The sequence below is a fragment of the Phyllobates terribilis genome, unplaced genomic scaffold, assembly GCF_046119375.1.
Source record: "Phyllobates terribilis strain yellow unplaced genomic scaffold, ASM4611937v1 Scaffold_117__1_contigs__length_5270597, whole genome shotgun sequence".
Classification (NCBI taxonomy): Eukaryota; Metazoa; Chordata; class Amphibia; order Anura; family Dendrobatidae; genus Phyllobates; species Phyllobates terribilis.
The window spans coordinates 3920821-4064999 of record NW_027362877.1 but is presented as its reverse complement, the minus strand read 5'-3'; the positions used below and the strand labels follow the sequence as shown (position 1 = coordinate 4064999).

The window sequence follows — 144179 nt, the reverse complement described above, 5'->3', positions numbered from 1 at the left end:
AGGCAACAGGGGACAGAGAGACACACACATGCAACAGGGGAGAGAGAGACACACACGCGACAGAGAGACAGGCAACAGGGGACAGAGAGACCGGCAACAGGGGACAGAGAGACAGGCAACAGGGGACAGAGAGACAGGCAACAGGGGACAGAGAGAGGCAACAGGGGACAGAGAGAGGCAACAGGGGACAGAGAGAGGCAACAGGGGAGAGAGAGAGACACACGCAACAGGGGAGAGAGAGAGACACACGCAACAGGGGAGAGAGAGAGACACACGCAACAGGGGAGAGAGAGAGACACGCAACAGGGGAGAGAGAGAGACACACGCAACAGGGGAGAGAGAGAGACACACGCAACAGGGGAGAGAGAGAGACACACGCAACAGGGGAGAGAGAGAGACACACGCAACAGGGGAGAGAGAGAGACACACGCAACAGGGGAGAGAGAGAGACACACGCAACAGGGGAGAGAGAGAGACACACGCAACAGGGGAGAGAGAGAGACACACGCAACAGGGGAGAGAGAGAGACACACGCAACAGGGGAGAGAGAGAGAGACACACGCAACAGGGGAGAGAGAGAGAGACACACGCAACAGGGGAGAGAGAGAGAGACACACGCAACAGGGGAGAGAGAGAGAGACACACGCAACAGGGGAGAGAGAGAGAGACACACGCAACAGGGGAGAGAGAGAGACACACGCAACAGGGGAGAGAGAGAGACACACGCAACAGGGGAGAGAGAGAGACACACGCAACAGGGGAGAGAGAGAGACACACGCAACAGGGGAGAGAGAGAGACACACGCAACAGGGGAGAGAGAGAGACACACGCAACAGGGGAGAGAGACACACGCAACAGGGGAGAGAGACACACGCAACAGGGGAGAGAGACACACGCAACAGGGGAGAGAGACACACGCAACAGGGGAGAGAGAGAGAGACACACGCAACAGGGGAGAGAGAGAGAGACACACGCAACAGGGGAGAGAGAGAGAGACACACGCAACAGGAGAGAGAGAGAGACACACGCAACAGGGGAGAGAGAGAGACACACGCAACAGGGGAGACAGAGAGACACACGCAACAGGGGAGACAGAGAGACACACGCAACAGGGGAGACAGAGAGACACACGCAACAGGGGAGAGAGAGAGACACACGCAACAGGGGACAGAGAGAGGCAACAGGGGACAGAGAGAGACACACGCAACAGGGGACAGAGAGACACACGCAACAGGGGACAGAGAGAGGCAACAGGGGACAGAGAGAGGCAACAGGGGACAGAGAGAGACAACAGGGGACAGAGAGAGACAACAGGGGACAGAGAGAGACAACAGGGGACAGAGAGAGGCAACAGGGGACGGAGAGAGACAACAGGGGAGAGAGAGAGACAACAGAGCATCACCGCAACAGCACAGGGTGAGGCTGCTGCACTGAGAGCGGAGGACCTGTGGTGACGTCACCGTCATGTGATCAGGAGAGGTGCTGAGGAAGGAAGAGCTGAAGGACCTGTGATGACGTCATTATCACAGACCCTTCACCATTTCTCTCCTGATCTCCGCCCCTGATCACATGGCGGTGACGTCACCACAGGTCCTCCAGCTCTCAGTGCAGATCTCCGTCCTGGTTGTGTGCAGCTCTTGCTCTCTGTTATCAGCCGGCAGGACGAGATCCCTCCAGCTGATCCAGTGTTCATCCCTCCTTCTCCTGAATGACCCCGAGGATGGACGAGGACGAGACCACCAGAAGATTATTACACTTCACCCTGGAGATCATCTCCCTGCTGAGCGGAGAGGTAACTCCTCTACATTTCTATCAGCTTTATTGTGTTATGTAACAAGTCCGACATCGGGAAGAGGAAATCCAGAAGAGGAAGAGAAGGATTCTTTACTGTAAGAGCAGTGATTGTGTGCAGCTCTCTGCCAGGAGGAGTTGTCATGGGGATTCCCTATAAGAGCTGTAGAGGGGCCTGGATGTCTGTCCTGAGTGTAATAATATTCCAGGTTATGGCCCCAGATTACTGGAGACGGTTATTGATCCCGGGATTTCTACTGATTGTCAGATCTGGAGTCGGGAAGGAATTCTTCTCCCTAAGTGTCTCTCTCCATACACAGGATTACACAATAGTGAGGAAGACACCGGGGGAGGGTGTGACTCCCATCATCCATCTCCAGGAGTCAGGAGGGCGGAGCCCGAGCCCCATCACAGAGCCTCCCCCGCACCCCCCGATACATGAGAGGAAGAAGAAGAAGATCCTAGAGCTCAGCAACAAGATGATTGAGCTGCTGAGCGGAGAGGTGACTGCTGGGACATTATACAGGACCGCACTGGAGAATTCTGGGTGATGACCCGAGAGGTGACTGCTGGGACATTATACAGGACAGCACTGGAGGATTCTGGGTGATGACCCGAGAGGTGACTGCTGGGACATTATACAGGACAGCACTGGAGGATTCTGGGTGATGAGCGGAGAGGTGACTGCTGGGACATTATACAGGACAGCACTGGAGGATTCTGGGTGATGAGCGGAGAGGTGACTGCTGGGACATTATACAGGACAGCACTGGAGGATTCTGGGTGATGACCGGAGAGGTGACTGCTGGGACATTATACAGGACAGCACTGGAGGATTCTGGGTGATGACCGGAGAGGTGACTGCTGGGACATTATACAGGACGGCACTGGAGGATTCTGGGTGATGTCCGGAGAGGTGACTGCTGGGACATTATACAGGACGGCACTGGAGGATTCTGGGTGATGAGCGGAGAGGTGACTGCTGGGACATTATACAGGATGGTACTGGAGGATTCTGGGTGATGACCCGAGAGGTGACTGCTGGGACATTATACAGGATGGTACTGGAGGATTCTGGGTGATGACCCGAGAGGTGACTGCTGGGACATTATACAGGACAGCACTGGAGGATTCTGGGTGATGACCCGAGAGGTGACTGCTGGGACATTATACAGGACAGCACTGGGGGATTCTGGGTGATGACTGGAGAGGTGACTGCTGGTACATTATACAGGACAGCACTGGGGGATTCTGGGTGATGACTGGAGAGGTGACTGCTGGTACATTATACAGGACAGCACTGGGGGATTCTGGGAGATGACTGGAGAGGTGACTGCTGGGACATTATACAGGACAGCACTGGAGGATTCTGGGTGATGACCGGAGAGGTGACTGCTGGGACATTATACAGGACAACACTGGGGGATTCTGGGTGATGACCGGAGAGGTGACTGCTGGGACATTATACAGGACAGCACTGGAGGAGTCTGGGTGATGAGCGGAGAGGTGACTGCTGGGACATTATACAGGACAGCACTGGAGGATTCTGGGTGATGACCGGAGAGGTGACTGCTGGGACATTATACAGGACAGCACTGGATGATTCTAGGTGATGACCGGAGAGGTGACTGCTGGGAGATTATACAGGACAGCACTGGAGGATTCTGGGTGATGACCGGAGAGGTGACTGCTGGGACATTACACAGGACAGCACTGGAGGATTCTGGGTGATGACTGGAGAGGTGACTGCTGGGACATTATACAGGACAGCACTGGAGGATTCTGGGTGATGAGCGAAGAGGTGACTGCTGGGACATTATACAGGACAGCACTGGAGGATTCTGGGTGATGACCGGAGAGGTGACTGCTGGGACATTATACAGGACGGCACTGGAGGATTCTGGGTGATGAGCGGAGAGGTGACTGCTGGGACATTATACAGGACGGCACTGGAGGATTCTGGGTGATGACCCGAGAGGTGACTGCTGGGACATTATACAGGACAGCACTGGAGGATTCTGGGTGATGACCCGAGAGGTGACTGCTGGGACATTATCCAGGACAGCACTGGAGGATTCTGGGTGATGACCCGAGAGGTGACTGCTGGGACATTATACAGGACAGCACTGGAGGATTCTGGGTGATGACCGGAGAGGTGACTGCTGGGACATTATACAGGACAGCACTGGAGGATTCTGGGTGATGACCGGAGAGATGACTGCTGGGACATTATACAGGATGACACTGGAGGATTCTGGGTGATGAGCGAAGAGGTGACTGCTGGGACATTATACAGGACGGCACTGGAGGATTCTGGGTGATGACCGGAGAGGTGACTGCTTTGACATTATACAGGACGGCACTGGAGGATTCTGGGTGATGACCCGAGAGGTGACTGCTGGGACATTATACAGGACGGCACTGGAGGATTCTGTGTGATGACCCGAGAGGTGACTGCTGGGACATTATACAGGACGGCACTGGAGGATTCTGGGTGATGACCCGAGAGGTGACTGCTGGGACATTATACAGGACGGCACTGGGGGATTCTGGGTGATGACTGGAGAGGTGACTGCTGGTACATTATACAGGACAGCACTGGGGGATTCTGGGTGATGACTGGAGAGGTGACTGCTGGTACATTATACAGGACAGCACTGGGGGATTCTGGGTGATGACTGGAGAGGTGACTGCTGGTACATTATACAGGACAGCACTGGGGGATTCTGGGTGATGACTGGAGATGTGACTGCTGGTACATTATACAGGACAGCACTGGGGGATTCTGGGTGATGACCGGAGAGGTGACTGCTGGGACAATATACAGGACAGCACTGGAGGATTCTGGGTGATGACCGGAGAGGTGACTGCTGGGACATTATACAGGACGGCACTGGAGGATTCTGGGTGGTGTCCGGAGAGGTGACTGCTGGGACATTATACAGGACGGCACTGGAGGATTCTGGGTGGTGTCCGGAGAGGTGACTGCTGGGACATTATACAGGACGGCACTGGAGGATTCTGGGTGATGACTGGAGAGTTGACTGCTGGGACATTATACAGGACAGCACTGGAGGCTTCTGGGTGATGACTGGAGAGGTGACTGCTAGGACATTATACAGGACAGCACTGAAGGATTCTGGGTGATGAGAGGAGAGGTGATTGCTGGGACATTATACAGGACAGCACTGGAGGATTCTGGGTGATGAGAGGAGAGGTGACTGCTGGGACATTATACAGGACAGCACTGGAGGATTCTGGGTGATGAGAGGAGAGGTGACTGCTGGGACATTATACAGGACAGCACTGGAGGATTCTGGGTGATGACCGGAGAGGTGACTGCTGGGACATTATACAGGAGCGCACTGGAGGATTCTGGGTGATGACCGGAGAGGTGACTGCTGGGACATTATACAGGACGGCACTGGAGGATTCTGGGTGATGAGCGGAGAGGTGACAGCTGGGACATTATACAGGACAGCACTGGAGGATTCTGGGTGATGACTGGAGAGGTGACTGCTGGGACATTATACAGGACAGCACTGGAGGATTCTGGGTGATGAGTGGAGAGGTGACTGCTGGTACATTATACAGGACAGCACTGGAGGATTCTGGGTGATGAGAGGAGAGGTGACTGCTGGGACATTATACAGGACAGCTCTGGAGGATTCTGGGTGATGACCCGAGAGGTGACTGCTGGGACATTATACAGGACAGCACTGGAGGATTCTGGGTGATGACCCGAGAGGTGACTGCTGGGACATTATACAGGACGTCACTGGAGGATTCTGGGTGGTAACCGGAGAGGTGACTGCTGGGACATTATACAGGACAGCACTGGAGGATTCTGGGTGATGACTGGAGAGGTGACTGCTGGGACATTATACAGGACGTCACTGGAGGATTCTGGGTGATAACCGGAGAGGTGACTGCTGGGACATTATACAGGACAGCACTGGAGGATTCTGGGTGATGACTGGAGAGGTGACTGCTGGGACATTATACAGGACAGCACTGGAGGATTCTGGGTGATGGCCGGAGTGGTGACTGCTGGGACATTATACAGGACAGCACTGGAGGATTCTGGGTGATGACTGGAGAGGTGACTGCTGGGACATTATACAGGACAGCACTGGAGGATTCTGGGTGATGACTGGAGAGGTGACTGCTAGGACATTATACAGGACAGCACTGGAGGATTCTGGGTGATGACTGGAGAGGTGACTGCTAGGACATTATACAGGACAGCACTGGAGGAATCTGGGTGATGAGAGGAGAGGTGACTGCTGGGACATTATCCAGGACAGCACTGTAGGATTCTGGGTGATGAGCGGAGAGGTGACTGCTGGGACATTATACAGGACAGCACTGGAGGATTCTGGGTGATGACTGGAGAGGTGACTGCTGGGACATTATACAGGACAGCACTGGAGGATTCTGGGTGATGAGCGGAGAGGTGACTGCTGGGACATTATACAGGACAGCACTGGAGGATTCTGGGTGATGACGGTGTCGTTGTTGTCAGGTTCCTATAAGGTGTCAGGACGTCGCTGTCTATCTCTCCATGGAGGAGTGGGAGTATCTAGAAGGACACCAGGATCGGTACCAGGAGGTGATGATGGAGGAGCTCCGGCCTCTGACATCACCAGGTGAGAGGAGACTCTTGTTGGCTCCGGGGGATGTGATGACGTCTCTCGGCCTCGTCCTATAATAGATGATTTTTCTCCAGACTTGCTCTGGTTTTCTCTACATTTTCTCACAGCTTTCATTCCCTGATTCTTCTCTTCTGATCTGTGAGTCGCGGTTTCTCCGCTGTCGTCTTCATCAGTCTTGAGTCTTCGTCCTCGGCGGCTTCTTTCAGAATCTTTCTCCTTCCTTAGAGCATCACTATGTAGGTATTGTTAAAATATAACATTTATTAAATATGATTAAAATAGACCGACTATCATAGTGCCTATAAAGACTTTGGTGCAATGTGTGAATATAAAAGTAACACATACAACACAAAGAAGAAGGCCTACCAGAATAGGCCTATAGACATACAAGTATTAAATATAATCATAAATCAGATAATAAACAAATACGGAAATGCACAGATCGTGTGCGAGACAGTGGTCACCTCTAAACCTTTATGTATAAATTCCTATAAATCCAAAGATTTGGAAAGATCTCAACATATTCCTGTGTCCATGGAACAGAGGGGAGTACAGTCGGATTGCAGTTCCGGATAATCCAGGGTTCCCCGTCAGTTGGAGCTTTAGGGGGATCCTAGTAAGCCCTGAATAAGCTATTATTTCCGTCAATACTCATTGCCCCCGACCTGATAAGGGCAGTCCACATCTGACCCTCTCATAAGATGTCCCTGCAATACTTTACGTGCTTCTCCCGACGCTTTTCTCCCTTTCCGGGTTCATCAGGTGGAGATAGATGCACAGCATGTTCAAGCTCCTAACTAGCTTTCCCAGCCTCTTGTTAGAGCACCTAGTATATACTTGGCATTTACAAAGAATGGGTCATTGTGATATTTTATACAGTCTCTCTCTAGTTGTGCGCCAATCAAAATGACCCCCCTAGTTGCATCGGCTGTCTATAGTCATATTATTAGTGTAATTCAAGCCCTACCTTAGGTTGGTGGAAACTCACGCTAGTCTGCCATATTCATTGTAACGGGTCTGGGAGGCGGAACCTCTGAGCTACTATACAAGGGGGCGGCCCTTGTAAGGGAGCGGGTGGCAGTCTCTGGATGAACGGACAGGGAGATACGGCAAGTGATCAGGGCAGTCTCTGGGTAAAGGGTAGGTACGACCTGTGATGGCAGAGCCTCCGGGTAGGCTAGCAGGCAGATGGTAGATGTGTGCTCCCAGGTGAGCAAGCGAGAGTCTCTGGAATAGCAGGTGGTCACGGCACGTGACGGCGGAACCTCCGGGTTGGCAAGCAGGCAGGTAACGGAGAAGCGCTCCCAGGTGAGCGGACAAGAGTCTGAAGTAGCTGATGGTCACAGCACGTGACAACGGAGCCTCCGGGCAGGCAAGCAGGCAGGTAACGGAGAAGCGCTCCCAGGTGAGCGGGCAAGAGTCTGAAGTAGCTGATGGTCACAGCACGTGACAACGGAGCCTCCGGGCAGGCAAGCAGGCAGGTAACGGAGAAGCGCTCCCAGGTGAGCGGACAAGAGTCTGGAATAGCTGGTGGTCACAGCACGTGACAACGGAGCCTCCGGGCTGGCAAGCAGGCAGGTAACGGAGAAGCGCTCCCAGGTGAGCGGGCAAGCTGGTCCATAGACAGACTGACCGGAGTTGTAAGGCAGACCGTCGGACCTCAGGAAAGCAGGCAGGTAGCTGATGTGCGCTCCCAGGTGAGCGGGCAGGCTGGTCCTTAAGACAGACTGACAGGAGTAGTAAGGCAGACCGTCGGACCTCAGACTGGCAGACAGGTAACAAGTATTCAGGCAGGAATCAGGCAGGTAACTGGCAGGAAACTGGCAGGTAACTGGCAGGTAACTGGCAGCGGGACCTGAGGGCTGAAGCACAGGTGAGACACAGGTGCAAACAACATTGCTCGGGCACCTCCATTTTGGAGGAGGTGCCTTATATATGATGAAGTCCTCCGGCCATTGGCCGGGGACTCCTTAGGACGGCGCGCGCGGCCCCTTTAAGAGGAGGGGAGCGCGCGCGCGCCCTAAGCACAGGGGCTCTGACAGCAGAGCGGGGAGAGGACGCTGGGCACGGAGCAGAGCGGTGAGGGGAGCAGCGTCCCTGCCTAGCAGAGGGCAGGGACGCCAGCGCTACATTCATCATGGAACGCAGGTACTTCCTATCACCGGATTTCCTACTGTTCCCAATATCCCTTGCAAAAGGTCCGTATTGCCTGTGCTTTACTTCCTGTGAGTCATCACTCACATCATCATGCATATCATAACCCCGCCCGTTCATCCATCCATCCATCATGGGCCGATAGAATGCATATGTGTTCCAGACACTTTACTTCCTGTGTGTTGTCATGAGTGTCACGCCGCGTCTTTGTGCTTATCATCACCACGCCCCTTCATCCATCCATCCATCATGGGCCGGTGGAACGCACAAACGTTCCGGACACTTCACAGACTGTGAACCATCATGCATGTCACGCCACATCTCTTAGAACACACCCCTAGAATTCCAATTCAAAACCCCAAGTACGCAAGTATATCTCCTGCTCATTATGGGATATACAGTTAGGTCGATATGTATTTGGACAGAGACAACATTTTTCTAATTTTGGTTCTAGACATTACCACAATGAATTTTAAACAAAACAATTCAGATGCAGTTGAAGTTCAGACTTTCAGCTTTCATTTGAGGGTATCCACATTACAATTGGATGAAGGGTTTAGGAGTTTCAGCTCCTTAACATGTGCCACCCTGTTTTTAAAGGGACCAAAAGTAATTAGACAGATTAAATAATTAAAAAAAAAATGTTCATTTCTAGTACTTGGTTGACAACCCTTTGTTGGCAATGACTGCCTGAAGTCTTGAACTCATGGACATCACCAGACGCGGTGTTTCCTCCTTTTTGATGCTCTGCCAGGCCTTCACTGCGGTGGTTTTCATTTGCTGTTTGTTTGTGGGCCTTTCTGTCTGAAGTTTAGTCTTTAACAAGTGAAATGCATGCTCAATTGGGTTGAGATCAGGTGACTGACTTGGCCATTCAAGAATATTCCACTTCTTTGCTTTAATAAACTCCTGGTTGCTTTGGCTTTATGTTTTGGGTCATTGTCCATCTGTAGTATGAAACGACAACCAATCAGTTTGGCTGCATTTGGCTGGATCTGAGCACACAGTATGGCTCTGAATACATCAGAATTAATTCGGCTGCTTCTGTCCTGTGTCACATCATCAATAAACACTAGTGACCCAGTGTCACTGGCAGCCATGCATGCCCAAGCCATCACACTGCCTCCGCCGTGTTTTACAGATGATGTGGTATGCTTTGGATCATGAGCTGTAGCACGCCTCCGCCATACTTTTCTCTTTCCATCATTCTGGTAGAGGTTGATCTTGGTTTCATCTGTCCAAAGAATGTTCTTCCAAAACTGTGCTGGCTTTTTTAGATGTTTTTTAGCAAAGTCCAGTCTAGCCTTTTTATTCTTGATGCTTATGAGTGGCTTGCACCGTGCAGTGAACCCTCTGTAGTTACTTTCATGCAGTCTTCTCTTTATGGTAGATTTGGATATTGATATGTCTACCTCCTGGAGAGTGTTGTTCACTTGGTTGGCTGCTGTGAAGGGGTTTCTCTTCACCATGGAGATTACTCTGCGATCATCCACCACTGTTGTCTTCCGTGGGCGCCCAGGTCTTTTTGCATTGATGAGTTCACCAGTGCTTTCTTTCTTTCTCAGGATGTACCAAACTGTAGATTTTGCCACTCCCTAATATTGTAGCAATTTCTCGGATGTTTTTTTTTCTGTTTTTTGGAGCTTAAGGATGGCTTGTTTCACCTGCATGGAGAGCTCCTTTGACCGCATGTTTACTTCACAGCAAAACCTTCCAAATGCAACCACCACACCTCAAATCAACTCCAGGCCTTGTATCTGCTTAATTGAGAATGACATAACGAAGGGATTGCCCACACCTGTCCATGAAATAGCCTTGGAGTCAATTGTCCAATTACCTTTGGTCCCTTTAAAAACAGGGTGGCACATGTTAAGGAGCTGAAACTCCTAAACCCTTCATCCAATTTTACTGTGGATACCCTCAAATGAAAGCTGAAAGTCTGAACTTCAACTGCATCTGAATTGTTTTGTTTAAAATTCATTGTGGTAATGTCTAGAACCAAAATTAGAAAAATGTTGTCTCTGTCCAAATATATATGGACCTAACTGTATATATTCGCACCTTACCAGGGGCAATATTCCATAGGACATAAAGCTGCTTCCATAAACGCTATCTCATTATCATAATGGGGAAAACGTATCAGGACAGTGAGAGAATTATTCCTTATGAATGCATGTTTAGTAGATGGGGATAGCAATTTAATACATTATAGCAGCACATTGGGGTTACGAGAAGAATATTCCTCATGTATAACGACGCATTGGGTTTATGAGAAGAATATTCCCTGTGTATAACGACGCATTGGGGTTACGAGAAGAATATTCCCTGTGTATAACGACACATTGGGGTTATGAGAAGAATATTCCCTGTGTATAACGACACATTGGGGTTACGAGAAGAATATTCCCTGTGTATAACGACGCATTGGGGTTATGAAAAGATTATTCCCCGTGTATAACGACGCATTGAGGTTATGGGAAGAATATTCCCCGTGTATAACGACGCATTGGGGTCACGAGAAGAATATTCCCTGTGTATAACGACGTATTGAGGTTATGGGAAGAATATTCCCCGTGTATAACGACGCATTGGGGTTATGAGAAGAATATTTCCTGTGTATAACGACGCATTGGGGTTATGAGAAGAATATTTCCTGTGTATAACGACTCATTGGGGTTATGAGAAGAATATTCCCCGTGTATAACGACTCATTGGGGTTATGAGAAGAATATTTCCTGTGTATAACGACGCATTGGAGTTATGAGAAGAATATTCCCTGTGTATAATGACGCATTGGGGTTATGAGAAGAATATTCCCTGTGTATAACGACTCATTGGGGTTATGAGAAGAATATTCCCCGTGTATAATGACGCATTGGGGTTATGAGAAGAATATTCCCTGTGTATAACGACTCATTGGGGTTATGAGAAGAATATTCCCTGTGTATAACGACGCATTGGGGTTATGAGAAGAATATTTCCTGTGTATAATGACGCATTGGGGTTATGGGAAGAATATTCCCAGTGTATAACGACGCATTGGGATTAGGAGAAGAATATTCCCTGTGTATAATGACACATTGGGGTTAGGAGAAGAATATTCCCAGTGTATAACGACGCATTGGGATTAGGAGAAGAATATTTCCTGTGTATAATGACACATTGGGGTTAGGAGAAGAATATTCCCTGTGTATAACGACGCATTGGGGTTATGAGAAGAATATTCCCCGTGTATAACGACGCATTGGGGTTATGGGAAGAATATTCCCTGTGTATAATGACGCATTGGGGTTATGGGAAGAATATTCCCCGTGTATAACGACTCATTGGGGTTATGGGAAGAATATTCCCTGTGTATAATGACGCATTGGGGTTATGGGAAGAATATTCCCCGTGTATAACGACGCATTGGGGTTATGGGAAGAATGTTCCCCGTGTATAACGACACATTGGGGCTAGGAGAAGAATATTCCCCGTGTATAACGACACATTGGGGTTATGGGAAGAATATTCCCCGTGTATAACAACGCATTGGGGTTATGAGAAGGATATTCCCTGTGTATAACGACGCATTGGGGTTACGAGAAGAATATTCCCTGTGTATAACGACGCATTGGGGTTATGGGAAGAATATTCTCCGTGTATAACGACGCATTGGGGTTATGGGAAGAATATTCCCCGTGTATAATGACGCATTGGGGTTATGGTAAGAATATTCCCTGTGTATAACGATGCATTGGGGTTATGAGAAGAATATTCCCCGTGTATAAGGACCCATTGGGGTTATGAGAAGAATATTCCCTGTGTATAACGACGCATTGGGGTTAGGAGAAGAATATTCCCCGTGTATAACGACTCATTGGGGTTAGGAGAAGAATATTCCCCGTGTATAACGACACATTGGGGTTATGAGAAGAATATTTCCCGTGTATAACGACGCATTGGGGTTATGAGAAGAATATTCCCTGTGTATAACGACGCATTGGGGTTATGAGAAGAATATTCCCAGTGTATAACGACGCATTGGGTTTATGAGAAGAATATTCCCCGTGTATAACGACGCATTGGGGTTATGAGAAGAATATTCCCTGTGTATAACGACGCATTGGGGTTATGAGAAGGATATTCCCTGTGTATAACGACGCATTGGGGTTATGAGCAGAATATTCCCTGTGTATAACGACGCATTGTGGTTATGAGAGGAATATTCCCTGTGTATAACGACGCATTGGGGTTATGAGAGGAATATTCCCTGTGTATAGCGACGCATTGGGGTTACGAGAAGAATATTCCCCGTGTATAACGACGTATTGGGGTTATGAGAGGAATATTTCCTGTGTATAACGACGCATTGGGGTTATGAGAGGAATATTCCCCGTGTATAACGACTCATTGGGGTTATGAGAAGAATATTCCCTGTGTATAACGACGCATTGGGGTTATGAGCAGAATATTCCCCGTGTATAACGACGCATTGGGGTTATGAGAAGAATATTCCCTGTGTATAATGACGCATTGGGGTTATGAGCAGAATATTCCCCGTGTATAACGACGCATTGGGGTTATGAAAGGAATATTCCCCGTGTATAACGACTCATTGGGGTTATGAGAAGAATATTCCCTGTGTATAACGACGCATTGGGGTTATGAGCAGAATATTCCCCGTGTATAACGACGCATTGGGGTTATGAAAGGAATATTCCCCGTGTATAACGACGCATTGGGGTTATGAGAGGAATATTCCCTGTGTATAACGACGCATTGGGGTTATGAGCAGAATATTCCCTGTATATAACGACGCATTGGGGTTATGAGCAGAATATTCCCTGTGTATAACGACGCATTGGGGTTATGAGAGGAATATTCCCTGTGTATAACGACGCATTGGGGTTATGAGAGGAATATTCCCTGTGTATAACGACGCATTGGGGTTATGAGCAGAATATTCCCTGTATATAACGACGCATTGGGGTTATGAGAAGAATATTCCCTGTGTATAACGACGCATTGGGGTTATGAGCAGAATATTCCCTGTGTATAACGACGCATTGGGGTTATGAGAGGAATATTCCCTGTGTATAACGACGCATTGTGGTTATGAGAGGAATATTCCCTGTGTATAACGACGCATTGGGGTTATGAGAGGAATATTCCCTGTGTATAACGACGCATTGGGGTTATGGGAAGAATATTCCCCGTGTATAACGACGCATTGGGGTTATGAGCAGAATATTCCCTGTATATAACGACGCATTGGGGTTATGAGCAGAATATTCCCTGTGTATAACGACGCATTGGGGTTATGAGAGGAATATTCCCTGTGTATAACGACGCATTGGGGTTATGAGAGGAATATTCCCTGTGTATAACGACGCATTGGGGTTATGAGCAGAATATTCCCTGTATATAACGACGCATTGGGGTTATGAGAAGAATATTCCCCGTGTATAACGACGCATTGGGGTTATGAGCAGAATATTCCCTGTGTATAACGACGCATTGGGGTTATGAGAGGAATATTCCCTGTGTATAACGACGCATTGGGGTTATGAGAGGAATATTCCCTGTATATAACGACGCATTGGGGTTATGAGAGGAATATTCCCTGTGTATAACGACGCATTGGGGTTATGAGCAGAATATTCCCTGTGTATAACGACGCATTGTGGTTATGAGAGGAATATTCCCTGTGTATAACGACGCATTGGGGTTATGAGAGGAATATTCCCTGTGTATAACGACGCATTGGGGTTATGGGAAGAATATTCCCTATGTAAAGGAGTTGTCCACTACTCATTTGAATTGCCCCAATGTAGTCGCCCTGTGCCCTTAAGGGTTTTTGTAATTACCTCATGCTGTCCTTCTTGCCTGTGAGAGGCGCTATCACTGGCCGCTCACAGGCATCTTGTGACCGCCGACTCTGACATCCGCCGATGTCACGTCAAGTTCTGGCTACAGCCGGGCGTGACTCAGCGCTGCGCTCCCCAGAGAGTGATGGGCTGTGGGTGGGGTCACCCCACACGTCACACCCGGCATCCACCGCGCGCTCTCCCCCTCCTCATTCATTGGGAAAGTGCGTGGTGGATTCTGGGTGTGACGCACGGGGTATCCCCACCCACAGCCCAGCATCCACCTCGTCACTGGTGTCATGCCTGACTTGACGTGACATCAGCGGAAGAAAAATCCGGAGGTCACGTGATGCCTGTTAGCGGCCAGCAATAGAGCCACTCACAGGCAATTCATACAACTAAAGCTATTTACAAAGAAATCTTATGGGCACATGCTAAATACATTGAGGGCCATTCAAAAAAGTAGTGGGCAACTTCTGTAATGGCGTTTTTGATCCTCCATGTTTGCCATTAATGTGCTTAACTATAGGCGTGTCTCGATTGTGCTCGATATCATGGTCGCCGATCCTCCATCTGAATTCCCTCACTGTCTTGCCGACGTATTCGAGTCCACAGTCACATACACCTCTGTGTATCACACCTTGTGATCTACAGTTGATGACATTTTTAATTGTGAATTTCTCTTTGGTTACATTAGAAGTAAACGTCTTGGCCTGTATTATGGTAGAACACGCAATGCCGTCACTACAGCATCTGAAACAGCCCTTGATGTTATGTTTCAACCACGTTTCTTCTTTCTTGGAGAAATACCTCCTGACCAGTCCATCTCTTAGTTACCTACCCCTCCAATAAGTGAGGTGTGGGTAGTGTCCTAATACATCGTCCAAATCATGGTCCATCATTAGAATGGACCAGTGCCTATCGAGTATGTTCCTGATCTCCTGCGAGCCATTAGAGAATGTGGTTATGAATCTCACCACACTCTCAACATCCTCTCTCTTCATAGGAATCAAAAGTTCAGATCTTACATAGGACTTCATCTCCTTGTATGCCTTTTTAACCATCCCATCCTGATATCCCCTATTTCTGAACCGGAATCTCATGTCCTCAGCCTGTTATCTGAATGACGCATCATTGGAGCAGTTACGTATTACCCTTAAATATTGGCTTTTGGATATTCCTTTCTTGAGAGGTACGGGATAGCTACTCTCCCATCTGAGTATGGCATTTGTCGCCATAGGTTTTCTATATGTAAGAGTTTCAAGAGAGCCATCCGAGCCCTTATAAATCATCAGATGCAGAGATGCCAACTGTGTAGGGTTCGACTCCTATGTAAAGAACCTCAACAAACTGGGCCAGCTCCTCAGTGGTGCAACGTCATATGATGAATATATCATCTATATAGCAGGCCCACGTTTCCACCTTTTCAATGTCAGGAACCCCGCCATTCTCCTCGGTGAAGACTATTGTTTCTTCCCACCAGCCCGGGAGCAGATTTGCATATGTGGGGGCACAGAGGTTCCCCATCGCAGTGCCCCTGAGCTGGTGGTAGAACACATGGTCAAACACAAAGAAGTTCCTCGTTAAGCAAAACTCCAAGGTCTTTAAAGTGAAGTCATTGTGCATCTGAAACTGAACACCCCTTTTGGATAAAGAATGATTTATGGCCTGCAGTCCCTTTATGAGGGGGATGGACGAATATAGGGTCTCAGCATTTATACTCGCCAATATACTATCCTCTTTGAGGGAAACCTTATCGATTTTTAGCAAGAGGCCCGTCGTATCTCTTGTGTATGATGGTAAGGAGGACAGAAAACGAAAATATACCCAATCAAGATATTGCCCTATATTTTGACATAAGCCATTTATCCCGGACACTATCGGCCTTCCCTTTAGGGGATTAACCTCTTTATTGACCTTCGGGAGGCTATAGGACAGGATTGTATATACTGTATTGTTTTGTCAATTTTTTTAAGATCTTTTGTACATTTTTCATAAACCCTGCCTACTTTTCTGGGTTAAATATATAAAATGTAATAGCTTAAATCCTCTTGCTCTGTAAACCGCACCCCTGAAGCCATACGCTATCTGTAACGGGTGTCCAAACGGCTTTCCAATCGGTGATGGCTGCTAGTTCCTTTTGTTATTGTGGAGTGCAGTGACCATACTGGGGTATATACAGCGGATGAAATAAGTATTGAACACGTCACCAATTTTAAAGGTCCTATTGACATTAAATTCTCACCAGGTGTCTGTAACAATTCATCCAATCCACACAGGCAAATAATTTATGGACATTCATGGTTTGATTCAAGTTATGTGTAATAATGAGAAATGACACAGGGAAAAAGTATTGAAAACGCTTACTGAAACTTATTTAGTACTTCGTACAAAAGCTTTTGTTGATGATGGCAGTTTCAACACGCCTTCCGTATGGAGAAACTAGTCACAGGCATTGCTCAGGTGTGATTTTGGCTCATTCTTCCACACAAAAACCCTTCACATGCTGAAGCGTCTGTGGGCTCCTTCTATGAACTTTGAGCTTTTGCTCCTTCAATACATTTTCTATTGGATTTAGGTCCAGTGATTGGCTGGACCAGTCTAGCAGCTTTATTTTCTTTCTCCGAAACCAATTATGGCTGTATATTTGGGATCATTGTCTTGCTGAAATGTCCACCTTCGTCTCATATTTATCATCCTGATGATATTAAAGTATTTGTCATTAATTGGCAGGATTGCTTTCTAATTACTGATGGATCTCAGCCGGTGTCAGGACATTCCAGGACTTTTTACACCTCTCTTCTTCATGTGTTCAATACTTTTTCCCGTGTAATTTCTCATTATTACACATAATTTATGGACATCTATGGTTTGATCTATTTTCCTGTATGGATTGGATGGGTTGTTATTGACATCTGGTGAGAATTTCATATCAACTGTTCCTTATCCGGGTGGTGGAACCTCTGTGCTGCTGTGCAAGGAGGGACCAGAGGGGCGTAACTATGTGTCAACTCGGACTGACCAAGGTCGCACGGCGGCTCAATCGACTGCTTGAAACAGGGAAGGACCGAGCAGAGGGACCAGGTGCTACTCTGGGCCTGTCATTGTATGAGAGCAAGTGACTCCCACGGGTAACTGGCAGGAGCCTCCGAGTAGGCACGGCAGGTAACTGACAGGAGCCTCCAGGAAGGCTGACTTATAGGCACGGCAGGTAACTGGTACGTTCTCCGCGTAGGCAGGCAAGCCAGGCCCATAGACAGACTGGCCGGTTTGGATCGTAGGCAGAGCATCGGGCTGGAGAGTACACTTGGCTGGCGGACAGGACTGGTAGTCAGGCTGGCGGACAGGACTGGTAGTCAGGCTGGCGGACAGGACTGGTAGTCAGGCTGGCGGACTGGACTGGTAGTCAGGCTGGCGGACAGGACTGGTAGTCAGGCTGGCGGACAGGACTGGTAGTCAGGCTGGCGGACAGGACTGGTAATCAGGCTGGCGGACAGGACTGGTAGTCAGGCTGGCGGACAGGACTGGTAGTCAGGCTGGCTGACAGAACTGGTAGTCAGGCTGGCGGACTGGACTGGTAGTCAGGCTGGCGGACTGGACTGGTAGTCAAGCTGGCGGACAGGACTGGTAGTCAAGCTGGCGGACTGGACTGGTAGTCAAGCTAGCAACGGAACCTGAGGGCTGAAGCCGAGTTTAGGACACAAAGCTACAACCTTGCACGGGCACCTCCATTTTGGAGGAGGTGCCTTTTATATGAGAGGTCCTCCGGCCATTGGCCGGGGACTCCTTAGGACGGCGCGCGTGGCCCCCCTTAAGAGGTAGGGAGCGCACGCCCTAAGCACGGTGCCCGGGAAGCTGCACGCACTGGCAGCAGCAGGATAGCCGGAAGACGCCGGGCCGGGAGCGCGGCAGTAAGAGGGACGGCGTCTCTGCCTATCAGGGGGCAGAGACGCCGATACTACAGTACCCCCCTTTTACACCCCCTCTTTTTTAGGCCGGAAAGAAATTTTTTAAGGAGAAGTGGGGCGTGGATGTTCTCCCTGGGTTCCCAAGTTCTCTCCTCTGGGCCAAACCCCTTCCAATCCACCAGAAAAAAGGTTTTTCCTCTTACCCTCTTGGTGGCCAGAATGTTCTCTACCTCATAGACCTCCTCAGCAGAGACCGGAGCTGGGGAGGTACCTGGATTGTCGGAAAAAGAATTAAGCACAACTGGTTTGAGGAGAGATACATGGAAGGAGTTGGGAATCCGTAAGGTGGCCAGGAGTTTTAACTTGTAGGCTACTGGGTTGATTTGCTTGAGGACTTCAAATGGACCGATGAACCGTGGACCCAACTTATAGGAGGGTATTTTGAGACGAACATGTTTGGAGGAGAGCCAAACCTTGTCTCCCGGATGGAATTAAGGCGGATCTAGACGTCTCTTATCAGCATGTCTCTTCATCCGCTCGGAGGAATGAAGAAGTGCGGACCTAGTGTCCTCCCAAATCGTGGAAAATTCGCTGACCAGAGACTCCGCAGCAGGGTTGTCCACTGAAGCGGAGACAGGAAACGGAATCCGGGGATGTTGACCGTAGACCACAAAGAACGGGGACTTTGAAGAAGATTCGCTCTCATGGTTGTTATAGGAGAACTCGGCCCATGGTAGGAGCTCTACCCAATCGGTATGGTGAGTGTTGACGAAGTGCCGGAGGAAGCTGGTAAGGATCTGGTTGATACGTTCCACTTGGCCATTGGACTGCGGATGGTAAGCAGAGGAGAAATCCAGGGTGACATCCAGCAGCTTACACGTAGCTCTCCAGAATCGCGAAGTAAACTGGACCCCGCGATCAGATACAATGTGGAGACGAAAGATGTGATGGATGAAGTCCTTAGCCAGCACAGATGCAGACAGGAGACCAGGCAGAGGGATGAAGTGGGCCATTTTAGAAAAGCGGTCAGCGACCACTCAAATGACCGTACAACCGGCAGAAACAGGGAGATCAGTAATAAAGTCCATAGCAATGTGTTGCCATGGGGCAGCAGGTAAGGGAAGAGGCAGGAGGATGCCAGCTGGAAGATGTCTGGGAACCTTGTTGTGGGCACAGGATGAACAGGCGGTGACGAAGTCTACCACATCCTTGCTCAGGATAGGCCACCAGTAATGCTGGGTAATGAGCAGGAAGGTCTTCTTCTGGCCAGCATGGCCGGCTAGTTTAGATGTATGACCCCAGTGAAGAACCTTCTTACGATCCGGAACGGCTACAAACATCTTACCGGGTGGGAGACGAGACAGGTCCAAGGGGGCCACATTCATCACTTTGGAGGGATCGATGATATGCATAGGCTCCTCCTCTTGATCGGAAGACAGGAAGGATCGGGACAAGGCGTTGGCTTTAACGTTCTTTTCCGCAGGGCGGTAATGTAGGGTAAAGTTGAAGCGGGCGAAGAACAAAGACCACCGGGCCTGACACGGATTGAGTCTTTGGGCTTTCTGTAGATATGCCAGTTTTTTGTGGTCAGTGTAGATGACCACCGGGTGCAGAGCCCCCTCAAGCAGGTAACGCCACTCCTCCAGCGCCAATTTGATGGCTAGCAGTTCTCGGTCTCCTATGGAGTAGTTGCTCGGACAAGGAGAAGATCTTGGAGAAGAAGCCGCAGGTTACCATTCTCCCGGACGGAGATTTCTGGGTGAGCACCGCTCCGGCTCCGAAGAGGAAGCATCAACCTCCAGAAAGAACTGTTTGTTGCTCTCCGGACGGTGCAGCACTGGGGCAGAAGAGAAGGCTTGTGTTAAGGAGAGGAAGGCCTCCTCCGCTTCGGACGGCCATTCCTTAGGATTTGCTCCCTTACGGGTGAGCGCTGAGATGGGAGCAGTCCGGGAAGAGAAATGTGGGATGAAGAGACGGTAATAGTTGGCGAAGCCCAGGAATCGCTGAATCACCTTCAACCCCTCCGGACGGGGCCACTTTAAGATGGCAGAGACCTTCTCGGGGTCCATCCGTAGACCAGTCTTAGAGATAATATAGCCCAGGAACAGGAGGGAGGTCTGCTCGAAGAGGTATTTCTTAAATTTTGCGTATTGGGATTCTGCCTGAGCCTAAGCAGGACCTGACGAACATCCCTCCGAAGATCTGGAGAGAAGACCAAGATGTCATCCAGGTACACCACCACGCCTGAATATAAGAGGTCACGGAAAATGTCGTTAACTAATTCTTGGAAGACAGCTGGAGCATTACAGAGACTGAAGGGCATCACACGGTATTCATAGTGGCCGTCCCGGGTATTGAATGCCGTCTTCCACTCGTCTCCTTGGCGGATCCGGACCAAGTTATACGCCCCACGAAGATCGAGCTTGGTGAAGATCTTTGCGCCTTTAAAGCGGTCAAACAGCTCAGAGATGAGCGGCAGGGGGTATTTGTTTTTGATAGTAATCTGGTTGAGTTCTCTATAATCGATACTGGGGCGTAGTGAACCATCTTTCTTTTTTACGAAGAAGAATCCGGCTCCAGCCGGGGAGGTAGATTTCTGGATGAATCCCCTAGCCAGATTTTCTTCGATGTACTCCAACATGGCCTGGGTTTCGGCCAACGACAACGGGTAAATATGCCCACGGGGTGGAGAGGCACCGGGTACCAAGTCGATAGGGCAATCATATGGCCTATGAGGTGGCAGTGTCTCTGCTTCCTTCTTGTCGAAGACATCTGCATAGGACCAGTAAGGTGCCGGTAGACCAGGTAAAGTTGCCGGATAAACGGAGGTCGAGCCCGGCGAACCGGGACCAGGCAGGTCTCATGGCAATCCTGCCCCTAACAAAGCACCTCACCGGATTGCCAATTCAGAACGGGTTCATGTCTTTGTAGTCAGGGTAGACCTAGCAAAAGGGAGTGAGAGAGTCCGGAAAGCACATGGAAGGAGATCCTCTCCGAGTGCAGCATTCCCACCTGAAGGGTTACGAGCTCTGTGACGAGCAAGATGGTCACCGGAAGGAGTCTTCCATCCACGGAAGTGACTGCCAATGGTTCAGCCAGAGGTTTGGTAGGAATCTGATACTTCTCTACAAGGGACTGGGAAATGAGATTCCCAGCGGCTCCAGAATCCAGATGGGCGGTTTCAAAGAAGTGGTTCTCTCCACAGGAAATAGAGACAGATAAAGTCAAGAATGGAGAGGATTTACTCTTGCCTAGGACGACCTCTCCTAGACACTGGAGTTTCCCGGCTTCACCAGGCAGGAACGGGTCAGGTGCTCCTTACTACCATAGTAGAAACAGCTCCCCTCGGCTCGGTTTGTTTCTTGGCGAGACTTGACCATCTTGGTCTGGTCGATCTGCATAGGTTTGGGCGAGCATGCCCGGGCAGTTGCTGGTTGGTAGGCAGGTTTCTGGAAAACAGGAGCAAAACGAGGAAATCTTCTCTCCCGGGTAGTCTCCTTAGCACGTTCTAGGAAATGGATGTCAATCCGGGTAGCTAGTGCCACCAGCTCATCCAGGGTGGTAGGAATGTCCCAGCCAACTAGCTCGTCCTTAATCCGACCGGAAAGACCCTCCCAGAAGGTGGACACCAGGGCCTCGTTGTCCCAGGCAAGCTCAGAAGCGAGGGTACGGAACTGTAAGGCATACTGGCCCACGGTGAGACTCCCTTGGCGGAGACAGAGCAATGAGGAGGCAGTAGAAATCCTTCGTCCGAGCTCATCGAAAACCCTCCGGAAGGCAGTGAGGAAAAACGGAAGATCGGACACCAGGGAATCCCCTCTCTCCCATAGAGGGTTTAGCCATGCCAATGCTTCCCCAGTGAGGTGAGACATGATGAACGCCACCTTGGCCCGATCGGAGGGAAACTTATGTGCCAGAAGTTCAAAGTGCAGCGTGCACTGGTTTAGAAAACCCCGACATAAGACGGGGTCACCCCCAAAACGAGGAGGCACAGAAAGCCGGGATCCTAGGCTGGATGCCGTGGTATTGGTAGGCAGCGGCGCCGCCGGAGCGGGTGTCGCACGGCTCGAGGCGGGCACAGGTGGGACAGACAGCATGTCCAGGCGAGAGTTGACAGACCGCAGGTAGGTCAGGATGGTTTCCTGATGGGATCTCTGACGAGAAACCTCCTGGTACAGGTCAGCAAGCGAAGGAGCCTGGGGGCCACCGGGTTCCATGTGCGATCTGTTACGGATCCGGGTGGTGGAACCTCTGTGCTGCGGTGCAAGGAGGGACCAGAGGGGCATAACTAGGTATCAACTCGGACTGACCAAGGTCGCACGGCAGCTCAATCGACTGCTTAAAACAGGGAAGGACCGAGCAGAGGGACCAGGTGCTACTCTGTCCTTGTATGAGAGCAGGTGACTCCCACGGGTAACTGACAGGAGCCTCCGGGTAGGCACGGCAGGTAACTCACAGGAGCCTCCAGGAAGGCTGACTGATAGGCACGGCAGGTAATTGGTACGTTCTCCAGGTAGGCTGGCAAGCCAGGCCCATAGACAGACTGGCCGGTTTGGATCGTAGGCTGACCGTCGGGCTGGAGAGTACACTTGGCTGGCGGAGACAGGTAGTCAGGCTGGCTGACTGGACTGGTAGTCAGGCTGGCGGACAGGACTGGTAGTCGGGCTGGCGGACTGGACTGGTAGTCGGGCTGGCGAACTGGACTGGTAGTCGGGCTGGCGGACTGGACTGGTAGTCGGGCTGGCGGACTGGACTGGTAGTCGGGCTGGCGGACTGGACTGGTTGTCGGGCTGGTGGACTGGACTGGTAGTCGGGCTGGCAGCGGGACCTGAGGGCTGAAGCCGAGTTTAGGACACAAAGCTACAACCTTGCACAGGCACCTCCATTTTGGAGGGGGTGCCTTTTATATGAGAGGTCCTCCCGCCATTGGCCGGGGACTCCTTATGGCAGCGCGCGCGGCCCCTTTTAAGAGGGAGGGAGCGCGCGTGCACGTGCCCTAAGCACAGTGCCCGGGAAGCTGCGCGCATCGGCAGCAGCAGCAGAGCCGGAAGACGCCGGGCCGGGAGCGCGGCGGTAAGAGGGACGGCGTCTCTGCCTGTCATCTGCCTACATCAACAGCATCTTTAGAAATATATTTACTTAAAAAAAATTGGTGACGACGTGTTTAATACTTCTTTCACCCACTGTGTATGTATATGTGTATGTGTGTGTGTGTGTGTGTGTATATGTGTATATATACACTGCTCAAAAAAATAAAGGGAACACTTAAACAACAGAATTTAACTCCAAGTGAATCAAACTTCTGTGAAATCAAACTGTCCACTTAGGAAGCAACACTGATTGACAATCAATTTCACATGCTCTTGTGCAAATGGAATAGACAATAGATGGAAATTATTGGCAATTATCAAGACGCCCTCAATAAAGGAGTGGTTCTGCAGGTGGGGACCACAGACCACATCTCAGTACCAATGCTTTCTGGCTGATGTTTTGGTCACTTTTGAATGTTGGTTGTGCTTTCACACTCGTGGTAGCATGAGACCAACTCTACAACCCACAAAAGTTGCTCAGGTAGTGCAGCTCATCCAGGGTGGCACATCAGTGTGAGCTGTGGCAAGAAGGTTTGCTCTGTCTGTCAGCGTAGTGTCCAGAGGCTGGAGGCTCTAACAGGAAACAGGCCAGTGAACCAGGAGACGTGGAGGGGGCTGTAGGAGTGCAACAACCCAGCAGCAGGACCGCTACCTCCACCTTTGTGCAAGGAGGAACAGGAGGAGCACTGTCAAAGCCCTGCAAAATGACCTCCAGCAGGCCACAAATGTGCATGTGTCTGCACAAGCGATTAGAAACCGACTGCATGAGGGTGGTATGAGGGCCCGACATCCACAGATGGGGGTTGTGCTCACAGCCCAACACCATGCAGGACGCTTGACATTTGCCACAGAACACCAGGATTGGCAAAGTCGCCACTGGCGCCCTGTGCTCTTCACAGATGAAAGCAGGTTCACACTGAGCATATGTGACAGAGTCTGGAGACGCCGTGGAGAGCGATCTGCTGCCTGCAACATCCTTTAGTATGACCGGTTTGGCAGTGGGTCAGTAATGGTGTGGGGTGGCATTTCTTTGGAGGGCCGCACAGCCCTCCATGTGCTCTCCAGAGGTAGCCTGACTGCCATTAGGTACCAAGATGAAATCCTCAGACCCCTTGTGAGACCATATGCTTGTGCGGTTGGCCCTGGGTTCCTCCTAATGCAGGACAATGCCAGACCTCATGTGGCTGGAGTGTGTCAGCAGTTCCTGCAAGATGAAGGCATTGAAGCTATGGACTGGCCCGCCCGTTCCCCAGACCTGAATCCGATTGAGCACATCTGGGACATCATGTCTCGCTCTATCCATCAACGTCACGTTGCACCACAGACTGTCCAGGAGTTGGCGGATGCTTTAGTCCAGGTCTGGGAGGAGATCCCACCGGAGACCATCCATAACCTCATCAGGAGCATGCCCAGGCATTGTAGGGAGGTCATACAGGCACGTGGAGGCCACACACAATACTGAGCCGCATTTTGACTGTTTTAAGGACATTACATCAAAGTTGGATCAGCCTGTAGTGTGTTTTTCCACTTTAATTTTGGGGGTGACTCCAAATCCAGGTCTCCATTGGTTAATAAATGTGATTTCCATTGATAATTTTTGTGTGATTTTGTTGTCAGCACATTCAACTTTGTACAGAACAAAGTATTCAATGAGAATATTTCATTCATTCAGATCTAGGATGTGTTATTTAAGTGTTCCCTTTAGTTTTTTGAGCAGTGTATATATACCGTATTTTTCGGACTATAAGACGCACCGGACCATAAGATGCACCCCAAATTTTGTGGCGGAAAATAGGAAAAATTTTTTTTTGATAAGATAGGGGTCTGTCTTATAGTCTGATTCGGTATCTTACCTGGAAGGACCGTGTAGCGGGGGACATAGGAGGCAAGGTCCTTCAGGAAGCCGGACCTGGCGCTGGTGGCTTGCACTGGTCGCCTGGGTGCCTGGCGCTGGTGGCCTGGGTGCCTGGCGCTGGTGGCCAGGGGCTGTGCGCCTGGTGGCCTGGCTGCGGGTGCTGATGGCCTGAACTGGTGGCCTGGCGCTGGTAGCCAGGGGCTGGGCGCGTGCTGATGGCCTAAACTGGTGGCCTGGCGCTGGTGGCCAGGGGCTGGGCGCCTGGTGGCCTGGGCGCCTGGTGCTGGTGGGCTGGGGGGCTTGGGTGAGTGGTGGCTGGCGCTGGGGGCTTGGTGCCTGGGTGAGTGGTGGCTGGCGCTCGGGGCTTGGTGCCTGGGTGAGTGATGGCTGGCGCTCGGGTTTGAGGCCTGGGTGAGTGGGGGCTTGGGGCGTGGGTGAGTGGTGGCTGGGGCCTGGTACCGGGGCCGGTGTCTTGCTGTGAGTAGCGTGGCAGAGCGGCGTGAGTGGCTATCTCTCTGAAGCTGAGATCTACAGGAAAATGGCCGCCGGCATAGCAGAGCGCATGTGCCGACTCCGGTGGCCATTTTCCTGTAGATCAGCTTCAGAAAGATGGCCGCTCACCGGAAGTCGCTCACGCCGCTCACAGCAAGAAACCGGCCCTGGTACCAGGCAAGGCCCCGGCTCCCAGGCAGATACCTCTTCTGCCACCGCCTGCTGCCGCCGCCGCCACCTGCTGCCCCTGTCACCGCTGCTGCCAATCTCACTCCACCACCACTGGTAAGTTACTTTCGGACCATAAGACGCACCCCCCATTTTCCTCCCAAATTTGGGGGAAAAAAATGCGTCTTATGGTCTGAAAAATACGGTGTATATATATACAGTACAGACCAAAAGTTTGGACACACCTTCTCGTTTAAAGTTTTTTCTGTATTTTCATGACTATGAAAATTGTACATTCACACTGAAGGCATCAAAACTATGAATTATATACTTAACAAAAAAGTGTGAAACAACTGAAAATATGTCTTATATTCTAGGTTCTTCAAAGTAGCCACCTTTTGCTTTCATGACTGTTTTGCACACTCTTGGCATTCTCTTGATGAGCTTCAAGAGGTAGTCACCGGAAATGGTCTTCCAACAATGTTGAAGGAGTTCCCAGAGATGCTTAGCACTTGTTGGCCCTTTTGCCTTCACTCTGCGGTCCAGCTCACACCAAACCATCTCGATTGGGTTCGGGTCTGGTGACTGTGGAGACCAGGTCATCTGGCGTAGCACCCCATCACTCTCCCTCTTGGCCAAATAGCCCTTACACAGCCTGGAGGTGTGTTTGGGGTCATTGTCCTGTTGAGAAATAAATGATGGTCCAACTAAACGCAAACCAGATGGAATAGCATGCCGCTGCAATATGCTGTGGTAGCCTTGCTGGTTCAGTATGCCTTCAATTTTGAATAAATCCCCAACAGTGTCACCAGCAAAGCACCCCCACACCATCACACCTCCTCCTCCATGCTTCACGGTGGGAACCAGGCATGTAGAGTCCGTCCGTTCACCTTTTCTGCATCGCACAAAGACACGGTGGTTGGAACCAAAGATCTCAAATTTGGACTCATCAGACCACAACACAGATTTCCACTGGTCTAATGTCCATTCCTTGTGTTCTTTAGCCCAAACTTGTCTCTTCTGCTTGTTGCCTGTCCTTAGCAGTGGTTTCCTAGCAGCTATTTTACCATGAAGGCCTGCTGCACAAAGTCTCCTCTTAACAGTTGTTGTAGAGATGTGTCTGCTGCTAGAACTCTGTGTGGCATTGACCTGGTCTCTAATCTGAGCTGCTGTTAACCTGCGATTTCTGAAGTTGGTGACTCGGATAAACTTATCCTCAGAAGCAGAGGTGACTCTTGGTCTTCCTTTCCTGGGGCGGTCCTCATGTGAGCCAGTTGTTTTGTAGCGCTTGATGGTTTCTGCAACTGCACTTGGGGACACTTTCAAAGTTTTCTAAATTTTTCAGACTGACTGACCTTCATTTCTTAAAGTAATGATGGCCACTTGTTTTTCTTTACTTAGCTGCTTTTTTCTTGACATAATACAAATTCTAACAGTCTATTCAGTAGGACTATCAGCTGTGTATCCACCTGACTTCTGCACAACACAACTGATGATCCTAACCCCATTTATAAGGCGAGAAATCCCACTTATTAAACCTGACAGGGCACACCTGTGAAGTGAAAACCATTTCCGGTGACTACCTCTTGAAGCTCATCAAGAGAATGCCAAGAGTGTGCAAAGCAGTCATCAAAGCAAAAGGTGGCTACTTTGAAGAACCTAGAATATAAGACATATTTTCAGTTGTTTCACACTTTTTTGTTAAGTATATAATTCCACATGTGTTAATTCATAGTTTTGATGCCTTCAGTGTGAATGTCCAATTTTCATAGTCATGAAAATACAGAAAAAGCTTTAAATGAGAAGATGTGTCCAAACTTTTGGTCTGTACTGTATATTCCATGCTTTGGAATAGGAGGTGTATATACCATACGCTCACTGTGAGTTCCCTAATAACCGGACTAGTTGTGAAAACAGTCACAGCCTCTTCCATTACTCGTCAGTCAATTTCATAATTGTCCTGACGATTGGAGGCGACGGAGTGTTGTTCCCTGACATATTGGTGGCAGTGGTGGTATCTGCATGATCTCTCAGCTGTTATCCTTGACATACCGGTTCTGAGAGACGAGTCTCATATATAGACAGATACACGGCAGGTCATGTATTCAGTCTCTGTGTCTCCACAGATGGATCCAGGAGGAGAAATCCACCAGAGAGATGTCCCCGTCCTCTGTATCCCCAGGACTGTCCAGAGGAGAATCACAACATCCCGGAGGATCATCAGGTAGATGACACTGAAGTCCCCACAACATCTGATGGGACCTGAGCTCATCTTACATTTATATTTTTAGGGTGAAGATCTGATTGATATTAAGGTTGCAGTTATACATGGAGCACAAGAGGCGACTGCAATATGGGCCGATCAGCAGGGTGAGGAGGGGAGACTGTCATGTCTGTTCTGTGGTTACCTACTACTACTCCCATCATCACATGACACAATCTATTCCGTCACTTTGTGTTTCCTACAGATGGATCCAGGAGGAGAAATCCACCAGAGAGATGTCCCCGTCCTCTGTATCCCCAGGACTGTCCAGAGGAGAATCACAACATCCCGGAGAGTCATCAGGTAGATGGTGCTGAGCCCTGTACTGGATCTGTATATGGGGGGACTTTTCTGATCGAGGTCATAGATGTCGTATATTTTGGTGGTTTCTTGTATTGTGCTGATTGTTACATCTGATATATCAGGAGGAAGATCCGACTAAGAATAAAGTGAAGGACGAGACAGAAGAAGAAGTGATGACGAGGAGGGATCAGCTGTGTGTGAGTGACGGGAAGGAGGAGATTCCTGTAGATGTTTCCACAGGTGTGTAATAATGACCGGTGTGTGATGATGATGAGGATGATGACCGGCGTGTGATGATGATGATGACCGGTGTGTGATGATGATAACTGGCGTATGATGATGATAATGATGATGACCGGCGTGTGATGATGATGATCAGTGTGTGATATCTTGTGTGAGAGTCTGTGGTCCGGTGATGGCGCAGCTGCTACAGAAAGTCCGGCTGTGCACCGATGAATATGTTGGATGCAGGAGGACCAGAACACCGATCTCAGTTGGATGGAATCGGAGGACACTAGACTTTTAGTCACTCCTCTGTGCCGGGGTGGAGAATTGCTTGAACATAAATGAGATCACAAGCTTTTATCTAGAAACAGATGCGATACATCCGGCCCCATAGCTTCCCTCCGGCGTATAACATCCGGCCCCTCTACATATATCGGTTCCAACAGCAACTGGTGGGTAAATAGAGCCTGGGGGGCGTCCTTAAAGTGGTGATATGTGCAAAAGAGGACAGATTTAAAATTGTGTTATACGGTCAAGATAAAAACAAAACACATTTTTATGTAGTTTATTATAAGATCACATTGTGGTTTTGGGAACAACCTTGATTCACTGTATTTACAGACAACATGTTGTCCTGAGTGAGGAGAAAGGGTCAGTGAGGGCCAACAAGCAGGGGGGTATAAAGGCAAGAAAAGGGTCAGTGATTATAAATAATATTACGTTTTATTTATAAAGCACCAACATATTCCGCAGCACTTTACAATTAAGCAGAGACATGTACAGACCACAAAAACAATACAATGTAACACCATTCAACATTTACAGGAGCGAGGGCCCTGCTCGCAAGCTTACAATCTATAAAGCCAGTGCGGACCAGCATGCAGTAAGAAAAAGGGTCAGTGAAGGCCAGCATGCAGTAAGAAAAAGGGTCAGTGAGGGCCAGCATGCAGTAGGAAAAAGGGTCAGTGAGGGACAGCATGCAGTAAGAAAAAGGGTCAGTGAAGGCCAGCATGCGGTAAGAAAAAGGGTCAGTGAGGGCCAGCATGCAGTAAGAAAAAGGGTCAGTGAAGGCCAGCATGCAGTAGGAAAAAGGGTCAGTGAAGGCTAGCATTGTTACAACTCTCCTGTTAGGTTTTTTTTAGTTTGCTGGTCACATGACCATTTTTGCCTATTTAATCCGGCTCCGCCCTCCTGGCTTTGCTGGACTTCATTTGTATTTACTACTGTTGAGCTAGCTTGTTGCTCTGTTGCCGTTCTCTGTTAGTTTTGCTAGGTCTTCTGACCCCTATGCCTTTTTGTTGTGTGTTTGTCTTTGACTGCTACTATTTCTGCTAGGAGGTGTCCAACTTTTCCCAGTCCCTAGATCTTGTAGGGATCCCTCCCTCTCATCTATAGGTCTGCGTTCAGACTAGCCGAGGACTTTAGCGGGCCTGATCGCAGGATCAGGTTCCCCGTTACATCGTAGGGATCTAGTTTAGTTCTATTGTAGGGACAGATCTCCTCTCTTTCCTTAGTCTCTGTAGCAGATCATAACAGTAAGTCCAGCCATAAAAGAAAAAAAAAAAAATTTTCTCTAAGGAAAGACCTCCAGTTTTCCATCATGGTCTCGGTGCAAGATTTGGCTCAACGCTTGCAGGGACTCTCTCTGGAGGTGACCAAGCTCCAACAACACGTGAGTAGCTGTTCTGGAGCGCATTTTGTGGAACCTAAGGTACGTCTGCCTGATCTATTTTTTGGCGAACAACAAGATTTTTTTTCTTTTAAAAATGCTTGTCTATTATATTTTCGTTTGAGACCCGGATCCTCTGGTGATGAATCACTGCGCATAGGGATCATAATGTCACTTTTGCGCAAAGATCCTCAGGGATGGGCCTTTTCTCTCCAACCTAGTGATCCGTGCTTTAGATCAGTGGATAGTTTTTTTTCTGCTTTGGGTTTGTTGTACGATGATCCTGATCGTGTCTCATCTGCTGAGTCTGAATTAAGACGTTTGAGGCAGGGATCAGGTAATGTGGAAAAATATTGTTCTCACTTCCGTCGGTGGTCTGCCCAGGTGGGGTGGAACGATTCTGCTTTGAAAAGCTTGTTTCTTGCAGGGCTATGTGAAAGGGTAAAGGATTTACTGATTGCTTATCCCACACCTGGAAACTTGCAGGAGGCAATGCAATTAGCTATACGGGTGGACAGGAGACTGCGTGAAAGGGTTAATGAGAGCAAATCCTCTGCTATGTCAGCTTCGAGTCCTGAGAGGTTCTGTGCTGACAATGGAGAGCCGATGGAAATTGGGGCGATGGCACCCCGCTCTCAGGAAAAAGACCGCCGACTTTCTGAAGGCTTGTGTTTCTATTGCGGAAATTCTGGTCATTTTATTAAGAGCTGTGTGCTTCGTAAGAAGAAAGAAAAAAAAATGGTCAGTCATGCTCGTATTGCCTGTTTAAATTCTAAGGGAGTATTCCTATCTGCCACTACTGCTGCTCAGGATGAATTAATTGAATTTCGGGTATTTGTGGATTGTGGATCTACTCTGAATGTGATTGATGGGGGATTCTTGGAAAAACTTAGATTAGAACCTAAAACTTTGTCATCCCCTATTGCTGTGGTTTCTGTCGATGGCTCTCCCTTGAAGAGTGTTACTCACAAGGTCTGTGAATTTCCCCTCACTATTAATGGTATTCATCAAGAGAATTTGGATTTGGTGGTATTGGATAATTTGCCTTCTCCAGTAATATTGGGGTTACCCTGGTTAAAATTGCACAATCCTGTACTGGATTGGTCTACCAATGAAATTAAGTCCTGGAGCCCTAAATGTTATGACAAGTGTTGTAACGGGCGCATTGCTGCTGTGGATAAAGGGGAATTGCCTGTACCTATTCAGGATTTTTGGAGAGTTTTTTCTGAGGAGGAGTCGCAGGTTTTGCCTCCCCATAGAGACTATGATTGTACCATTGAATTTGTCCCTGGCGCGACTCTTCCTAAGAGTCGTTTATTTAATCTTACTATTCCTGAGAGAAAGGCTTTGGAGGAATACATACAGACAAGCTTGGCCGCTGGTCACATTAGGCCTTCCAAGTCTCCTGTGGCTGTTGGATTTTTTTTTGTAAAAAAAAAAAGATGGCGGTTTACGTCCTTGTCTGGACTTTCGTGAGATTAATAAAATTACTGTACGCAATCCTTACCCACTGCCATTGATTCCTGATTTATTTAACCAGTTAGTGGGGGCCAAGTGGTTCTCTAAAATTGATCTCTGGGGGGCATACAATTTGTTGCGCATGAAGGAGGGTGATGAATGGAAGACTGCTTTTAACACTCCTGTGGGTCATTTTGAGAATCTGGTTATGCCTTTTGGTCTTACCAATGCTCCAGCATTTTTTCAAAATCTTATTAATGACATCCTTAGACCTTTAATCGGCAAAAATGTGGTTGTGTATTTGGATGACATTTTGATTTATTCGCCGGATCTGGAGTCTCATTGGCGGAGCGTACGTGAGGTATTACAGTTATTAATGGACAATTCGCTTTTTGCTAAGCTGGAGAAATGTGAGTTCGCTGTACAGAGAATTAGTTTTTTGGGCTACATTATCTCCAGTGAAGGTTTTGAGATGGACCCGGTTAAAGTTCAAGCTGTGCAGGAATGGCCTAGGCCTATTGGTTTGAAATCGATACAGAGGTTTTTGGGTTTCGCCAATTATTACAGAAAATTCATAAAAAAAATTTCTATTATTATCAAACCGCAGACCGATCTCACCAGGAAAGGTGCTAATGCGGTTCAGTGGACTTCTGAGGCCATTGAAGCTTTTGTGTTTCTAAAGGAGAGGTTCACCTCTGCTCCCATCCTTATGCAGCCTGATGTGACTAAGCCGTTTTTAGTTGAGGTTGATGCTTCTTCGGTGGCGGTTGGTGCGGTGTTGTCTCAGGAAAACAAGGATGGAGTACATCCCTGTGCCTTTTTTTCAAAAAAATTTTACGAGACTGAACTTAGTTACGATATTGGTAATCGGGAATTGCTGGCGATTAAACTCGCATTTGAACACTGGCGTCACCTCTTGGAAGGTGCTGAATTTCCCATTCAGGTTTTCACTGATCATAAAAATCTGATCTATCTTGATGCTGCCAAGCGCTTGAATGCCCGTCAGGCTAGGTGGGCACTTTTTTTCTCGCGGTTTAATTTTTCCGTTACTTACATCCCGGGTACCAAGAATGTTAAAGCGGATGCTTTGTCTCGCAGCTTTTCTCCCATGGTCGGTGTTGAGGAGGATGAGGAGACCATTTTACAAGAAGGTGTTGTGATTGCTGCTTTGGACTCCGTTTTGGAGGATGAGATTCTTAAAGCACAGGAGAATGCCCCATCTAACACTCCCCATGGGAGGTTGTTTGTGCCTAGGACCTTTAGGAGAGATTTGTTTGTGGAGTGTCACGAGTCTCGGTTGGCAGGTCATCCAGGAATTTCTGAGACCAAGAGACTTGTGGGTCGCAGTTTTTGGTGGCCTGGATGGCAGAAGGAAGTCATTACGTGGGTGCGCCAAATGTACTGTGTGTGCAAGATCCAAGTCTTCGCATGCTCCTGCTGCGGGGTTGCTTTGCCCTCTGGAGGTTCCTAGTGCACCTTGGACACATCTGGCTATGGACTTTATTACTGACCTTCCTCCCTCTGAAGGTTTCACGGTCATCTGGGTGGTCGTGGACCGTTTTAGCAAGATGTGTCACTTGGTTCCCTTCATCAAACTGCCTTGCGCTAAGACACTCGCCAAGGCCTTTGTCAAGGAAATTGTCAGACTACATGGTGTTCCTACTGACATTGTTTCTAATAGGGGACCTCAGTTCGTGGCTCGTTTTTGGCGTGCCTTTTGTGACAGGTTGGGAGTTTATTTGTCGTTTTCATCCGGATATCATCCTGAGTCTAATGGCCAGACAGAAAGGAAGAACCAGGATGTTGAGCAGTTCTTGCGTTGTTTTGTGGCAGACAATCAAGAGGGGTGGTCTGAGTTTCTGCCACTTGCTGAATTTGCTCTTAACAACCATACATCCTCTTCTGCTGGGTGTTCGCTTTTTTTTTGTTGTTCTGGGAGACATCCATCTTTTGGGTCATTCTCCAAATTGGTTTCGGCTGTGCCTGAGGAGGAGAGTTTTTCCGGTGATTTGGAGAGAGTTTGGACGGATGTGCGTGGTAATCTTCAGGAGGCTAACAAAAAATCTAAGAGGTACTTTGATAGGAAACGGCAAGAGGTTTTGTTTGCTGTTGGTGACATGGTTTGGTTGTCCTCTAAGAATCTGCGATTGAGGATTCCTTCTAAAAAATTGGGTCCCAAGTTCGTAGGGCCCTTTAAGGTACTTAAGATAGTTAACCAATCTGCTGTTAGGCTGGAGGTTCCTACGTCCTGGAGGATTAATCCGGTGCTTCATGTTTCTCTGTTGAAAAAAGCTGATGTGTCGGATGGTGATGCCTCTGTCACTGTTCCTCCGGTGGTGGAGGACGGGGAATATGAAATTTCCCGCATCCTAAATTCTAGACGGTATAGAGGGAGTTTGCAGTATCTCGTCGCTTGGAAGGGTTTCGGACCTGAGGATAACTCATGGGTGAGGGCGGATGATGTTTCTGCTTCCAGACTTGTCCGAGCGTTTCACAGGAGGTTTCCTGGTAAGCCTGGGCCTAGGGGATCCGGAGGATCCTCTTAGAAGAGGGGGTACTGTTACAACTCTCCTGTTAGTTTTTTTTTAGTTTGCTGGTCACATGACCATTTTTGCCTATTTAATCCGGCTCCGCCCTCCTGGCTTTGCTGGACTTCATTTGTATTTACTACTGTTGAGCTAGCTTGTTGCTCTGTTGCCGTTCTCTGTTAGTTTTGCTAGGTCTTCTGACCCCTATGCCTTTTTGTTGTGTGTTTGTCTTTGACTGCTACTATTTCTGCTAGGAGGTGTCCAACTTTTCCCAGTCCCTAGATCTTGTAGGGATCCCTCCCTCTCATCTATAGGTCTGCGTTCAGACTAGCCGAGGACTTCAGCGGGTCTAATTGCAGGATCAGGTTCCCCGTTACATCGTAGGGATCTAGTTTAGTTCTATTGTAGGGACAGACCTCCTCTCTTTCCTTAGTCTCTGTAGCAGATCATAACAAGCATGCAGTAAGAAAAAGGGTCATTGAGGGCCAGCATGCAGTAAGAAAAAGGGTCAGTGAGGGCCAGCATGCAGTAAGAAAAAGGGTCAGTGAGGGCCAGCATGCAGTAAGAAAAAGGGTCAGTGAAGGCCAGCATGCAGTAAGAAAAAGGGTCAGTGAGGGCCAGCATGCAGTAAGAAAAAGGGTCAACGAGGGCCAGCATGCAGTAAGAAAAATGGTCAGTGAGGGCCAGCATGCAGTAAGAAAAAGGGTCAATGAGGGCCAGCATGCAGTAAGAAAAAGGGTCAGTGAGGGCCAGCATGCAGTAAGAAAAAGGGTCAGTGAGCGCCAGCATGCCGTAAGAAAAAGGGTCAGTGAGGGCCAGCATGCCGTAAGAAAAAGGGTCAATGAGGGCCAGCATGCAGTAAGAAAAAGGGTGAGTGAGGGCCAGCATGCAGAAAGAAAAAGGGTGAGTGAGGGCCAGCATGCAGTAAGAAAAAAGGTCAGTGAGAGCCAGCATGCAGTAAGAAAAAGAGTCAGTGAGGGCCAGCATGCAGTAAGAAAAAGGGTCAGTGAGGGCCAGCATGCAGTAAGAAAAAGGGTCAGTGAGGGCCAGCGTGCCGTAAGAAAAAGGGTCAGTGAGGGCCAGCGTGCAGTAAGAAAAAGGGTCAGTGAGGGCCAGCATGCGGTAAGAAAAAGGGTCAGTGAAGGCCAGCATGCGGTAAGAAAAAGGGTCAGTGAGGGCCAGCATGCAGTAGGAAAAAGGGTCAGTGAAGGCTAGCATGCAGTAAGAAAAAGGGTCAGTGAGGGCCAGCATGCAGTAAGAAAAAGGGTCAGTGAGAGCCAGCATGCAGTAAGAAAAAGGGTCAGTGAGGGCCAGCATGCAGTAAGAAAAAGGGTCAGTGAGGGCCAGCATGCAGTAAGAAAAAGGGTCAGTGAAGGCCAGCATGCAGTAAGAAAAAAGGTCAGTGAGGGCCAGCATGCAGTAAGAAAAAGGGTCAATGAGGGCCAGCATGCAGTAAGAAAAAGGGTCAGTGAAGGCCAGCATGCAGTAAGAAAAAGGGTCAGTGAGGGCCAGCATGCAGTAAGAAAAAGGGTCAGTGAGGGCCAGCATGCAGTAAGAAAAAGGGTCAGTGAGGGCCAGCATGCAGTAAGAAAAAGGGTCAGTGAGGGCCAGCATGCCGTAAGAAAAAGGGTCAGTGAGGGCCAGCATGCCGTAAGAAAAGGGGTCAGTGAAGGCCAGCATGCAGTAAGAAAAAGGGTCAGTGAGGGCCAGCATGCAGTAAGAAAAAGGGTCAGTGAAGGCCATCCTGCAGTAAGAAAAAGGGTCAGTGAGGGCCAGCATGCAGTAAGGAAAAGGGCCAGTGAAGGCTAGCATGCAGTAAGAAAAAGGGTCAGTGAGGGCCAGCATGCAGTAAGAAAAAGGGTCAGTGAGGGCTAGCATGCAGTAAGAAAAAGGGTCAGTGAGGGCCAGCATGCAGTAAGAAAAAGGGTCAGTGAAGGCTAGCATGCAGTAAGAAAAAGGGTCAGTGAGGGCCAGCATGCAGTAAGAAAAAGGGTCAATGAGGGCCAGCATGCAGTAAGAAAAAGTGTCAGTGAGGGCCAGCATGCAGTAAGAAAAAGGGTCAGTGAGGGCCAGCATTCAGTAAGAAAAAGGGTCAGTGAAGGCCAGCATGCAGTAAGAAAAAGGGTCAGTGAGGACCAGCATGCAGTAAGAAAAAGGGTGAGTGAGGGCCAGCATGCAGTAAGAAAAAGGGTCAGTGAGGGCCAGCATGCAGTAAGAAAAAGGGTCAGTGAGGGCCAGCATGCAGTAAGAAAAAGGGTCAGTGAGGGCCAGCATGCCGTAAGAAAAAGGGTCAGTGAGGGCCAGCATGCAGTAAGAAAAAGGGTCAGTGAGGGCCAGCATGCAATAAGAAAATGGATCAGTGAGGACCAGCATGCAGTAAGAAAAAGGGTCACTGAGGGCCAGCATGCAGTAAGAAAAAGGGTCAGTGAGGGCCAGCATGCAGTAAGAAAAAGGGTCAGTGAGGGCCAGCATGCAGTAAGAAAAAGGGTCAATGAGGGCCAGCATGCAGTAAGAAAAAGCGTCAGTGAGGGCCAGCATGCTGTAAGAAAAAGGGTCAGTGAGGGCCAGCATGCAGTAAGAAAACGGGTCAGTGAGGGCCAGCATGCAGTAAGAAAAAGGGTCAGTGAGGGCCAGCATGCAGTAAGAAAAAGGGTCAGTGAGGGCCAGCATGCAGTAAGATGGGTCAGTGAGGGCCAGCATGCAGTAAGAAAAAGGGTCAGTGAGGGCCAGCATGCAGTAAGAAAAAGGGTCAGTGAGGGCCAGCATGCAGTAAGAAAAAGGGTCAGTGAGGGCCAGCATGCAGCAAGATAAAGGGTCAGTGAGGGCCAGCATGCAGTAAGAAAAAGGGTCAGTGAGGGCCAGCATGCCGTAAGAAAAAGGGTCAGTGAGGGCCAGCATGCCGTAAGAAAAAGGGTCAGTGAAGGCCAGCATGCAGTAAGAAAAAGGGTCAGTGAGGGCTAGCATGCAGTAAGAAAAAGGGTCAGTGAAGGCCAGCCTGCAGTAAGAAAAAGGGTCAGTGAGGGCCAGCATGCAGTAAGAAAAAGGGTCAGTGAGGGCCAGCATGCAGTAAGAAAAAGGGTCAGTGAAGGCTAGCATGCAGTAAGAAAAAGGGTCAGTGAGGGCCAGCATGCAGTAAGAAAAAGGGTCAGTGAGGGTCAGCATGCAGTAAGAAAAAGGGTCAATGAGGGCCAGCATGCAGTAAGAAAAAGGGTCAGTGAGGGCCCGCATGCAGTAAGAAAAAGGGTCAGTGAGGGCCCGCATGCAGTAAGAAAAAGGGTCAGTGAGGGCCAGCATGCAGTAAGAAAAAGGGTCAATGAGGGCCAGCATGCAGTAAGAAAAAGGGTCAATGAGGGCCAGCATGCAGTAAGAAAAAGGGTCAGTGAGGGCCAGCATGCAGTAAGAAAAAGGGTCAGTGAGGGCCCGCATGCAGTAAGAAAAAGGGTCAGTGAGGGCCCGCATGCAGTAAGAAAAAGGGTCAGTGAGGGCCCGCATGCAGTAAGAAAAAGGGTCAGTGAGGGCCCGCATGCAGTAAGAAAAAGGGTCAGTGAGGGCCCGCATGCAGTAAGAAAAAGGGTCAATGAGGGCCAGCATGCAGTAAGAAAAAGGGTCAATGAGGGCCAGCATGCAGTAAGAAAAAGTCTCAATGAGGGCCAGCATGCAGTAAGAAAAAGGGTCAATGAGGGCCAGCATGCAATAAGAAAAAGGGTCAGTGAGGGCCAGCATGCAGTAAGAAAAAGGGTCAGTGAGGGCCAGCATGCAATAAGAAAAAGGGTCAATGAGGGCCAGCATGCAGGAAGAAAAAGGGTCAGTGAGGGTCAGCATGCAGTAAGAAAAAGGGTCAATGAGGGCCAGCATGCAGTAAGAGAAAGGGTCAATGAGGACCAGCATGCAATAAGAAAAAGGGTCAGTTAGGGCCAGCATGCAGTAAGAAAAAGGGTCAATGAGGGCCAGCATGCAGTAAGAAAAAGGGTTAATGAGGGCCAGCATGCAATAAGAAAAAGGGTCAGTGAGGGCCAGCATGCAGTAAGAAAAAGGGTCAGTGAGGGCCAGCATGCAATAAGAAAAAGGGTCAATGAGGGCCAGCATGCTGTTAGAAAAAGGGTCAGTGAGGGCCAGCATGCAGTAAGAAAAAGGGTCAATGAGGGTCAGCATGCAATAAGAAAAAGGGTCAATGAGGGTCAGCATGCAATAAGAGAAAGGGTCAGTGAGGGTCAGCATGCAGTAAGAAAAAGGGTCAGTGAGGGAAAGCATGCAATAAGAAAAAGGGTCAGTGAGGACCAGCATGCAATAAGAGAAAGGGTCAGTGACGGCCAGCATGCAATAAGAGAAAGGGTCAGTGAGGGTTAGCATGCAGTGGGTCAAGAGACTAGAATAAGGTTCAGTTTCTAGGTGGTTGGTTGAAGAGAACATCAAGGTGATGGTATGTTCTAAGTCTCTGCGATCCACCAATCAGGTAGAGGAACTCCAGTTGGTCCTTGAATCCTTCAGGGTGGTAGTTGGTCTCATTGGAGCGAAAGACTTTGCGATACAAAGTTCCTGGTACTTCGCCCACTTTGTCCTACTCTGAGGATGGCTTGATAGTGAGAAGCTTCCTAGTTGTGAAGATGGTGAGATATGGTTGGCTCCGAAGAGATGTCATGGGAGCCCATGATATAGAGTCGGGTCCCAATTTCTCTGCAGAGAGTCCTTGAGCAGATAGAAGGATAGATGGAAGGATAAAAGGGAAATAGATGGATAGAAGAATATATACAAAAATGGATGGATAGATGATGGATAGACAGACTATAAACCCATGTACGATTGGTGCTCAGTATAAGGATCAGGGCATAATAATGGGACTTGGTGGGGGTGGGGGAGATTTTACCATGTCTGACAGAATCCAGAGTGATAAAGTTGTAGAGGTCAGGACACAACTGAGTTGAGGATTGCAGCATGTATTAGCATTACATAGATTTACCGCTGCTTGCAGGGACTGGCCTCGCCCCCCCACCACGCCCCCTGATCTCAGACTACATAGAAGCAGATAGTATCGGGGGGCTGGTAACTACTAGAAGCAGACCTCACCCCCTTATCTGTGACGTGACGTCCCATACGGGAGGGGGAGCACCAAGGAGCAGCCAGTCCACCATCACTCGGGATCGCAGGCACTACAGATGCTATCTTTACGGCTTATGAAGGCATAGCCATTAGAATAATTGTTTATTTCTCTGGAGTACCCCTTTAACTCTAGTCAGCATACTAAGAAGTGGCTGGAACATCATGTACTTGCCAGGAGGCAATGAGACTATAAATAAAGGTATAAGTAGGGTAACAAGGGTAAAGCGCTTTTCCTTTCAGTTACCATTACATGTATCTTGTGTTGAGGAAAGTGTGAGTGAAAATGGGTGTGGCTAGCAAAATGGGTGTGGCTAACACAATGGGTGTGGCTAATACAATGGGTGTGGCCCCCAAATGGGCGTGTTTTGAAATTGGACGTGGTTTCCAAACACAATCGGGAACCTGTTGTTAAAAATTTGAATCCCATCAAAGCCTTTACAATGAGGGGGAAGGCGCCGGTCATCTTCTAGCTACAATAGCTGGAGCACAGCCGGGTTCCTCAGCGATTTCTGCAATCAATACTTCTAATGGATCCATGGTTACCGACCCAGAAGACATTTAATAGAATTCTTTAGTTTTTTCAAGCAGTTATATTCTTCAAAACTTTGTAAAACACCTGAAGAAATTGATAATTACATTAATGGTCTGCAACTGCCTCAGTTATCGGATGAACAGAGGGGGCCTTGGATGCGCCCCTCTTGGTGGAGGAGCTAGAAGTAGCACTGAGCAATCTCCAAAACAATAAGGCCCCGGGTACGGACGGGATCCCATCTGAATTATACAAAGAAATGGGATCAGTGATACTGCCTCGGCTACTGGAGGTGTTTCATGAGGCATTCAGAGTGGGGACTTTACCAGACTCCATGTGCGAGGCAGCCATAGTTCTCATCCCTAAACCAGGGAAGGATCCAACATGTGCAGACTCGTATAGGCCCATTGCATCATTGTCAGTGGATATAAAAATTCTACCCAAGCCGCTGGCTTTGAGACTTCTTAAAAGTCATCACACATTTGGTACATGAAGACTGGACGGGATCATGCCCACCAAATCGACCTCAATAAACCTTGGACGTCAATACATTAACCTCCAGATGCAGCCCCTAAATGTGGGAGAGAGGGCTGTGCTCTCACTCGATGCCGCGAAGGCTTTCGACAGCGTAGAGTGGGAGACCCTTTGGTCTGTTATGAGGGCTATGGGCTTTGGAACATCCTTCCTCTCATGGATTAAACTGTGCCCACGATGTGGAAATGCTCCGGATTTTTTCCTGAGCGTTTCTGCATCTCCCTGGCAGAATAAAATACATGCGGATTGTACATGAGGATTGTACAATCGGATTGTACATGCGGATTGTACATGCGGATTGTACATGAGGATTGTACATGCGGATTGTACATGCGTTTTCCTGCCAGGGACATGCAGATGTGAAGCGTTCTTCACTTGCATTTCCGCATGCGGGTTGACAAGCGCTTTCCAAGCGATTTTAGCATCACTTGAAAAAGTACTTGACAACTCGGTCACACTATATAAATCCATGCAAACAGCAAACAGCATGGATTTATATAGTATGACCGAGAGAATGTCAAAAAATAAATGTATACTTACCTTCCGATGGCCCGCGCAGTCTTGCTTCACCGTCCCGGCTTCCGGCAGCAGGTGGAATGAAGGACCTGCCGACGTCAGCGTCGCTTGACCCGTCACATGACTCTGACGTTAGCGCAGGTCCTTCATTCCATCGCGAAGTGCCGGGAAGCAAGGAGGAGCGCAGCGCGGGCCACCAGAAGGTAAGTATATATTTATTATTTTATTTTATTCTTTTTTTTACAGCTTTTTTAATGGTACCTGGGTGTGGATGAGACTCTCCTCTCCTCTACCCCCGAGTACCATCCGCACATTAGAACGCGCCAATTACGCAAGTACAGATGCAGTCTTGCGGAATTGGCGCGTTCTAATGCAAGTCAATGGCGGCAAAAACGCAGCGCTTCCGCAAAATAATTGGTAGTGCTGCGTTTTTTTCCACAATGATAATCCGCAGCGGAAATTTCCGCAGCATGTGCACAGCACATGAGGATTATCATTGGGGAACATGGCGGGCCTTCTGCAGCGGAATTGCCGCAGCGGAAACGCTTACAAAACACATCGTGGGCACACAGCCTTATACTCTAATCCTGGAGCTAAAATCATAGCTAATGGTTCCTTGTCAAACGCCCTTAAATTGTGTAGGGGGACTAGACAGGAGTGTCCTCTCTCTCCCTTGCTATTTGCCTTGGCTATAGAGCCACTTGCTGTTAAATTACGATCTAGTAGAGAGGTGAAAGGCTTTATCTACAATACAGGAGAGGAAAAAGTTGCATTGTATGCAGATGACCTTCTGATGTTCCTTGGGAATACTGATAGTTCTCTGGTAACACTATTGCAATTGTAAATGAATTTGGAGGTCATTCGGGGCTTCGAATCAATTGGGATAAGTCTATATTAATGCCGGTAGATGAATTATCTCAAAACTCTAAAGTACACCAAACACACTTGACAGTGGGACGGGAATTTAATCATCTAGGAATTCATATATCAGAGCCTTTGTCTCTTTGAGCCTGCTCCCCTTATACGCCAAGTTTCAACAAAAAATCAATACCTGGTGCAAAATACCCTTATCGGCCATTGGACGAACGAACCTGGTTAAGATGATACTGATGCCCCAACTGCTTTATATTATCCACAACACCCCGGTATGGCTTCCCCTGAAACACTTTTACAAATTTCAGGCCATGTTTAGGGAATTGATTTGGAGGAAGGGGAGTACTCGCATTAAATATGACACGTTGCAGAGGGAAATAGAGGAGGGCGGTCTAGCTGCACCAAATCCATGGCTATATTTCTTAGCGACGTAACTTCAACAGTTCAAACTACCGCAGGGTAATATTGTGACCGTGCTGCAAGATCATACAGAAGGTGTCCCGATTATCCCCTTTTTGGAGGTTGGCTACCAAGGGAGGCAGCAAAAGAAACTACCAACGGTGCTCCTTATGATCAAGACATGGGAAAAAGCTAAGCAGCTGTTAGATATAGATGGATATACACCATTTACCCCTATATGGCTCAACCCTAGACTTCCAGAGATGTGTAGATGAGAGGGCTTTAGCCCCTGGAGAAATGCTGGTCTGGCTACTATTATAGCCCAACTCCAGATAAGTGGGATATTTCCAACAGCTAAAAGAGGAATTTCTTCTCCCAAATAAATATTTCTTCCAATATCTCCAAATACGACATGCTTGGCTTAAACAAGACAAAATCAAAAAAACTTAAAATAGATAATGATTTATTATTCTCTATGGTTACAAACCAGAGCGATATAAAAGGAGCCATCTCTAGATCCTACAGAATACGACTAGAACACTTTTATTTCAAAATCTCCATTAAGCCTTAAAGAAAAATGGGAGAAGGATATTGGTAGAATTGATCCTGATTATTGGGACATAATAATGTCCTCCGTTCCATAGCTGTCCACTAGTGAAGCCCAGAGATGGTCACAGTTCTATCTATTACACCGGGTGTATAGAAATCCTAAATCTCTCCATAAAATAGGAGTGAGAGCAGATGATGTACGTCCAAGGTGTGGGACGGGTCCCGCTGATATTTTACACAGGTTTTGGGTATATGTAGCTCTCTTGAAAATTTTTGGAAACACATTGTTGGTTACTTAAATGGTGTATTTGATGTAAATATCCCAATGCAACCTATAGTTTGTGAGCTGGGGTATCTGGACGGAGTAATTGAAGATGAAAATGAAAGATTGGCGATTAAAAAGGCACTTTACCGAATAAGAAAAATTATAGCAGCACACTGGTTAAGTAACTGTCCTCCAAAATATAGAGAATTTAGTGAGAAGTTGCATTTATTGGTTCGGCTAGAGGAAGGGGTGTACTAAAAAAAAGGAAAGCTTTGCACAAATATTATAAGATATGGGGAAGATGGAAAGCCTGTCATGGTGTGTTAATTTTACCACATGTGGAATTATATACTTAACAAAAAAGTGTGAAACAACTGAAAATATGCCTTATATTCTAGGTTCTTCAAAGTAGCCACCTTTTGCTTTGATGACTGCTTTGCACACTCTTGGCATTCTCTTGATGAGCTTCAAGAGGTAGTCACCGGAAATGGTTTTCACTTCACAGGTGTGCCCTGTCAGGTTTAATAAGTGGGATTTCTTGCCTTATAAATGGGGTTGGGACCATCAGTTGTGTTCTGCAGAAGTCAGGTGGATACACAGCTGATAGTCCTACTGAATAGACTGTTAGAATTTGTATTATGGCAAGAAAAAAGCAGCTAAGTAAAGAAAAATGAGTGGCCATCATTACTTTAACCGGTTCCCGACCGCCCACTGTAGATAAAAGTCAGTGCTTGCTGGGTTCTGTGCAGCGCCAATGTTTAAAAACGGTGGGTGGTCTCGCAGCGCTCAGGACCCCCAGGGTCCTGCAAGCACTGCGATTCTGGTGCAGAGCGTTAGCTCTGACAGGGGACATCATCGGGACCTGATTGGATCAGGTCCCAATGATGTTAACCCTTTGCTATGTTCTATATGCCGCGATCTATAGTGATCGCGGCATATAGAAGATAGAAGGAGGAGAGGGGGTCGTCTTACTTACCTCTCCGACGACCCCTGATACCTTCCAGGACCTGGGGTTGCTATGGCAGCTGGAGGTCACATGACCGCCTCCAGATCTGCCATATATGGTGTCCTGTCTGGCTCAGCCTGCAGCTGAAGCCAGGCAGGAGACTGACTGTGAAACAGTCAGCGAAGATCTCATGTAATGTAATATATGTCTATTACATTACATGAGATCAGTGATCAGAAAAATAAAAATTAATGTCCCATACAGGGACTAAGTAAAAATGTAAAAAAAGTTTAAAAAAAGTTTTTAAACTGTTAAAAAAAATCACAAAATAAACAAATAAAATATTAAACCAATAAATCCGTATATTTTTACAAAACCAAAAAAAGTACACATATTTGGTATCGCCGCGTCTGAAACAACCCGAGCTATAAAACTGTCACACTAATTAACTCCTTCTGTGCACACCGTAATAAAAATAAATAAAAAACGGAGCAAAAAATATGCTTTTTCATCATATCGCCAAACAAAAAGTGGAAAAAAATGCTATCAAAAAGCAAAATAGAAATAAAAATGGTACCGCTGAAAACGTCATCTTGTTCTGCAAAAAAAAAGCCGCCATACAGCTCTATCAGCTGAAAAATAAAAAAGTTATAGCGCTCAGAATAAAGCAATGCAAAAAAAATATTTTTTTCTATAAAATTGTTTTATTGTGTAAAAGCGCCAAAACATAAAAAAAATACAGTAAGTGTAGTATCGCTGTAAACGTACTGACCCGAAGAATAACGCTGCCTGATCACTTTTACCACACGCAGAACGGCATAAAAAAAACCCTCAAAAAACAATTCCTGAATTGTTTGTTTTTGTTAATTTTACCTCCCAAAAACGGAATAGAAAACGATCAAGAAATGTCACGTACCCAAAAATGGTACCAATAAAAATGTCAACTCGTCCCGCAAAAAACAAGCCATCACATGACTCTGTCGGCCGAAATATGGAAAAATGATAGCTCTCAAAATATGGCGATGCAAAAACTAGATTTTGCAAAAAAAAGCGTCTTTTAGTGTGTGACAGCTGTCAATCATAAAAAACAGATATGAATCTGGTATCTCTGTAATCGCACCGACCCGAAGAATAAAGTAATCTAATCAGTTATATCACACGAGGAACGGCATAAAAAATAAATAAAACCAATTCTTCACCTGCTACTGATTTGTTTATTATGTCTCCCAAAGATCGCAGTAAGGCTCTGCTCACATTTATCCTGTGCTCTGCGCTGAGCGCTTACACCAGAGTTTCCGTGTAAACCTCTGAAATACATGATTCAGACGGAACCCATGACGGAGGATTCCCTGTAATGAGGCAGATATAGGCCACTGTGGATGCCGTCTAGCCTGGGATCCCACGGTGTCATTTGTTTTAGGCGTGCATAAAAGTGCAGTTGGCCACAGTTTTGTGCACTTCTGAAAAAAAGGACACCGATAAACAGAGGCCAGACGGAGTCCAGAGTAACTCTGCTGCCTCATTACAGTGAATGGATCCCGCAGGGGTTTCATCTGAATTACATCACTTGGAAATTTAGATGGAAACCCCGATGTAAGTGCTCAGCCTCGAGCGCCGGATAAATGTTACGTAAAATGTTCCCAATAAAAGCTTCAACTCAGTCCTCAAAAAAAGCTAGTCCCCACTCAGGTCCGTCATCTGTTAAAAATATAAGGGACTTCCAAGTTACTGGTAGCAGAAAGGCTCTGGAAAAGCGAAATGGCCCTTGCCCCCCAAAAGAAATTCAGAAAATTTTGTGCTCCCAAATCCAAATGCCTATTCTACAATAATTTGTTCTCCAATTGTCAAATAGCGCTCCGTCCCCCCCAGATCTCGCCGTATGGCTGAGCGGTACGATACAGCCACATATGGGGTATTGCCACTTTTAGAAGAAATTGTGTGACACATTTCGGCACCATTTTTACCCATTGCCCTGTGTGAAAATGTAAAATCTGAGGGTAAAACATTTTTTTGTGGTAAAAATATAATTATGCTTTTTTCACTGCCCAATGGTATAAATTAAAAAATACTCACTACTTCCCTAGATGAATTCCTTGAGAGGTGTAGTTTACAAAATGGGGTCACTTGTGGGGGTTTCTGCTGTTTCGGCATGTCAGCGACTCTTCAAATGTGACATGGTGTCTGCCACCTATCCCAGCCAACATAGCGCTCCTTTCTCTTCCGAACCCTGCCGTACACCAAAGCAGTGGTTTTCCCCCACATATGGGGTATCGGCGTACTCAGGAGAAATTGTACAACAAATTTCATGGTGCAATTTATCCTGTTACCCTTATGATAATGCAAAATTAAGGGATGAAAAACGTTATTGTGGGAAAAATGTGAAAATTTCATTTTTACAACTCAATATTATAAACTTCTGTGAAGCAGCTGGGGGTGCAAGGTGCTCACCACACATCTAGATAAGTTCCCTAAGGGGTCTAGTTTCCAAAATGGTGGCACTTGTGGGGGGTTTCCACTATTTAGGCACATCAGGGGCTCCCCAAATGCAACATGGCGTCCGCTAATTATTCAATCAAATTTTACATTCAAAAAGTCAAATGGCGCTCCTTCCCTTCTGAACCCTGCCGAGCGCCCAAACAGTGGTTTTCCCTCACATATGGGGTATCAGTGCGCTCAAGAGAAATTGCACAAAAAATTTTGGGGTCCATTTTTTCCTGTTAACCCTGCGAAAATAAAAAAAAATGGGTCTAAAGTAACATTTTTGTGAAAAAAGTTAAATGTTAATTTTTTTCTTCCACATTCCAAAAATTCCTGTGAAGCACCTGAAGAGTTAATAAAGTTCTTGAATGTGTTTTTGAGCACCTTGAGGGGTGCAGTTTTTAGAATGGTGTCACTTTTGGGTATTTTCTGTCATAAAGACCCCTCAAAGTGACTTCAAATATGATGTGGTCCCTAAAAAAATGTTTTTGTAAATTTTGTTGGAAAAATGAGAAATCACTGGTCAACTTTTAACCCTTATAGCTCCCTAACAAAAAAAAATTTGGTTCCAAAATTGTGCTGATGTAAAGTAGACATGTGGGAAATGTTATTTATTAACTATTTTGTGTGACATATCTCTCTGATTTAAGGGCATGGAAATTCAAAGTTTGAAAATTGCTAAATTTTTGCCAAATTTCCAATTTTTTCACAAATAAACGCAAGTGATATCGAAGAAATTTTACCACTATCATGAAGTACAATATGTCACGAAAAAACAGTCTCAGAATCAGGGGGATCCGTTGAAGCGTTCCAGAGTAATTACTTCATAAAGTGACAGTGGTCAGAGTTGAAAAAATTGGCCCGGTCACGAAGACAAAAACAGGCTCTGGTGCGAAGTGGTTAATAGTAGTGGACAACTTCTTTAATTACGTGGACACTTTTCTATACTGAGGGCAAGATACGAAGCTTGAGAGAGTGAAATGGCACTGGAGGTACATTAAGGGAACCTGTCATCAGTAATTACCACTTAAAGAACTATTTGCTGTCTAATCTCTGCCACCCCTGACTTGTGCCAATGTCACCAGTTTATAAGTGTCATTCACTTTACCCGTCATTGTGTTAATGTTATGGCATGTAGTTGTCCTCCTTATTACCTGTACTTTCACTGACGAGGGTCTTCATTGTGAGATCCAGAAAATACATTCAGAAATCTCTTTTGTGTTGAAGGAAAAACTCACATCTAATTTATCTTTCATCCTTATAGGAAATCCTTGTGAGAATAACGGTTCATCACTAAACTGTAAAAAGGAAGATCTCATGAAGCACTCTAATGGAGAAAACCTCATCACCCTTCCTGCACCTCCTGGACTTCACAGCACTTCACTTTCTTATAATCCTCCTAATCACGAGGAATCATCTCCTGAGCAATCTCACATTATTACCAAAAGTCCAGGGGGCAAAGTGGATTCAAGATTTCAGTGTGACAAGCAATTTACAAAAAGCTCAGATTTTTTAACACACAGAAAAAACAAAGGAAAAAAGCCATATTCCTGTTCAGAATGTGGGAAATTCTTTACATATAAATCACAATTTGTTAGACATGAGAGAATTCACACAGGAGAAAAGCCGTATTCATGTTCAAAATGTGGAAAGTCCTTCACCGGTAAAGGAAGTCTTATTATACATCAGAGAATTCACACAGGAGAGAAGCCATTTTCATGTTCACTATGTGAGAAGTCCTTCACAAATAAAGGGAATCTTATTACACATCAGAGAAATCACACAGGAGAAAAACCATTTTCATGTTCACTATGTGGGAAGACCTTCACAGCTAAATGGCATCTTAGTAGACATCAGAGCATTCATACTGGAAAGTCGCCATATTCATGCTCAGAATGTGGGAAGTGTTTTAGTTATAAATCAGATCTTGTTAAACATCACAGAATTCACACAGGAGAAAAACCGTATTCATGTTCAGAATGTGGGAAATCTTTTATACATAAATCAATTCTTGCTGCACATAACAGAATTCATACAGGAGAAAAGCCGTATTCATGTTCAGAATGCGGGAAATCTTTTATTCGTAAATCAATTCTTGCTGCACATAACAGAATTCATACAGGAGAAAAGCCGTTTTCTTGTTCAGAATGTGGGAAATGTTTTAGATATAAATCGCATCTTGTTAAACATCAAAGAATTCACACAAGAGAAAAACTTTTTTCATGTTTAGAATGTGGAAGATGCTTCGCAAATAAATCAGAGCTTGTTATACATCAAAGAATTCACACAGCAGAGAAGCCGTATTCATGTTCATTCTGTGAGAAATGCTTTACAAAACAAAATTATCTTGTGCAGCATGAGAGAAGTCACACAGGAGAGAAGCCGTATTCATGTTCAGAATGTGGGAAATCTTTTTTACATAAATCATACCTTGTAAAACATGAAAGAAGTCATACAGGAGAAAAGCCGTATTCATGTTCAGAATGCGGGAAATCTTTTATTCATAAATCAATTCTTGCTGCACATAACAGAATTCATACAGGAGAAAAGCCATTTTCTTGTTCAGAATGTGGGAAATGTTTTAGATATAAATCGCATCTTGTTAAACATCAAAGAATTCACACAAGAGAAAAACTTTTTTCATGTTTAGCATGTGGAAAATGCTTTGCAAATAAATCAGAGCTCGTTATACATCAAAGAATTCACACAGGAGAGAAGCCGTATTCATGTTCATTCTGTGGGAAATGCTTTACAAAACAAAATTATCTTGTGCAGCATGAGAGAAGTCACACAGGAGAGAAGCCGTATTCATGTTCAGAATGTGGGAAATCTTTTATACATAAATCATACCTTGTAAAACATGAGAGAAGTCATACGGGAAAGAAAGTGTAATTATGTTCACTATGTTTTATAAAGTTTAATAAACATTGTTCAGCATAAATGAGTACACCCCCTTTGATGAGTAAGATTTTATTTAATAGCTCACTGAACACAAGATCAATTTTTACAATTTTGCCAACACTAAGTTTCATAGAACATTTTTTTGTAATCAAAACATGAAAGTAATAATATAACTCTCATTACAAAATCTCAAAAGCTACTACATCTATTATTTTGTATGGCCTCCATAATTTTAAAGGACAGCACCAAGTTTTCTAGAATCACTGTGACCCTGTTCTTCAGAAATGTAACAGTGGCCTACCAAGGGAACAGAGTGATGGCAGCATCTTTTCTGTCACTATAGAGCAGAACATCTGTGAATTCACGATACCATCAATGAAATGTAGCTCCTCATGCAGCCGCACATAAGGACACGGCCACCACCAGGTCTCACTGTAGACACCATGCATTCTCATTGTATTCCTCACCTCTTCAATGTCATACAGTTTTGAAGCCATCAGTTCCAAAAAAACCTTTATCTTGGTCTCATCACTCCAGAGTATAAAGTCCCAGATTGTAGGGTGGCTTTTTTGTGCAGGGGATTTAGGAGAGGCTTTCTATGTGGACAACACCGATGTCTGCCATTCCTCTATAGAAGAAATTGTCTGCTTTCAGCTCATCTCTCAATGCTTGGATGAATAATCACAGTTGGGAAGGAATGGACGGGACAAAGAAAGTTACTGATAATCCGGCACTTGTTTTCCAGTGTGAATATTTTTTTTTATTGAAACATCCAAATTAAAATCATAGAAACATTAAAAAACAGGACATCCTGGAATAGTAGCAAAAAATCTACGCGTTTTGAACCAGCATTTGTGTTCGGTCCTTATTCATGGCATAATAAATAACCAGTAACCGGCTTCTTATACACATCATAGTGTCTAATGCACAGCGGAGACCCCCAGCCCCAAATGGACATGTGCAAGTATGTCTACATTACCCCTATGGATGATCATATGTCCACAACAAAAAGCATCCGTGCAATAGAAGAATGAAGTGTCTGCATCTATAATGTGTATATTATGTATAATTACTATAAAAGAGGAAAAAACACAATTCAGTAAATGGATACAAGGTCTGAACGAAGCTTCATATCACTGGGGAATCTGGAGTCCAATTCCAGAATCCACAAGGCTTCTCGGGGGTGTACTTTTTATACCAATCTCCCCCCTTAGCTGGTCTGGTGACATATTCAATACCCACAACTGTAAATTGATTAATCCCTATTGTGTTGTATGAGATGTTGTGATGCTGCAGATGTATTACGTGTTGTGGGGCCAAGAACGTCCCTAACGTGTCCCCCAATGCGGTGACGTAAGGGTCTGACCGTGCCCCCCACATATTGCAGCAGACAAGCTTCACATTGTATGGTGTCAATGACGTGTGGAGCTACAACTAATGAGATGTCGGATATTATAGGGTTTATTATGGTTAGTAGATGCAGACATTTTTGCTTTGTGCACAGACTTGCACAAACCACATTTATTTCTCCCACATTCAATGAAACCTTTGGTGTTTGTCCTCCACGTGTCAGTTGTCTTTCTTGTTGCTGGATCCTTGTCGGTGTATAACATAGGTAAATGTTTTCTGGTAATATTCACTATATTATAGGAATCTTCTCTGCAGCCAGTATTGAATGTATCTCTAGACTGATGGATGTTTCCTTCTTTGTGAGTTTTCGGTAATGTATGAAATATTGGACATTGTGGGTGATTTTCCTTTAATCGTTGTATTTGTTTGGCATTAAGTACAGCCGATACCAAACCCTCCTCCAAAAGACAATGTAAGGGGGTATTGTATGAATTAGTAGGATCTCCATCTAGAGTGCGGCATATATTAGTATTGTCACCCATGTTCATAACCTCCGGCTCATACAACCCACTATCCAGAGCTGTGATCGAGCCCCCTTTATCTGCAGCTCTAATGACTTTATTAGGGCTGTGCTCAGGGCCGTATCTGGCATTCATGCTGCCCTAGGCACTTTAAGTGGTCACGCCCCCTACTGGTAATTCATACTAAAAGTGCTCATACCCTTTAGGCCCCCTTCACACGTACCGGAGACACACACGTACACCCATTATAATCTATAGGCTGCGCACATGGTCACACGGACCGGACATGTCCGTTTTTTGCCTGCAGCTCGGACGTCAGTACGTCCTGCACACAGATGACATAAAGTGTGACATCCGCACACACGTCTGTGTGACACGTGCCGGAAGAGAGTGCAGAATAGAAATGACAGATATTTAGGTGTTAGATGTGCAAAGATCGAGATAGATGATAGATATCCGTGAGATATATAATTAGAGCCCTGTGTGTGGAGTTTACTGTACTTGTGTTTAGCTAATAAATGAAAAAAGAGATGTGGAGTCCTCCCTATTTTTGATAACCAGCAAAAACAAAGAAATGACATCACAATGAAATAAAAAATGAAGAAAACTACAAACATTCATATAATCATATTAGTCTCATTATATAAAATATACACTGCTCAAAAAAATAAAGGGAACACTTACACAACAGAATATAACTCCAAGTGAATCAAACTTCTGTGAAATCAAACTGTCCACTTAGGAAGCAACACTGATTGACAATCAATTTCACATGCTGTTGTGCAAATGGAATAGACAATAGATGGAGATTATTGGCAATTATCAAGATACCCTCAATAAAGGAGTGGTTCTGCAGGTGGGGACCACAGACCACATCTCAGTACCAATGCTTTCTGGCTGTTCAGGTCACTTTTGAATGTTGGTTGTGCTTTCACACTCATGGTAGCATGAGATGGACTCTACAACCCACAGAAGTTGCTCAGGTAGTGCAGCTCATCCAGGATGGCACATCAATGCGAGCTGTGGCAAGAAGGTTTGCTGTGTCTGTCAGCGTAGTGTCCAGAGGCTGGAGGCGCGACCAGGAGACATGCCAGTACACCAGGAGACGTGGAGTGGGCCGTAGGAGGGCAACAACCCAGCAGCAGGACCGCTACCTCCGCCTTTGTGCAAGGAGGAACAGGAGGAGCACTGCCGGTGGCCTGCAAAATGACCTCCAGCAGGCCACAAATGTGCATGTGTCTGAACAAACGGTTAGAATCCGACTCCCATGAGGATGGTATGAGGGCCTGACATCCACAGATGGGGGTTGTGCTCACAGCCCAACACCGTGCAGCACGCTTGGCATTTGACACAGAACACCAGGATTGGCAAAGTCGACACTGGCGCCCTGTGCTCTTCACAGATGAAAGCAGGTTCACACTGAGCACATGTGACAGACGTGACAGAGTCTGGAGACGCTGTGGAGCGATCTGCTGCCTGCAACATCCTTCAGCATGACCAGTTTAGCATTGGGTCAGTAATGGTATGGGGTGGCATTCCTTTGGAGGGCCACACAGCCATCCATGTGCTCGCCAGAGGTAGCCTGACTGCCATTAGGTACCGAGATGAGATCCTCAAACCCCTTGAGAGACCATATGCTAGTGTGGTTGGCCCTGGGTTCCTCCTAATGCAGGACAATGCAAGACCTCATGTGGCTGGAGTGTGGCAGCAGTTCCTGCAAGATGAAGGCATTAAAGCTATGGACTGGCCCGCCCGTTCCCCAGACCTGAATCCGATTGAGCACATCTGGGACATCATGTCTCGCTCCATCCACCAACGTCACGTTGCACCACAGACTGTCCACGAGTTGGCGGATGCTTTAGTCCAGGTCTGGGAGGAGATCCCACAGGAGACCATCCCCAACCTCATCAGGAGCATGCCCAGGTGTTGTAGGGAGGTCATACAGGCATGTGGAGGCCACACACAATACTGAGCCTCATCAGGAGCATGCCCAGGCATTGTAGGGAGGTCATACAGGCACGTGGAGGCCACACACAATACTCAGCCTCATCAGGAGCATGCCCAGGTGTTGTAGGGAGGTCATACAGGCATGTGGAGGCCACTCACAATACTGAACCTCATTTTGACTTGTTTTAAGGACATTACATCAAAGTTGGATCAGCCTGTCGTGTGTTTTCCACTTTAATTTTGGAGGTGACTCCAAATCCAGGCCTCCATTGGTTAGTAAATGTGATTTCCATTGATGATTTTTGTGTGATTTTGTTGTCAGCACATTCAACTTTGAACAGAACAAAGTATTCAACGAGAATATTTCATTCATTCAGATCTTGGATGGGTTATTTCAGTGTTCCCTTTATTTTTTTGAGCAGTGTATATACACAAAAATTAAAAAACGTCCATAAAAAAATATATTGACTATCAAATAAAATACTTCATTTTACACCAATACACATTGCCACAAATATATATAGGCGTATATAGGAAATGCAAAAAAACCCCATATTGTTTTATTTATATAGTGCCAACATATTCCGCAGCACTTTACAATTAAGCGGGGACATGTACAGACGATAAATTCAATACAAGGTAAGACAGTTTAAACAGTTACATTAGGAGCGAGGGTCCGGCCTCTCGCACGCTTACATTCTGCAAGGGAATGGGGGGACACAGTAGGTGCAAAGTGCTTGTTATTTCAGGTCTGACAATTATAATAAATAGGGATTTTCATATAAAGCTGTATGATCCGATCATAAGCCCGTATGTATAAGTGCAATAATCAAGTATCGAGTGCAGTTATCGTGTGCATGGAGGGTGTGGAGACAGATGAATAGTAGGGAGCAGATTCTGAATAATATTTAGAATGAGGGGACAGGGGAAAGTTAATTTACTGAGTAGTTGAGGTGGTCGGCTTGTTTAAAGAGATGGGTTTTCAAAGCACGCTTGAAGACATGGGGGCTAGGCATCAGTCGGATTGTCTGGGGTAAAGCATTCCAGAGAACTGGTGCCGCACGAGAGAAGTTTTGGAGAAGGAGGTGCGAGGTTCGGATTATGAGGGATGTTAGTCTTAGGTCATTTGTAGAACGGAGGGCACGTGTAGGGCGATAGAGAAGAGAGAGGAGATATAAGGCGGCGCAGAACTGTAGAGAGCTTTGTGGGTGAGTGCGATGAGTTTATAATGGATCCTGAGGCAGACCGGCAACCAGTGTAAAGACTGGCACAAGATGGAGGCATCGGTGAAGAGGCTGGACAGAAATACGACCCTGGCTGCAGCATTCAGGACGGATTGAAGAGGAGAAAGTTTGGTAAGAAGGAGACCGATCAGAAGAGAGTTGCAGTAGTCCAGACGAGAGTGCATACGAGCGACAGTAAGAGCTTTCGCAGTTTCAAAGGTGAGAAAAGGTCGGATTCTGGAGAAGTTTTTAAGATGCAGGTGACAAGACAGGGTGAATGATCGGATATAGGCAGTAAAGGAAAGGTTAGTGTCGAATATGACCCCAAGGCAGCGGCCGTGCTGCTGGGAGTTATGGTGGAACCCTCCAAGGTAATTTCGATGTTAGGTAGAGTTGGGTTAGTAGAGGGGAGAAACACAAGAAGTTCAGTTTTGGAGAGATTCAGTTTAAGATAGAGGGAGGACATGATGTTAGAGACAGTGGACAGACAATCCTTGGTATTTTCTATTAGGTTAGGGGTGATGTCAGGTGAAGAGGTGTATAGTTGAGTGTCGTCAGCATAGACATGATACTGAAACCCAAATCTGCTGATTGTCCAATAGGGGCAGTGTATAGAGAGAAGAGGAGGGGGCCTAGGACTGAGCCCTGCGGGACCCCGATAGTAAGGGGAAATGGAGAGGAAGAGGAGCCGGCAAAAGATACAATGAAGGAGCGGTCAGAGAGGTAGGAGAACCAGGAGAGAACGGTTTCCTTGAACCCGAAAGAGCGGAGCATAGTGAGGAGGAGCTGGTGATCCACAGTGTCAAATGCGGCAGAGAGATCCAGGAGAATCAGCAGGGAGTAGTGACCTTTGGATTTAGCTGTTAGAAGATCATTAGAGACTTTAGTGAGGGCAGTTTCAGTGGAGTGTAAGGAGCGGAAACCAGATTGTAGAGGGTCAAGAAGAGAATTATCTGAGAGATAGCGGATTCGACGGGAGTGGACCAGGTGTTCCAGGAGTTTAGAGATGAAAGGAAGGTTAGAGACAGGTCTGTTCTGGTCCAGGGATGGCTTTTTAAGTAAAAGGGTTATGATGGCATGTTTAAATGAGGAAGGAAAGATACCTGAAGAAAGAGAGAGGTTAAATATTTTAGTCAGGTGAGTGGTGACCACCGGTGAAAGAGACTGCAGGAGATATGAAGGAATGGGGTCACTGTTGCAGGTTATAGGTCGAGAAGAAGTGAGGAGCTGGGTAACTTCTTCTTCTGTAACAGGCTCAAAGATGGCTAGTGAGCTTGAAGTGCGGCAGGGAAGGGTATCCAGGCACTGAGGAGATTGGGCTGAGATGTCCTGATGGATGTGGTTGATTTTTTCTAGGAAATATGTGGCCAGATCCTCACCGCTAAGGTTGGTGGTGGGGGCCTGTGCATTAGGTTTCAGGAGGGAGTTTAAGGTTTCAAAAAGTCATTTTGGATTGTTGGACAGTGAAGTGATGAGGGTGGTGAAGTAGGATTGTTTGGCCAGATGAAGGGCAGAGTTATAGGTTTTGAGCATGAATTCATAGTGGATGAAGTCCTCTGCTAAAACAGATTTTCTCCACTGATGCTCAGCACACCTTGAGCAACGCTGAAGAAAACATATTTGCTTTGTGTGCCAGGGCTGCCGTTGTCTGTGTCGGGTCTTTCTGCGTGTAGACGGTGCTGCTTCATCTAGGGCGCTCTTCAGTGTATTATTGTAGTGTGACAATGCCAAGTCTGGACAAGAGAGGGAGGAGATGAGGGATAAAGATGTGTGGAGATTGTCCATAAGCTGCTGGGTATTAATGGTACGTGTATTCCTAGAAGTGAGGTAATTGGGGGTGTCCCGGGTGAGGAGACAGTTCTTGACAGAGAAGGAAAGAAGGTTGTGGTCTGAGAGCAGGAGAGGGGACTTAGTAAAGTCATGCAGCGAGCAGAGACGGGAGAAGACCAGGTCCAGAGTATTCCCGTCTTCATGTGTAGGAGAATTAGTAACCTGTGAGAGGCTGAATGAGGAGGTTAGAGAAAGTAGATGAGAGGCAGATTGGAAGAGGGGATCATCGATGGGGATGTTAAAGTCTCCTGTGATGAGCGTGGGGATGTCACAGGATAGAAAGTGAAGAAGCCAGTTGGCAAAGTGATCCAGGAACTGGTGGGAGGAGCCTGGAGGGCGATACACAACCGCCACTCACAGGGAGAAGGGTTTGAAGAGTCTGATGGTGTGGACTTCAAAGGAAGAAAACATAAGTGAGGGAACTGGGGGGATGACCTGGAAAGCACATTGTGGTGAAAGGAGAAAACCAACACCTCCACCTTGTCTGTTCTCAGGTCTGGCGGTATGCAAAAATTTGAGCCCACTAAATGAGAGAGCAGCAGCTGCAGTGGTGTCTGAATGCTGTAATAGCCAAAAAGTTAAGGGAATTAGAGAGGAAAAAATTGTGAATGTAAGACAGTTTGTTACACACAGACTGTGCGTTCCAGAGAGCATAGTGGAAAGCAATAGGAGAGGGCATGCACTGAATGTTAATAAGATTAGCAGGGTTTCTATATGCAGCTGGAGGAGAGTGGGGTATGCTAGTGGAGGGAGGCCCAGGGTTGGGGGAGATGTCGCCAGCGACTAGGAGAAGGAGAAAAAAGAGAAAGAGCAGGTGGTGCAATGATTTGTATGAACATTTTGAGTGCTGTATGGAGGTAGTGGATGGTTTGGAGTGGGTGAGAAATATCAGTAGAGCCTCAGAGTTATACATGAGAGAGGCGTGAAGGGAGGGGTGCATATGGAGAGAGTGCACAGAATGTGCTAAAGGGCAGGCGAGATGTGAGAAAGCAGAAGTTAAAACAAGTAAGATAATAATCATCGTACCATTTAACAGTGATCAGGTCATAGAAGGGTTATGGATTTAGAATTGCTTTCATTTGTCATTGGGTGAATACTTTAATATTTGAATGGATGATCAAATTATGAGCAATAGAAAATTTAAAGAAAAAATTTTAATATTAAAAAAAGGAGAAAAAAAAATTAAAAATTCGCCAGACCCTCATCACAAAATGGCGCCGAGAACTCTACACAACAACATGGAGAGGAGGAGATGGCGCGGGAGGATGCTGAGGGTGAGTCGCACCCGGGAGAACCTGAGCCTACGTAAAGACAGGTATCTGTACAACTCTGCTATGCAAGACACAAAAATATCTCTTAGGCCAGGGTCCCACTAGCGTACGGTATGCGATGCGAGAGCACCCAATGCGATATGCTAATGACACTCGGCTGCTGCTCTGCTGTGAGTGGGAGCTGAATATCAGTGCTCCATGCTCTGATCCTGTCGCATGTGACGCGCCCCCTGGGCCGTGGGGTACTCGGCAGTCGGGCCTCTGGTTGCTTGGGGGATATCACGGTAGCTGGCCCGGTCCGTGACCCTGGGCGGTCAGTAAAAAGGGGAATAGATTTATAGGGGATTTGGAAAGTCCGTGATGTCACCTGTGAAATGCGGCTAAGGGGAGCCGCCGCTGCGGAGCAGTCTTCTGAAGCTGGTGATAGAGCAAAAGGGATGGTGTGGCTCTCCACAGGTAGAGCTAGCTCCAGGGCAGCGTGGGGTGTAATGGATGGTGGTGCAGGGGAGAGACGGCAGGACGGTCCCGGAGCAAAGACGGACACTAACATGGGGATAAGCTTCAGTACCTTTACTGGTGATATTGCAGGCACGATCCAGGGTACTCCGGACGAAAGGCGCACTTTTGGACTCTCTCCAGTGAGCGGGTATAGGGCCTCCTGATCCGTGGCTTCACTCTCTAAGCTTCTGGCCGGCCTGGAACTAGACCTAGCTTGGTTACTGTCTCTTCTTGCACTTGCTGACCTGGTGGTAGGGCATTCTCTTTGGAGATCACTCTCCCTGGACGCTGGGGCCTCCGTGACTCCTAGCCCTGGTACTGCAATCAGCATTTGGTGAACCTGGGACCTGTAGTCCTCCAGGGCTTCCGGTGGTTCCTGCTGGGTATTAAGAGTCCCTGTAGTCGCGGACCAGGTGTACGGTATATATCTCAGGGTGAGCCTGGTATGCTCCTCTGCCCCCTCACTACTTCTTCCTTCTCGTCTTACCTTCGGCCTCACTAGGCCTTCACACGTGCTGTAGACCTTGGCTCGCCTAAGCACAGCAGCCAGCTTGCTGCCTCTTCACTGCTCTCTGAGAGTCAGCACGCTCTCAGTCTGACTGATCTCTAAACAACTCTGAACTGAGCTGCCTGGCTCCATCCTCTCTATATATATGTCCCTAACGGGCTCCCTCTGCTTGTCTAAGGTGGTAAAGTGGAGGTGTGTGAATGTGTGAGGGCCTCTTGTGGAGAAGTCCTTCCATGCACCCTTCTGGGTTCTGTGGCACCAATGCGCAGCAGGGCGCCACATCCCCCCCTAATAAAACTCAGTACTCCTGGACTGAAGCATTTTTGCAAAAACAGGTTAAACAATAACATTTCTTCCCTTTATGGGAGGCACTTTTCTTGAACATTACAGGTAACATTATAATACAATAATAACATTAATACATTTTCTTATATACAACACACTCTTCTTAAAGTCTCAGTGAGATCCATTAACTGGTGTCCATCTCACTGGTGAAGGTGAGCAGCATGAGGGAACCGCCTGAAAACCCTCAACGTAGGCCTTGGGCGTGGCTACAGGGCATAAGTGATCCAGGGTCAGACTACGTCTTCTGCCACGCCAAACGGGTTTTTGTTCAGTGGTCACCTAAGGGGCACTCCAGGGAGTGCAACTATGTACATGTACAGTTTTTGGGCTGCTCACAGTCCTCAGCCACCGAGTCCTTTATATATATATATATATATATATACCCTTACGGGTAACTATTTATACTGCAGGTGTTTTTCTATTTACTCCTTATACCTGACAGGGGTTTGGCCTTTTGTGCTACGCGATGACCTACGTAGTATGGGGATGCGTGTAGTGTGGATGCTTGTACTATTTTCCGCTCTATGTGTTGGTGGACTACAAGACAGTCTTAACCTCTCTATGGGACTGGCAAGTACACTGTTTACTGGGCCTACTGGCTCTGCTTCTGCCGGTGATCCTTCCTGAGCAGGCTCTTCTGGGGCACTTACAGGTCTTACTTGCAGTGGAGAGTCTTATGGCTGTTGTTAGAAGTGTAGCACAGGTATTATTACCGCTCCATCCAGTTGAGGCCAATCTGCTGGGAAATCTCCTAAGTCAGTATGGAGTACTTCTTCTTTAGGCTCCTCCAATACGGTGAGAGGCACTTCCTCCTGGGGCTTCAGCGGACTTGGACACAACTTCAGATGGTCTCTTGATACCGTTGCAGTTGTTCTTCCTCCATCTTTGCTAATTAGACAGGTTTGCCTATTGTCAAATCTGGAGTTCAACACAGTGTAAGGTTCCCTTTCCCACTGGTCGTCAAGCTTGTGGCTTCTTCTCTTGCGTTTCAGCACAACTTCTCCAGGTGTCAAGGGTTCGGCTGGTGCACTATTGTTGTACGGTGCTTCCTGCTTATCTCTCACTCTACTTAGACTGTCTTCGACACAGGCCTGTACTCTTTTGTACTGCTCCTGTCGGGTCGTATCCCAGTCTTCAGTGGACATATCTGCTTCTGGCTCGACCACTCCAAGCTCCAGGTCCATGGGCAACTTTCCGGGTCTTGCTCTCATGAGGTACGCTGGAGTACAATTGGTAGAACTCATAGGTATGTGATTGTACAGATCTACCAGGTCAGGTAGTTTTGTCTGGCCACTGGTTTCTTTCTTCTAGAGGTAAGGTCTTCAACAGGTCGATGACTATGTTATTCATCTTTTCACATAACCCATTGGTTTGGGAGTGGTACGGTGTAGTCCGGATCTTCTTACACCCATACAGATGGCAAAACTCTTTGAACAGCTCGGCTTCAAAGGCAGGGCCTTGATCCGTCAGCACCTTTTCCGGGTATCCATGGGGCCTGCAGAAGTATTCTTGAAACGTCCTTGCTGCAGTTTCTGCCGTCAGATCCTTGACGGGGCAACCGCCAGGAACCGGGAGTAGTGATCTACCATGGTCAGGGCATACGAGTAGCCTGACCTGCTAGGTGACAGCTTGACATGGTCCAGAGCGACGATCTCCAGGGGCTGGGTTGTCTTGATGGACTGCAGGGGTGCTTTCTGCCTGCTGTAGTCTTTTCTTCTGAGGCTACAGGGTCCACAATCCCGGCACCACCTCTCTATGGAACTCCGCATTCCAACCCAATAAAACCGACTCTTCAGGAGGGTTTCCAGCTTCTTCCAGCCAAAGTGCCCTGCTTGATCGTGGTAGGCCTCCAATACCATCTGGATGTCTGTCCTGGGCACTACGATCTGCCATACTATCTCATTGGTCCTAGGGTTAACATACCTTCGGCACAGCTTCTCTCTATAGATGAACAGCCGGCTTCTCTCATTCCACAGTTGCTTGGCTTGTGTAGAAGTGTCCTTCTCCAGGGAGGAACCTTCCTGGGTTATCAGTTCTTTGATACGGCTGACAACCGGGTCGCTGTCCTGGGTCTCCTTCCAATTGTGATGAGGTAAAGGGTTTAGTGTCTTACCACCATACCTCCTGGAGGTGCGCTGCTCGTGGACCATCCCATTTCTGTGGAAAGCAGGTAGCTCAATCTCCTCCAGGTCATCCACTTCTTCTTCAGTGTCCGACTGGTGAGGCATTCTGGATAGGGCATCGGCGTTGGCGTTCTTGTGGCCTGCCCGGTACTTGATGGTGAACTGATAGTTTGACAGCCGGGCCATCCAACGTTGCTCCATGGCTCCCAACTTGGCTGTCTCTAGATGTGTCAGGGGGTTGTTGTCAGTGTACTGACTTACTGGAGGCCAGGTAGTGCTTGAATCGTTCAGTGATGGCCCAGACCAGGGCCAGGAACTCCAACTTGAAGGAGCTATAGTTCTCAGGGTTCCTCTCGGTCGGGCGGAGCTTCCTGCTGGCATAGACGATCACCTTCTCCCGGCCATTCTGCTTCTGACGTAACACAGCTCCAAATCCCTCGTTGCTGGCATCAGTGTACAGCAGGAACGGTTGGCTGTAGTCAGGGTAGGCCAGGATCTCTTCACCAGTCAGGATCTCTTCACCAGTCAGGATCTCTTCACCAGTCAGGATCTCTTCGCCGGTCAGGATCTCTTCACCAGTCAGGATCTCTTCCCCAGTCAGGATCTCTTCGCCGGTCAGGATCTCTTCGCCAGTCAGGATCTCTTCACCAGTCAGGATCTCTTCCCCAGTCAGGATCTCTTCACCAGTCAGGATCTCTTCACCGGTCAGGATCTCTTCACCGGTCAGGATCTCTTCGCCAGTCAGGATCTCTTCCCCAGTCAGGATCTCTTCACCGGTCAGGATCTCTTCACCGGTCAGGATCTCTTCACCCGTCAGGATCTCTTCACCGGTCAGGATCTCTTCACCAGTCAGGATCTCTTCACCAGTCAGGATCTCTTCCCCAGTCAGGATCTCTTCGCCAGTCAGGATCTCTTCACCAGTCAGGATCTCTTCACCAGTCAGGATCTCTTCCCCAGTCAGGATCTCTTCACCAGTCAGGATCTCTTCGCCAGTCAGGATCTCTTCGCCAGTCAGGATCTCTTCGCCAGTCAGGATCTCTTCCCCAGTCAGGATCTCTTTCATCACCTTAAAGGACTCAGCTTGCTCCTTACCCCACGGGGGGTTCCTGCCTCTGCGATGGTAGATTATATGGGTGCGTGCGATCCGATCGGAGCTGGAAAACAAAACGCCGCGGAGCAGAGAATCCGAGGATTACTGGGTACGGACGCAGTCTGGGGTTTTATCAGACTGAAGTGAGAGCGAGCCCTGACTGGGGAAACAGGTGAACTTACTATAGATGTGGACCTGATGAGACTACTGGACTTACAGAACCTCCGGGAGCAGAGAAATCCTCATCACCGGAGAAAGCGGCCACTATGTGACGTCAGAGGGAGGAGGAGCCGGAGGAGCGACTGCGCCGGGATCATCTGCAGATCTGGGCGGGGCAATGACCCCTGAGGGGGAGGAGCTGCGGTGACGTCATCACTGTAACATGACCGCAGCCTCATCACAGCTCCTTCACCATTATAATAACTTTATAGTTTATAGAATCATTACAGTCTGTGAGGAAACACTGCGAAGCCAATCACCACTCGAAGCCCCGCCCCCTGATCACATGGCGGTGACGTCACCACAGGACCTTCACATCTTTCCTGAGCTCCGCCCCCTGATCACATGGCGGTGACGTCACCACAGGTCCTTCACTACCTCTCCAGAGCTCCGCCCCCTGATCACATGGAGGTGACGTCACCACAGGTCCTTCACTACCTCTCCTGAGCTCCGCTTCCTGATCACATGGCGGTGACGTCCCCACAGGTCCTTCACCACCTCTCTCCTGAGCTCCGCCCCCTGATCACATGGCTGTGACGTCACCACAGGTCCTTCACTACATCTCCTGAGCTCCGCCCTGATCACATGGAGGTGACGTCACCACAGGTCCTTCACTACCTCTCCTGAGCTCCGCCCCTTGATCACATGGCAGTGACGTCACCACAGATCATTCACTTCTATCCTGAGCTCCGCCCCCTGATCACATGGCGGTGACGTCACCACAGGTCCTCCCGCTCTCAGTGCAGCAGCTCCGTCCTGGGTGTGCGCAGCTCTTGCTCTCTGGTATCAGCCAGCAGCAGGTTTCCGCTTCCCGCCATTCCGGTGAGATTACAGGGAGGGTTTGTGGTGAATCTGTGAGAGGAGAGTGTGGGGTGAGATCAGAGCTGTTCCTGTGGAGGCTCCTGCTCCATGTGACTGCGGCTCCTCAGTGTTGTATGGGGGATGTGCAGCGGCTCCTCCTCACCTCACCGCCCCCGCTGGAGGTGTAGTTACCACGGTGACCGCCCCCCTCTGGAGGTGGAGTTACCACGGTGACCGTCCTCTGCTGGAGGTGGAGTTACCACGGTGACTGTCCCCCGCTGGAGGTGGAGTTACCACGGTGACCGTCCCCCGCTGGAGGTGGAGTTACCACGGTGACCGTCCCCCGCTGGAGGTGGAGTTACCACGGTGACCGCCCCCGCTGGAGGTGGAGTTACCACGGTGACCGCCCCCGCTGGAGGTGGAGTTACCACGGTGACCGCCCCCGCTGGAGGTGGAGTTACCACGGTGACTGTCCCCCGCTGGAGGTGGAGTTACCACGGTGACCGTCCTCCGCTGGAGGTGGAGTTACCACGGTGACCGTCCCCCGCTGGAGGTGGAGTTACCACAGTGACCGCCCCCGCTGGAGGTGGAGTTACCACGGTGACCGCCCCCGCTGGAGGTGGAGTTACCACGGTGACCGTCCCCCGCTGGAGGTGGAGTTACCACGGTGACCGTCCCCCGCTGGAGGTGGAGTTACCACGGTGACCGTCCCCCGCTGGAGGTGGAGTTACCACGGTGACCATCCCCCCCGGCAGTATAGTTACCACGGTGACCGTCCTCCGCTGGAGGTGTAGTTACCACGGTGACCGTCGTCCGCTAGAGATATACTTACCATGGTGACCATCCCCCGCTGGCGGTATAGTTACCACAGTGACCATCCCCTCCCCGGCAGTGTAGTTACTACGGTGACCGTCCCCCGCTAAAGGTGTAGTTACCACGGTGACCATCCCCCGCTGGAGGTGGAGTTACCACGGTGACCGCACCCTGCTGGAGGTGTAGTTACCACGGTGACCGTCCCCCGCTGGAGGTGGAGTTACCATGGTGACTGTCCCCCGCTGGAGGTGGAGTTCCCATGGTGACCGACCTCCGCGGGCGGTGTAGTTACCACGGTGACCGTCCTTCGCTGGAGGTGTAGTTGCCACGGTGATCGTCCCCCGCTGGAGGTGGAGTTACCACGGTGACCGTCCTTCGCTGGAGGTGTAGTTACCACGGTGACTGACCTCCGCTGGCGGTGGAGTTGCCGTGGTGACCGTCCTCTGCTGGAGGTGTAGTTACCACGGTGACCGCCCCCCGCTGGAGGTGTAGTTATCACGGTGACCGTCCCCCGCTGGAGGTGTAGTTACCACGGTGACCGTCCCCCGCTGGAGGTGTAGTTACCATGGTGACCGTCCCCCGCTGGAGGTGTAGTTACCACGGTGACCGTCCTTCGCTGGAGGTGTAGTTACCACGTTGACCGTCCCCCGCTGTAGGTCGAGTTACCACGGTGACCGTCCCCCGCTGGGGGTGGAGTTCCCATGGTGACCGACCTCCGCTGGCGGTGTAGTTACCCCGGTGACCGTCCTTCGCTGGAGGTGTAGTTCCCACGGTGACCGTCCTTCGCTGGAGGTGGAGTTCCCACGGTGACCGTCCCCCGCTGGAGGTGGAGTTCCCATGGTGACCGTCCCCCGCCAGGTGGAGTTACCACGGTGACCGTCCTTCGCTGGAGGTGTAGTTGCCACGGTGACCGTCCCCCGCTGGCGGTGTAGTTACCACGGTGACCGTCCCCCGCTGCGGTGTAGTTACCACGGTGACCGTCCCCCGCTGGCGGTGTAGTTACCACGGTGACCGTCCCCCGCTGGCGGTGTAGTTACCACGGTGACTGTCGTCCATTAGAGATGTAGTTACCACGGTGACCATCCCCCCCGGCAGTATAGTTACCACGGTGACCGTCCTCCGCTGGAGGTTTAGTTACCACGGTGACCGTCGTCCACTAGAGATGTAGTTACCACGGTAACCATCCTCCACTAGAGATGTAGTTACCACGGCGACCATCCCCCTCTGGCGGTGTAGTTACCACGGTGACCGTCCTCCGCTAGAGGTGTAGTTACCACGGTGACCATCCCCCCCGGCGCTGTAGTTACCACAGTGACCGTCCCCCGCTGGCCCTGTAGTTACCACGGTGACCGTCCCCCGCTGGCGCTGTAGTTACCACAGTGACCGACCTCCGCTGGCGCTGTAGTTACTACGGTGACCGACCTCCGCTGGCGCTGTAGTTACTACGGTGACCGTCCCCCGCTGGCGCTGTAGTTACCACGGTGACCGTCCCCCGCTGGCGCTGTAGTTACCACAGTGACCGACCTCCGCTGGCGCTGTAGTTACTACGGTGACCGACCTCCGCTGGCGCTGTAGTTACTACGGTGACCGTCCCCCGCTGGCGGTGTGGTTACCACGGTCACCGTCCCCCGCTGGAGGTGTAGTTACCACGGTGACCGACCTCCTACGAGGCTGATAATGAGTGGTCAGATCGGTGGAGGAGGCCGCGGTGGAGTTTGTGGCTTTTCCTCCAGATTCTTCCTGATAAATGTCGGATATTTGGGGCAGAATTCAGTGATTGTCGTTATATCGTCCCCTGTGATCTCCATCTTCTCCTTTATCATGAAGACGCCGGCAGGACGAGATCCCTCCAGCTGATCCAGTGTTCATCCCTCCTTCTCCTGAATGACCCCGAGGATGGACGAGGACGAGACCACCAGAAGATTATTACACTTCACCCTGGAGATCATCTCCCTGCTGAGCGGAGAGGTAACTCCTCTACATTCCTATCAGCTTTATTGTGTTATGTAACAAGTCCGACATCGGGAAGAGGAAATCCAGAAGAGGAAGAGAAGGATTCTTTACTGTAAGAGCAGTGATTGTGTGCAGCTCTCTGCCAGGAGGAGTTGTCATGGGGATTCCCTATAAGAGCTGTAGAGGGGCCTGGATGTCTGTCCTGAGTGTAATAATATTCCAGGTTATGGCCCCAGATTACTGGAGACGGTTATTGATCCCGGGATTTCTACTGATTGTCAGATCTGGAGTCGGGAAGGAATTCTTCTCCCTAAGTGTCTCTCTCCATACACAGGATTACACAATAGTGAGGAAGACACCGGGGGAGGGTGTGACTCCCAGCATCCATCTCCAGGAGTCAGGAGGGCAGAGCCCGGGCCCCATCACAGAGCCTCCCCCGCACCCCCCGATACATGAGAGGAGGAAGGAGAAGATCCTAGAGCTCAGCAACAAGATGATTGAGCTGCTGAGCGGAGAGGTGACTGCTGGGACATTATACAGGACGGCACTGGAGGATTCTGGGTGATGACCGTAGAGGTGACTGCTGGGACATTATACAGGACAGCACTGGAGGATTCTGGGTGATGAGCGGAGAGGTGACTGCTGGGACATTATACAGGACAGCACTGGAGGATTCTGGGTGATGACCGTAGAGGTGACTGCTGGGACATTATACAAGACAGCACTGGAGGATTCTGGGTGATGACCGGAGAGGTGACTGCTGGGACATTATACAGGACAGCACTAGAGGATTCTGGGTGATGACCGGAGAGGTGACTGCTGGGACATTATACAGGACGGCACTGTTGGATTCTGGGTTATGAGCGCAGAGGTGACTGCTGGGACATTATACAGGACAGCACTGGAGGATTCTGGGTGATGAGCGGAGAGGTGACTGCTGGGACATTATACAGGACAGCACTGGAGGATTCTGGGTGATGACCGGAGAGGTGACTGCTGGGACATTATACAGGACAACACTGGGGGATTCTGGGTGATGACCGGAGAGGTGACTGCTGGGACATTATACAGGACAGCAGTGGAGGATTCTGGGTGATGAGCGGAGAGGTGACTGCTGGGACATTATACAGGACAGCACTGGAGGATTCTGGGTGATGACTAGAGAGGTGACTGCTGGGACATTATACAGGACGGCACTGGAGGATTCTGGGTGATGACCGGAGAGTTGACTGCTGGGACATTATACAGGACAGCACTGGAGGATTCTGGGTGATGACCGCAGAGATGACTGCTGTGACATTATACAGGACAGCACTGGAGGATTCTGGGTGATGACCGGAGAGGTGACTGCTGTGACATTATACAGGACGGCACTGGAGGATTCTGGGTGATGACCGGAGAGATGACTGCTGGGACATTATACAGGACGGCATTGGCGGATTCTGGGTGATGACCGGAGAGGTGACTGCTGGGACATTATACAGGACGGCACTTGAGGATTCTGGGTGATGACCGGAGAGGTGACTGCTGGGACATTATACAGGACAGCACTGGAGGATTCTGGGTGATGACCGGAGAGGTGACTGCTCGGACATTATACAGGACAGCACTGGAGGATTCTGGGTGATGAGTGGAGAGGTGACTGCTGGGACATTATACAGGACAGCACTGGAGGATTCTGGGTGATGACCGGAGAGGTGACTGCTGGGACATTATACAGGACGGCACTAGAGGATTCTAGGTGATGACCGGAGAGGTGACTGCTGGGACATTATACAGGACGGCACTGGAGGATTCTGGGTGATGACCGGAGAGGTGACTGCTGGGAGATTATACTGGACAGCACTGGAGGATTCTGGGCGATGAGCGCAGAGGTGACTGCTGGGACATTATACAGGACGGCACTGGAGGATTCTGGGTGATGAGCGCAGAGGTGACTGCTGGGACATTATACAGGACGACACTGGAGGATTCTGGGTAATGACCGGAGAGGTGACTGCTGGGACATTATACAGGACGGCACTGGAGGATTCTGGGTGATGAGTGCAGAGATGACTGCTGGGACATTATACAGAGCAGCACTGGAGGATTCTGGGTGATGAGCGCAGAGGTGACTGCTGGGACATTATACAGGACGGCACTGGAGGATTCTGGGTGATGACTGGAGAGGTGACTTCTGGGACATTATACAGGACGGCAATGTTGGATTCTGGGTTATGAGCGCAGAGGTGACTGCTGGGACATTATACAGGACGGCACTGGAGGATTCTGGGTGATGACCGGAGAGGTGACTGCTGGGACATTATACAGAACGGCACTGGAGGATTCTGGGTGATGAGAGGAGAGGTGACTGCTGGGACATTATGCAGGACAGCACTGGAGGATTCTGGGTGATGACCGGAGAGGTGACTGCTGGGACATCATACAGGACAGCACTGGAGGATTCTGGGTGATGACCGCAGAGGTGACTGCTGGGACATTATACAGGACAGCACTGGAGGATTCTGGGTGATGACCGCAGAGGTGACTGCTGGGACATTATACAGGACGGCACTGGAGGATTCTGGGTGATGAGTGCAGAGATGACTGCTGGGACATTATACAGAGCAGCACTGGAGGATTCTGGGTGATGAGAGCAGAGGTGACTGCTGGGACATTATACAGGACGGCACTGGAGGATTCTGGGTGATGACTGGAGAGGTGACTTCTGGGACATTATACAGGACGGCACTGTTGGATTCTGGGTTATGAGCGCAGAGGTGACTGCTGGGACATTATACAGGACGGCACTGGAGGATTCTGGGTGATGACCGGAGAGGTGACTGCTGGGACATTATACAGAACGGCACTGGAGGATTCTGGGTGATGACCGGAGAGGTGACTGCTGGGACATTATGCAGGACAGCACTGGAGGATTCTGGGTGATGAGCGCAGAGGTGAATGCTGGGACATTATGCAGGACGGCACTGGAGGATTCTGGGTGATGAGCGCAGAGGTGACTGCTGGGACATTATACAGAACGGCACTGGAGGATTCTGGGTGATGACCGGAGAGTTGACTGCTGGGACATTATACAGGACAGCACTGGAGGATTCTGGGTGATGACCGCAGAGTTGACTGCTGGGACATTATCCAGGACGCCACTGGAGGATTCTGGGTGATGACCGCAGAGATGACTGCTGTGACATTATACAGGACAGCACTGGAGGATTCTGGGTGATGAGTGGAGAGATGACTGCTGGGACATTATACAGGACAGCACTGGAGGATTCTGGGTGATGACCGGAGAGGTGACTGCTGGGACATTATACAGGACGGCACTGGAGGATTCTAGGTGATGACCGGAGAGGTGACTGCTGGGACATTATACAGGACGGCACTGGAGGATTCTGGGTGATGACCGGAGAGGTGACTGCTGGGAGATTATACTGGACAGCACTGGAGGATTCTGGGCGATGAGCGCAGAGGTGACTGCTGGGACATTATACAGGACGGCACTGGAGGATTCTGGGTGATGAGCGCAGAGGTGACTGCTGGGACATTATACAGGACGGCACTGGAGGATTCTGGGTAATGACCGGAGAGGTGACTGCTGGGACATTATACAGGACGGCACTGGAGGATTCTGGGTGATGAGCGCAGAGATGACTGCTGGGACATTATACAGAGCAGCACTGGAGGATTCTGGGTGATGAGCGCAGAGGTGACTGCTGGGACATTATACAGGACGGCACTGGAGGATTCTGGGTGATGACCGGAGAGGTGACTTCTGGGACATTATACAGGACGGCACTGTTGGATTCTGGGTGATGAGCGCAGAGGTGACTGCTGGGATATTATACAGGACGGCACTGGAGGATTCTGGGTGATGACCGGAGAGGTGACTGCTGGGACATTATACAGAACGGCACTGGAGGATTCTGGGTGATGACCGGAGAGGTGACTGCTGGGACATTATGCAGGACAGCACTGGAGGATTCTGGGTGATGAGCGCAGAGGTGAATGCTGGGACATTATACAGGACGGCACTGGAGGATTCTGGGTGTTGAGCGGAGAGGTGACTTCTGGAACATTATACAGGACGGCACTGGAGGATTCTGGGTGATGACCGGAGAGGTGACTGATGGGACATTATACAGGACAGCACTGGAGGATTCTGGGTGATGACCGGAGAGGTGACTGCTGGGACATTATACAGGACGGCACTGGAGGATTCTGGGTGATGAGCGCAGAGGTGTCTGCTGGGACATTATACAGGACGGCACTGGAGGATTCTGGGTGATGACCGGAGAGGTGACTGCTGGGACATTATACAGGACGGCACTGGAGGATTCTGGGTGATGACCGGAGAGGTGACTGCTGGGACATTATACAGGACGGCACTGGAGGATTCTGGGTGATGACTGGAGAGGTGACTACAGGGACATTATACAGGACGGCACTGGAGGATTCTGGGTGATGACCGGAGAGGTGACTGCTGGGACATTATACAGGACGGCACTGGAGGATTCTGGGTGATGACCGGAGAGGTGACTGCTGGGACATTATACAGGACGGCACTGGAGGATTCTGGGTGATGACCAGAGAGGTGACTGCTGGGACATTATACAGGACGGCACTGGAGGATTCTGGGTGATGACCGGAGAGGTGACTGCTGGGACATTATACAGGACGGCACTGGAGGATTCTGGGTGATGAGCGCAGAGGTGACTGCTGGGACATTATACAGGACGGCACTGGAGGATTCTGGGTGATGAGCGCAGAGGTGACTGCTGGGACATTATACAGGACAGCACTGGAGGATTCTGGGTGATGACGGAGAGGTGACTGCTGGGACATTATACAGGACGGCACTGGAGGATTCTGGGTGATGACCGGAGAGGTGACTGCTGGGACATTATACAGGACGGCACTGGAGGATTCTGGGTGATGAGCGCAGAGGTGACTGCTGGGACATTATACAGGACGGCACTGGAGGATTCTGGGTGATGACCGGAGAGGTGACTGCTGGGACATTATACAGGACGGCACTGGAGGATTCTGGGTGATGACCGGAGAGGTGACTGCTGGGACATTATACAGGACGGCACTGGAGGATTCTGGGTGATGACTGGAGAGGTGACTACAAGGACATTATACAGGACGGCACTGGAGGATTCTGGGTGATGACCGGAGAGGTGACTGCTGGGACATTATACAGGACGGCACTGGAGGATTCTGGGTGATGACCGGAGAGGTGACTGCTGGGACATTATACAGGACAGCACTGGAGGATTCTGGGTGATGACTGGAGAGGTGACTGCTGGGACATTATACAGGACGGCACTGTTGGATTCTGGGTTATGAGCGCAGAGGTGACTGCTGGGACATTATACAGGACAGCACTGGAGGATTCTGGGTGATGAGCGGAGAGGTGACTGCTGGGACATTATACAGGACGGCACTGGAGGATTCTGGGTGATGAGCGGAGAGGTGACTGCTGGGACATTATACAGGACGGCACTGGAGAATTCTGGGTGATGACCAGTGAGGTGACTGCTGGGACATTATACAGGACAGCAGTGGAGGATTCTGGGTGATGAGCGGAGAGGTGACTGCTGGGACATTATACAGGACAGCACTGGAGGATTCTGAGTGATGACCGGAGAGGTGACTGCTGGGACATTATACAGGACTGCACTGGAGGATTCTGGGTGATGACCGGAGAGGTGACTGCTGGGACATTATACAGGACAGCACTGGAGGATTCTGGGTGATGAGCGGAGAGGTGACTGCTGGGACATTATACAGGACAGCACTGGAGGATTCTGGGTGATGACCGGAGAGGTGACTGCTGGGACATCATACAGGACAGCACTGGAGGATTCTGGGTGATGACCGCAGAGGTGACTGCTGGGACATTATACAGGACAGCACTGGAGGATTCTGGGTGATGAGTGGAGAGGTGACTGCTGGGCCATTATACAGGACAGCACTGGAGGATTCTGGGTGATGAGCGGAGAGGTGACTGCTGGGACATTATACAGGACGGCACTGGAGGATTCTGGGTGATGAGCGGAGAGGTGACTGCTGGGACATTATACAGGACGGCACTGGAGAATTCTGGGTGATGACCAGTGAGGTGACTGCTGGGACATTATACAGGACAGCAGTGGAGGATTCTGGGTGATGAGCGGAGAGGTGACTGCTGGGACATTATACAGGACAGCACTGGAGGATTCTGAGTGATGACCGGAGAGGTGACTGCTGGGACATTATACAGGACTGCACTGGAGGATTCTGGGTGATGACCGGAGAGGTGACTGCTGGGACATTATACAGGACAGCACTGGAGGATTCTGGGTGATGAGCGGAGAGGTGACTGCTGGGACATTATACAGGACAGCACTGGAGGATTCTGGGTGATGACCGGAGAGGTGACTGCTGGGACATCATACAGGACAGCACTGGAGGATTCTGGGTGATGACCGCAGAGGTGACTGCTGGGACATTATACAGGACAGCACTGGAGGATTCTGGGTGATGAGTGGAGAGGTGACTGCTGGGCCATTATACAGGACAGCACTGGAGGATTCTGGGTGATGACCGCAGAGGTGACTGCTGGGACATTATCCAGGACGCCACTGGAGGATTCTGGGTGATGACCGCAGAGATGACTGCTGTGACATTATACAGGACAGCACTGGAGGATTCTGGGTGATGAGTGGAGAGGTGACTGCTGGGACATTATACAGGACAGCACTGGAGGATTCTGGGTGATGACCGGAGAGGTGACTGCTGGGACATTATACAGGACGGCACTAGAGGATTCTAGGTGATGACCGGAGAGGTGACTGCTGGGACATTATACAGGACGGCACTGGAGGATTCTGGGTGATGACCGGAGAGGTGACTGCTGGGAGATTATACTGGACAGCACTGGAGGATTCTGGGCGATGAGCGCAGAGGTGACTGCTGGGACATTATACAGGACGGCACTGGAGGATTCTGGGTGATGAGCGCAGAGGTGACTGCTGGGACATTATACAGGACGAGACTGGAGGATTCTGGGTAATGACCGGAGAGGTGACTGCTGGGACATTATACAGGACGGCACTGGAGGATTCTGGGTGATGAGTGCAGAGATGACTGCTGGGACATTATACAGAGCAGCACTGGAGGATTCTGGGTGATGAGCGCAGAGGTGACTGCTGGGACATTATACAGGACGGCACTGGAGGATTCTGGGTGATGACTGGAGAGGTGACTTCTGGGACATTATACAGGACGGCACTGTTGGATTCTGGGTTATGAGCGCAGAGGTGACTGCTGGGACATTATACAGGACGGCACTGGAGGATTCTGGGTGATGACCGGAGAGGTGACTGCTGGGACATTATACAGAACGGCACTGGAGGATTCTGGGTGATGAGAGGAGAGGTGACTGCTGGGACATTATGCAGGACAGCACTGGAGGATTCTGGGTGATGAGCGCAGAGGTGAATGCTGGGACATTATACAGGACGGCACTGGAGGATTCTGGGTGATGAGCGCAGAGGTAACTGCTGGGACATTATACAGGACGGCACTGGAGGATTCTGGGTGATGACCGGAGAATTGACTGCTGGGACATTATACAGGACAGCACTGGAGGATTCTGGGTGATGACCGCAGAGGTGACTGCTGGGACATTATCCAGGACGCCACTGGAGGATTCTGGGTGATGACCGCAGAGATGACTGCTGTGACATTATACAGGACAGCACTGGAGGATTCTGGGTGATGAGTGGAGAGATGACTGCTGGGACATTATACAGGACAGCACTGGAGGATTCTGGGTGATGACCGGAGAGGTGACTGCTGGGACATTATACAGGACGGCACTGGAGGATTCTAGGTGATGACCGGAGAGGTGACTGCTGGGACATTATACAGGACGGCACTGGAGGATTCTGGGTGATGACCGGAGAGGTGACTGCTGGGAGATTATACTGGACAGCACTGGAGGATTCTGGGCGATGAGCGCAGAGATGACTGCTGGGACATTATACAGAGCAGCACTGGAGGATTCTGGGTGATGAGCGCAGAGGTCACTGCTGGGACATTATACAGGACGGCACTGGAGGATTCTGGGTGATGACTGGAGAGGTGACTTCTGGGACATTATACAGGACGGCACTGTTGGATTCTGGGTTATGAGCGCAGAGGTGACTGCTGGGACATTATACAGGACGGCACTGGAGGATTCTGGGTGATGACCGGAGAGGTGACTGCTGGGACATTATACAGAACGGCACTGGAGGATTCTGGGTGATGACCGGAGAGGTGACTGCTGGGACATTATGCAGGACAGCACTGGAGGATTCTGGGTGATGAGCGCAGAGGTGAATGCTGGGACATTATACAGGACGGCACTGGAGGATTCTGGGTGTTGAGCGGAGAGGTGACTTCTGGAACATTATACAGGACGGCACTGGAGGATTCTGGGTGATGACCGGAGAGGTGACTGATGGGACATTATACAGGACAGCACTGGAGGATTCTGGGTGATGACCGGAGAGGTGACTGCTGGGACATTATACAGGACGGCACTGGAGGATTCTGGGTGATGAGCGCAGAGGTGTCTGCTGGGACATTATACAGGACGGCACTGGAGGATTCTGGGTGATGACCGGAGAGGTGACTGCTGGGACATTATACAGGACGGCACTGGAGGATTCTGGGTGATGACCGGAGAGGTGACTGCTGGGACATTATACAGGACGGCACTGGAGGATTCTGGGTGATGACTGGAGAGGTAACTGCTGGGACAGTATACAGGACGGCACTGGAGGATTCTGGGTGATGACCAGAGAGGTGACTGCTGGGACATTATACAGGACGGCACTGGAGGATTCTGGGTGATGACCGGAGAGGTGACTGCTGGGACATTATACAGGACGGCACTGGAGGATTCTGGGTGATGACCGGAGAGGTGACTGCTGGCACATTATACAGGACGGCACTGGAGGATTCTGGGTGATGAGCGCAGAGGTGACTGCTGGAACATTATACAGAGCAGCACTGGAGGATTCTGGGTGATGAGCGCAGAGGTGACTGCTGGGACATTATACAGGACGGCACTGGAGGATTCTGGGTGATGACTGGAGAGGTGACTTCTGGGACATTATACAGGACGGCACTGTTGGATTCTGGGTTATGAGCGCAGAGGTGACTGCTGGGACATTATACAGGACGGCACTGGAGGATTCTGGGTGATGACCGGAGAGGTGACTGCTGGGACATTATACAGAACGGCACTGGAGGATTCTGGGTGATGACCGGAGAGGTGACTGCTGGGACATTATGCAGGACAGCACTGGAGGATTCTGGGTGATGAGCGCAGAGGTGAATGCTGGGACATTATACAGGACGGCACTGGAGGATTCTGGGTGTTGAACGGAGAGGTGACTTCTGGAACATTATACAGGACGGCACTGGAGGATTCTGGGTGATGACCGGAGAGGTGACTGCTGGGACATTATACAGGACGGCACTGGAGGATTCTGGGTGATGACCGGAGAGGTGACTGCTGGGACATTATACAGGACGGCACTGGAGGATTCTGGGTGATGACTGGAGAGGTGACTACAGGGACATTATACAGTATGGCACTGGAGAATTCTGGGTGATGACCGGAGAGGTGACTGCTGGGACATTATACAGGACGGCACTGGAGGATTCTGGGTGATGACCGGAGAGGTGACTGCTGGGACAGTATACAGGACGGCACTGGAGGATTCTGGGTGATGACCAGAGAGGTGACTGCTGGGACATTATACAGGACGGCACTGGAGGATTCTGGGTGATGACCGGAGAGGTGACTGCTGGGACATTATGCAGGACAGCACTGGAGGATTCTGGGTGATGAGCGCAGAGGTGAATGCTGGGACATTATACAGGACGGCACTGGAGGATTCTGGGTGATGACCGGAGAGGTGACTGCTGGGACATTATACAGGACTGCACTGGAGGATTCTGGGTGATGACCGGAGAGGTGACTGCTGGGACATTATACAGGACAGCACTGGAGGATTCTGGTTGATGAGCGGAGAGGTGACTGCTGGGACATTATACAGGACAGCACTGGAGGATTCTGGGTGATGACCGGAGAGGTGACTGCTGGGACATAATACAGGACAGCACTGGAGGATTCTGGGTGATGACCGCAGAGGTGACTGCTGGGACATTATACAGGACAGCACTGGAGGATTCTGGGTGATGACCGGAGAGGTGACTGCTGGGACATTATACAGGACAGCTCTGGAGGATTCTGGGTGATGAGCGGAGCGGTGACTGCTGGGACATTATACTGGACGGCACTGGAGCATTCTGGGTGATGAGCGGAGAGCGGACTGCTGGGACATTATACAGGACAGCACTGGAGGATTCTGGGTGATGAGCGGAGAGGTGACTGCTGGGACATTATACAGGACAGCACTGGAGAATTCTGGGTGATGAGCGGAGAGGTGACTGCTGGGACATTATACAGGACAGCACTGGAGGATTCTGGGTGATGACCGGAGAGGTGACTGCTGGGACATTATACAGGACAGCACTGGAGGATTCTGGGTGATGAGCGGAGAAGTGACTGCAGGGACATTATACAGGACGGCACTGGAGGATTCTGGGTGATGACCGGAGAGGTGACTGCTGGGACATTATACAGGACAGCACTGGAGAATTCTGGGTGATGAGCGGAGAGGTGACTGCAGGGACATTATACAGGACGGCACTGGAGGATTCTGGGTGATGACCGGAGAGGTGACTGCTGGGACATTATACAGGACAGCACTGGAGGATTCTGGGTGATGAGCGGAGAAGTGACTGCAGGGACATTATACAGGACGGCACTGGAGGATTCTGGGTGATGACCGGAGAGGTGACTGCTGGGACATTATACAGGACGGCACTGGAGGATTTTGGGTGATGACCGGAGAGGTGACTGCTGGGACATTATACAGGACGGCACTGGAGGATTCTGGGTGATGACTGGAGAGGTGACTACAGGGACATTATACTGGAGGATTCTGGGTGATGAGCGGAGAGGTGACTGCTGGGACATTATACCGGACAGCACTGGAGGATTCTGGGTGATGACCAGTGAGGTGACTGCTGGGACATTATACAGGACAGCAGTGGAGGATTCTGGGTGATGAGCGGAGAGGTGACTGCTGGGACATTATACAGGACAGCACTGGAGGATTCTGGGTGATGACCGGAGAGGTGACTGCTGGGACATTATACAGGACTGCACTGGAGGATTCTGGGTGATGACCGGAGAGGTGACTGCTGGGACATTATACAGGACAGCTCTGGAGGATTCTGGGTGATGAGCGGAGCGGTGACTGCTGGGACATTATACTGGACGGCACTGGAGCATTCTGGGTGATGAGCGGAGAGCTGACTGCTGGGACATTATACAGGACAGCACTGGAGGATTCTGGGTGATGAGCGGAGAGGTGACTGCTGGGACATTATACAGGACAGCACTGGAGGATTCTGGGTGATGAGCGGAGAGGTGACTGCTGGGACATTATACAGGACAGCACTGGAGGATTCTGGGTGATGAGCGGAGAGGTGACTGCAGGGACATTATACAGGACGGCACTGGAGGATTCTGGGTGATGACCGGAGAGGTGACTGCTGGGACATTATACAGGACAGCACTGGAGGATTCTGGGTGATGAGCGGAGAGGTGACTGCTGGGACATTATACAGAACGGCACTGGAGGATTCTGGGTGATGACCGGAGAGGTGACTGCTGGGACATTATACAGGACAGCACTGGAGGATTCTGGGTGATGAGCGGAGAGGTGACTGCAGGGACATTATACAGGACGGCACTGGAGGATTCTGGGTGATGAGCGGAGAGGTGACTGCTGGGACATTATACAGGACAGCACTGGAGGATTCTGGGTGATGACCGCAGAGGTGACTGCTGGGACATTATACAGGACAGCACTGGAGGATTCTGGGTGATGACCGGAGAGGTGACTGCTGGGACATTATACAGGACAGCACTGGAGGATTCTGGGTGATGACCGGAGAGGTGACTGCTGGGACATTATACAGGACAGCACTGGAGGATTCTGGGTGATGACGGTGTCGTTGTTGTCAGGTTCCTATAAGGTGTCAGGACGTCGCTGTCTATCTCTCCATGGAGGAGTGGGAGTATCTAGAAGGACACCAGGATCGGTACCAGGAGGTGATGATGGAGGAGCTCCGGCCTCTTACACCAGGTTCGCTGTAGATGACGTGTAATGATGAATCTCCCATTTTCGGCTTTTCTCCTCTTTTTTGCCTTGTACATGTGACTCTTGCGTTGCTATTCTCGCTCCCTCCCTGTCTCGTCTTCTCCGCTCACCTCCCCCATCGCTCACACAGGAGAGTGATTGTCAGCAGCTTTTGATTTTAGATTCTGTGGATAAATCAGCAGATTTCCAATTGTGTTTGGAGGACAATGAAGCCTCATAAGGCGACAGCAGAAGAAACATTAGGAAGATTCATCGCTTCATGACATCAGTAATCAGTAATGAGGGCTATGAAGGATCGTTCCTCCTGAGCTTTTTGGGGTCTCAGGACTTGTTCTGGTGACTGATGGGGTCCTCTGTCCCCTGATCCGACGTCCCACACTCGGCGATTACTCCGGTGATGTCCCCCCCGGTATCAGTATGGTGCAATATAAGGGAGGGCCCTGCTCACAGTCTACATGTTAGAGGGGAATAGAAGGAGTTTCGTATCGGACACGACCAGAATAAGATGTTACACGTCTCTGAGGTCTCAGATTTGTAGTGATTTACATTTATTGTGTATTGTTCCTTACAGGGAACCTGTCTGGTTGGATATCGCCAGTAACATGCACATATGGGGTTAATCTGCTGGTTAATAGCATTAGGGAGGTGCCCGGCCGCTGTACTGAGTGTGCGGCGCCCTGAAGCCGCCGGCTTTCAGTCATGCAGGCACCAACGCAGATACAGTCACCGTACGCAGCACTGAGCGGCGTCTGTAACTGCGCCCGGGACTGAGACTGACAGCCGGCTCAGCAGTGCATCAGTACAGAGCGACCGTCACTCAGTGTCGGGGCGCAGTTACGGCTGTCGCTCACAGTGCTGCCAGTGGTGACTGTAGCTACACCTTCTTGATTCCTTGGGATTACATCAGGCCTATGCATTTTTTGTGAGGGTGGTAGTAGTGGCGAGGGACTGTTGTGTTCCTACACCCTGGCTCCCTGACAAAGACAAATGTCCCCATTCTCCTGTGCTGTGCGTGTGGTGCAGAACACTCACGTTTTGGTCGCAGATCTCTGCCGTCTTCGGTTTTTCCACTTCAGTAACCGCCGCACACAAGATAGGGGACTTCCACTCCGTTTTATAAAAAAGAACTTTACTTAACAGTCCAACTTCACCATGAGGGAACACGCAGTATTGGGCGCATCCTTTTCCAGGTGCACAGTTCATTGCACAGCATATGTTAATATTCCCCGTCTGTTTCTCCTGAGATGTCCCCTCCATAGTCGACCTCTTTGGCCTCTGAGACCCTCGCAGTTTTTAGAGTCCCGTTCCATTTCCTCTGTACTATTTCCCGTCCGACTTCCCCTTCTGGGAAGATTTTCAGACAAGTTACTCTGCTGACTCCTGTGGACCGTAGGCCCCGAACATTAAGGGAAAGTCGTTTTAGAGTTCCTGACTAATGTCCCTCTGCTGCTGGTCGGACCGGGTTTCTGTGCCCCCTGGACCTCCAGCTACTGCTCTGTCACATCCCTCCCTCAGAACTAACTGACAGGAAAAAACGTTACTCCGCCCTGGCCTAATCTCCTCCCCTTTTGACTGGGCCAATCACCAATCCTCCTTCGGTTGCTGGGCAGACTTCCCCGTTACTCCCCTGTTGCAGTCACTAAACCTCCTGGTAACTACCCCGGCTCCTCCTGCTCTGCAGCTATTGCTGAACACATTAACTGTTTCTATCCTAAACTATTGCGTTCACCACTACACTGTACCCAATTCCTAGTAATAATAATACGTTTTATTTATATAGCGCCAACATATTCCGCAGCAGTTTACAATTAAGCGGGGACATGTACAGACAATAAATTCAATACAAGGTAAGACAGTTTAAACAGTTACATTAGGAGCGAGGGTCCGGCCGCTTATAATCTACAAGGGAATGGGGGGGACACAGTAGGTGAAAAGTGCTTGTTATTTCAGGTCTGACAATTATAATAAATAGAGATTTTCACATAAAGCTGCATGATCCGGTCATCAGCCCATATGTATAAGTGCAATAATCAAGTATCGAGTGCAGTTATCTTGTGCATGGAGGGTGTGGAGACAGATGAAGAGTAGGGAGCAGATTCTGAATAATATTTAGAAGGAGGGAACAGGGGAAAGTTGGTTTACTGAGTAGTTGAGGTGGTCGGCTTGTTTAAAGAGATTGGTTTTTAAAGCGCGCTTGAAGACATGGGGGCTAGGCATCAGTCGGATACTCTGGGGTAGAGCATTCCAGAGAACTGGCGCAGCACGAGAGAAGTCTTGGAGATGGAGGTGCGAGGTTCAGATTATGAGGGATGTTAGTCTTGGGTCATTTGTAGAACGGAGGGCACGTGTAGGGCGATAGACAGAGATGAGAGAGGAGATATAAGGCGGTACAGAACTGTGGAGAGCTTTGTGGGTGAAAGCAATGAGTTTATATTGGACCCTGTAGCGACTGGGCAACCAGTGTAATGACTGGCACACGATGGAGGCATCGGTGAAGCGGCTGGACAGAAATACGACCCTGGCTGCCGCATTCAGGATGGATTGGAGAGGAGAAAGTTTGGTAAGAGGGAGACCAATCAGAAGAGAGTTGCAGTAGTCCAGACGAGAGTGAATAAAAGCAACAGTAAGAGTTTTAGCAGTTTCAAAGGTGAGAAAAGTGTTTTTAAGATGCAGGTGACAAGAGTGAGCGAGTGATCGGATATAGGGAGTAAAGGATGTCGAATATGACCCCAAGGCAGCGGCCGTGCTGCTGGGAGTTATGGTTGAACCATCCAAGGTAATTTCGATGTTAGGTAGAGTTGGGTTAGTAGAGGGGAAAAACACAAGAAGTTCAGTTTTGGAGAGATTCAGTTTAAGACAGAGGGAGGACATGATGTTAGAGACAGCGGACAGACAGTCCTTGGTATTTTGTATTAGGGTAGGGGTGATGTAAGGGTAAGAACTGTATAATTGGGTGTCTTCAGCATAGAGATGATACTGAAACCCAAATCTGCTGATTGTTTGTCCAATAGGGGCAGTGTATAGAGAGAAGAGGAGGGGGCCTAGGACTGAGCACTGCGGAACCCCGACTATAAGGGGACGAGGAGAGGAAGAGGAGCCGGCAAAAGATACAGTGAAGGAGCGGTCAGAGATGTAGGATAACCAGGAGAGAACAGTGTCCTTGAAGCCGATAGAGCGGAGCATAGTGAGGAGGAGCTGGTGATCCACAGTGTCAAATGCAGCAGAGAGATCCAGGAGAATCAGCAGGGAGCAGTGACCTTTGGATTTAGCTGTTCATAGATCATTAGAGACTTTAGTGAGGGCAGTTTCAGTGGAGTGTAAGGAGCGGAAACCAGATTGTAGAGGGTCAAGAAGAGAGTTATCTGAGAGATAGCAGAGTAGACGAGAGTGGACCAAGCGTTCCAGGAGTTTAGAGATGAAAGGAAGATTAGAGACAGGTCTGTAGTTAGCAGTGCAGTTCTGGACCAGGGATGGCTTTTTAAGTAAAGGGGTTATAATGGCATTTTTAAATGAGGAGGGAAAGATACCTGAAGAAAGAGAGAGGTTAAATATTTTAGTCAGGTGAGTGGTGACCACCGGTGAGAGAGACTGCAGGAGATGTGAAGGAATGGGGTCACTGTTACAGGTTGTAGGTTGAGAAGTAGTGAGGAGCTGGGTAACTTCTTCTTCTGTAACAGGCTCAAAGATGGCTAGTGAGCTTGAAGTGCGGCAGGGAAGGGGATCCAGGCACTGAGGAGATTGGGCTGAGATGTCCTGATGGATGTGGTTGATTTTTTCTAGGAAATATGTGGCCAGATCCTCCCCGCTGAGGTTGGTGGTGGGGGCCTGTGCTTTAGGTTTCAGGAGGGAGTTTAAGGTTTCAAAAAGTCGTTTTGGATTGTTGGACACTGAAGTGATGAGGGGGGTGAAGTAGGATTGTTTGGCCAGATGAAGGGCAGAGTTCTAGGTTTTGAGCATGAATTTATAGTGGATGAAGTCTTCTGCTAAAAGAGATTTTCTCCACTGACGCTCAGCACACCTTGAGCAACGCTGAAAAAAACGTGTTTGCATTGTGTGCCAGGGCTGCCGTTGTTTGCGTCGGGTCTTTCTGCGTGTAGAAGGTGCTGCTTCATCTAGGGCGCTCTTCAGTGTATTATTGTAGTGTGACAATGCCAAGTTTGGACAGGAGAGGGAGGAGATGAGGGCTAAAGATGTGTGGAGATTGTCCATAAGCTGCTGGGTATTAATGGCATGTGTATTCCTAGAAGTGTGGTAAGTGGGGGTGTCCCGGGTGAGGAGACAGTTCTTGACAGAGAAGGAAAGAAGGTTGTGGTCCGAGAGCAGGAGAGGGGAGTTAGTAAAGTCATGCAGCAAGCATAGACGGGAGAAAACCAGGTCCAGAGTATTCCCGTCTTTTTATGTAGGAGAGTTAGTAACCTGTGAGAGACGGAATGAGGAGGTTAGAGAAAGTAGATGAGAGGCAGATTGGGAGAGGAGATCATTGATGGGGATGTTAAAGTCTCCCATGATGAGGGTGGGGATGTCACAGGATAGAAAGTGAGGAAGCCAGGTGGCAAAGTGATCCAGGAACTGGCGGGAGGGGCCTGGAGGGCGATACACAACCACCACTCACAGGGAGAAGGGTTTGAAGAGTCTGATGGTGTGGACTTCAAAGGAAGGAAACATAAGTGAGAGAACCGGGGTGGGGGGTGACCTGAAAAGCACATTGTGGTGAAAGGAGCAAACCAACACCTCCACCCTGTCTATTCTCAGGTCTGGCCGTATGTGAAAATTTCAGCCCACCAAATAAGAGAGCAGCAGCTGCGGTGGTGTCTGAATGCTGGGTCCAGATTTTTGTAATAGCCAGAAAGTGAAGGGAATTGCTGAGGAAAAAATTATGAATGTAAGTTAGTTTGTTACACACAGACCATCCGTTCCAGAGAGCACAATGAAAGCAATAGGAGAGGGCAAGCACTGAATGTTACTAAGATTAGCAGGGTTTCTATATGCAGCTGGAGGAGAGTATATGCTAGTGCAGGGAGGCCCAGGATTGGGGGAAATGTCACCAGCAACTAGGAGAAGGAGAAAAAAGAGAAAGTGCAGGTGGTGCAATGATTTGTATGAATGTTTTGAGTGCTGTATGGAGGTAGTGGATGGTTTGGAGTCGGTGAGAAATGTCAGTAGAGCCTCAGAGTTATACATGAGAGAGGGGAGAAGGGAGGGGTGGATATGGAGAGAGTGCATAGAATGTGTTAAAGGGTGGGCGAGATGTGAGAAAGCAGAAGTTAAAACAAGTAAGAGGCAGATTGCTATGACTAATGCATAATGCAATACAACTGACTAAGAAGCAGCATGTTTGTATGAATATCTTATGCACCTTACCTGTCTCCTGCCCTGTCCAACTGCCATTGCATAACTGCTTATTAAAAGCACTTTAAGCTATTGCACTTAGTCTGTTGCACGCGTGACCCAACATGCGTGCTATCCTGAGCCAGAGCTGAATATATATGAATTGAAATGTCTGCTAACATGCAGCACCTAATCTAATACTCTATATATACTCACCCTATAACTAACACATCAGACATTAGGTCACATACATACTCATATATAAACACAGGGTACAACAATATGTGCAGAAAGAGGGAAGAGGCGCATGACCGTCCTGGTCACCCTCTTACACATTTCCTCCCCCCGTGATATTAATATCTCACTCCTCTGCTACGTGTTATCTCTTCTTAAATCTGCATTGTATCTCCATGTTACTTGCAATGCTCTGCAGCTAATCACTGGTATATACACTGCTCAAAAAAATAAAGGGAACACTTACACAACAGAATATAACTCCAAGTGAATCAAACTTCTGTGAAATCAAACTGTCCACTTAGGAAGCAACACTGATTGACAATCAATTTCACATGCTGTTGTGCAAATGGAATAGACAATAGATGGAAATTATTGTCAATTATCAAGACACCCTCAATAAAGGAGTGGTTCTGCAGGTGGGGACCACAGACCACATCTCAGTACCAATGCTTTCTGGCTGATGTTTTGGTCACTTTTGAACGTGTAAACCTACCGCCGTTTCACTCGGGTGCACCAGTTACGTTGCCTTCACCAGTCTTTGTTGCGCCTTCACCCAGGCTTGCATTGTACATCGCCTCCTGCTCTGCAGCTTAGCAAACAAACCACTGACACACCCAAACCTTTGCTGAAGGTTTTCTAATGGATTCTGTGGCCATGAGCCACTTGTAAGACTCGGCAGGAGGGAGTGGACCGCCCCACTGCCCCCCTGCAGATCACTCCCAAAATAAAAGCCCACGCTGGGTTTTCTTGAATCCAACTTGGTCAAATAGTTTGACCAAGTCCAAACTTTCCTTTTATTTTGCTCTGCAGCCGCAGGTGTTTCTGTGACTCCAGTGCACTCCAGCGGCTTCAATGTGCCTCTATGAGCATCCTGGGGGATACATACCGTCCCCCGCATATAATTCCCCTCACTGCCTCACGACTGTAATACAGGGATAAAAACCTGTGATCCCAATGTATTACCTGTGACAATACAGCTTTTCTTCTTAGTTATTCCAGACGATTAGATTTGTTAAATCAAGAGAAATGGCATTTATAGAAGGGCCGGATGATTGTCTCACTGTGAATGTCATTGTAGGTTAAAATAATTGAAAAAGAATGTAGAACTTGTGGAGACCGGTTGGACTTGATGGACCTGAGTCTTATTTAAACCTATATAACTATGTATTCATGGGGTTAATCGTAAAGGTCAGAGTTTAAGCACCGATCGCTGCCGTTACAGGTAGATGCTGGATATTGGGAAGGGACTAAATACTTTATAGGAAAATGTATATTTTATTAGAACAGATGTTTTTCAGTCATCCCATCTGAAAATAACTATAAAGTGAAGACCCCGATGGGCTCATACCGGGACCCCCTCACATAGACTCCTCGGGTGCTATTATTTTCAACAATAAAGAGGTTAAATAGCCGGAGGTTTACTTATTTCTAGTTCTCAGAAGGAAAAAAACTCCTCTGACGACCCCCCATGGGGAATCGGCATCTGTCCCTTATTCATTATCCTGTGACTATGACATAAATCTGTGTTGGGAGTCCTCCTATAATCCATGTGGTGACGGCTCGGAGGACCTGCTTCTCCCGCTGCTCAGTGACTGCGCTTCTGTGCTCTGCTGATCACCATTATTGGCATCCCTTCATTTTTTTCATGGCCTGTACAATATCTTCAGAAATAATGAAAGTTACAGTATATCCTTAGGATTTTTTTAATTGGTGGTCCAAAGTAATACAACAATAGAACATTGTTTAACCTCCTTGTGGCAATTTCAAAGAAGAAACCGAATAAACAGCATGTGCAGCAATAAAGGCCCCCCTAAACCCCTAATTAATACTTGGCAGAAAAACAAGAACCTCCTCCAGCGGTAGCCAAAAATATAAAAAGCGAAGTTTATTGATCACCTTAGAAACTGTAGTAGCAAGTCACCAAAAGAGATCCATAGATATTCTATTCTATTTTCTTCTGTTTGTCTCCACGTCCAAGACTGGGATGGCTACGCGCGCTGCCTTACAGATGAAGACTGCTAATCAACGTTGGGTGAGCGGACTATTCCTTTACCCCATTCCCCTCTGTTCTTCAAGTAATTAATACTTGGTTGCCCACCATTTGGCATTGCTGACGGCCTCCAAACATTTCTTGTAGCCATCTATAAGCTTCTTGCTCTTCTCAGCTGGGATTTTCTCCCGCTCTTCCTTTGCAGTTTGTTCGAGCTCTTGAATGTTTGCAGGTTCTTTTTCCCAACGGCAGATTTCAGCTCACCCCAAAGATTTTCAGTGGGATTGAGGTCTGGACTCATTGCTGGCCATTATAAAACAGTCCATGTTTTTCTTTTTCAACCATTCCTGTGTACTTTTGGATGTGTGCTTTGGGTCATTGTCTTGCTGGAGGACCCATGATCTTTGACTCAAACTACATTTTCTTTCACTGGGTAGGACATTTCGCGTTGTGGATACTCCACCATGCTTAAGTGTTGGTAAGGTTTTCTTTCCTTATATAACCTTCATTGCGTCGTCTGTAAACAAACTGTTGCTTTGCATTGCCAAAAAGCTCTATTTTTGTTTCATCTGTCCACAGAACATTTTCCAAGAAGGATTGAGGCTTGTCAAGGTACTCTTTGGCAAAGATCAGTCGTTCCTTTTTATGTCTTTTATTCAGCAATGGTTTCTTCCTTGGCCTTCGCCAATAAAGCTCTGCTTGGTTTAGTGTGCGGCGTATGGTACTTGTTGAAACCATGATCCCAGACTATTCCAGGTTGGCCTTCAGGTCTTTGGATGTTTGACGTGATGTTTTTTTTCCACTATTTCCACCAATCTTCGAAGACCTCTTTTGCCAATTTTCCTCTTTCCAGGGAGGTTCTTGATGGTTCCATGCTTGGCAAACTTATTAATGACATTGCGCACTGTTGAAACTGGGATACCAAGGTTTTTGGAGATGGCCTTCTACCCTTTGGAAGTCTTGTGTTTGCTAATAGCAGTTCTGATGTCCTCAGGCAGCTCCTTTGTCTAATCCATTGTGACAAAGGAACGGGGCCTACCATGTGGCTTTTTAAAACACTGAAGTCATCATTCATTGGCTAATTCTTGTCACATGGGCACTGACAATCACAGGAGAATCTCTTTTGTGATTTACCACAGGCGAGTCAAAATCATAGAATCATAGAATGGTAGAGTTGGAAGGGACCTCCTGGGTCATCTGGTCCAACCCCCTGCTCAAAGCAGGATTCACTAAATCATCTCAGACAGATGTCTGTCCAGCCTCTGTTTGAAGACGTCCTTTGAAGGGGAACTCACCACCTCTCGTGGCAGCCTGTTCCACTCATTAATCACCCTAACTGTCAAAAAGTTTTTTCTAATATCTAATCTGTGTCTCCTCCCATTTAGTTTCATCCCATTGCTTCTAGTCTTTCCTTGTGTAAATGAGAATAAAGATGATCCTTCTACAATGTGACAGCCCTTGACATATTTGTAGACAGCTATTAAGTCTCCTCTCAGTCTTCTTTTTTGCAAGCTAAACATTCCCAAATCCTGCAACCGTTCCTCATAGGACATGGTTTGCAGACCAGTCACCATTCTGGTCGCTCTTCTCTGAACTTGCTCCAGTTTGTCTATGTCTTTTTTAAAATGTGGTGCCCAAAACTGTACACAGTATTCCAGATGAGGTCTGACCAAAGAGGAGTAAAGACCGATAATGACTTCACGTGATCTAGACTGTATGCTTCTGTTAATACATCCCAGAATTGTATTTGCCTTTTTTGCTGCTGCATCACACTGTTGACTCATGTTCAGTCTATGATCTATTAGTATACCTAAGTCTTTTTCACATGTACTGTTGCTTAGCTCTATTCCTCCCATTCTGTATATGCTTTTTTCATTTTTATTGCCCAGATGTAGTACTTTGCATTTTTCCCTGTTAAAAACCATTCTGTTGGTTGCTGCCCACTGCTCCAGTTTATTTAGGTCTTTTTGAATCCTCTCTCTCTCTTCTCTAGTATTAGCTATCCCTCCTAGCTTTGTGTCATCAGCAAATTTAATCAGTTTACCCTCAATTCCTTCATCTAAATCATTGATAAAGATGTTGAACAATACAGGTCCCAGGACGGAGCCCTGTGGTACCCCACTTGAGACATTCATCCAGCTGGATGTGAAGCCATTTACAACCACCCTTTGAGTCCGATCACTAAGCCAGTTATGAATCCACCTAACAGTTGCCTGGTCCATTGCATACTTGGTCATTTTTTCAATAAGGATGGTGTGAGATACTTTGTCAAATGCTTTGCTGAAGTCAAGATATACTATATCTACAGCATTTCCCTGATCCACCCAGTCAGTGATTCTGTCATAGAAGGAAATTAAGTTAGTATGACATGACTTGTTAGTTACAAACCCATGCTGACTCTGGTTAATCACTTCATTCTTATCCATGTACTTACATACATGTTGTTTAATAATTTGTTCAAATATCTTTCCTGGTATAGAAGTCAGACTCACCGGCCTATAGTTCCCTGGGTCCACCTTCTTCCCCTTTTTGAAGATAGGAACAACATTTGCTCTTCTCCAGTCTTCTGGGACTTCTCCTGTTCTCCAAGAATTTTCAAAGATTATGGAGAGTGGTTCTAAAATTTCTTCTATGATCTCCTTCAGTACTCTGGGGTGTAATTCATCTGGACCTGGAGACTTGAACTCATTTATGTTAGCTAAATATTCCCTCACAATCTTTCTGTTTACAGATAACTTGGATTCCTCTATTCCTCTAAAAGGACAGTGAAGATCAGTTGATGTTACATTTTCTTTCTGAGAGAAAACAGATGCAAAATAGGAATTAAAAAGTTCGGCCTTCTCAACATCCTCTCTTACCATTTCTCCATTTTCATCCTGTAAAAATCCTATAGCATCTTTGACTTTTCTTTTACTTTTGACATACCCCCAAAATCCTTTTTTATTGCTTTTGACATCTCTTGCAAGCCTTAATTCATTGTCAGCTTTAGCTAACCTGATACGTGCCCTGCAGGATCTGCAGACTGCATTATAATCTTCTTTAGATATGCCTCCCTCTTTCCATTTAATAAACATTTCTTTCTTTCTTTTTAGCATGTGTTTAAGTTCTGTGTTCATCCATCCTGGTTTCCTTAAATGCTTCCCATTCTTCCTACTTTTCGGGATTGTTAATGATTGTGCTTTGAGAATCTCATTTTTAAAAATTTCCCATCCTTCCTGGACATTTTTGTCCTTAAGGACATCCAGCCATTGGATCCCTCCTATTCTCTTTCTGAGTCTCTTAAAATCTGCCTTTCTAAAATCTAACCTTGAAGTTTGAGTCTTCACATGTCTTCCTCCTCTAGTTATCCAAAATTCTATAATAGCATGATCGCTGCCTCCTAGCGTCCCAGCCACCTTTACCTCCTCAACCATTTCCTCCCTGTTTATAAGGATTAGATCCAAAGTAGCAGATCCCCTTGTTTTCTCCCCTACCTTTTGGAAGATAAAGTTGTCAGCAAGAGAGGATAAGAATTTGCTTGACCTGTTAGTTTTACTTGAGAGAGATTCCCAACAAATGTCTGGATAGTTGACCACTACGTCATATTTTTTGGAGAACTTGGTCATTTGATACATAAAGAGTTCATCCATATCTTCAGCTTGCCCAGGTGGCCTGTAGTAAATGCCTACAATGGTGTCCTTTCCGTTGTTCTCTCCTTGTATTCTTACCCAAACAGTTTCCACAGAACTCCCAGTCTCTGAAGCTTCAATCTCTGTGCAGATATACGCTTTTCTAACATACAATGCGACACCTCCTCCTCGTTTATCAAGTCTGTTTCTTGCAAATAAGTTGTATCCTTTTAGCCTTTTATTCCAATCATGTGTATCGTCCCACCAAGTTTCAGTGATTCCAATAACATCATATTCCTTTTCCTGCGTTAGTAGTTCCAATTCTCCTTGTTTGTTGCCCATGCTTTGTGCATTTGTATAAAAACATTTTAGTTTGTGATTGGTTTCTCTTCCTCCCATATTTTTATTATTTAAATTGTTTTGTCTTTGTTCTTCCTTTCCACTTCCAGTAGCAGAGATCTCAATAGTATTTGTCAGTTGTATGGCTTTTTCTGGCCTTTTGCTTCCCTTCCCACATTGTTCTAGTTTAAAGCTCTCCTGATAAGTGTAGCAAGGCGACTTCCAAATACATGTTTTCCAGTCTTCGTAAGGTGCACCCCATCTCTAGCAAGTAGTCCATCGTATAGGTAATTCATTCCGTGATCCAGAAATCCAAATCCTTGTTGACGGCACCATCGACGTAGCCAGTTGTTCACCTGTAGAATCTTATTCCACCTCATTGTTCCATGGCCATCCACTGGGATGATGGATGAGAAGACCACCTGCGCTCCCAATTCTTTCACTTTCTTGCCTAAGTCTTCAAAGTCACTGCAGATGGTTTCCAGGTCCTTTCTTGCGGTGTCATTTGTCCCCACATGTATTAGCAGGAATGGGTAGTGATCTGTAGGTCTGAAGAGTCTTGATATCCTGTCAGACACATCTTTAATTTTTGCTCCTGGAAGACAGCACATTTCTCTTGAGGTTATGTCTGGTCTGCAGATAGCGGCCTCTGTTCCTCTTAACAGGGAATCCCCCATGACCACCACTCTCCGTTTTTTCTTCACAACATTCTTCTTTCTCCATCCAGGAGGATTCTGAGGACTTACAAGGTTATTCATTGCTGGCAAAGTCTTATTTTGCTGTATTTCTTCATGGTTCTCCTGCGTGAGAGCCTGGTACTGGTTCCTGAGCAGTATGGGTGCTGACTGCCTCTCGATCCTCCTGCTTCTCTGGGTCACATGCTTCCATTCCTCTGTTTCATCAGGTGCAGTTCGAATTTCTTCTCTTTCTGAATCATGAAGAGATAATTCTGCTCTGTCTAAGAACTCTTCACCTTCCTTAATGATTTTCAAGGTAGTTAATCTCTCTTCTAGATTTCGCAACTTTTCCTCCAACAGGGACACAAGCTTGCATTTCTGGCATGTGAAGTTTGGCTTTTCCACTGGCAAGTCTGTGAACATGTAGCAGGATATGCAGCTCACCAAATGGCTCCTGGACTCTTCCATGTTCTTACTGTTAATGTTCTGAAAACAGTGAAAAAAGCTTAAAAAAAAAAAAAGCTTCAAAATGCGCGCGCCTACCGGCGCGCGGTTTACCGATGTCCTCTTTTCAGCTCCAACAGCCAAAATCCAGTGTTCTTTGAGCTCGCGGAGACTGTTCACTTACCCCAAAATGCAGTGGGAATATGCAAATTATCTCCTCAGGACTCCTCCCCTGGTTTACCGATGTCCTCTTTTCAGTACCAACAGCCAAAATCCAGTGTTCTTTGAGCTCGCGGAGACTCTTCACTTACCCCAAAATGCAGTGGGAATATGCAAATTATCTCCTCAGGACTCCTCCCCTGGTTTACCGATGTCCTCTTTTCAGCTCCAACAGCCAAAATCCAGTGTTCTTTGAGCTCGCGGAGACTGTTCACTTACCCCAAAATGCAGTGGGAATATGCAAATTATCTCCTCAGGACTCCTCCCCTGGTTTACCGATGTCCTCTTTTCAGCTCCAACAGCCAAAATCCAGTGTTCTTTGAGCTCGCGGAGACTGTTCACTTACCCCAAAATGCAGTGGGAATATGCAAATTATCTCCTCAGGACTCCTCCCCTGGTTTACCGATGTCCTCTTTTCAGTACCAACAGCCAAAATCCAGTGTTCTTTGAGCTCGCGGAGACTCTTCACTTACCCCAAAATGCAGTGGGAATATGCAAATTATCTCCTCAGGACTCCTCCCCTGGTTTACCGATGTCCTCTTTTCAGCTCCAACAGCCAAAATCCAGTGTTCTTTGAGCTCGCGGAGACTGTTCACTTACCCCAAAATGCAGTGGGAATATGCAAATTATCTCCTCAGGACTCCTCCCCTGGTTTACCGATGTCCTCTTTTCAGTACCAACAGCCAAAATCCAGTGTTCTTTGAGCTCGCGGAGACTCTTCACTTACCCCAAAATGCAGTGGGAATATGCAAATTATCTCCTCAGGACTCCTCCCCTGGTTTACCGATGTCCTCTTTTCAGCTCCAACAGCCAAAATCCAGTGTTCTTTGAGCTCGCGGAGACTCTTCACTTACCCCAAAATGCAGTGGGAATATGCAAATTATCTCCTCAGGACTCCTCCCCTGGTTTACCGATGTCCTCCTTTCAGCTCCAACAGCCAAAATCCAGTGTTCTTTGAGCTCGCGGAGACTCTTCACTTACCCCAAAATGCAGTGGGAATATGCAAATTATCTCCTCAGGACTCCTCCCCTGGTTTACCGATGTCCTCTTTTCAGCTCCAACAGCCAAAATCCAGTGTTCTTTGAGCTCGCGGAGACTCTTCACTTACCCCAAAATGCAGTGGGAATATGCAAATTATCTCCTCAGGACTCCTCCCCTGGTTTACCGATGTCCTCTTTTCAGCTCCAACAGCCAAAATCCAGTGTTCTTTGAGCTCGCGGAGACTCTTCACTTACCCCAAAATGCAGTGGGAATATGCAAATTATCTCCTCAGGACTCCTCCCCTGGTTTACCGATGTCCTCTTTTCAGCTCCAACAGCCAAAATCCAGTGTTCTTTGAGCTCGCGGAGACTCTTCACTTACCCCAAAATGCAGTGGGAATATGCAAATTATCTCCTCAGGACTCCTCCCCTGGTTTACCGATGTCCTCTTTTCAGCTCCAACAGCCAAAATCCAGTGTTCTTTGAGCTCGCGGAGACTCTTCACTTACCCCAAAATGCAGTGGGAATATGCAAATTATCTCCTCAGGACTCCTCCCCTGGTTTACCGATGTCCTCTTTTCAGCTCCAACAGCCAAAATCCAGTGTTCTTTGAGCTCGCGGAGACTCTTCACTTACCCCAAAATGCAGTGGGAATATGCAAATTATCTCCTCAGGACTCCTCCCCTGGTTTACCGATGTCCTCTTTTCAGCTCCAACAGCCAAAATCCAGTGTTCTTTGAGCTCGCGGAGACTCTTCACTTACCCCAAAATGCAGTGGGAATATGCAAATTATCTCCTCAGGACTCCTCCCCTGGTTTCCATATTAAATTAAGGTAAAGGTGGAAATACCAGTGACACAGAAAGCTTCAGATTTTTCTATTTTTCCCTCCCATTGTTTTTTGTTTTAAATTATCATTTGCTCTTTTGTATTTAACATGAGTCTCTATACAAAAAACTGTTTCACTTTATTAATTTTTTTCAGGAGATATTCCACATTATGTACTTAAAGCGCACCTGTCAGCAGGATTGTGCTTAGTAAACTACATAGACTTGTCAGGTAGGCGACATTACACTGATTAAAATGGTACCCTTTTTGATGAAATCTGTCCTGTGGTTCTTGTGTAATCTTTACTTTCAGTTTGGACATAATGATATGCCTATGCTCCAGGGCGACCTGTGGGGGTCGCTCTATCTGGTGCTCTGATTACATATTCACCTGTATGCTCTTATGGCAGCTCACTTATCGTTCACTGACCTGCCTCCTATTTTACCTAGCCACGCACTACTAGATGCATTATGTAAAATAGGAGGCAGGTCAGTGAACGATAAGTGAGCTGTCATAAGAGCATACAGATGAATATGTCAGCAGAAACCCAGATAGAGCGCCCCCCATAGGCTGCCCCGGAGCACGAGCATATCATTATCTCCAAACTGAAAGTGAAGATTACACAAGAACCAAAAGACGGATTTCATCAACCAAGATATCCGCTGTCTAGCACTCTGAAAATGGTGGAGGCCCACAAAGCAGGAGAAGGCTATGAGCAAAGCGTTTTCAAGTTGCCCTTTCCTCGGTTCAAAATGTAATAAAGAAATGGCAGTTAACAGAAACAGAGGAGGTCAAGATAAGGTCTGGAAGACCAAGCAAATTTTCAGTAGGATTGCTAGGGAGGAAAATCAGAACCCCCGCCTGACTGCAAAAGACCTTCAGAAAGATTTAGCAGACTCTGGAGTTGTGGTACATTATTATACTCTTAGAGACACCTGCACAAATATGGCCTTCATGGAAGAGTCATCAGAAGAAAACCTCTCCTGCGACCTCACCATGAAATTCAGCGTCAGAAGTATGCAAAAGTACATCTAAGAAGGTCTGATGCATTTTGGAAAATATATATAATTTATTATTTATTGTTTTGCCTAAAATACAAAGGAAATGTCATCTTTAACTTTAGGCCGTTTAGAGATTATTTCATCTTCAACTTAACTGTTCGCAATAACAGTAATTTTGACCATTGGTGCCCAAACTTTTACATGTCACTGTATTCTGTCACTGTGTGTCTCCTACAGATGGACTCGTGGAAAGAAATCCACCAGAGAGATGTCCCCGTCCTCTGTATCCCCAGGACTGTCCAGAGGAGAATCACAACATCCCGGAGAGTCATCAGGTAGACGGTGCTGAGCCCTGTACCGGATCTGTATATGGGGGGACATTTCTGATCGAGGTCATAGATGTCACAGATTTTGGTGGTTTCTTGTATTGTGCTGATTGTTACATCTGATATATCAGGAGGAAGATCCGACTAAGAATAAAGAGGAGGACGAGACAGAAGAAGAAGCGATGACGAGGAGGGATCAGCTGTGTGTGAGTGACGGGAAGGAGGAGATTCCGGTAGATGTTTCCACAGGTGTGTAATAATGACCGACGTGTGATGGTGATGACCAGTGTGTGATGATGATGATTGGCATGTTACTATGATGATTGGCATGTGACTATGATTAGCGGCGTGTGATGATGATGACTGGCGTATGATGATGATGATTGGCAATTGGCATGTGACTATGATTAGCGGCGTGTGATGATGATGACCGGCGTATGACGATGATGATTGGCATGTGACTATGATTAGCGGCACCTGACGATGACCGGTGTGTGATATTGTATGAAGTCTCCGGTGCAGTGAAGCTTTATCCGCCGTCCACATCACAGCAGAAGCGTCCGGTGATGGCGCGGCTGCTCTTGTACAGAGTCCAGTTGCGCACCGATGAATAACTGGGCCGCCTTCACACCTCTTCTTAATGATTTAATAAGCACATTTTTAATTTTCCTAATTGTGTTTTTTAATAAAAAATATGCAAATTTATTAAAAAAGAAAAACTAAAATCTCACATGGTCATAAGTCTTCAGACCCTTTGCTCAGTATTGAGTAGATGCACCTTTTGAGCTAGTAGAGCCATGAGTCTTCTTGGGAATGATGCAACAAGTTTTTCACACCTGGATTTGGGGATCCTCGGCCATTCTTCCTTGCAGATCCTCTCCAGTTCCGTCAGGTTGGATGGTGAACGTTGGTGGACAGCCATTTTCAGGTCTCTCCAGAGATGCTCAATTGGGTTTAGGTCAGGGCTCTGGTTGGGCCAGTCAAGAATGGTCACAGAGTTGTTCTGAAGCTACTCTTTTGTCATTTTAGCTGTGTGCTTAGGGTCGTTGTCTTGTTGGAAGATGAACCTTCGGCCAAGTCTGAGGTCCAGAGCACTCTGGAAGAGGTTTTCATCCAGGATATCTCTGTACTTGGCTGTATTCATGTTTCCTTCAATTGCAACTAGTCATCCTGTCCCTGCAGCTGAAAAATACCCCCATAGCATGATGCTGCCACCACCATGTTTCACTGTATGGATTGTATTGGGCAGGTCATGAGCAGTGCCAGGTTTTCTCCACACATACCGCTTAGAATTATCACCAAAAAGTTCTATCTTCGTCTCATCAGACCAGAGAATCTTATTTCTCACAGTCTGTGAGTCCTTCATGTGTTTTTGAGCAAACTCTATGCAGGCTTTCATGTGTCTTGCATTGAGGAGAGGCTTCCATCTGGCCACTCTGCCATAAAGGCCCGACTGTTGGAGAGCTCCAGTGATCGTTGACTTTGTGGAGCTTTCTCCAATCTCCCTACTTCGTCTCTGGAGCTGAGCCACAGTGATCTTGGGGCTCTTCTTTACCTCTCTCACCAAGGCTCTTCTCCCACGATTGCTCAGTTTGGCTGGACGGCCAGGTCTAGGAAGACTTCTGGTGGTCCCAAACTTCTTCCATTTAAGGATTATGAAGGCCACTGTGCTCTTAGGAACCTTGAGTAATGCAGAAATTCTTTTGTAATCTTGGCCAGATCTGTGCCTTGCCACAATTCTGTCTCTGAGCTCCTTGGGCAGTTCCTTTGAGCTCATGATTCTCATTTGGTCTGACATGCACTGTGAGCCATGAGGTCTTATATAGACAGGTGTGTGCCTTTCCAAATCAAGTCCTATCAGTTTAATTAAACACAGCTGGACTCCAATGAAGGAGTAGAACCATCTCAAGGAGGATCACAAGGAAATGGACAGCATGTGAATTAAATATGAGTGTCTGAGCGAAGGATTTGAATACTTATGCCCATGTGATATTTCAGTTTTTCTTTTTTAATAAATCTGCAAAATTGTCTGCATTTCTGCTTTTTTTCAGTCAAGATGGGGTGCCGAGTGTACTTTAATGAGAAAAATAAATGAACTTTTTAGAATTTACCAAATGGCTGCAATGAAACAAAGAGTGAAAAATTTAAAGGGGTCTGAATACCTCCCGTACCCACTGTAAGTGTTCAGCGTACAGAACAGGATAAATATGATCCAAAATGTTCTGTACCCCAAAATGCCACCAAGAGCTTCTACTCAACCCACAAAAAACAAGTCCCCACTCAGGTTCATCATCTGTAAACAGTAATATAGGGTGTGTCCATATTACTAGTAGCACAAAGGCTCTGGAAAAGTGACTTGGCTCCCACTTAAAGAAATCCAGTGACATCTGCGCTCCCAAATCCAAATGCCCCCTCCTCCTGGGCCCCACCGTGTGCAGTTAGCATCCACATGTTTGGCATTACTGTAGCGAGGAGAGCCAATTTATTTCTCCAGAAAGCACTAGCTGGGAATCATGTACTGGGCGCTACAACGTAAGGGCACTACAATGTACCGGACACTACAATGTACTGGCCACTATAAGGGAATATTTGCATTTTCACTTCGCAACATCCATTACTGCTCGTTTCTGGAAAGCACCCATGGAGTCAAATTCATCACTACACCTGTAGATACATTTCCATAGGGGTGTAATTTCCAAACTGATGTCACTTGAGGGGGGATTCTGCTCTTTTGCCACTTTGGGGCTCTGTATATGGAGTCTGCAAACTATTCTACTTAAGTTTGTTCTCCAAGAGTCAAATAGCGCTCCTTCCCTCCCGAGTCTCGCCATGTGGCTAAGCAGTACAGTACAGACACATATGGGGTATTGCCCCGTTCAGCAGAAATTGTATAAAATTATGTGGTCATTTTTACCCATTTTCCCTTGTGAAAATGTAAAATCTGGGGCTAAAATAACATAGTGGTAAAAATGTAATTTTTTTTTTCTTCACCATTCAATTGTATAACATTTTGTGAATCACAATTACCTTGCATTCATTGGGAAAGTGAGCGGTGGACGCTGGGTGTGACGCGCGGGGAAACCCCATCCACAGCCCGGCGTCCACCGCGGGGATCGCATCACCGAGTCACGCCTCACTTGACGTGACATCAGGGGAAGCAAGAGCCGGCTGAGGCCGGGGGTCGCGTGATGCCTGTGAGTGGCCAGCGATAGCACCGCTCACAGGCAATAAAGACAAAGCTAGGTAATTAAAAGAAATCTCTCAACGGGTTAATTACATTGGGGGCATTTTTAATAGTAGTTTACATCTTCTTCAATTGCGTGGACACTTTTCTATACTAAGGGCAAGATACGAAGCTTGAGAGTGAAATGGCACTGGAGGTACATTAAGGGAACCTGTCATCAGTAATTACCACTTAAAGAACTATTTGCTGCCTAATCTCTGCCACCCCTGACTTGTGCCAATGTCACCAGTTTATAAGTGTCATTCACTTTACCCGTCATTGTGTTAATGTTATGGCATGTAGTTGTCCTCCTTATTACCGGTACTTTTACTGACGAGGGTCTTCATTGTGAGATCCAGAAAATACATTCAGAAATCTCTTTTGTGTTGAAGAAAAACCTCACATCTAATTTATCTTTCATCCTGATAGGAAATCCTTGTGAGAATAACGGTTCATCACTAAATTGTAAAAAAGAAGATATCTGGGAGCACTCTAATGGAGAAAACCTCATCACCCTTCCTACACCTCCTGGACTTCACAGCACTTCACTTTCTTATAATCCTCCTAATCATGAGGAATCATCTCCTGAGCAATCTCGCATTATTACCAAAAGTCCAGGGGGCAAAGTGGATTCAAGATTTCAGTGTGACAAGCAATTTACAAAAAGCTCAGATTTTTTAACACACAGAAAACACAAAGGTAAAAAGCCATACTCCTGTTCAGAATGTGAGAAATGCTTTACATATAAATCACAATTTGTTATACATGAGAGAATTCACACAGGAGAAAAAACATTTTCATGTTCGGAATGTGGGAAGTCCTTTAAACATAAAGGGGATCTTATTACACATCAGAGAATTCATACAGGAGAGAAGCCATATTCATGTTCAGAATGTGGGAAATGTTGTAGAAGTAAATCAGACTTTGTTAAACATCAAAGAATTCACACAGGACAAAAACCTTTTTCATGTTTACAATGTAGAAGGTGCTTTACAGATAAATCACAGCTTGTTATACATCAGAGAACTCACACAGGAGAGAAGCCGTATTCATGTTCAGAATGTGGGAAATCTTTTATGTGTAAATCAATTCTTTCTGCTCATAACAGAATTCACACAGGAGAAAAGCCGTATTCATGTTCAAAATGTGGAAAGTCCTTCACAGGTAAAGGAAGTCTTATTATACATCAGAGAATTCACACAGGAGAGAAGCCATATTCATGTTTAGAATGTGGGAAATGCTTTACATTTAAAGGGAGTCTTATTATACATCAGAGAATTCACACAGGAGAGAAGCCATATTCATGTTCAGAATGTGGGAAGTCCTTTGCAGATAAAAGCAGTCTTATTCCACATCAGCGAATTCACACAGGAGAGAAGCCATATTCATGTTCAGAATGTGGTAAGTGCTTTACACATAAAGGGAATCTTTTTACACATCAGAGAAATCATACAGGAGAAAAAACATTTTCATGTTCGGAATGTGAGAAGTCCTTCACAAATAAAGGGAGTCTTATAACACATCAGAGAATTCACACAGGAGAAAAACCATTTTTGTGTTCACTATGTGGGAAGACCTTCACAGTTAAAGGGCATCTTAGTAGACATCAAAACATTCATACTGGAAAGTCGCCATATTCATGTTCAGAATGTGGGAAGTGTTTTAGTTATAAATCAGATCTTGTTAAACATCACAGAATTCACACAGGAGAAAAGCCGTATTCATGTCCAGAATGTGGGAAATGCTTTACAGAGAAATCAAAACTTGTGATACACGAGAAAATTCACACAGGAGAGAAGCCGTATTCATGTTCAGAATGTGGGAAATCTTTTATGCGTAAATCAAATCTTTCTGCTCATAAGAGAATTCATACAGGAGAAACACCATTTTCTTGTTCAGAATGTGGGAAATGTTTTAAAAGTAAATCAGGGCTGGTTTTACATCAAAGAATTCACACCGGGGAGAAACCGTTTTCATGTTTACAATGTGGAAAATGCTTTACAGGTAAATCACAGCTTGTTAGACATCAGAGAACTCACACAGGAGAGAAGCCGTATTCACGTTCAGAATGTGGGAAATCTTTTATGTGTAAATAAATTCTTTCTGCTCATAACAGAATTCATACAGGAGAAAAGCCATTTTCTTGTTCAGAATGTGGGAAATGTTTTATATATAAATCAGATCTTGTTAAACATCAAAGAATTCACACAGGAGAAAAACTTTTTTCATGTTTAGCATGTGGAAGATGCTTTGCAAATAAATCACAGCTTGTTATACATCAAAGAATTCATACAGGAGAAAAGCCGTATTCATGTTCATTCTGTGAGAAATGCTTTACAAAAAAAACGTATCTTGTGCAGCATGAGAGAAGTCACACAGGAGAGAAGCCGTATTCATGTTCAGAATGTGGGAAATCTTTTATACATAAATCACACCTTGTAAAACATGAGAGAAGTCATACGGGAAAGAAAGTGTAATTATGTTCACTGTGTTTTATAAAGTTTAATAAACATTGTTCAGCATAAATGAGTACACCCCCTTTGATGAGTAAGATTTTGTTTAATAGCTCACTGAACACAAGATCAATTTCTACAATTTTGTCAACACTAAGTTTCATAGAACATTTTTTTGTAATCAAAACATGAAAGTAAGGTTATTAATATAACTCTCATTACAAAATCTTCAGTTTTACTCAAATTAGTTGATGCAAAAATGAGTACACCCCACATCAAAAGCTACTACATCTATTATTTTGTATGGCCTCGATAATTTTAAAGGACGGCACCAAGTTTTCTAGGCTTGGAATGAACAAGTTAGTGACAATACTATATCTATCTTTTTTCTCTCTTTCGATAACGAGCTCTTAGAGCCTGGATGCTGGATGGAGCGATGACAACTTGTCTCTTCAGAATCCCAGATAGGTGTTTGGTTGCGTTCAGATCAGGAGACACTTGGCCACTGAATCACTGTCACCCTGTTCTTCAGAAATGTAACAGTGGCCTACCAAGGGAACAGAGTGATGGCAGCATCTTCTCTTTCACTACAGAGCAGAACATCTGTGAATTCATGATACCATCAATGAAATGTAGCTCCTCATGCAGCCGCACATAAGGACACGGCCACCACCAGGTCTCACTGTAGACACCATGCATTCTCATTGTATTCCTCACCTCTTCAATGTCATACAGTTTTGAAGCCATCAGTTCCAAAAAAAAACCTTTATCTTGGTCTCATCACTCCAGAGTATAAAGTCCCAGGAGTCTTCATATGTTTCCGCATGTGTCCTGGCAGATTGTAGGGCGGCTTTTTTGTGCATGGGATTTAGGAGAGGCTTTCTATGTGGACAACACCCATGTCTGCCATTCCTCTATAGAAAACATTGTCTGCTTTCAGCTCATCTCTCAATGCTTGGATGAAAAATCACAGTTGGGAAGGAATGGACGGGACAAAGAAAGTTACTGATAATCCAGCACTTGTTTTCCGGTGTGAATAAAACCAAAAACTTTTATTGAACAAATCAAATTAAAATCATAGAAACATTAAAAAACAGATAGGAGCAAAACATCTCTGCGTTTCTACCTGGTATTTGTGTTCAGTTCTTCTTCATGACATAATAAATCACCAGTAACCGGCTTCTTATACACATCATAGGGTCTAATGCACAGCGGAGACCCCCAGCCCCAAATGGACATGTGCAAGTATGTCTACATTACCCCTATGGATGATCATATGTCCCCAACAAAAAGCATCCGTGCAATAGAAGAATGAAGTGTCTGCATCTATAATGTGTATATTATGTATAATTACTATAAAAGAGGAAAAAACACAATTCAGTAAATGGATACAAGGTCTGAAGGAAGATTCATATCACTGGGGAATCTGGGGTCCAATTCCAGAATCCACAAGGCTTCTCGGGGGTGTACTTTTTATACCAATCTCCCCCCTTAGCTGGTCTGGTGACATATTCTATACCCACAACTGTAAAGTGATTAATCCCTATTGTGTTGTATGAGATGTTGTGATGCTGCAGATGTATTACGTGTTGTGGGGCCAAGAACGTCCCTAACGTGTCCCCCAATGCGGTGACGTAAGGGTCTGACCGTGCCCCCCACATATTGCAGCAGACAAGCTTCACATTGTATGGTGTCAATGACGTGTGGAGCTACAACTAATGAGATGTCGGATATTATACGGTTTATTATGGTTAGTAGATGCAGACATTTTTGCTTTGTGCACAGACTTGCACAAACCACATTTCTTTCTCCCACATTCAATGAAACCTTTGGTGTTTGTCCTCCACGTGTCAGTTGTCTTTCTTGTTGCTGGATCCTTGTCAGTGTATAACATAGGTAAATGTTTTCTGGTAATATTCACTATATTATAGGAATCTTCTCTGCAGCCAGTATTGAATGTAACTCTAGACTGATGGATGTTTCCTTCTTTGTGCGTTTTCGGTAATGTATGAAATATTGGACATTGTGGGTGATTTTCCTTTAATCGTTCTATTTGTTTGGCATTAAGTTCAGCCGATACCAAACCCTCCTCCAAAAGACAATGTAAGGGGGTATTGTATGAATTAGTAGGATCTCCATCTAGAGTGCGGCATATATTAGTATCGTCACCCATGTTCATAACCTCCGGCTCATACAACCCACTATCCAGCGCTGTGATCGAGCCCCCTTTATCTGCAGCTCTAATGACTTTATTAGGGCTGTGCTCAGGGCCGTATCTGGCATTCATGCTGCCCTAGGCACTTTAAGTGGTCACGCCCCCTACTGGTAATTCATACTAAAAGTGCTCATACCCTTTAGGCCCCCTTCACACGTACCGGAGACACACACGTACACCCATTATAATCTATAGGCTGCGCACATGGTCACACGGACCGGACATGTCCGTTTTTTGCCGGCAGCTCGGACGTCAGTACGTCCTGCACACAGATGACATAAAGTGTGACATCCGCACACACGTCTGTGTGACACGTGCCGGAAGAGAGCGCAGAATAGAAATGACAGATATTTAGGTGTTAAATGTGCAAAGATCAAGATAGATGATAGATATCCGTGAGATATATAATTAGTGCCCTGTGTGTGGAGTTTACTGCACTTGTGTTTAGCTAATAAATTAAAAAAGTGATGTGGAGTCCTCCCTATTTTTGATAACCAGCAAAGGTAAAGCAGACAGCTGTGAGCGGATATTATCAGGGTGGGAAGGTCCTCGGTTACTGGGCCCTTTCCAGCCTAAAAATACCAGCCCTCAGCCGCCTCAGAAATGGCGCACCAATTCAGGTGCTTTGCACGGCTCTTCACGATTGCCCTGGTGCGGTGGCAATCGGGGTAATGGTGGTTAGGGTTGATGACAGCTGTGATTTGTCAAAAAACACAGCTGTCTTCAAGCCCTCTGGTTAGTAATGGAGAGGGAAAGGAAAGAGATCCCGGCACTCACCTGTAGTCAATCATTTATTCCACATCCACAAATCTGCAAAACGTTTCAGCTCCTCCAGAGCTTTTGTCAATTGTGGGCAATCACATAGAAATACAACATTTATATAGAAAAAAAAACAAGGAAATGACATCACAATGAAATAAAAAATGAAGAAAACTACAAACATTCATATAATCATATTAGTCTCATTATATAAAATATACACTGCTCAAAAAAATAAAGGGAACACTTACACAACAGAATATAACTCCAAGTAAATGAAACTTCTGTGAAATCAAACTGTCCACTTAGGAAGCAACACTGATTGACAATCAATTTCACATGCTGTTGTGCAAATGGAATAAACAATAGATGGAAATTATTGTCAATTATCCAGACACCCTCAATAAAGGAGTGGTTCGGCAGGTGGGGACCACAGACCACATCTCCGTACCAATGCTTTCTGGCTGATGTTTTGGTCACTTTTGAATGTTGGTTGTGCTTTCACACTCGTGGTAGCATGAGACGGACTCTACAACCCACAGAAGTTGCTCAGGTAGTGCAGCTCATCCAGGATGGCACATCAATGCGAACTGTGGCAAGAAGGTTTGCTGTGTCTGTCAGCGTAGTGTCCAGAGGCTGGAGGCGGTACCAGGAGACAGGCCAGTACACCAGGAGAGGGGAGGGGAAGGGGCCGTAGGAGGGCAACAACCCAGCAGCAAGACCGCTACCTCCGCCTTTGTGCAAGGAGGAACAGGAGGAGCACTGCCAGAGCCCTGCAAAATTACCTCCAGCAGGCCACAAATGTGCATGTGTCTGCACAAACGGTTAGGAGCCGACTCCATAAAGGTGGTATGAGGGCCCGACGTCCACAGATGGGGGTTGTGCTCAGAGCCCAACACCGTGCAGGACGCTTGGCATTTGCCACAGAACACCAGGATTGGCAAAGTCGCCACTGGCGCCCTCTGCTCTTCACAGATGAAAGCAGGTTCACACGAAGCAGATGTGACAGAGTCTGGAGACGCCGTGGAGAGCGATCTGCTGCCTGCAACATCCTTCAGCATGACCGGTTTGGCAGTGGGTCAGTAATGGTGTGGGGTGGCATTTCTTTGGAGGGCCGCACAGCCCTCCATGTGCTCACCAGAGGTAGCCTGACTGCCATTAGGTACCGAGATGAGATCCTCTGACCCCTTGTGAGACCATATGCTGGTGCGGTTGGCCCTGGGTTCCTCCTAATGCAGGACAATGCCAGACCTCATGTGGCTGTAGTGTGTCAGCAGTTCCTGCAAGATGAAGGCATTGAAGCTATGGACTGGCCCGCCCATTCCCCAGACCTGAATCCGAGCACATTGGGGACATCATGTCTCGCTCCATCCACCAACGTCACGTTGCACCACAGACTGTCCAGGAGTTGGCGGATGCTTTAGTCCAGGTCTGGGAGGAGATCCCACAGGAGACCATCCGCAACCTCATCAGGAGCATGCCCAGGCGTTGTAGGGAGGTCATACAGGCACATGGAGGCCACACACAATACTGAGCCTCATCAGGAGCATGCCCATGCGTTGTAGGGAGGTCATACAGGCACGTGGAGGCCACACACAATACTGAGCCTCATCAGGAGCATGCCCAGGTGTTGTAGGGAGGTCATACAGGCACGTGGAGGCCACACACAATACTGAGCCTCATCAGGAGCATGCCCAGGTGTTGTAGGGAGGTCATACAGGCACGTGGAGGCCACACACAATACTGAGCCTCATTGTGACTTGTTTTAAGGACATTACATTAAAGTTGGATCAGCCTGTAGTGTGTTTTTCCACTTTAATTTTGGGGGTGACTCCAAATCCAGGCCTCCATTGGTTAATAAATGTGATTTCCATTGATGCTTTTTGTGTGATTTTGTTGTCAGCACATTCAACTTTGTACAGAACAAAGTATTCAATGAGAATATTTCATTCATTCAGATCTAGGATGTGTTATTTCAGTGTTCCCTTTATTTTTTTGAGCAGTGTATATACACAAAAATGAAAAAAAGTCCATAACAAAGTATATTAACTATCAAATAAAATATGTAATTTTACACCAATACACATTGCCACAAATATATATATATAGGCGTATATAGGAAATGCAAAAAAAACAATCATTTTTATTTATATAGCGCCAACGTATTCCGCAGCACTTTACAATTAAGCGGGGACATGTACAGACAATAAATTCAATACAAGGTAAGACAGTTTAAACAGTTACATTAGGAGCGAGGGTCCGGCCGCTCGCAAGCTTACAATCTACAAGGAAATGGGGGGACACAATAGGTGAAAAGTGCTTGTTATTTCAGGTCTGACGATTATAATAAATAGGGATTTTCATATAAAGCTGCATGATCCGGTCATCAGCCCGTATGTATAAGTGTAATAATCAAGTATCGAGTGCAGTTATCGTGTGCATGGAGGGTGTGGAGACAGATGAAGAGTAGGGAGCAGATTCTGAATAATATTTAGAAGGAGGGGACAGGGGAAAGTTATTTTACTGAGTAGTTGAGGTGGTCGGCTTGTTTAAAGAGATGGGTTTTAAAAGCGCGCTTGAAGACATGGGGGCTAGGCATCAGTCGGATCGTCTGGGGTAGAGCATTCCAGAGAACTGGTGCAGCACGAGAGAAGTCTTGGAGACGGAGGTGCGAGGTTCGGATTATGAGGGATGTTAGGTCATTTGTAGAACGGAGGGCACGTGTAGGGCGATAGAGATGAGAGAGGAGATATAAGGCGGTGCAGAACTGTGGAGAGCTTTCTGGGTGAGACCGATGAGTTTATATTGGATCCTGTAGCGAATGGGTAACCAGTGCAATGACTGGCACAAGATGGAAGCATCGGTGAAGCAGCTGGACAGAAATACGACCCTGGCTGTCGCATTCGGGACGGATTGGAGAGGAGAAAGTTTGGTAAGAGTGAGACCGATCAGAAGAGAGTTGCAGTAGTCCAGACGGGAGTGAATAAGAGTGACAGTAAGAGTTTTAGCAGTTTCAAAGGTGAGAAAAGGAAGGATTCTGGAGATGTTTTTAAGATGCAGGTGACAAGAGCGAGTGAGTGATCGGATATAGGCAGTAAAGGAAAGGTTAGTGTCGAATGTAACTCCAAGGCAGCGGCCGTGCTGCTTGGGGGTTATGGTTGAACCATCCAAGGTAATTTCGATGTTAGGTAGAGTTGGGTTAGTAAAGGGGAGAAACACAAGAAGTTCAGTTTTGGAGAGATTCAGTTTAAGATAGAGGGAGGACATGATGTTAGAGACAGCAGACAGTCAATCCTTGGTATTTTGTATTAGGGTAGGGGTGATGTCAGGTGAAGAGGTGTATAGTTGGGTGTCGTCAGCATAGAGATGATACTGGAACCCAAATCTGCTGATTGTTTGTCCAATAGAGGCAGTGTATAGAGAGAAGAGGAGGGGGCCTAGGACTGAGCCCTGCGGGACCCCGATAGTAAGGGGATGAGGAGGGGAAGAGGAGCCAGCAAAAGATACAGTGAAGGAGCGGTCAGAGAGGTAGGAGAACCAGGAGAGAACAGTGTCCTTGAAGCCGATAGAGTGGAGCATAGTGAGGAGGAGCTGGTGATCCACAGTGTCATATGCAGCAGAGAGATCCAGGAGAATCAGCAGGGAGCAGTGACCTTTGGATTTAGCTGTTCATAGATCATTAGAGACTTTAGTGAGGGCAGTTTCAGTGAAGTGTAAGGAGCGGAAACCAGATTGTAGAGGGTCGAGGAGAGAGTTATCTGAGAGATAGCGGATTAGACGGGAGTGGACCAGGCGTTCCAGGAGTTTAGAGATGTAAGGAAGGTTAGAGACAGGTCTGTAGTTCGCAGTGCAGTTCTGGTCCAGGGATGGCTATTTAAGTAAAGGGGTTATGATGGCATGTTTAAATGAGGAGGGAAAGATACCTGACGAAAGAGAGAGGTTAAATATTTTAGTCAGGTGAGTGGTGACCACCGGTGAGAGAGACCGCAGGAGATGTGAAGGAATGGGGTCACTGTTGCAGGTTATAGGTTGAGAAGAAGTGAGGAGCTGGGTAACTTCTTCTGTAACAGGCTCAAAGATGGCTAGTGAGCTTGAAGTGCAGCAGGGAAGGGGATCCAGGCACTGAGGAGATTGGGCTGAGATGTCCTGATGGATGTGGTTGATTTTTTCTAGGAAATAAGTGACCAGATCCTCACCGCTGAGGTTGGTGGTGGGGGCCTGTGCATTAGGTTTCAGGAGGGAGTTTAAGGTTTCAAAAAGTCGTTTTGGATTGTTGGACAGTGAAGTGATGAGGGTGGTGAAGTAGGATTGTTTGTTCAGATGAAGGGCAGAGTTATAGGTTTTGAGCATGAATTCATAGTGGATGAAGTCCTCTGCTAAAAGAGATTTTCTCCACTGACGCTCAGCACACCTTGAGCAATGCTGAAGAAAGCGTGTTTGCATTGTGTGCCATGGCTGCCGTTGTCTGTGTCGGGTCTTTCTGCGTGTAGAAGGTGCTGCTTCATCTAGGGCGCTCTTCAGTGTATTATTGTAGTGTGACAATGCTAAGTCTGGCCAGAAGAGGGAGGAGATGGGGGCTGAAGATGTGTGGAGATTGTCCATAAGCTGCCTGGGTATTAATGGTACGTGTATTCCTATAAGTGAGGTAAGTGGGGGTGTCCCGGGTGAGGAGACAGTTCTTGACAGAGAAGGAAAGAAGGTTGTGGTTCGACAGCGGGAGAGGGGAGTTAGTAAAGTCATGCAGCGAGCAGAGACGGGAGAAAACCAGGTCCAGAGTATTCCCGTCTTCATGTGTAGGAGAGTTAGTAACCTGTGAGAGGCCGAATGAGGAGGTTAGAGAAAGTAGATGAGAGGCAGATTGGGAGAGGGGATCATTGATGGGGATATTAAAGTCTCCCATGATGAGGGTGGGGATGTCACAGGATAGAAAGTGAGGAAGACAGTTGGCAAAGTGATCCAGTAACTGGCGGCAGGAGCCTGGAGGGCGATACACAACCGCCACTCACAGGGAGAAGGGTTTTAAGAGTCTGACGGTGTGGACTTCAAAGGAAGGAAACATAAGTGAGGGAAGCGGGGGGGGGGGGGGGGGGGGTGACCTGGAAAGCACATTGTGGTGAAAGGAGCAAACCAACACCTCCACCTTGTGTGTTCTCAGGTCTGGTGGTATGCAAAAATTTCAGCCCACTGAACGAGAGAGCAGCAGCTGCGGTGGTGTCTGAATTCTGGATCCAGGTTTCTTTAATAACCAGAAGGTTAAGGGAATTAGTGAGGAAAAAATCGTGAGTGTAAGTTAGTTACACACAGACCGTGCGTTCCAGAGAGCATAGTGGAAAGCGATAGGAGAGGGCATGCACTGAATGTTAATAAGATTAGCAGGGTTTCTATATGCAGCTGGAGGAGAGTGGTGCATGCTAGTGCAGGGAGGCCCAGTGTTGGGGGAGATGTTGCCAGCGACTAGGAGGAGAAAAAAAAGAGAAAGAGCAGGTGGTGCAATGATTTGTATGAACGTTTTGAGTGCTGTATGGAGGTAGTGGATGGTTTGGAGTGGGTGAGAAATGTCAGTAGAGCTTCAGAGTTATACATGAGAGAGGGGAGAAGGGAGGGGTGGATATGGAGAGAGTGCACAGAATGTGTTAAAGGGTGGGCGAGATGTGAGAAAGCAGAAGTTAAAACAAGATAATAATCATCGTACCATTTAACAGTGATCAGGTCATAGAAGGGTTATGGGTTTAGAATTGCTTTCATTTCTCATTGGGTGAATATTTTAATATCTGAACGGACGACTAAATTATCAGCATTAGAACATTTTAATAAAAAATTTTTCAAATTTAAAAAATAGGAGAAAAAAATAATAATTAAAATATTAAAAATTCTCCAGACCCTGATCACAAGATGGCGCCGAGAACTCTACACAACAACATGGAGAGGAGGAGATGGCGCGGGAGGATGCTGAGGCTGAGTCGCACCCGGGAGAACCTGAGCCTACGTAAAGACAGGTATCTGTACAACTCCGCTCTGCTATACAAGACACAGACGTATCTCTTAGGCCAGGGTCCCACTAGCGTACGGTATGCGATGCGAGACCCCCCGATGCGATATGTTAATGACACTCGCTGCTGCTCTGCTGCGAGCAGGAGCCGAATGTCAGTGCTCCATGCTCTGATCCTCTCGCACGGCTGCGGAGGGGACGGGGAAATCACTATCTCCATCTCCTCTGCTGCTGGCATTGGCGGGAATCGCACTGCACTCGGGTGGTATCTGAGTGCAGCGCGATGTTTCACACGCACCCGTAGATTATATGGATGCGTGCGATCCGATCGGAGCTGGAAAACAAAACGCCGCTGAGCAGAGAATCCGAGGATTACTGGGTCCGGACGCAGTCTGGGGTTTTATCAGATTGAAGTGAGAGCGAGCCCTGACTGGGGAAACAGATGAACTTACTATAGATGTGGACCTGATGAGACTACTGGACTTACAGAACCTCCGGGAGCAGAGAAATCCTCATCACTGGAGAAAGCGGCCACTATGTGACGTCAGAGGGAGGAGGAGCCGGAGGAGCGACTGCGCCGGGATCATCTGCAGATCTGGGCGGGGCAATGACCCCTGAGGGGGAGGAGCTGCGGTGACGTCATCACTGTCACATGACCGCAGCCTCATCACAGCTCCTTCACCATTATAATAACTTTATAGTTTATAGAATCATTACAGTCTGTGAGGAAACACTGCGGGAGCCAATCACCACCCGAAGCCCCGCCCCCTGATCACATGGCGGTGACGTCATCACAGGTCCTTCACCACTTCTCTCCTGAGCTCCGCCCCCTGATCACATGGCGGTGACGTCACTTCAGGTCCTTCACCACCTCTCCCTGAGCTCCGCCCCCTGATCACATGGCGGCGACGTCAGCACAGGTCCTTCACCACTTCTCTCCGGAGCTCGTTCCCTGATCACATGGCTTTGACGTCACCACAGGTCCTTCACCACTTCTCTCCTGAGCTCCGCCCCCTGATCACATGGCGGTGACGTCACCACAGCTCCTCCCGCTCTCAGTGCAGCAGCTCCGTCCTGGGTGTGCGCAGCTCTTGCTCTCTGGTATCAGCCAGCAGCAGGTTTCCGCTTCCCGCCATTCCGGTGAGATTACAGGGAGGGTTTGTGGTGAATCTGTGAGAGGAGAGTGTGGGGTGAGATCAGAGCTGTTCCTGTGGAGGCTCCTGCTCCATGTGACTGCGGCTCCTCAGTGTTGTATGGGGGATGTGCAGCGGCTCCTCCTCACCTCACCGCCCCCGCTGGAGGTGGAGTTACCACGATGACCGCCCCCCGCTGGAGGTGGAGTTACCACGGTGACCGCCCCCCGCTGGAGGTGGAGTTACGACGGTGACCGTCCTCCTCTGGAGGTGGAGTTACCACGGTGACCGTCCCCCGCTGGAGGTGGAGTTACCACGGTGACCGTCCCCCGCTGGAGGTGGAGTTACCACGGTGACCGTCCTCCTCTGGAGGTGTAGTTACCACGGTGACCGCCCCCCGCTGGAGGAGTTACCACGATGACCGCCCCCCGCTGGAGGTGGAGTTACCACGGTGACCGCCCCCCGCTGGAGGTGGAGTTACCACGGTGACCGTCCCCCGCTGGAGGTGGAGTTACCACGGTGACCGCCCCCGCTGGAGGTGGAGTTACCACGTTGACCGTCCCCCTCTGGAGGTGGAGTTACCACGGTGCCAGTCCCCTGCTGGAGGTGTAGTTACCACGGTGACCGTCCTCCTACGAGGCTGATAATGAGCGGTCAGATCGGTGGAGGAGGCCGCGGTGGAGTTTGTGTCTTTTCCTCCAGATTCTTCCTGATAAATGTCGGATATTTGGGGCAGAATTCAGTGATTGTCGTTATATCGTCCCCTGTGATCTCCATCTTCTCCTTTATCATGAAGACGCCGGCAGGACGAGATCCCCCCAGCTGATCCAGTGCTCATCCCTCCTTCTCCTGAATGACCCCCCGAGGATGGACGAGGACGAGACCACCAGAAGATTATTACACTTCACCCTGGAGATCATCTCCCTGCTGAGCGGAGAGGTAACTCCTCTACATTTCTATCAGCTTTATTGTGTTATGTAACAAGTCCGACATCGGGAAGAGGAAATCCAGAGGAGGAAGAGAAGGATTCTTTACTGTAAGAGCAGTGATTGTGTGCAGCTCTCTGCCAGGAGGAGTTGTCATGGGGATTCCCTATAAGAGCTGTAGAGGGGCCTGGATGTCTGTCCTGAGTGTAATAATATTCCAGGTTATGGCCCCAGATTACTGGAGACGGTTATTGATCCCGGGATTTCTACTGATTGTCAGATCTGGAGTCGGGAAGGAATTCTTCTCCCTAAGTGTCTCTCTCCATACACAGGATTACACAATAGTGAGGAAGAGACCGGGGGAGGGTGTGACTCCCATCATCCATCTCCAGGAGTCAGGAGGGCGGAGCCCGTATCCCATCACAGAGCCTCCCCCGCACCCCCCGATACATGAGAGGAGGAAGAAGAAGATCCTAGAGCTCAGCAACAAGATGATTGAGCTGCTGAGCAGAGAGGTGACTGCTGGGACATTATACAAGACAGCACTGGAGGATTCTGGGTGATGAGCGGAGAGGTGACTGCTGGGACATTATACAAGACAGCACTGGAGGATTCTGGGTGATGAGCGGAGAGGTGACTGCTGGGACATTATACAGGACAGTACTAGAGGATTCTGGGTGATGAGCAGAGAGGTGACTGCTGGGACATTATACAGGACAGCACTGGAGGATTCTGGGTGATGACCGGAGAGGTGACTGCTGGGACATTATACAGGACAGCACTGGAGGATTCTGGGTGATGAGCGGAAAGGTGACTGCTGGGACATTATACAGGACGGCACTGGAGGATTCTGGGTGATGATAGGAGAGGTGACTGCTGGGACATTAAACAGGACAGCACTGGGGGATTCTGGATGATGACCGGAGAGGTGACTGCTGGGACATTATACAGGACAGCACTGGAGGATTCTGGGTGATGACCGGAGAGGTGACTGCTGGGACATTATACAGGACAGCCCTGGAGGATTTTGGGTGATGACCGGAGAGGTGACTGCTGGGACATTATACTGGACGGCACTGGAGGTTTCTGGGTTATGACCGGAGAGGTGACTGCTGGGACATTATACAGGACAGCACTGAAGGATTCTGGGTGATGACCGGAGAGGTGACTGCTGGGACATTATACAGGACAGCACTGGAGGATTCTGGGTGATGACCGGAGAGGTGACTGCTGGGACATTATACAGGACAGTACTGGAGGATTCTGGGTGATGAGCGGAGAGATGACTGCTGGGACATTATACAGGACAGCACTGGAGGATTCTGGGTGATGAGCGGAGAGGTGACTGCTGGGACATTATACAGGACAGCACTGGAGGATTCTGGGTGATGACCGGAGAGGTGACTGCTGGGACATTATACAGGACAGCACTGGAGGATTCTGGGTGATGAGCGGAGAGGTGACTGCTGGGACATTATACAGGACAGCACTGGAGGATTCTGGGTGATGAGCAGAGAGGTGACTGCTGGGACATTATACAGGACAGCACTGGAGGATTCTGGGTGATGAGCGGAGAGGTGACTGCTGGGACATTATACAGGACAGCACTGGAGGATTCTGGGTGATGACGGTGTCGTTGTTGTCAGGTTCCTATAAGGTGTCAGGACGTCGCTGTCTATCTCTCCATGGAGGAGTGGGAGTATCTAGAAGGACACCAGGATCGGTACCAGGAGGTGATGATGGAGGAGCTCCGGCCTCTGACATTACCAGGTGAGAGGAGACTCTTGTTGGCTCCGGTGGATGTGATGACGTCTCTCGGCCTCCTATAATAGATGATTTTTCTCCAGACTTGCTCTGGTTTTCTCTACATTTTCTCACAGCTTTCATTCCCTGATTCTTCTCTTCTGATCTGTGAGTCGCGGTTTCTCCGCTGTCGTCTTCATCAGTCTTGAGTCTTCGTCCTCGGCGGCTTCTTTCAGAATCTTTCACCTTCCTTAGAGCATCGGTCACATTTTGTCTGCAGATGTCCCAGCGCTTCTGTCCGTTCTCTCCTGTGAGATCTTTCGGTACCTGAGTCTGTCGTGGATTGTTACTCAGCAGAGTCGGGGTTAATTTACTGATGATTTTCCCCCTAATCTGTCGCTTGTCCATACCTCTCAATCGGTGCCGGCTCAATGTCGTCATCAGTCGTGGTCGGGCTTCTGGCTTTTTGGGTTTTGTTTCTCAGCATTTATTGGGCGGTAAGAACGATGTCGCTGCCATTTTCAGAACTGTTCCTGACACCCATCACTTTATCTTCCGTTATCGGAGCTGTGTGAGGGCTTCTCTTCTTGAATGGCCGTTGACCTTTTTATTGGTGACTTTTTTTGATCATTGTTTTTTCATTGCAGTTTTGGGGAGGTGTTTCTGATGTGTTTTTTTCTTTTGGCGTTTACCATGTGCAATAAATTCTGACTTGAAAATGCCAAATAATAATATATATATATATGTGTGTGTATATGTATGTAGATAGATAGATAGATAGATAGATAGATAGATAGATTTATTTTTATAAAAAAAAAAACATTTGTTCTAATTTTGGGAGACAAAGCAAAAATAATGGGGACTTCAATCTGAGATCCGGGTGTGGTGGTAATAAGTGTAAGTCTCCCTTACAGGGATGTTTGTTCAGAAGAATATGTATTATGGAGGTTTTCTGTGGAGTCTGACCAGACAATCTCTCCTTGGCTCCCCGTGTGCATCAGTAAGCGCCCATGACCCCGGTGCCGGCTCTCTAGTTGTCCTTTCTACACAGTGATAGGCACTAACCGCTGTGTACCGGGTGCTCCCCACAACACCGTCCTTCCGGGTTCTGTGACTTCATCCGTCAGTCGTACATGTGCCCTTTTTTCCTCCTTTAGAGAAAAACGCTACATTTGCTGCCTATTTTAGTGTTTATACCGAGGCGGATGTTAAGATTTATCTCTATTTAAAGAAGAAGAAAAATGCGGTAACCCGTCTTTTAATAGGAGGAAGTCAGGTTCTCTCCTCTGAGTGATCCCAGAAGATCCTGTCCAGGAGGGAGGCCGTGTCCTCATGGTGACATCATGAGCTCTCAAAAATACAATCACTGGTAAATGGTCACCGTCCTTCTCCCAATCTCCATACAGTAAATTAGGAGAGAAGAAACCGATGGATAGAAATGTGGAGCTTTCTCCAGCTCCTCTGTGGTTCCATCCCTGGAGACGAAACTTGGCGAAGTTGTGTTCTTTAGTACGGCTCCTCCATCTGACTGACGAGGGTCTTCTCTGTCCCTCTCCTCGGGGTCCTCATCCTCTGAGTGCAGAGCAGAGAGCATTAGGCTTTGGCCTCGCTGATTATCACTACATACTTGGGGCCCACAATGTGCTGGGACCTCTGTACTGGGGGTGAGGACCACAACAATGTAATTTATTCCCTGATACATAAACATAGAATTATTGGTTCTGAGAGACTAGTCTCATATATAGACAGATACACGGCAGGTCATGTATTCAGTCTCTGTGCCTCCACAGATGGATCCAGGAGGAGAAATCCACTAGAGAGATGTCCCCGTCCTCTGTATCCCCAGGACTGTCCAGAGGAGAATCACAACATCCCGGAGGATCATCAGGTAGATGACACTGAAGTCCCCACAACATCTGACCATGAAGTGATGGGACCTGAGCTCATCTTACATTTTTATTTTTAGGGTGAAGATCTGATTGATATTAAGGTTGAGGTTATACATGGAGCACAAGAGGCGACCGCAATATGGGCCGATCAACAGGGTGAGGAGGGGAGACTGTCATGTCCGTTCTGTGGTCATCTACTACTACTTCCATCATTGCATGACACAATCTACAGTGGCATGTAAAAGTTTGGGCAGCCCTGGCCAAATTCCTGTTATTGTGACCAGTTAAGCAAGTTGAAGATGAAATGATCTCTAAAAGACCTAAAGTTAAAGATGACACATTTCCTTTGTGTTACCCTTGGACATTTGTGTGCTCAGATAACTTTGACCAATGATTCAGATCTTACTTAGCCTGTTAGGGTTATGGCTCGTTCACTATCATCATTAGGAAAGGCCAGGTGATGCAAATTTCCAGCTTTATAAAAACACAGCTTACTCTAACATTGTGCCAAAATAACCGCAGCCATGGCTTCTTCTAATCCGCTGTCTAGCACTCTAAAAATGGTGGAGGCCCAGAAAGCAGGAGAAAGCTATGAGCAAAGCATTTTCAAGTTGCCCTTTCCTTGGTTCAAAATGTAATAAAGAAATGGTAGTTAACAGAAACAGTGGAGGTCAAGATAAGGTCTGGAAGACCAAGCAAATTTTCAGTAGGACTGCTAGAGAGGCAAATCAGAACCCCCACTTGACTGAAAATGACCTTCAGAAAGATTTAGCAGACTCTGAAGTTGTGGAACATTGTTATACTCTTCAGAGACACCTGTACAAATATGGCCTTCATGGAAGAGTCATCAGAAGAAAACCTCTCCTGCGACCTCACCATAAAATTCAGCGTCAGAAGTATGTAAAAGTACATCTAAGAAGGTCTGATGCATTTTGTAAACAAGTCTTGTGGACCGATGAGGTTAAAATAGAGCAATGATCAAAGTTGTGTGGAGAAAAAAGGGCACAGAATTTTAGTAAAAGAACATGGTGGTGGATCAATCCTGCTTTGGAGTTGTGTTGCAGCCAATGGCACAGGGAACTGGGTAGAGGGAAGAATGGATTCCATGAAATTTCAGCAAATTCTTGATACAAACATAACACCATCTGCAAAAAAGCTGGAGGTGAAAAGAGGATGGCTTCTACAAATGGATAATGATACTAAACACATGTCAAAATCCACAATAGACGACCTCAAAAGGCGCAAGCTGAAGGTTTTACAATGGCCCTCACAGTGCCCTGATCTGAACATCATTGAAAATCTGTGGCTAGACCTCAAAATAGCAGACAATGCAAGATGACCCAAGAATCTCACAGAACTGGAAGAATTCTCCAAAGAAGAATGAATGAAAATCCCTCAAACAAGAATTGAAAGACTATTGTCTGGCTACAAAAAGCATTTACAAGCTGTGATACTTTCAAAAGGGGGCGCTACTAGGTACTAACCTTGCCGGGTGCCAAAACTTTTGCATTTGCCCATTTTCCCTTATTGAATTTTTTTTTAAATGTAAAAGATGAAAATATATATAATTTATTATTTATTGTTTTGCCTGAAATACAAAGGAAATGTCATCTGTAACTTTAGGCCGTTTAGAGATTATTTCATCTTCAACTTAACTGTTCACAATAACAGTAATTTTGACCATTGGAGCCCAAACTTTTACATGTCACTATATTCTGTCACTATGTGTTTCCTACAGATGGACTCATGGAAAGAAATCCACCAGAGAGATGTCCCCGTCCTCTGTATCCCCAGGACTGTCCAGAGGAGAATCACAACATCCCGGAGAGTCATCAGGTAGACGGTGCTGAGCCCTGTACCGGATCTGTATATGGGGACATTTCTGATCGAGGTCATAGATGTCACAGATTTTGGTGGTTTCTTGTATTGTGCTGATTGTTACATCTGATATATCAGGAGGAAGATCCGACTAAGAATAAAGAGGAAGACGAGACAGAAGAAGAAGCGATGACGAGGGGGGATCAGCCGTGTGTGAGTGACGGGAAGGAGGAGATTCCGGTAGATGTTCCCACAGGTGTGTAATAATGACCGGCGTGTGATGATGATGACTGGCGTATGACGATGATGATTGGCATGTGACTATGATTAGCGGCGTGTAATGATGATGACTGGCGTATGACGATGATGATTGGCATGTGACTATGATTAGCGGCGTGTGATGATGATGACTGGCGTATGATGATGATGATTGGCATGTGACTATGATTAGCGGCGTGTGATGATGATGATGACTGGCGTATGATGATGATTGGCATGTGACTATGATTAGCGGCGTATGACGATGATGACTGGCGTATGATGATGATGATTGGCATGTAACTATGATTAGCGGCGTGTGATGATGATGACTGGCGTGTGATGATGATGATTGGCGTATGACGATGATGATTGGCATGTGACTATGATTAGTGGCGTGTGATGATGATGACTGGCGTATGACGATGATGATTGGCATGTGACTATGATTAGCGGCGTGTGATGATGATGACTGGCGTGTGATGATGATTGGCGTATGATGATGATGACTGGCATGTGACTGATTAGTGGCGTGTGATGATGATGATGATTGGCATGTAACTATGATTAGCGGCGTGTGATGATGATGACTGGCGTGTGATGATGATGATTGGCGTATGACGATGATGATTGGCATGTGACTATGATTAGTGGCGTGTGATTATGATGACTGGCGTATGACGATGATGATTGGCATGTGACTATGATTAGCGGCGTGTGATGATGATGACTGGCGTATGACGATGATGATTGGCATGTGACTATGATTAGTGGCGTGTGATGATGATGACTGGCGTATGATGATGATGATTGGCATGTGACTATGATTAGCGGCGTGTGACGATGATGACTGGCGTATGATGATGATGATTGGCCTGTGACTATGATTAGCGACGTGTGATGATGATGACTGGCGTATAACGATGATGATTGGCATGTGACTATGATTAGCGGCGTATGATGATGATGACTGGCGTATGATGATGATGATTGGCATGTGACTGATTAGCGGCGTGTGATGATGATGACTGGCGTATGACGATGATGATTGGCATGTGACTATGATTAGCGGCGTGTGATGATGATGATTGGCATGTGACTATGATTAGCGGTGTGTGATGATGATGACTGGCGTATGATGATGATGATTGGCATGTGACTATGATTAGTGGCGTGTGATGATGATGACTGGCGTGTAATGATGATGACTGGCGTATGACGATGATGATTGGTATGTGACTATGATTAGCGGCGCCTGATGATGACCGGTGTGTGATATTGTATGAAGTCTCCGGTGCAGTGAAGCTTTATCCGCCGTCCACATCACAGCAGAAGCGTCCGGTGATGGCGCGGCTGCTCTTGTACAGAGTCCGGTCGCGCACCGATGAATAACTGGGCCGCCTTCACACCTCTTCTTAATGATTTAATAAGCACATTTTTAATTTTCCTAATTGTGTTCTTTAATATTACTTCTCTCTTTTATTTTCATATTATTCTTACACAAGTCTCATGCTGCCATATAAATGACTGAGCTTGCGATTCGGACAGAACCCCGGGGGAAGATTCCGTATAATGAGGATCTGTGGACGCCGTCTGGCCTATGATCCAGTGATGTCCATCTTTTTCAGCGTGCATAAAAGCGCAGTCGACCAGAGGCTAGACGGAGTCCGGTGTAACTCTGCTGCCTCATTATTCTGAATGAATCCCTCGGGGGTGTCATCTGAATCATGAATTTTGTAGATTTAGATGGAAACCCCGATGTACAGTGGGTACGGAAAGTATTCAGACCCCTTTACATTTTTCACTCTTTGTTTCATTGCAGCTATTCGGTAAGTTCTAAAAAGTTCATTTTTTTTCTCATTATAGTACACTCTGTTCCCATCTTGACTGAAAAAAAAACAGAAATGTAGACATTTTTGCAAATTTATTAAAAAAAAACTGAAATATCACATGGTCATAAGTATTCAGACCCTTTGCTCAGTGTTGAGTAGAAGCCCCTTTTGAGCTAGTACAGCCATGAGTCTTCTAGGGAATGATGCAACAAGTTTTTCACACCTGGATTTGGGGATCCTCTGCCATTCTTCCTTACAGATCCTCTCCAGTTCCATCAGGTTGTATGGTGAACGTTGGTGGACAGACATTTTCAGGTCTCTCCAGAGATGCTCAATTGGGTTTAGGTCAGGGCTTTGGCTGGGCCAGTCAAGAATGGTCACAGAGTTGTTCTGAAGCCACTCCTTTGTCATTTTAGCTGTGTGCTTAGGGTCACTGTCTTGTTGGAAGGTGAACCTTCGGCCAAGTCTGAGATCCACAGCACTCTAGAAGAGGTTTTCATCCAGGATATCTCTGTACTTGGCTGCTTTCATGTTTCCTTCAATTGCAACCAGTCATCCTGTCCCTGCAGCTGAAAAATACCCCCATAGCATGATGCTGCCTCCACCATGTTTCACTGTAGGGATTGTATTGGGCAGGTCATGAGCAGTGCCAGGTTTTCTCCACACATACCGCTTAGAATTATCACCAAAAAGTTCTATCTTCGTCTCATCAGACCAGAGAATCTTATTTCTCATAATCTGTGAGTCCTTCATGTGTTTTTGAGCAAACTCTATGCGGGCTTTCATATGTCTTGCACTGAGTAGATCCTTCCATCTGGCCACTCTGCCATAAAGGCCCGACTGGTGGAGGGCGGCAGTGATCGTTGACTTTTGTGAGCTTTCTCCCTACTGCATCGCTGGAGCTCAGCCACAGTGATCTTGGGGTTTTTCTTTACCTCTCCTACCAAGGCTCTTCTCCCACGATTGCTCAGTTTGGCTGGACGGCCAGGTCTAGGAAGACTTCTGGTGGTCACAAACTTCTTCCATTTAAGGATTATGAAGGCCACTGTGCTCTTAGGAGCCTTGAGTAATGCCGAAATTCTTTTGAAACCTTGGCCAGATCTGTGCCTTGCCACAATTCTGTCTCTGAGCTCCTTGGGCAGTTCCTTTGAGCTCATGATTCTCATTTGGTCTCACATGCACTGTGAGCGGTGAGGTCTTATATAGACAGGTGTGTGTCTTTCAAAATCAAGTCCTATAAGTTTAATTAAACTCAGCTGGACTCCAATGAAGGAGTAGAACCATCTCAAGGAGGATCACAAGGAAATGGACAGCATGTGACTTAAATATGAGTGTCTGAGCAAAGGATTTGAATACTTATGCCCATGTGATATTTCAGTTTTTCTTTTTTAATAAATTTGCAAAATTGTCTGCATTTCTGCTTTTTTTTCAGTCAAGATGGGGTGTAGAGTGTACTTTAATGAGAAAAATAAATGAACTTTTTAGAATTTACTAAATGGCTGCAATGAAACAAAGAGTGAAAAATGTAAAGGGGTCTGACTACTTCCCGCACCCACTGTAAGTGTTCAGCGTACAGCACAGGATAAATATGATCCAAAATGTTCTGTACCCCAAAATGCCACCAAGAGCTTCTACTCAACCCACAAAAAAACAAGTCCCCACTCAGGTTCATCATCTGTAAACAGTAATATAGGGGGTGTCCATATTACTGGTAGCACAAAGGCTCTGGAAAAGTGACTTGGCTCCCACTTAAAGAAATCCAGTGACATCTGCGCTCCCAAATCCAAATGCCCCCTCCTCCTGGGCCCCACCGTGTGCAGTTAGCATCCACATGTTTGGCATTACTGTAGCGGGGAGAGACAATTTATTTCTCCAGAAAGCACTAGCTGGGAATTATGTACTGGGCGCTACAACGTAAGGGCACTACAATGTACCGGACACTACAATGTACTGGCCACTATAAGGGAATATTTGCATTTTCACTTCACAACATCCATTACTGCTCGTTTCTGGAAAGCACCCATGGAGTCAGATTCATCACTACACCTGTAGATATATTTGCATAGGGGTGTAATTTCAAAACTGGTGTCACTTGAGGGGGGATTCTGCTCTTCTGCCACTTAGGGGCTTTGTATATGGAGTCTGGAAACTGTTCTACTAAAGTTTGTTCTCCAAGAGTCAAATAGCGCTCCGTCCCCCCCAAGTCTCGCCATGTGGCTAAGCAGTACTGTACAGACACATATGGGGTATTGCCCCGTTCAGCAGAAATTGTATAACAAATTATGTGGTCATTTTTACCCATTTTCCCTTGTGAAAATGTAAAATCTGGGGCTAAAATAACATTATAGTTGTAAAAATGTAATTTTTTTTTTTCTTCACCTTTCTATTGTATAACATTTTGTGAATCACAATTACCTTGCATTCATTGGGAAAGTGCGCGGTGGATGCTGGGTGTGACGCGCGGGGAAACCCCACCCACAGCCCAGCGTCCACCGCGGGGATTGCATCACCGAGTCACGCCTCACTTGACGTGACATCAGGGGAAGCAAGAGCCGGCTGCAGCCGGGGGTCGCGTGATGCCGGTGAGTGGCCAGCGATAGCGCCGCTCACAGCCAATAAAGACAAAGCAAGGTAATTAAAGGAAATCTTCTCTCAACGGGTTAATTGCATTGGGGGACTTTTTAATAGTAGTGGACAACTTCTTTAATTGCGTGGACACTTTTCTATACTGAGGGCAAGATACGAAGCTTGAGAGAGTGAAATGGCACTGGAGGTCCATTAAGGGAACCTGTCATCAGTAATTACCACTTAAAGAACTATTTGCTGTCTAATCTCTGCCACCCCTGACTTGTGCCAATGTCACCAGATTATAAGTGTCATTCACTTTACCTGTCATTGTGTTAATGTTATGACATGTAGTTGTCCTCCTTATTACCGGTACTTTCACTGACGAGGGTCTTCATTGTGAGCTCCAGGAAATACATTCAGAAATCTCTTTTGTGTTGAAAAAAACCTCACATCTAATTTATCTTTCATCCTGATAGGAAATCCTTGTGAGAATAACGGTTCATCACTAAATTGTAAAAAAGAAGATATCAGGAAGCACTCTAATGGAGAAAACCTCATCACCCTTCCTGCACCTCCTGGACTTCACAGCACTTCACTTTCTTATAATCCTCCTAATCATGAGGAATCATCTCCTGAGCAATCTCGCATTATTACCAAAAGTCCAGGTGACACAGATACAAGATTTCAGTGTGACAAGCAATTTACAAAAAGCTCAGATTTTTTAACACACAGAAAACACAAAGGAAAAAAGCCATACTCCTGTTCAGAATGTGGGAAATGCTTTACATATAAATCAAAATATGTTATACATGAGAGAATTCACACAGGAGAGAAGCCATTTTCATGTTTGGAATGTGAGAAGTCCTTCAAACATAAAGGCTATCTTCTTACACATCAGAGAATTCATACAGGAGAGAAGCCATATTCTTGTTCGGAATGTGGGAAATGTTGTAGAAGTAAATCAGAACTTGTTAAACATCAAAGAATTCACACAGGGGAAAAACCTTTTTCATGTTTACAATGTAGAAGGTGCTTTACAGATAAATCACAGCTTGTTATACATCAGAGAATTCACACAGGAGAAAAGCCGTATTCATGTTCCGAATGTGGGAAATCTTTTACTTGTAAATCAAGTCTTACTACACATGAGAGAATTCACACTGGAGAGAAGCCGTATTCATGTTCAGAATGTGGAAAGTCGTTCACGAATAACTGGAGTCTTATTAACCATCAGAGAATTCATACAGGAGAGAAGCCATTTTCATGTTCGGAATGTGGGAAATGTTGTAGAAGTAAATCAGACCTTGTTAAACATCAAAGAATTCACAAAGGAGAAAAGCCGTATTCATGTTCAGAATGTGGAAAGTCCTTCACAGGTAAAGGAAGTCTTATTATACATCAGAGAATTCACACAGGAGAGAAGCCATATTCATGTTCGGAATGTGGGAAATGTTTTACATTTAAATGGAGTCTTATTACACATCATAGAATTCACACAGGAGAGAAGCCATATTCATGTTCAGAATGTGGGAAGTCCTTTACAGATAAAAGGAGTCTTATTCCACATCAGCGAATTCACACAGGAGAGAAGCCATATTCATGTTCAGATTGTGGGAAATGCTTTAGAAATAAAGGGAATCTTATTACACATCAGAGAAATCACACAGGAGATAAAACATTTTCATGTTCACTATGTGAGAAGTCCTTCACAAATAAAGGGAGTCTTCTAACACATCAGAGAATTCACACAGGAGAAAAACCATTTTTGTGTTCACTATGTGGGAAGACCTTCACAGCTAAAGGGCATCTTAGTAGACATCAGAGCATTCATACTGGAAAGTCGCCATATTCATGCTCAGAATGTGGGAAGTGTTTTAGTTATAAATCAGATCTTGTTAAACATCACCGAATTCACACAGGAGAAAAGCCGTATTCATGTTCAGAATGCGGGAAATCTTTTATACATAAATATCAACTTGCTGCACATATGAGAATTCATACAGGAGAAAACACATTTTCATGTTCAGAATGTGGGAAATCTTTTTTATATAAATCGGAACTTGTTATACATCAAAGAATTCACACAGGAGAAAAGCCGTATTCATGTTCATTCTGTGAGAAATGCTTTACAAAAAAAACTTATCTTGTGCAGCATGAGAGAAGTCACACAGGAGAGAAGCCATATTCATGTTCAGAATGTGGGAAATCTTTTATACATAAATCACACCTTGTAAAACATGAGAGAAGTCATACGGGAAAGAAAGTGTAATTGTGTTCACTGTGTTTTATAAAGTTTAATAAGCATTGTTCAGTATAAATGAGTACACCCCCTTTGATGAGTAAGATTTTATTTAATAGCTCACTGAACACAAGATCAATTTCTAAAATTTTGCCAACACTAAGTTTCATAGAACATTTTTTTGTAATCAAAACATGAAAGTAAGGGTAATAATATAACTCTCATTAGAAAACCTTCAGTTTTACTCAAATTAGTTGATGCAAAAATGAGTACACCCCACATCAAAAGCTACTACATCTATTATTTTGTATGGCCTCCATAATTTTAAAGCACGGCCCCAAGTTTTCTAGGCCTGGAATGAACAAGTTAGTGACAATACTATATCTATCTTTGTCCTCTCTTTCGATAACGAGCTCTTAGAGCCTGGATGCTGGAGGGAGCGATGACAACTTGTCTCTTCAGAATCCCCCATAGGTGTTTGGTTGGGTTCAGATCAGGAGACACTTGGCCACTGAATCACTGTCACCCTGTTCTTCAGAAATGTAACAGTGGCCTACCAAGGGAACAGAGTGATGGCAGCATCTTTTCTGTCAGTACAGAGCAAAACATCTGTGAATTCAAGATACCATCAATGAAATGTAGCTCCTCATGCAGCCGCACATAAGGACACGGCCACCACCAGGTCTCACTGTAGACCCCATGCATTCTCATTGTATTCCTCACCTCTTCAATGTCATACAGTTTTGAAGTCATCAGTTCCAAAAAAAACCCTTTATCTTGGTCTCATCACTCCAGAGTATAAAGTCCCAGGAGTCTTCATATGTTTCCGCTTGTGTCCTGGCAGATTGTAGGGCGGCTTTTTTGTGTATGGGATTTAGGAGAGGCTTTCTATGTGGACAACACCCATGTCTGCCATTCCTCTATAGAAAACATTGTCTGCTTTCAGCTCATCTCTCAATGCTTGGATGAAAAATCACAGTTGGGAAGGAATGGACGGGACAAAGAAAGTTACTGATGTTATGGAGACCCTCTTTGGTTTAAGGAGAACTTTGGAATAGACAGCAAAAGGGTCTTCACATTGCCAGCGAGATTCAAATTAAGATACTTCATTGTTACAACTGAACAGAAAACCGAAAACAGCCTTATCAGTAACAAACACATTTCCCTTGGCCCAAGGTAAAAACCTTCTCAGGGACTTAACAGGAAGCCAGTATCTTAATCAGATATTTCACAATGTATGTCTTAAACACTCAAGCAGAGGCCTCATGGAATAGATTGTTTATATAAATTTTAATTTTCTCATTAACCCCTTTACCCCCGAGGGTGGTTTGCACGTTAATGACCAGGCCAATTTTTACAATTCTGACCACTGTCACTTTATGAGGTAATTACTCTGGAGCTTCAACGGATTCCCCTGATTCTGAGATTGTTTTTTCGTGACATATTGTACTTCATGATTGTGGTAAAATTTCTTCGATATCACTTGCGTTTATTTGTGAAAAAAAACGGAAATTTTGCGAAAATTTAGCAATTATCAAAATTTGAATTTTTATGCCCTTAAATCAGAGAGATATGTCACACAAAAGAGTTAATAAATAACATTTCCCACATGTATACTTTACATCAGCACAATTTTGGAACCAATTTTTTTTTTTTGTTAGGGAGCTATAAGGGTTAAAAGTTGACCAGCGATTTCTCATTTTTCCAACAAAATTTACAAAACCATTTTTTTTAAGGGACCACATCATATTTGAAGTGACTTTGAGGGGTCTTTATGACAGAAAATACCCAAAAGTGACACCATTCTAAAAACTGAACCCCTCAAGGTGCTCAAAACCACATTCAAGAACTTTATTAACCCTTCAGGTGCTTCACAGGAATTTTTGGAATGTGGAAGAAAAAAATGAACATTTAACTTTTTTCACAAAAATGGTACTTTAGACCCAATTTTTTCTTATTTTCGCAGGGGTAACAAGAAAAAATGGACCCCAAAATTTGTTGTGCAATTTCCCCTGGGCACGCAGATACCCCATATGTGAGGAAAAACCACTGTTTGGGCGCACGGCAGGGCTCGGAAGGGAAGGAGCACCATTTGACTTTTTGATTGTAAAATTTGCTTGAATAATTAGCGGACGCCATGTTGCGTTTAGAGAGCCCCTGTGTGCCTAAACATTGGAGCTCCCCCACAAGTGACCCCATTTTAGAAACTAGACCCCCCAAGGCACCTATCTAGATGCAAAAAACCAAGCAATGTGAACTGAGGTCTAAGATGGTACATATGCAATAAATAAGAGTATGTTCACACTAGCAAAAAGATACAAAACCTACAAAAGACAAAAAATATATCACATACCCTACCTTCATTATATATAAATGTAAAGCAAAGTTGCATATGAAATATAGGGTACTTAGTGAACTATTTTTGATCAAAAAATGTATACAAGCCGTCCCACCAGCGACAAGGTGACCCTAATTGGGACGGTCCTACACTGTCTATATTAAAAACCTTACTGTATATCAAAGTTGCTTGTTTTTTTGTCTTGTTTGCATTCTGTGCAAGTTAGGGGTGTGGCATCCCCTTTGTTGAGCTGGTCAGTATATATGTAGCTTACCACGGGCTTAGGTGGTCTGATTTTGGGACCTGGTTCTATTTGTCTACCCTTTTATATGCATTACTTCAACTTTGATATACAGTAAGGTTTTTAATGTAGACAGTGTAGTACTGTCCCAATTAGGGTCACCTTGTCGCTGGTGGGACGGCTTGTATACATTTTTTGATCAAAAATAGTTCACTAAGTACCCTATATTTCATATGCAACTTTGCTTTACATTTATATATAATGATGGTAGGGTATGTGATATATTTTTTGTCTTTTGTAGGTTCTGTATCTTTTTGCTAGTGTGAACATGCTCTTATTTCTTGCATGTGTACCATCTTAGACCTCAGTTCACATTGCTTGGTTTTTTGTCTTGTTTGCATTCTGTGCAAATTAGGGGTGTGGTATCCCCCTTGTTGAGCTGGTCAGTATAAATGTAGCTTACCACGGGCTTAGGTGGTCTGATTTTTGGATCCGGTTCTATTTGTCTACCCTTTTATATGCATTACTTCAGCTTTGATATACAGTAAGGTTTTTAATATAAACAGTGTAGGACCGTCCCAATTAGGGTCACCTTGTCGCTGGTGGGACGGCTTGTATACATTTTTTGATCAAAAATAGTTCACCAAGTACCCTATGTTTCATATGCAACTTTGCTTTACATTTATATATAATGATGGTAGGGTATGTGATATATTTTTTGTCTTTTGTAGGTTTTGTACCTATCTAGATGCATAGTGAGCACTTGGAATCCCTAGGTGCTTCACAAATTGATTCGTAAAAATGAAAAGTGGAAAAAAAAACACTTTTTTATTTTTACGGATTAATTTGTGAAGCACCTGGGGGTTCCAAGTGCTCACTATGCATCTAGATAGGTGCCTTGGGGAGTCTAGTTTCCAAAATGGGGTCCCTTGTGGGGGAGTTCTAATGTTTAGGCACACAGGGGCTTTCCAAGCGCAACATGGTGTCCGCTAACAATTTGAGCCGATTTTCCATTCAATTTGTTAGCGGACACCATGTGCGTTTGGAGAGCCCCTGTGTGCCTAAACATTGGAGCTCCCCCACAAGTGACCCCATTTTGGAAACTAGACCCCCCAAGGCACCTATCTAGATGTGTGGCGAGCACTTTGAACCCCCAAGTGTTTTGCAAAGGTTTATGACGTAGAGCCGTGAAAAAAAAAATCTTTTTTTTCCCACAAAAACGCTCTTTAAGCCGCAATATTTTTATTTTCACGAGGGTACTAGGAGAAATTGGACCCCAAAAGTTGTTGTGCAATTTCTCCTGAGTACGCTGATACCCCATGTGTTGGAGAAAACTACTGTTTGGGCGCATGTCAGGGCTCGGAAGGGAAGGAGTGACACTTTGGAATGCAGACTTTGATGGAATGGTCTGCGGGTGTCATGTCACGTTCTCAAGAGCCCCTGATGTGCCTAAACAGTGGAAATGCCCAACAAGTGCCCCATTTTTGGAACGGATACCTGATTTGTCAATTTTATAATGTAGTCTTATACGCCAGTTGTGTAGGACAACCTGACAAACACTACACAACTGAAGTATGACAACCTGACGAACACTACGTCAGCTGTGTAATGTTCGTCAGGTTGTCATATGTCAGTCAGCTGTGTAATGTTCGTCAGGTTGTCATATGTCAGAAATTAATTCAATAGTCCATGGAAGTATGGTACCTTTTGAAGCATTCTTTCATGCAGAGGCCAGGTTTGTCGGGGCAGGTGTCACATTGGTAAATGGTGTCCTTGCGTATTCCCCTTCGTTAGCACACTCGGCACTTCTTTTGTGACTTACCTTTTTTTCCGCTGTGAGGGATCTGCCCCGCTAAATGCTGGCCTGGTACAATTCGAGGTCCTTCAGTTCCAGTAGTGGGGCCGACTCTGTCACCACTGCCAAATATCAGGGCCTTGATAACTGTCTCCTGAAAGTGAAGATACGACGCAGAAGTCTGGCCTGCACATTTTGACAGAAGGAAAGCGTTGTGCATTGCCATCTGAACAATGTGCACGGCCAGCTTCTTATACCATACCTTGGCCTTTCTCAAAGCACTGTACGGCTGGAGGACTTGATCGGAGAGATCAACTCCCCCCATGTACTTGTTGTACCCCACTACACAGTCTGGTTTGGCGACCTGTGTAGTGGAACCTCTTACAGTGCTGAGGGTGCTGCCATCACCATGTATGGTGGTCAAGAGAAGGACATCCCTCTTGTCCTTGTACTTGACCACCAACAGGTGGTCGCTACATTGGGCTCTGCTCTAACCCCTTCTGAGCAGCTGCCCAATTAGCGTCTTTGGAAGGCCTTTCTGATTTTTGTGGACAGTACCGCAAGCTGCGGTATGTCGCGCAGAGAGGGACTTGAAGAGCGGGATACTTGTATAAAAGTTATCCACGTACAGGTGATAACCTTTATCCAGCAGTGGGTGCACCAAATCCAACACAATTTTCCCACTCACTCCCAGAACCGGGGGGCATTCAGGGGGTTCAATCCGGGAGTCCTTCCCTTCATAAACTCTAAACTTGTGAGTGTACCCTGAGGTACTCTCACAAAGTTTATACAGCTTGATCCCGTACCTGGACCTTTTACTGGGCAGGTACTGCTGGAATCCAAGCCGCTCCTTAAAAGAAATTAAGGACTCATCCACGCAGATGTCCCTTTGGGGCACGTACACTTCACCAAACTTGTTGTTGAAGTACTAGATGACCGGCCGAACTTTGAAAAGACGATCAAAGTTCGGGTCATCGCGTGCAGGACACATTGCATTATCTTGGTAATGCAAGAACTTGTGGATGGCCTCAAAACGTGTCCGGGTCATGACCATTCGGAACACTGAAGTGTTATACAAAACGTCGAAACTCCAGTATTGCCGAACCTCTGTTTTTTTCAGGATCCCCATATGAAGGACCAGGCCCCAAAACTTCATCATTTCTTCTGCGTCTACAGGAGACCAGTTAGAAAATGATGAAGAGGGGTTTTGTTCTAAAAATTGATGAGCATACAAATTAGTTTGGCCCACCATGAGGTTTATAAAATCCTCAGAGAAAAAGACTTTGAAAAAGTCTATTTATGTGAGGCCGGTGGTGTCAAACTTGATTCCTGATTCTGCCACGAAATCAGGAATCAGTGGCTCAAAATTTTTGGGGGGCAAGGTCCATACGGGATCAGTAGTGGGGGGCGCTGGATCATCTTCTCTCCTGCGATGACTACGGGGCGGTCCAGCAGCAGCTGAGGAGGAAGAGGAGGACGATGAGGCGTCGGAAAAGTAAAGAAATGTGGGATCCTCGCCCTCGCTGTCAGTCTCAGTGTCGGAGGCAACAATAGCGTATGCCTCCTCCGCTGAATAGCGAGTTTGGGATGAGCCGGACATTTTTTTTTTTCTCGTGTATGTGGTGCGTGTGTGTCAGTACTTTATTTAGAGTGTGTGTGTGTCAGTGTGCTTGGTGTGAACTTTTTTTTTCTGAGAAAAAAAGGAACTACCGTAGGTGGTGCAAACAGCGAGTACGAGTGCGGATCGGTGAACTATGTCACCAATCAACTCTCGGCAGCTGCTGGGTGTGTGCGCGGATGTGGTGCAAAGGTGGGGGGGGTTGACAGGGACAAGAAAAAGTCCTGAAAAGCGGCGAACACGGACGTTGATCAGTGACGTAGACACTGCTCAGCGCTAGGCCGCTGCAGGACGCACAACAAAAAAAAACTGTGGGGGAGGAGGATTGGGGGTAAAAGGAGGGGGGAAGAGGAGGAGGGGGGGGTGGATGAGGGGAGAACAGAGATGGACTTACCAAAGTCTTCTCTGTTCTTCTTTCAGAAGGATCAGCAGCAGGTTCTGGAAGAGGCTCTGGAGCAGGATCCACAGCAGCAGGATAAGTAGCTGCAGACCCAGGACCCTGGAGACAGCAGCAGGACGCCGAAGCTGAAGACCCAGCAACCTGGAGACAGCAGCAGGACGCCGGAGCAGGAGATCCAGGACCCTGGAGACCGCAGCAGGATGCCTTAGAAGCAGCAGCGACTGGAGCAGGTAGGAGAAAGGTCTTGTAGTGTAACAGAAGGTTTTGTGGCACTACAAGGCCCAGCACAGCGCAGATCAGACGTGACTGCTCTGTAGAAATCCTCACGAAGTGTGAGGATCTGCAGGGCGGTCACAGAGGGGTGACAGGGTGGTGACAGGCAGGTCACAGGCCGGTCAGGTACTCTGATTGGTGCGATCAATGATGACATCGATCGCACCAATCAGAGATGGCTGGGGCCTGGGCACGCACCATAGGGGGTCACAAGCCTGTCACCACCCTGTGACCGCCCTGTCACCTGTGTTCAGGTACTCTGATTGGAGCGATCGATGATGACATCGATCGCTCCAATCAGAGCTGGCTAGGGGCTGGCTGGGGGATCTATGACATCACAGGGGGTCATGGGGAGGTGACAGGCAGGTCACAAGCCGGTCACCGCCCCGTGACCGCCCTGTTACTGCGCGGTCCTGCTGTGATCGGTGCGATGGATTTGATCGGCGATCGCACTGATCCTAGCAGTTTGGGGAGAGGGCTGGGGTTACTAGGCAACAGCCTAGGATCGGTGCTCTTAGGAGCACGGATCCTAGGCTGCACAACACTGTTTCCGGCAATCTGATTGCCGGAAACAGTGAGAAATGCTGTGATTGGCTGTTCAGAATTGAACAGCCAATCACAGCGATCGTGGGTGTGAAGGGGCGGCGACACCCCCCGAGATGCCGGCGCCATCTACCCTAAGGAAAGATGGCACCGGAATTTTAATGCTATCACCGCGACTTCGGTCGCGGTGCCGCATTAAAGATAGGGCATATAAATACGTATCTGGTCCATAAGACCCAGGGCACAGATACGTATTAATATGCCCTATGTCGTAAAGGGGAAAATAATGATATCTAGATATTAAAAATTAAAAATAACAACTCCTCCCTTTTTATTATTTTACAAAACAATTTATTCATCAGCTACTTCCCCATGCTATAAAAGCCTGGAGGGGACGAATCCCGTTCACCGACAAATATCTTACTGTAGCATCGACGTCTCTGCCCGCTGCCAGGCAGAGATGCCGTCCCACTCACCTCCTCGCTCCCCACTCTGCGTTCACCAGCGCTCCTCTTCCTGCTGTCGGCGCGCGCAGCTCCCCAGGCACTGTGCTTAGGGCGCGCGCGTTCCCTCCCTCTTAAAGGGGCCGCGCGCGCCGTCCTAAGGAGTCCCCGGCCAATAGCCGAGGGTCCTCTCATATATAAGGCACCTCCTCCAAAATGGAGGTGCCCGAGCAAAAGTTGTTGCACAGTGTTTCTGACCTCTCCTTCAGCCGTCAGGTCCCGCTGCTAGCCTGACTTCCAGTCTTGCCCGCCAGCCTGTTACCTGCCGTGCCTGCCTGTCCGCTCACCTGGGAGCACTTGCCTGTTGCCTGCCTGTTACCTGCCGTGCCTGCCAGCCCACTCACCTGGGAGCACTAGCCTGTTGTCTGCCTGTTACCTGCCGTGCCTGCCCGCCTGCTCACCTGGGAGCACTTGCCTGTTACCTGCTTGTTACCTGCCGTGCCTACCCGGAGGCTCCTGCCGTCACTTGCCGTGACCACCTGCCAGCCTACCCGGAGGCTCCTGCCGTCACTTGCCGTGACCACCTGCCAGCCCACCTAGAGGCTCCTGCCGTCACTTGCCGTGACCACCTGCCAGCCTACCCAGAGGCTCCTGCCGTCACTTGCCGTGACCACCTGCCAGCCCACCTAGAGACTCCTGCCGTCACTTGCCGTGTCTACCTGATAGCCTACCTGGAGGCTTCTGCTCGTCAGCCTGCCTGCTGTGCCTACCTGCTATTCCGGTCAGTCCCTGCCATCTGTACCGTGGGAGTCACCTGCTCCCTTACAAGGTCGTCCCCAGAGTAGCACCTGGTCCCTCGGCTCGGTCCCTCCCTGGTCACGGAGTCGTTAGCCGCCGTACGACCAGAGTCGGTCTGAGTTCATACTTAGTTACGCCCCTCTGGGTCCCTCCTTGCACCGTAGCACAGAGGTTCCACCTCCCTGATCTGTAACAGTTTGCTGGGGCCATGGAACCCGGTGGCCCCCAGACCCCTGCAATCTCCGACCTGCACCAGGAGGTCTTACGTCAGGGGGCTCAACAGGAGTCGGTCCTGTCCTTCCTGCGGTCTGTTAACTCTCGCCTAGGCGCATTGTCCGATCCGTCTGTGTCCATCTCTGGTCAGGCAGCGCCTGCTTCCGAGGCACCACAACCTAGTCCTATTATGGCATCCGGCTATGGACCCCGGCTCTCGGCACCCCCACGTTTTGCTGGCAACCCCGCCTTAGCTCTAGGTTTCATAAACCAGTGCACCCTGCACTTTGAACTCTTGGCACATCAGTTCATCTCCGACCGGACCAAGGTGGCATTCATCATGTCCCATCTCAGGGGGGAAGCACTGGCATGGCTAAATCCCCTGTGGGAGAGAGGGGATCCCCTGGTGTCCGACCTATCGTCTTTCCTCGCTGCTTTCCGGAAAGTCTTCGATGAATCAGGACGAAAATCCTCTTCAGCCTCCTCTCTGCTACGTCTCCGCCAAGAGAGTCTCACCGTGGGCCAATATGCCATACGGTTCCGTACCCTCGCTTCTAAGCTTGCCTGGGACAACGAGGCTCTGGTGTCCGTCTTCTAGGAGGGTCTTTCCGGTCGGATTAAGGACGAGTTAGCCGGTCGGGACATTCCTACCACCTTGGATGACCTAGTGTCACTAGCTACTCGGATTGACATCTGTTTCCAAGAACATACCAAAGAGACTACCCAGGAGAGAAAGTTTCCTCGCCTTGCTCCTACTTTCCAGGGACCTGCCTCTCAACCAGTCACTCCCCGGGCGCACTCGCCCGAACCTATGCAGATCGACCAGACCAAGATGGTCAAATCTCGCCAAGAGTCACGCCGAGCCGAGGGGAGCTGTTTCTATTGTGGCACTAAGGAGCACTTCATCCGTTCCTGCCCGGAGAAGCCAGGAAACTCCAGTGTCTAGGACCGCTCGGAGAGGTCGTCCTAGGCAAAAGTAAGCCCTCTCTGTCCCTGACTTTGTCTGTCTCTATCTCCTGGGGAGAGAACCGTCACTTTGAAATTGCTCACATGGATTCTGGAGCTGCTGGAAACCTCATTTCCCAGTCCCTGGTAGAGAGATACCGGATTCCCACCAAACCTCTGGCTGAACCATTGTCAGTTGCCTCCGTGGATGGAAGACTCCTTCCGGTGACCATCCTGCTCGTCACTGAACCCATAACCCTGCAGGTGGGAATGCTGCACTCTGAGAAGATCTCCTTCTATGTGCTGTCCGGACTCTCTTACTCCCTATTGCTAGGTCTACCCTGGCTCCAGACACATGAACCCCTGCTGAACTGGCAATCCGGTGAAGTACTCCGGTGGGGGCAGGACCTGCCTGGTTCTGATTCGCCCGGGTCGTCCTCCACCTACCCCGGCTAATTTACCCGGTCTACCGGCACCTTACTGGCCCTATGCAGATGTCTTCAGTAAAAAGGAAGCAGAGACACTGCCACCTCATAGGCCATATGATTGCCCGATCGACCTGGTACCCGGCGCCACTCCACCCCGTGGGCGTATTTACCCGTTGTCGTCGGCCGAAACCTGGGCCATGTCGGAGTACATCGAGGAGAATCTGGCCAGGGGATTCATCCGGAAATCTACCTCCCCGGCTGGAGCCGGATTCTTCTTCGTTAAGAAGAAAGATGGTTCATTACGCCCCTGTATTGACTATAGAGGACTCAACCAAATCCCGGTAAAGAACAAATACCCACTGCCGCTCATCTCCTAGTTGTTTGACCGTCTTAAGGGAGCTAGGATCTTTACCAAGCTAGATCTACGTGGGGCATATAACCTGTTCCGAATCCGTCAAGGAGACGAGTGGAAGACGGCATTCAATACCCGGGACGGTCACTATGAATACCGTGTGATGCCCTTCGGTCTCTGCAATGCTCCTGCCATCTTCCAAGAATTGGTCAACGACATCTTCCGTGATCTTCTTTACTCTTGCGTGGTGGTGTACCTGGACGATATCTTGGTCTTCTCTCCGGATCTTCCCACACACCGGAGTGATGTTCGTCAGGTCATGCTTAGGCTCAGGCAGAATCACCTCTATGCAAAGTTCGAGAAATGCCTCTTCGAACAGACCTCTCTTCCTTTCCTGGGCTATGTTATCTCCCAGACAGGCCTACGAATGGATCCCGAGAAGCTCTCTGCTGTCCTAAAGTGGCCCCGTCCGGAGGGGTTGAAGGCGATTCAGCGATTCCTGGGCTTCGCCAACTACTATCGTCTCTTCATCCCGCACTTCTCTTCCCGGAGTGCTCCCATATCTGCGCTCACCCGTAAGGGAGCAAATCCCAAGGAATGGTCGCCTGAAGCTGAGGAGGTCTTCCTTTCCTTAAAGCAAGCTTTCTCCTCTGCCCCAGTGCTGCACCGTCCGGATAGCAACAAACAGTTCTACCTGGAGGTTGATGCTTCCTCCTCCGGAGCCTGAGCGGTGCTCGACCAAAAGTCTTCATCCGGGAGAATGGTAACCTGCGGCTTCTTCTCCAAACTCTTCTCCTCGTCTGAGCGCAACTACTCCATAGGAGACCGAGAACTCTTAGCCGTTAAATTGGCGCTGGAGGAGTGGCGTTACCTGCTTGAAGGGGCTCTATACCCGGTGATCATCTATAAGACCTGGCATATCTTCAGAATGCCCAAAGACTCAATCCGCGTCAGGCCCAGTGGTCTTTGTTCTTCGCCCGCTTCGACTTCGTCCTACATTTCCACCCGGCGGACAAGAATGTCAAAGCCGACGCCTTGTCCCGATCCTTCCTGTCCTCCGATCAAGAGGAGGAGCCTATGCACATCATCGACCCCTCCAAAGTGATGAATGTGGCCCCCTTGGATCTGACTCGTCTTTCACCCGGTAAGACGTTTGTAGCGGTACCAGATCGTGAGAAGGTTCTTCACTGGGGTCATTCATCTAAACTAGCTGGCCATGCTGGCCAAAAGAAGACCTTCCTACTCGTTACCCGGCATTACTGGTGGCCTACCCTGCACAAAGATGTGGTAGACTTTGTGTCGGCCTGTTCGTCCTGTGCCCGCAATAAAGTTCCCAGACATCTTCAAGCCGGTCGCCTACTGCCTCTTCCCGTACCTACTGCCCCGTGGCAGCATATTGCCATGGACTTTATTACTGATCTCCCTGTTTCTGCCGGTTGTACAGTCGTTTGGGTGGTCGCCGACCGCTTCTCTAAGATGGCCCACTTCATTCCTCTGCCTGGTCTCCCGTCTGCATCAGAGCGGGCCAAGGATTTTTTCCGTCATATTTTCCATCTCCATGGCCTACCCCTCCACATTGTATCGGATCGAGGGGTTCAGTTCACCTCACGTTTCTGGAGAGCTACCTGTAAGCCACTGGATGTCACCCTGGATTTCTCCTCCGCCTACCATCCACAGTCCAATGGCCAAGTGGAGCATATCAACCAAATCCTTACCAGCTACCTCCGGCACTTTGTTAACGCTCACCATACCGATTGGGTGGAGCTCCTACCATGGGCCGAATTCTCCTACAACAACCATGAGAGCGAATCTACTTCTAAATCCCCGTTCTTCGTGGTCCACAGTCAACATCCCCGGATTCCGTTTCCCATCTCCGCCTCGGTGGACAACCCTGCTGCGGAGGCTCTTGTCAGCGAATTCTCCACCATTTGGGAAACTACTAGGTCCGCACTTCTTCAGTCCTCCGAGCGGATGAAGAAACATGCTGACAAGAGACGTCTGGATCCGCCTCAATTCCGCTCGGGAGATAAAGTCTGGCTCTCTTCCAAACATGTCCGACTCAAAATACCCTCCTATAAGTTGGGTCCTCGGTTTATCGGTCCATTTGAATTTCTCAAACAAATCAACCCAGTGGCCTACAAGTTAAAACTCCCGGCCACCTTACGGATTCCCAACTCCTTCCATGTATCTCTCCTCAAACCAGTTGTGTTTAACTCTTTTTCCAATCTAGATACTCCCCCTGCTCGTTTCCGCTGAGGACGTTTTTGAGGTAGAGAACATTCTGGCCACTAAGAGGGTAAGAGGAAAAACCCTTTTTCTAGTGGATTGGAAGGGGTTTGGCCCAGAGGAGAGTACTTGGGAACCCAGGGAGAACATTCATGCCCCGCTTGTCCTTGAAAAATTCCTTTCTGGCCTAAAAAAGAGGGGGCGTAAAGGGGGGGGTACTGTAACATCAGCGTCTCTGCCCCTGCCAGGCAGAGACGCCATCCCACTCACCTCCTCGCTCCCCGTGCTCCCCGCTCTGCGTTCACCAGCGCTCCTCTTCCTGCTGCCGGCACGCGCAGCTCCCCGGGCACTGTGCTTAGGGCGTGTGTGCGCTCCCTCCCTCTTAAAGGGGCCGCGCGCGCCGTCCTAAGGAGTCCCCGGCCAATAGCCGAGGGTCCTCCCATATATAAGGCACCTCCTCCAAAATGGAGGTGCCCGAGCAAAAGTTGTTGCACAGTGTTTCTGACCTCTGCTTCAGCCCTCATGTCCCGCTGCTAGCCTGACTTCCAGTCTTGCCCGCCAGCCTATTACCTGCCGTGCCTGCCTTTCCGCTCACCTGGGAGCACTTGCCTGTTGCCTGCCTGTTACCTGCCGTGCCTGCCAGCCCGATCACCTGGGAGCACTTGACTGTTACCTGCCTGTTACCTGCCGTGCCTTCCAGCCCGCCCACCTGGGAGCACTTGCCTGTTACCTGCCGTGCCTACCCGGAGGCTCCTGCCATGACCACCTGCCAGCCTACCCGGAGGCTCCTGCCGTCACTTGCCGTGACCACCTGCCAGCCCACCTATAGGCTCCTGCCGTCGCTTGCCGTGACCACCTACCAGCCTACCCGGAGGCTCCTGCCGTCACTTGCCAGCACACCTAGAGACTCCTGCCGTCACTTGCCGTGTCTACCTGATAGCCTACCTGGAGACTTCTGCTCGTCAGCCTGCCTGCTATTCCAGTCAGTCCCTGCCATCTGTACTGTGGGAGTCACCTGCTCCCTTACAAGGTCGTCCCCAGAGTAGCACCTGGTCCCTCGGCTCGGTCCCTCCCTGGTCACGGAGTCGTTAGCCGCCGTACGACCAGAGTCGGTCCGAGTTGATACTTAGTTATGCCCCTCTGGGTCCCTCCTTGCACCGTAGCACAGAGGTTCCACCTCCCTGAACCATAACACTTGCTTGTAAATCTCATCATATATGTTTATAGGAGAAGTGGCATTATATTTCGCAGGCCTGTGATGCTTAATCTTGTGTGTTTTCTTGCATAGTCTCTTAATAGAAAATATACTAATCCTGGCAACTATATACACTAGTAATATCAAAATTCCCATCTGTAGAATACCTTGTAGGATACCCATTAGCCATCCACCTATACCCTGGAACCAATTGACAGGATTAAGAAATGAGAAGGTGTCGCTCCACCAGGAATCTTTGTTGACATGATGTTCTTGGAGCCACACATCCCTCATTTCTCTAACTATCTCTATCTTTGTCTTTACCTGGAAATTTCCGGCAGGGTCTATGTAGTGGTAACAGGTAGGGCCTATTATCTGACACATCCCGCCCTCTCTAGCAGTCAAGTAATCTAGCACTATGGTGTGTTGGTTAGTAACTGCAATTGGTTGTTTCTGTACAATATTAGATGTAATGAGAACGTCAAGAATCTGGAAGATCTGGTCATCTAGATAATCAGTCGCTTCTACCAAGTTATCCCACATTTGCATTATGAATGGGTAAATGAATAAAAAACACTAAAAAATGTGTTAGCCACCTCCATTTCTACAAGATGCTTTTTACCATCTCGTCTGTACAGTGTGTGTAGTGGGATTGCTTTAATGTCTACTCTTGTGTGAGGTACTATAAAAGTAGAAGGTGTCAGAAAGGCCAGGGTGCAAACTCCTGTGAAATTGTTGGGTAACCACTTGTAAGCCTGATGACCACATACAATGTATAAACTCTCTGGTGCTCCAACAACAGTGTTGTTGAACAGACTAGCAATCCATTTAGATAACAAGGTGGTGCTTAATTTTTCCATAATTCTTTCCTGATACTGAGTGTCATTTGAGGTAAAACCTGATATTAGATTTTGCAAGGTGATATTTACACAATGAAGCTTAGGATTGAGAGTGGCATCAACCGCTATACACTGCGCAGTAGTGGTAGCAGATCCATTACACTCTGAATAGTCAGCTGTAGAGAAAGGAAACCCTCTGGATTTTATCTGAATACAGCTGCAAGAGGTAAAGTTCGGATAACAGGAGAGGTCGACACGACTGGTCGCCCAAGGCATTTCAGTCTGACTTAGAGGTGGACCACTCCTGTTAAACAACAACCATGGCTCAGTCACCCAAGCAGCTACAGTTAGACCTACAGCCTTTGTTTTCTTTGTTGTTCTTAATCTAATAGGAAGAGTGTGGTTACTTAAGTAAAACAATTCATTCAAAGTCACTGGAATAGCTAAATAAGGCATAGTATTGGAGGATATTGGACTATGGGTGCATATCCAACAGTTCTTAGGACGGTCATTAGAGTTCATGTCTTGGAGTAAGACTTGGTGATGCTTTATCAGTTTGTTATCCCAGTTCTCTTTAAGTACTTCATGGAGAGTTAGGGCAAGGGGTACAGTTGCTATCACCATAGTCCAAACAAACAGGGTCATCATCTTTGCTGCTGCTGGGGTTCAAAATCTTTTTACAATGGCTGGCGTGGATCCAAGTGTCCTTGCCTTGAAGCTTGACCAAAGTGGCAGTGGTTAACAGCACTTGGAATGGTTCACTGTATCTGGGCTCCAGTGGTCTCCTCATATGTCTCTTTACCACGACCCAGTCTCCTGGTACCAAAATGTGAGTGCCGCTGAGGCAATTGGGGTCTGGGATAGAGGAAAGAACACGATTATGAGTAACAGTCAAATGTTTATGCAATTCCAGAACATATTCAGTGAGAGAACCATAGGAGGCCTGCAGCTGCTGTGGGAAATACAACCCTGTCTTAAGGACACTACCAAACAGTATTTCATATGGGGACAGCTTCTCCCTCCCCCTTGGGGCGGTCCTCACTGAATACAATGCTATGGGAAAACAATCTACCCAGGACAAGTGTGTTTCTTCCATGCACTTTTGGATTTTTAGCTTCAAGGTACCATTGAGACGATCCACCTTCCCACTACTTTGTGGATGATAGGGAACATGGAAAGCCTGTTCTATCCCAAGAGTGACCATGATTTGTTTCATTAGTTCCCCAGTAAAGTGGGTTCCTCTGTCACTTTCTATAGTTTCGGGCACCCCATATCTACAAACCACCTCACTGATCAATTTTTTAGCAGTAGTTTTTGTGTTTGCTTTAGTCACTGCCCAAGCTTCTGGCCACCCAGAGAAAAGGTCAATGCGTACCAGAGCGTATTCATAATTACCCACCTTAGGTAGCAGTATGTAGTCCACCTGCAGTCTCTGAAATGGGTAATCTGGTTTTGGTGTGCATTTTCGTGGGACTCGAATAGGCCTACCAGGGTTATGTTTTGCACAAACTAGACATTCTTGAACATACTTTGCAGCCGTATTCGGGAACCCTGGGGCACACCAGCTTTGTAGCACCACTGCACACATAACACCCTTTGAGTTATGCACCGGAGAATGTGCAAGGGCAGCCATCATGGGGAACAGGCAGCGTGGAAGGCAAATACGTTTGTTTACCTGCCATACCCCTGACACTGACTGTACGGCGCCTGCTTTGACCCATGCATTCTGCTCGTTGGGGGAAGCCTAGGTCTGGAAGACCTGCAGTAGTTCGAGGTCCACGGCCACTGGGACCGGTGCAGGGGATGTCTCCTTATTTGAAAGGGGGCTTCCTGCACTCCCTTGCTCTGAGTCTCCTGGGGTTCCCGCACTGGCGATAGCCAGTATCTCTGTCAGAGGTAATCGTGCTGCTTCCTTAGCCACCTGGTCGGCCAAAGCATTCCCTACTGCAAGGGGAGTTTGTTCCCGAGTGTGTGCTGACACTTTGACTATGGCTGCCCTTTGGGGAAGGATGAGTGCTGTGAGTAGCTGCTCTACCATTTGTGCATTCCTTATAGGTTTGCCAGCAGAGGTCAAGAAATTACGGCTTCGCCAAATGGCGCCAAAGTCATGTGCAACACTATAAGCATATTGCGAATCAGAAAATACATTAATTTCTTTACCTTTTGTAACGGGTCTGGGAGGCGGAACCTCTGAGCTACTATACAAGGGGGCGGTCCTTGTAAGGGAGCGGGTGGCAACCAGGGAGGACGGGCAGGCAGTCACAGCAGGTGACCGGGACAGTCTCTGAGTGAACGGGCTGGAGGTCACGGCAAGTGACCGGGGCAGTCTCTGGATGAACGGGCAGAAGGTCACGGCAAGTGACCGGGGCAGTCTCTGGATGAACGGGCAGGAGGTCACGGCAAGTGACCGGGGCAGTCTCTGGATGAACGGGCAGGAGGTCACGGCTAGTGACCGGGGCAGTCTCTGGAAGAACGGGCAGGAGGTCACGGCAAGTGACCGGGGCAGTCTCTGGATAAAGGGTAGGTACGACCTGTGATGGCAGAGCCTCCAGGTAGGCTAGCAGGCAGATGGTTGATGTGTGCTCCCAGGTGAGCAAGCGAGAGTCTCTGGAATGACAGGTGGTCACAGCACGTGACGGCGGAGCCTCCAGGTAGGCTAGCGGGCAGGTAACAGGTGTGCGCTCCCAGGTGAGCGGGCAAGAGTCTCTGGAATGGCAGGTGGTCACAGCACGTGACGGCGGAGCCTCCAGGTAGGCTAGCAGGCAGGTAACATGTGTGCACTCCCAGGTGAGCGGGCAGGCTGGTCCTTAGACAGACTGACAGGAGTTGGAAGGCAGACCGTCGGACCACAGGCAAGCAAGCAGGTAGAAGATGTGCGCTCCCAGGTGAGCGGGCAAGCTGGTCCTTAGACAGACTGACAGGAGTTGGAAGGCAGACCGTCGGACCTCAGGCTAGCAGGCAGGTAGCAGGAAAATCAGGCAGGAATTAGACAGCAGACTGGCAGGTATCTGGCAGGAAACTGGCAGGAAACTGGCAACGGGACCTGAGGGCTGAAGCAGAGTAGTGAACAGTGCTACAACATTGCTCGGGCACCTCCATTTTGGAGGAGGTGCCTTTTATATGGTAGGTCCTCCGGCAATTGGCCGGGGACTCCTTAGGATGGCGCGCGCGGTCCCTTTAAGAGAGGGGGAGCGCGCGCCCTAAGCACACTGCCGGGGAAGGAGCGCGTGCCGGAAGCAGCGGGGAGAGCAGCGCTGGAGGACGCCGCGCCAGGGGCGGGGAGGTGAGAGGGACGGCGTCTCTGCCTAGAACGGAGCAGAGTGTTATGTTCTGCTACCAGAGCTAAGGAAAGAGAGGAGATCTGTCCCTACAATAGAACTCAGCTGAATCCCTACGATGTAACAGGGGACCTGATCCTGCGATCAGACCTGCTAAAGTCCTAAGCTAGTCTGTACGAAGACCTATAGATGTGGGGAGGGAATCCCTACAAGTACTAAGGACTGGGAGGAATATGGGACACCTCCTAACAGAAATAGTAGCAGACAGACGAACAAACAAAATATATAGAACATAGAGGTCAGTAGACCAAGCAAACTAACAGAGCAAGACACAGAGCACAGGCTAGCTAGAAAGTAGATATACAATGAAGTCCAGCAAAGCCAGAAGGGCGGAGCAGGATTAAATAGGCCAACAAGGTCATGTGACCAGCAAAGGAAAAAAAACCTAACAGCAAGGTTCTAACAGTACCCCCCCTTCTAAGAGGATCCTCCGGATCCCCTAGGACCAGGCTTATCAGGAAATCTCCTGTGAAACGCTCTGATAAGTCTGGACGCGGAAACATCATCTGACCTCACCCAAGAGTTATCCTCGGGTCCGAAACCTTTCCAGGCCACAAGATACTGCAAACTACCTCTATACCGTCTAGAGTCAAGGATGCGAGAAATTTCATATTCCCCGTCCTCCACCACCGGAGGAACAGAGGCAGAGGCGTCACCATCCGACACAACAGCTTTTTTTAACAGAGAGACATGAAAGACCGGATTAATTCTCCAGGAGGTAGGAACCTCCAACCTAACAGCAGATTGGTTGACAACCTGAAGCACCTTAAAGGGCCCTACAAACTTGGGACCCAATTTCTTAGAAGGAATCCTCAACCGCAGATTCCTAGAGGACAACCAAACCATGTCACCAACAGCGAACAAAACCTCCTGTCGTTTCCTATCAAAGTAGTCTTTAGATTTTCTGTTGGCCTCCTGAAGATTACAACGCACATCCGTCCAAACTCTTTCCAAATCACCGGAAAAATTCTCCTCCTCAGGCACGGCAGATCCCAACTTGGAGAACGACCCAAACGACGGATGTCTCCCAGAACAACAAAAAAAAGGCGAACAACCAGCAGAAGAAGATGTATGATTGTTCAGAGCAAATTCGGCAAGTGGCAGAAACTCAGACCACCCCTCTTGATTGTCTGCCACAAAACAACGCAAGAACTGCTCAACATCCTGGTTTTTCCTTTCTGTCTGGCCATTAGATTCAGGATGATATCCGGACGAAAACGACAAATGAATTCCCAACCTGTCACAAAAGGCACGCCAAAAACGAGCCACGAACTGAGGACCCCTATCAGAAACAATGTCAGTAGGAACGCCATGAAGTCTGACAATTTCCTTGACAAAGGCCTTAGCGAGAGTTTTAGCGCAGGGCAGTTTGACGAAGGGAACCAAGTGACACATCTTGCTAAAACGGTCCACGACCACCCAGATGACAGTAAAACCCTCAGAGGGGGGAAGGTCAGTTATAAAGTCCATAGCCAAATGTGTCCAAGGAGCACTGGGGACCTCCAAAGGACAAAGCAACCCCGCAGCAGGAGTATGTGAGGACTTAGATCTAGCACATACAGTACATTGGCGCACCCACTTAATGACTTCCTTCTGCCATCCAGGCCACCAAAAACTGCGACCCACCAGTCTCTTGGTCTCAGAGATTCCGGGATGACCTGCTAACCGAGATTCGTGACACTCAACAAACAAATCTCTCCTAAAGGTCCCAGGCACAAACAACCTTCCATGAGTAGTGTTAGAAGGGGCATTCTCCTGAGCTTTAAGAATCTCATCTTCCAAAACGGAGTCTAAAGCAGCTATCACAACACCTTCTTGTAAAATGTTTTCCTCTTTCTCAGCACCGACTATGGGAGAAAAACTGCGAGACAAGGCATCCGCCTTAACATTCTTAGTACCAGGGATGTAAGTAACGGAGAAATTAAACCGCGAGAAAAACAGTGCCCACCTAGCCTGACGGGCATTCAGGCGCTTGGCAGCATCAAGATATATCAGATTTTTATGATCCGTAAGAACCTGAACGGGAAATTCCGCACCTTCCAAGAAGTGGCGCCAGTGTTCAAATGCGAGTTTAATAGCCAATAATTCCCGATTACCAATATCGTAATTCAATTCAGTCTCCGAAAATTTTTTTGAAAAAAAGGCACAGGGATGTAACCCATCCCCGTTATCCTGAGACAATACTGCGCCAACCCCCACAGAGGAAGCATCAACCTCAACCAAAAACGGCCTAGTAACATCAGGCTGCATAAGGATGGGAGCAGAGGTGAACCTCTCCTTGAGATACACAAAAGCTTCAATGGCCTCAGAAGACCACTGAACCGCATCAGCACCTTTCCTGGTGAGATCAGTCAGAGGTTTGACAATACTAGAAAAAATTTTTATGAATTTTCTATAGTAATTGGCGAAACCCAAAAACCTCTGTATCGATTTCAAACCAATAGGCCTAGGCCATTCCTGCACAGCCTGAACCTTAACCGGATCCATCTCAAAACCTTTGCTGGAGATAATGTAGCCCAAAAAACTAATTCTCTGTACAGCGAACTCACATTTCTCCAGCTTAGCAAAAAGCGAATTGTCCATTAATAACTGTAATACCTCACGCACGCTCCGCCAATGAGACTCCAGATCCGGCGAATAAATCAAAATGTCATCCAAATACACAACCACATTTTTACCGATCAAAGGTCTAAGGATGTCATTAATCAGATTCTGAAAAAATGCAGGAGCATTAGTAAGACCAAAAGGCATAACCAGATTCTCAAAATGACCCACAGGAGTGTTAAAAGCAGTCTTCCATTCGTCACCCTCCTTCATGCGCAACAGATTGTATGCCCCCTTAAGGTCAATTTTAGAGAACCACTTGGCCCCCAATAACTGGTTAAACAGATCAGGAATCAATGGCAGTGGGT

The 144179-nt window shown here is 47.7% G+C and overlaps 1 protein-coding gene, 1 long non-coding RNA gene and 1 pseudogene across 2 annotated transcripts; all 3 read left to right on the top strand.

The window, feature by feature from the left end:
* Window positions 1–27789: 27789 nt before the first annotated feature.
* Window positions 27790–28823, top strand: LOC141201550 (uncharacterized). Its single transcript, XR_012272952.1, has 3 exons — window positions 27790–28332; window positions 28431–28528; window positions 28651–28823. It is a non-coding gene; the product is annotated as an uncharacterized lncRNA (long non-coding RNA).
* Window positions 28824–47872: 19049 nt separating this feature from the next.
* On the top strand, window positions 47873–99952 carry LOC141201543 (uncharacterized; annotated as a pseudogene).
* Window positions 99953–116527: 16575 nt separating this feature from the next.
* Window positions 116528–123321, top strand: LOC141201537 (uncharacterized). The gene is made up of 2 exons (XM_073663539.1): window positions 116528–116641; window positions 121520–123321. The coding sequence occupies exons 1-2, from the start codon at window positions 116575–116577 to the stop codon at window positions 123310–123312; spliced, it is 1860 nt and encodes a 619-aa protein (XP_073519640.1). The 5' UTR covers window positions 116528–116574; the 3' UTR covers window positions 123313–123321.
* The last annotated feature ends 20858 nt before the right edge of the window (window positions 123322–144179 follow it).

Bases quoted from the DNA above. Each gene is read 5' to 3' on its own strand.
- LOC141201537 (XM_073663539.1), top strand. From the start codon at position 116,575: ATGACGAGGGGGGATCAGCCGTGTGTGAGTGACGGGAAGGAGGAGATT. The intron at 116,642-121,519 runs GTGTGTAATAAT...TCATCCTGATAG, and splicing joins TCCGGTAGATGTTCCCACAG to GAAATCCTTGTGAGAATAAC.